The sequence below is a fragment of the Cupressus sempervirens genome, chromosome 7, assembly GCF_028749045.1.
Source record: "Cupressus sempervirens isolate cs-2001-9-10 chromosome 7, ASM2874904v1, whole genome shotgun sequence".
Lineage (NCBI taxonomy): Eukaryota > Viridiplantae > Streptophyta > Pinopsida > Cupressales > Cupressaceae > Cupressus > Cupressus sempervirens.
Window position 1 is genome coordinate 806,594,290 of NC_143124.1, and position 144,179 is coordinate 806,738,468.

General features: G+C 35.0%; 1 protein-coding gene, 1 long non-coding RNA gene and 1 pseudogene across 6 annotated transcripts; 2 read left to right on the forward strand and 1 right to left on the reverse strand.

Annotated features, from left to right (window-relative positions):
• The first annotated feature begins 18,167 nt into the window (after nt 1–18,167).
• On the forward strand, nt 18,168–21,304 carry LOC149549838 (organic cation/carnitine transporter 1-like). The gene is made up of 2 exons (XM_089794972.1): nt 18,168–18,691; nt 20,002–21,304. Exons 1-2 carry the CDS (start codon nt 18,229–18,231, stop codon nt 21,162–21,164), a joined length of 1,626 nt encoding a protein of 541 aa, XP_089651098.1. The 5' UTR covers nt 18,168–18,228; the 3' UTR covers nt 21,165–21,304.
• Nucleotides 21,305–27,191: 5,887 nt separating this feature from the next.
• On the reverse strand, nt 27,192–105,879 carry LOC149549839 (uncharacterized). 5 transcript variants are annotated; one of them, XR_016354146.1, is made up of 4 exons: nt 105,655–105,879; nt 100,583–100,659; nt 99,945–100,076; nt 27,192–27,442 (listed from the first exon to the last, which is right to left on the reverse strand). It is a non-coding gene; the product is annotated as an uncharacterized LOC149549839 (long non-coding RNA). The 5 variants fall into 5 exon arrangements; XR_016354149.1 differs by lacking the exon at nt 105,655–105,879 and adding an exon at nt 100,353–100,459 and having other exon boundaries at nt 100,583–101,084; XR_016354148.1 differs by lacking the exon at nt 105,655–105,879 and adding an exon at nt 100,353–100,480 and having other exon boundaries at nt 100,583–101,084.
• Nucleotides 29,172–79,024, forward strand: LOC149549840 (uncharacterized; annotated as a pseudogene).
• Nucleotides 105,880–144,179: the final 38,300 nt, after the last annotated feature.

The window sequence follows — 144,179 nt, forward strand, 5'->3', positions numbered from 1 at the left end:
TATCCAATCATTCGTTATAAATTGGGGAATGCACTTCATGCCTGTCATTCAAGTGATGCATTTGTATATGCAATTTTATCACCTTGGAAAACTGTATTTGATCTTGCTAGCTGGGAACAACATATTGTTCATTTTATTGTACCTAATCTGATGACAGTTCTACATAAATTTGTAATCAACCCAGAATCAACAACTAGACCAAATTAACAACAACAGTAGATACTTGGGATCCTCGTAGGGAGAGCGTGCCAATACATGCATGGTTACATCCTTGGCTTCCATTTTTGGGTCAGCGTATGGAGCCTTTATATCCAACCATTCGTTATAAATTGGGGAATGCGCTTCATGCCTGGCATTCAAGTGATGCATCTGCATATGCGATTTTTTATCACCTTGGAGATCTTGCTAGCTAGGAATAACAAATTGTTCATTTTACTGTACCTAATTTGATGATAGTTCTACATGAATTTGTAATCAACCCAGCTAATCAACAACTAGATCAAATTAATAGTAGCAACAGATACTTGGGATCCTCGCAGGGAGAGCATGCCAATACATGCATGGTTACATCCTTGGCTTCCATTGTTGGGTCAACATATGGAGCCTTTATATCCAACCATTTGTTATAAATTGGGGAATGTGCTTCATGGCTGACTTCAAGTGATGCATTTGCATATGCAATTTTATCACCTTGGAAAACTATATTTGATCCTGCTAGCTGGGAACAATAGATTGTTCATTTTATTGTACCTAATCTGATGATAGTTCTATAGAAATTTGTAATCAACCCAGCTAATAAGTAGCTAGACCAATTTAACTAGGTTATGGCTTAGGCATTTGTTATTCCCATTTATCATATGGTTGCAATGTTGGAGGCAACATTTTTTATTTATGCAGGATATGGAGGAAGAGCAGTGGTGTTGGAAAACATTAAAATTTAATAAGGCGAAGTCACCTTGAGGAACTTGTATATGCTCTTGGCAAACATGTCATTGAAAATATTCATCATGACCTTTTTTGCTTCTACATGTTTTTGCATGGAGCCTTCACACTTAGTGCTCACAAATGTCTACTTAAGAATGTACGTGAACCTGCAATTCATTGCTATGTGGTGAAATATGTAGAAAATCATATAATCCTTTATCATACAAGGTCTTTCGCTTGGTGTGTTCATTCATTAAGTTAAGCACCCAAGTTTTCATTTCAAATCATGATTTATTTATTTTGGGCATAAGAACTGGTACAACAACCTAGAAAGAGTACCTAAGAAGAGATGGATCTCACATTAATTCATTAATAAAAATATAGAATTCATTCATTATCACATCAAGTAGAAAACAATTATGAGCATCCATAAAATAATCTCATAATGTCTAAAGCTAACATCTAACATTAGTTCATCCTTTAACATTCATTAATAGTAGCACATAAACACATTGTTAGGAATAAGGTGTCTCAACATTGGATAATTCCTATTCTTATTATTTGTTTTGTAAATGTATTTTTTGCAAATATTGTAATTAAGTGTGAGTGTACATGTCTAGTTGGCATGTTGATGTGTCACTCCACTTGCATGTGTCGACATCTTGAGCTATGACAGATTCCTATGACAAGTTCTTATGACGGATTCCTATGACACGTAAGAACTATTTTTGGAAGATTTAATTGTGTGCAAGGAAATCATAACCAAAATGATTATGATGGATTCCTATGATGCGTAAGAGCTATCTTTGGAAGATGCCCTAAGCACATTATATAAGCACTTTGAGGGCTATACATAGTGAGAAAGAGTGTGTGAGTAGTGAATTGTTGGTTACTACTAGATAAGTCTTCCATGTCCTAAAAGAGCTTGCATTGCAAGTGTGTTGTAACCTTTGAGTTGAAGATAATACATTGTTTAGGTTTTGGAAGGGTGGGGTTGTTTTACTGAAAAGTTTTTTCCCATCTGCATATCTTTGTGTTTATGTGTTATTATTTCTCTATCTATTTTTGTATTCATGGTTGACTGCAATATTATTATTTACATAATGTTGAATCTGAAATTGTAAGGATTTAATAAGAATTTTCTCAATATTTTCCTTAAGAGATTAGTGTAGGAAGTTGTTTCTGCACTTGAGTTTCCTTACAAGTGGTATCAGAACTTGATCAACTTTTGATCCTAGTTGTTGGGTAGGGTTTTTTGAGCTAATCTCATGTTTGAATGAGAGTTTTGTGCAGAGCATTCTGAATCTTATTTGCAAATTGAGATGGCTAGTTCATCATACGAAAAAATGGAGGTGAAGAAATTTAATGGTAGTAATTTTGAGTTGTGGAAACTCAAGATGGAAGACTTGCTTGAAGATTGTGATCTATGGGAGGTGACTTCACTTGATGTGAGACCCGTAACAATGTCTCAAGAATATTGGGATCTCAAGGATCAGAAAGCTAAGGGTCTTATTAGACTCTGTCTAGCTCATTCAGTCCTCTTGAATGTTCTTGATGAGAAGAATGCAAACAGTTTGTGGACACGATTTGGGTCTGTGTATCAGGCCATATCTTTGGTGAATAAGTTGTTCCTGAGGAATAAGTTGTATTCTTTAAGAATGGAGGAAGGAGGATTTGTTATAGATCATCTAAATGCTTTTAATTTTTTGATTGCATAGTTGACATCATTTGGTATCAAGATAGAGGAGGATCGATGTATGACTCTGTTATGTTCCTTGCTGGATTCATGGGACCATCTTGTGATGGGTCTTGGAAGTACTTTAGTCACTTTTAGAATGGATGTTGTGGTGTCTTCGCTATTATCTAAGGAGATGAGGAGAAAGTCATTAGATTCGTTTAAGGAAGCTCTTGCTATTCGCGGTAGATCCAATGATAGAGGCAAGAAAAATGACAAGTAGTTTGGAAAGGGTAGATCCAAATCTTGTGGAAAATCAAAGACTCCTGGAAAGTCCAAGGCAAAATGCTGGAACTATGATAAGACTAGGCACTTCTGTAAAGACTATAAAGAGCCAAAGAAGAAGAAGGCCCTAGATTTAGGTTCAGAAAAATCTCAAGAAGATGGCGATGCTTTCATTGCAGCCTTGGCAATGCATGCATCTGATGATGTGTGGTTGATAGACTCGAGTGCTTCTTTCCACATGACCTCTCAATGAAGCTGGTTCTTAAAGTATGAAGTTTTTGATGGTGGAAAGGTGTACCTGTGTGATGATTCTCACCTAAAGATAGTTGGATGAGGACGAGTCACTATCAAATTCCCTGATGGACGAGTAAAGGAGATCAACGAGGTAATGCACGTCCCTGGTTTGGCACAAAATCTATTATCTCTAAGTATGCTGAATGATGTAGGTGTGCAAGTTTTTTTTTTTCTAAAGATGGATGCAAGATTATGAGAGTAGCTATGGTGCTTGCTAAGGGTACTAGGAGAGGTACTTTGTTTTAGCTTGATGCATGCATTTCTTAGTGCAATAGTTCTTCTATTTCAAAGAAGAGAGTAGCTATAACTTCATCCCCACCATCTAATTGAGTAGTAAAGAAGACTATGGTTATTGGTTCCAATGGCAGTGCATCATGTGTACCTAAGGGTGCAAACACATAAGAAGGAAAGCTTCCTATAGAAAAGACAATGTTGTGGCATATGAGATTTGGCCACATTGGTGAGAAGGGTCTCGAAACCTTGAAGAACAAGAAGCTCATTGAGGGGTTAAGTGATTGTAATCTCGAGTTCAACTTCTACGAACATTATGTCTACGGTAAACAAAATCATGTTTAATTTTACTCTAGTTCTCACAAATCTTCTGATGTTTTGGATCTTATTCATTCCGATGTATTTGGTCCAATAAAAGTTCCTTCAATCTCCAAGTATGTATTTTTTGTATCTTTCATAGATGATTACAGTAGGACATGAATTTATTTCCTGAAAAGTAAGACACAAGTCTTTAGTTAGTTCAAGGAATTTAAAACCCTTGTAGAGAATTAGATTAGTAAGAAGATTAAGTGTGTGACAACTGCTAATGGTGGTGAGTTTTGCTCAACAGATTTCAAACAGTTCTATAAAGAATGAGGTATCAAGAGGCATAAGACAACTCCTTATACCCTAGAGAAAAATGGAGCTGCAAAAAGAATGAACATGACACTGATGGAGAAGGCTAGGAGTATGCTTAGTGGAGTTGGTCTTGAACAAATTTTTTGGGTTGAAGCTGTGGCCACTGCTTGCTATTTGGTTAACAGATCTCCTACATCAGCTCTTGTTGGTAAGACACCCATGGAGGTGTGGTCTGGTAAGAAGCCTTCAATTAGACATCTTCATGTTTTTGGTTGTGAAGCTTATATACATGTTCCAAAGGAGAAAATATCTAAGTTAGAAAACAATGTTGTTAAATGTATTTTCATCATATACGAAGTTGGTATGAAAGGATACAAGCTTTGGGACCCTATGACTAGTAAGGTGTTGTACAACAGAAATGTTATTTTTAGAGAGCTAATATCTTCTTCTATTATGCTACAACTAGATGAAAAAGAAAAGAAGGAAGATATTGTTCAGTTGCCTCCTACCCCTAAGAAGACTGAAAATAAAGACCATGTTGGGTCTAATGATGAGGAGAGCTCTAGTAGCTTTGATAGTTCAGAAGAAGAGGAAGAACAACCTCAACCTCAGCCCTTGAGGAGATCCACGAGAGTAAGAATGCAACCAGAAAGGTTTGGTTGTTCTATGTTAGATTCCAACTGTGCTTTTGCTTTGATTACTAACACTGATGAGCCTAGATCTGTGAAAGAGGCTTTGGATATGGAAGATGCAGGTTCCTAGATTGAGGCCATGGATGATGAGATGGCTTCATTGGATTAAAAAAAAACTTGGGACCTTGTACCTTTGCCTAAAGGACGGAAACCTATTGGTAGCAAATGGGTGTTCAAGAATAAATTCTGTGTAGATGGTAGTGTTGAAAGGTACAAAGCTAGATTGGTTGCAAAGGGGTATTTACAGGCAGAGGGAATAGATTATGGTGAAATATTCTCTCCTATTGCAAAGTTGATATCCATTAGATTTCTGTTATCTCTTGTTGCATCATATGATTTAGAGATAGAACAAATGGATGTGAAGACAATTTTCCTTCATGGTGATTTGGAGGAAGAGATTTATATGTCACAGCCTGAGCACTACATTGTTAAAGGTAAAGAATCTTTGGTTTGCAGATTAAAGAAGTCTCTGTATGGTTTGAAACAATCTCTTAGGATGTGGTACCTTAAGTTTGATACCTTTGTGTTGTCAATTAGATTTGTAAGATTGAAATCAGATCATTGTATTTTCTTTAGAGTTGAAAATGATCGCCTTCTTATTATTGCATTATATGTTGATGATATGTTGTTGTTTGGCAAGGGTAAGGGTATGATTTCTGATTTTAAATCTCAATTGTCAGCACAGTTTGAGATGAAAGATCTTAGGGTAGCAAGGTACATCTTGGGTATGGAAATTAGTAGAGATAGATCTAACATAAAACTTTGGTTGAGTCAGAGTAAGTATGTGAAGTCTGTGTTGGAAAGGTTCAACATGGTAGATTGTAGACCATTGTGTGTTCCTTTTTCTATGGGAACAAAGTTATGTATAGATGATTGTCCAAAATCTCCCAGTGAGGTGGAGGACATGAGTAGAGTACCTTATGCTATTGTAGTTGGCAGTCTTATGTATGTTGTGGTCTGTACTAGACTAGACATTGCCCAAGCAGTGAGAGTTCGAAGCCAGTTTATGGCTAATCCTAGATGAGTGCATTGGGATGTAGTTAAGTGAGTATTTAGATATTTGAGGGGTACATCAGATTACTCCATTTTTTATCATGGTAACTCTTCTGGAGCTTTGCATTCAGTTTGTATTCATGGGTTTGTGGATTCAAATTGGGCAGGTGATATTGACAGTAGGAGATCCACCAGTGCTTATGTGTTCACTATGTTTGGTGGTTCTATTAGTTGGATGAGTAAGCGACAACCTGTGGTTGCTTTGTACACTACATAAGTTGAGTACATGACTGCTACTCATGCTTGTAAGGAAGCCATTTGGTTTAGGAGATTGTGTTTTGATATTGGTGTTGATGCAAGACAAATTACTATTTGTTGCGACAATCAGAGTGCTATTTGCCTTGCAAAGAATCCAACTTTCCATGCTAGGATGAAGCACATTGATGTGCAGTTTCAATTTGTGAGAGATATGGTGGAAGATGGAAAGGTAAATTTGGAGAAGGTAGATACCATAAAGAATATTGCAGATGCATTGACAAAACTAGTAGGCACGAAGAAGTTCAGATGGTGTTCGAAGTCTATAGGCTTTTTGGTCTATAGTGGTTAGTTCTTGTTATGTTCCTGTTGCTCTTACAAGGTGTTCGACAAGTGGGAGAATGTTAGGAATAAGGTGTCTCAACCTTGGATAATTCCTATTCTTATTATTTGTTTTGTAAATGTATTTTTTGCAAATAATGTAATTAAGTGTGAGTGTACATGTCTAGTTGGCATGTTGATGTGTCACTCCACTTGCATGTGTCGGCATCTTGAGCTATGACGGATTCCTATGACATGTAAGAACTATTGTTGGAAGATTTAATTGTGTAAGGAAATCATAACCGAAACAATTATAATGGATTCCTATGACGCGAAAGAGCTATCTTTGGAAGGTGCCCTAAGTGCATTATATAAGCACTTTGAGGGTTGTAGATAGTGAGAAAGAGTGTGTGAGTAGTGAATTTTTTGTTGCTACTAGATAAGTCTTCCATGTCCTGAAAGAGCTTGCATTGCAAGTGTGTTGTAACCTTTGAGTTGAAGATAATACATTGTGCAGGTTTTGGAGGGGTGGGGTTGTTTTATCGAAAGACTTTTTCCCACCGACATATCTTTGTGTTTATGTGTTATTATTTCCCTATCTGTTTTTGTATTCATAGTTGACTGCAATATTATTGTTTACATAATATCGAATCTTAAATTGTAAGGATTTAATAAGAATTTACTCAATACTTTCCTTAAGAGATTACTGTAGGAATTTGTTTCTGCACTTGAGTTTCCCTACACACATAACATTCAATAACATGTGAAATAAGGTATTTAAACATGCCTCAACCAATTATGATTTAATTTTGGATCACCTACCTGATTAGTTTAGAATTTTGTTCTCACCAAAACTCATAAAATTTAAGAATAATTGTGCCAAAAAGAGCGTAAAAAGATGATTATTGTTCACTAGTCATGTTTTTTAGCTCTTTTGGCACAAATGTTCTTACAATTCTTTGGCTCAATCTCCAACTGGTCAGTATGTGTTTTGAAAAATTATTGTTGGACTATGAGTCAAGAGAAAGAGAAATATCAAACTTGAAAAAGATGTACATAAATGCAATTAATTTTTAAACTTTAATTTTATAAACTTACAAAGAGAACCATAGAATTATAAGAAACTACTGTGGTTTGTACTATTTGAAAATTATAGTTATAAGCGATAAAGTTATATACCTTTGATTCAGAGAGTGCAAATAATGGAAAATGAAGTATTGTAGAAGGTGCAAGCTCAACTGCCCCACCATGTGGATGACACTGTTAAGTAGAGAATAGTTACACCCATCCATCCATACATCCACACATACATACATACATGGCTAAGTGCTAACTAACTATGTCCAAGGCTACCAATCTAAGTCTGAGGCGTCTGCACACTAGAGGCATACTCTGCGTACTAGGCTGCCTACATATCTATATCCATGGGATAAAGACCATTGAACTACTCACTCTAATGAATATGTAGTGCTAGTTTCTAATTGTTTTGATGTAGCTGTATTCCTATAACCATTGCTGAGATTTACTCACCTAATACAACTCTTCGTCATCATACACCCACTCGGGCGAATCAAACAATTTTTTATAATTAGAATACTATAATACCCTAGTGTAACCTTTGTGTTGTAGATTACAGTTAATGTAAGATTAACCTATATACATCCTAACTCACTCCTTATATAGTTATGTTTAAAAGCTTGTGACAATAATCAATGGGTCTAAATAGACCAATCAAGTTAATGCTGAAACATAGAGTTTAGCCTTCAATTTTCAAAAGTCAGGTACACTAGGTACAATTAATGTTTTAAAATATAAGCCTCATGAGTTAACATATAATGTCTTAAAATAGTTAAGTACTACCTAACTATGTCCAAGGCATCTACACACTGGGGGCATACTCTACCTACCAGGCTGCCTACATACCCTTATCCATGTGATCAAGACCATTGAACTAATCACTCTAACGAATATTTAGTTTTGGTTTCTAATTGTTTTGATGTAGCTGTATTCCTATAACCATTGGTGAGCTTTACTCACCTAATACAACTCTTCGCCATTATACACCCACTCAGACAAATCAGGTGGTTTTTTATAATTACAATACTGTAATACCCTGGTGCAACCTTTGTGTTGTAGTTTACGGTTAATGTAAGGTTAACCTATATACGTGCTAACTCACTCTTTATATAGTTATGTCTAAAAGCTTGTGACAATACCCATGGCCATGCTGCTTGTTGAGTGATTTTTTTCTTTTTTCTGTTGTGCCAAGATCTCTCTATTTATATACATACATACATACATACACACATATATATACATATACATACGTATATATATGTAAATACATATGCATATGTATATATATGTATATACATAGATAGATACATAGATACATACATATATACAGATCACAAGGGCATGCCAACGAGATGCAAGGATCTGAAGGCCACGACAACAAAATGCAGTGATCACAAGGGCACAACAATGAAATCCTAGGTCTCCATTGATCTCCAAAATCCACAAGATTTGTCTATATATACATACATACATATACATATATACATATATACAAACATACATATATACATACATACATATATACATATACACATACATATACACATACATACATACATACATTTGCATATACAATTTTGTCACCTTGGAAAACTCTATTTGATCTTTACTCAATCACCAAGAGATAATATAATTTGTAAGTATAGATTTTTGCATACTTAGTTTGGTATGAATAGTTTTGATTGAATTCATCTGAGGAGAGTGATTCTACTCATTATGATAATGACTCCATGTATTGGGTCTTTAGAGGAGAGAGACTTACAGAAGATTAGATGTTATTTATGGATATGGGGTGATTTGTTTGTGTGAATGGCTGATTAGGCAAGTTGCAAAAAATTAGGGTGTCAATTGCAAGTAGTTTCATTAATTTGATAAGGGAATCAATTTTGAAAGCGGGATGATCAAAATTGGCATGTCCATCCTTATGATAGATGTCTCGATCTCATAATAGAAAATTATCTCAAACGACAAGCGATAAATTATTAAATATATGGAAAATTAGAAGAACATTCACCTATAATATTTTTGAAGGACAAAATATAATAAAAATATAATTTGGTGGAAAAATCCATGAGCTATGTGGCTTCACATTGTGGCTATTCCACTATCTAGTAGTGGAAACTCTTTACGTTAAATATGAAAAATCTTGAATCTAAAAAAGATAACTATCAAAGATCCATATTTGTCTTTTAATGATAACAAATATGCAGTCTAATTTTAAGAAAAATAATAGTCTTAAATGTATATGATTAAATAAAATAAATAAGAGTACTAGCTGTAGCTGGGTAATTCTAGTATTACTAAGTATGTTAAACAAAATGTTAAATAAAACAAGTATGAAGTAACATAAATGGATCATCTGCTCGATCCTATTATGACTTAATGTGAATGCATCTGATCGTTACTTGGATAATATTATGCAGGAGATCTTTACTCAATCACCAAGTGATAATATAATTTGTAAGTATAGATTTTTGCATACTTAGTTTGGTATGAATAAATTTGATTGACTGCAAGGATAATTGCTTGTGTGAATTCAAGACATGAATGATTAATTTAATTTAGCACAAGTACTATGCAAGTGTATATGTATGCATGTAAAGTAGTTCACATAGTGAACTGATTTATATTCATACATGCACATATGCATACAATCATCATAATTAGTTAACCTTGAATCTGACCAAAGCTATTATATATTAACAAGAGATACATGTTTAGAAGGAAAATAAAAGAACATTTAGATAGGTACCTCTTCTCCCCTTGAAAAAAATTGCAGAGCAAGGGCACAAAGATCATAAGGGAACAACATCGAAGTCTTAGATCTCCACTGATCTCCACCAACGTTCAGAGCTCTCCACTCTTGTTTGGAGCTTTCCTCCCTCTTTCACATGCAACTCTCCACAATCAGTCAAAACAAACAGGGAATGATTAATGTCATGTTTTCTTTTCTTTTTTGTTTATAATTCATAGTCCACAATCCACAACATCTTTCTGTATACATACATAGATACATACATACACTAGTAAATTTTGACCCAATTTGCAACGAATTTTGGTCAAAATTTCAACCCATGTTGGTCGAAAGTGCAACCAATCAGTACATCGTAATTTTTCTTGTCAAAATTTTGACCAAACCTCAAATTGGTCAAAACTTTGACCAAATCTTTGGTTGAAAATATTGTATTTCTGCTGAGCCTAATTTGTCATTATTAGTTAAAATTTTGACCAAATCTTGGTGGAAAACTTTCAAGAATTGGTCAAGATTTTGACCAATTCTAGCCCATCCCACTATGGCCAGGATGCCATGGTCATGACCAAAGGGTTGGTCAAAATTTTGACCAAATCTTGGCAAAAAGCTTTCAAGAATTGGTCAAAATTTTGACCAATTCTGGCCCATCCCATGACCAAGATGCCATGGTCACGACCAAAGGGTTGGTCAAAATTTTGACCAAATCTTGGTGGAAAATTTTCAAGAATTGGTCAAAATTTCAACCAATTCTGGTCTATCGCACAACCATAGGGTTAGTCAAAATTTTGACCAATTATTGGTGGAAAACCTTGAAGAGTTGGTCAAAATTTTGACCAAATTGATTTGTTTAAAAAAAAAATTACAGCGAGTTGTAGTGGATATTGATTACCATCAATATGCTATGTAGCTACAATAGAAATTTGTTATGTGCATGAATCCCACTACGGGCAGGATGCCATGGTCATGACCAAAGGGTTGGTCAAAATTTTGACCAAATCTTGGTAGAAAACTTTCAAGAATTGGTCAAAATTTTGACCAATCTTGGCCCATCCCATGACCAATATGCCATGGTCACGACCAAAGGGTTGGTCAAAATTTTGACCAAATCTTGGTGGAAAATTTTCAATAATTGGTCAAAATTTTGACCAATTCTAGTATATTGCATGACTAGGATGCCATGGTCACGACCATAGGGTTAGTCAAAATTGAGTTGGTCAAAATTTCAACCAAATTGATTTGTTTAAAAAAAAAATTTACAGCGGGTTGTAGTGGATATTGATTACCATCAATATGCTACGTAGCTACTATAGAAATTTGCTATGTGCATGAATCCCCCAACAAATGCCTACCTGTGGACTCTCTCTTAGATCATCTTCGTCAATCACTTTACCAACGCAATTTTGAAAGAGGCTTGGCAACATTTTCCATTCTATAGCATGTCTATTCAATGATTTTGAAGTTGATCTAATGGTGAGCCCTCATCTAATATTAGGTAGCTGCTTGGCACTCTAGCAATTTGTTATGAACCTATCGTGGCTAATGGGAGATTTGATAATGAAAGCTCCTAACGACCCTCCAATAGAATCAGTGTTGGTGTTCAAGAAAGAAATGTTTTCTGGATTTCGAATATTAACTCAAATGACCTTGTATTAATCATTGTAAATCCACTATCATGTTCAATAACAGTCCTATCATGATCATTTTGATTCAGCCATATTCTGTACCATTTGACAAAAAATAGAACTAATTTGAATGAATTAAAGTTGTACTCAATTATATCATCCAAAATGCTATAGTATCAATTTTTAGATTGTTGAGGATGTATGTCAGTTCTAGAGAAAATATTGGTGACCACAAAGACTGCACTTATCCCGAAATCACAAGTTTTCTTTGTTTCGTCTGACTTTTTATGTGAAATTTACGGCCATGGTAGTACATAGCTTTGTTGTGTTTGACCTGCAATTATTCAAACATGTTAAGATTATTTGTATGGATCTATGAGTTGATATTAAACTTATGGCTCATGATTAGTAATCTTCTACGTATCTTTGTATCTTTTAAGCCATATGCTAGATCAAGTACTATTGGTGTAACATTGGGATCTCTATTACAATGAGCTTCTTTAACCAACGATGCAACACCATCCCATGTTAATGAGTGTCCATTTTCTTGAGACTGTTCAATGCATACCATCATCCCATCAAAGATTGTTTGCAATATACAAATGTAGTGCATCCCACTCATGACCAACTATAAAGAAAATAGTTAGACCAGTTAGAAATAATTTATATTTATTATGGATAAGAATTAATTAACTACAAAAAACAACTCATAATTACCTCTCACTCTCCTCAATCTACCTTTCCCTGTCAAGTACCCCCCTTTGAATTTGTTAATAGAGTTGGGATCCCAAATGCGATCTACATGGATATTCGCTACAAACTTTGGAACATATTCACTAATGTACACCAAGGTCTAGTATGTCATAAATACCTCTACCATAAAACCCTCAGGACGTGCTCTTTGTTGAACCAAGCCCTTCATAAATTTCAAGTGCCTCTTAGCCATCCACTTTGACCTAGTTTGTATAGGTCCACACAATTCAATCTCCTTAACTTGATGTACAAAGTAGTGTTCTTGAGCATCGAAAAAGGTTGAAAGTAGACACTTTTGCATTTCACACATAAGCTATGGAATTTTTCTCTTCCAATATTTTATATCTTTTATATCAATTTTTTAAGATGATAACCACCTAAAAGAGATTCAACATGCAAGAATACATAAATGAGATTATAGATAGAATTATACAATAGATTACATAAAAAGTAAAGAAAGTCATAAATATAATATTTGTGCAACAAATCTAAGAAAAAACACTTCAAACCTCATGTATTTTCCAAGATCATATATAACTTGTTTAATACTATTGTCAAACTGGTGTGAGAGAGATAGAGGTAGGATGTACTACAATCATTAAAAAATTGATCATTTCAATATATTATTAAATAATACAATAGGTAGTACATTCAATTTTATAAATATATTGTAAATAGAGAACATGACTTACCTTGACGAAGGTATGCCAAGCATTTGTTTTCAACCTTGGCACAAAATCACCTTTCTTTGATACAAGAGTGCTTATATTTGCAACAAATCCTGTGGGAAATTTTGGTTTTTTTGACTTCTTTTAATGCATCACTTTGTTGCTCCGTTAATAACCAAGGAAGGGCACTTGTATTTATGCAGTCTTCGTTGCTATTTGTTTCAATGAAATTTTTCAATGCATGATTGGATTCATGAATATCAGTACAAATTTTGACAATTTTTTCTCTATCACGCCTGCCATTGTTCTATGTAACTTTCATCAAGAAGAGAACAAGAAAAAATAAATTTATTTTTATAAAAGATGTCTTAAATGGATGTGGCTACTAAATATGTTAATTAAGAAATAAAATCACAATTCTACATAGATGTCCTTCATGATAGGCATAATAAAACTTGCATTAGCAATATTAAAAATTCAACAATATATAATGTTCTTACATCATCATGGATACATATTTTCCATAAAATTGTTTCTTATCTATTTTTCCACACTTTTTAAATCATCTAAATAGTTGTGTTGGGACTTATAATTCCCCTTTCATGAACATGATACAATTAAAAATATTCCACTATTAGAGTCATTTAAAAAACCTATATCCCAATTTTTACCATATTTCTACTCCAAATACTCCAACACTGCACCTAAATCTCATACCTTCCTTGTCCCTTATTTTTGTGTAACATTTATCCACTTATCAACCTTAACCATAACACTGAGTGTCATATAAATCAAATTGTAAACCTTGGATCCTAACTCTATATGTGACTGTACTAAGCATTTAGTGAATTATATACCTAACCTTGACCCTATATCTACTATTAAATAGCAATATTAATTTTTTAATAGGGGGGAATACAAAGAGAGATAGATAGATAGATAGATAGAGAGAGAGAGAGAGAGAGAGAGAGAGAGAGAGAGAGAGAGAGAGAGAGAGAGAGAGAGAGAGAGAGAGAGATTGGGGGCATATCTAGAGACAAGAGGGGGCTCATATTATGTTTTTTATAGAGAGATGTTTTCAGTAGAGAAAGAGATATTAAAGATAACGGTGGAGATAAATATATGATGGTGTATTTTGAGAGAGAGAGAGAGAGAGAGAGAGAGAGAGAGAGAGAGAGAGAGATTATGGGGTCTATCTAAAGAGTAGGGAGAGAGAGATAATGGGGTGTATCTAGATATGAGAGAGAGAGAGAGGGGTCTATCTAAAGAGTAGGGAGGGAGAAATAATGAGGTGTATCTAGATATTAGAGAGAGAGAGAGAGAGAGAGAGAGAGAGAGAGAGAGAGAGAGAGAGAGAGAGAGAGATTAGGGGGTAATTCTATAGATTAGAGATGGAGAGAGATAGAGAGAGAGCAGTGATTAAAGGAAATCTCTAGAAAGAGTGGGAAGGGATGGGAGAAGGAGTGAGTACATTATAAAAATATATAAAAATATGTGTCACAATAGCACTAATGATGAGCATTTTAGTAGGACTAACCCACATAAAATATTAACCTAACAATTACCATAACACTAACATAAATTGCAATAATAACACTAACGTCAATTGTGATAGGAGTAGTAAACCTAAAAATAACCTTAACCACAATAATAATACAAACCTTGACTCTAACTATACTTCTAACCCTAACTCTAACTATACTTCTAACCCTAACTCTAACTCTAATTGTAACCCTAACCCCAACCCAACCCCAACCCTAACCTTAACTCTAACCCTAACTCTAACTCTACCCCTAACTCTAATTCTATCCCTAATCCTAACCCTAATCCTATATATAAACCTAACACTAATCCTTATTCTAACCCTAACTCTAATTCTAAGCTTAGCCCTAACTCTAATTCTAACCCTTACTCTTACCTTAATTCTAACTCTAATTGTAACACTTTAACTTAACCCTAATCCTAACTCTAACTTGAACTCAAACCCCTAACTCTAACTCTAACTCAAATTCTAACCCTAATCGTAACACCAATTCTAATCCTAATTCTAACTCTAACCTTAAATTTAACCCTAACCATAATTCTCACCCCTCTATCTCCATCTCTTTCTCTAACTCTAACTCTAACTCTATCTCTAATTCTAACCCTAATCCTAACCCAAAATCTAACTCTAACTCTAACTCTAATTGTAACCCTAACCCTAACTCTAACCCTAACCTTAACCCTAACTCTAACCCTAACTCTTTCTCTAATTCTATATATAACTCTAACCCTATATATAACCCTAACTCTAATTCTAATTCTAATATTAACCCTAATCCTAATCCTAACTCTAACTCTAACTCTAACTCTAATTATAACTCAAACTCAAACTCAAACTCTAATTATAACCCTAACCCTAATGGTAATTTAAAATTTAACTATAGCTCTAATGCTAACCCTAACTCTAAACCTAACCCTGATTCTAACCCTAACTCTAATTCTAACCCTAACTCTAGCTCTAATTCTAACTCAAACTCAAACCCTAACTCAAACCCTAACTCTAACTCTAATCCTTACCCTACCACTAATACTAACTCCATGTTTAACCCTAACCCTAACCTTGACCCTAATTCTAACTCTAACCATAATCCCAACCCTAACCCTAACTCTAACTCTAACTCTAATCCTAACCGTAACTCTAACCATAACCCTAATTCTAACCTTAACTCTCACCCTAACTCGAACTCTAACTCTAACCTAGCTCTAGTTTTAACCCTAGTGCTAGCTCTGATTCTAACTGTAACTCTAACATTAATTCTAACTCTAGCTCTAACCCTATTTCTAACTCTAACTCTAACTCTAACCCTAACCCTAACCCTAACCCTAACTCTAATTGTAACCCTAACCCTAACCCATTCTAAACATAATCCTAATTGTAACCCTAATTCTTTCCCTAACTCTAATCCTAATTCTAACCCTAACCCTAATCCTAACTCTAAACCTAACCCTAACCCTAATCCTAACTCTAATTCTAACCCTAACTCTATCACTAACTCTAACCCTAACCCTAAATCTAACTCCAACCCTAACTCTAACTCTAATTGTAATAATAACCCTTACCCTAACTCTAACCCTAACCCTAACCTTATATATAATCCTAAATCTAATCCTAACCCTAACCTTAATCCTACGCTAACTTTAACTCTAACCCTAACCCTAACTCTAACTCTAACTCAAACCCTAACTCTAACTCTAATTATAACTCTAATCCTAACCCTAATGCTAACTCTAACTCTAATTCTAACTCTATCTCTAACTCTAACTCTAATTGTAACCCTAACCCTAATGCCAACCCAAAATCTAACTATAGCCTTAATACTAACCCTAACTCTAACCTTAACCTTGATTCTAACCCTAACTTTGACCCTAACTCTAATTCTAACTCTAACACTAAGTCTAATTCTAACCCTAACTCTAGCTCCAATTCTAACTCTACCTCTAATTCAAACCCTAACTCTAATTGTAACTCTAACTCTAATATTAACCCTAACCCTAATCCTAACTCTATCTCTAATTCTAACCCCAATCCTAACCCTAACCCTAATCCTAACCCTAACTCTAACTCTAACTCTAAATCTAATCCTATCCCTAACTCTAAGCCTAACCCTAGTTCTAACCTTAACTCTCACCCTAACCCTAACCCTAACTCTAACTCTAACCCTAGCTCTAATTCTAACCCTAATGTAGCTCTGATTCTAACCCTAACTCTAACTCTAATTCTAACGCTAACTCAAACCCTAACTCTAACTCTAATTCTAATTCTAATCCTATTTCTAACCATAACCCTAATTGTAAACCTAATTCTATCCCTAACTCTAACCCTAACTCTAACTCTATCTCTAATTCTAACTCTAACCCTTACTCTAACTTTGACTCTAACTCTAGCCCTAACCCTAACCTAACTCTAATTCTAACTGTAACTCTAATTGTAATCCTAACCCTGCCGCTAACCCTAACCCTAATCCTAATTTTAATCGTAACGTTAACCCTAAATCTAACCCTAACCCTAACCCTAATCCTTACTCTAACTTTGACTCTAACTCTAGCCCTAACCCTAACCTAACTCTAAATTCTAACTCTAACTCTAATTGTAATCCTAACCCTGCCGCTAACCCTAACCCTAATCCTAATTTTAATCGTAACATTAACCTTAAATCTAACCCTAACTCTACTCCTAACTATAACATTTTACGTAACAAAATTTTTAAAATAAAAAGAAATTAAAGTTATGCAAATAAAACACCATATATAGAATTAAAATATAAAATGGTGAAGAATAATTTTATAGTAACTTTATACAACTATATTTAATAATAAAGAAATAACTTGCTCCTAACCATAACCATCTAGATTTTTTAAAAATTGTCTTCCATGGTACATGACAATTACTATTAGCTTTTATATATATATATATATAATATGTCGAGAGTCATCCTTTTCGAAGTACCTATTTTAATTTAAATCCTATAATTTTTTTTATAGATTAGAATTAAAATAAAATAGATAATTCAAAAAAGATGAACTTGTAGGTATACCACACCTTTCTATGATGAATATCATTTTTCACCCATCATTATTATCCATTATTAGTATCTCTATGTATGTAATAGTCCTGGATATTTAATTTATTGTGGCGGCTTTAATACGACGAAAGACGGCAACATCTGTCTCTTTATTAAAGTTACTCATCATTTGTCGATGCCTGGAATGCACATTGTGGGCTTCTGCACGCCGTTTAGAAATACGTGTAATTCCATTAACAGCAAAACAGGAGGAATCAAACTCTGACGGTGGCACAGCCCTTTCTTCACAGCCTGGTATGCATTTCTTTTGATACGCTCTACCAACCCACTATTTAGATTCCCTTTGTTACATCACGAATGATATCTATGATGGATAAAAATATCTGTATCTTCTTTCCGCGGCAGATTCTTGTCTGTGTGCTTTGAATTTAATATTGGAGCATCTTAACTTTAAAATAAGCTTATAAACGAGAGCAAAAGCATCATTTTGTAACTTGACAGCAATGGAAACTTCACACACTCTGAACCAACATTTGGTCAACGTCTCTTGTTTTCCAGATGATGGAGGGAAGAGTGAAAATCACGAGGAAAGAGAGCAGCTTTGTGTGGATGAGATTCTGGAGAAATATGTGGGTGGTTTTGGAAAAGCCCAGCTGGTTCATGTCCTCATTGTGTCTCTGGGATGGGTTTTTGATGCCATGCATACTCTTATTGCAGTCTTTTCAGATGCTCAGCCATCTTGGCAATGCCGATACTCCGAGAATGTAGAGTTTGGCAAGAATGTCACAGTGAACCTTCCTCCACGGTGGTGTACACCAAAATCAGATATCTGTGAAATGGATCGCAGTGTTTGGGAATGGGTTGATGGCAATGGAGCTTCTGTTGTCTCTCAGTGGGATCTCATTTGTCACAACAAGTTCAAGGCTGGCCTTCCTGCTTCCTTTTTCTTCATTGGGTGCATTCTAGGTACGCTGTTAATTTCAATCACCTTCTTTATGTTCTGATGGCTATCTTGCTGAGTTATATGGCTGGTTTTGTTTGATAGAATGCAAGAAAATGGGCAAATCTAGAAACATTTTGACCAGTTGGTGTTTTAATGTGTGGGTCAAATAATTTTATGTTTTACAGTTTTGAATCAAGTTTATTGGTTTGTAGTTTGACTCATCAGTGATTCATTACGTCATCTTTCTCATACTCTCATACTCTTTTAATTATCAGTCTTGAGTGGTCAGTTATAGTAATTTCATATGAAAATGTATTTTTGATCAAAATTCAAAAAATTGAAAATACAATTGATTTTCTTGAAATTTTCAGCATTTGTTCTTCATGATCTGTATTGTTTGTATTGGAAATTAAAAAATATTGTATTTTCGAAATTCTGAAAAAAGAAATGTTTTGACTTTTGATACACTCTTTAAAAAATGAATTTGATAAATAATGATTAATTTACTTAAATTGAAGAAGCCTAGATAAGTCATATTTAGTTTTTATGTATTTTCATAAGTTCAAACTATGTGGATGATTTCTATATCACATACTGTTATATTCACCAATCCAATTTTATTCAATCAATTGAACTGCAACCTTTTAAAACCAAATCTTACATTTTATCTGTTCTTTATTAATCATCCCTTGATTATGAACCAAAATTCACATTTATCCATTAAATTAGATGATATTTAAGATCAAATGATTCATTTAACATTAATTCCATCTAATGAAAAAATGTGACATGAATTGATAATAACATTTTCCATCAAACTACATAAAATGATGTCACGATCCTGTACATTAATCCATGATCTGGTTGAAATAATTCAATTGAATATTGGCAGACGAAATAGTTATAAGTTCAATATTCTCGGTTAATTTATCTCTATTTTGTAATATGTAGGAATGACAGCTGTTGGAGCTTGTAAAATTCATTTCCTCAAGAATATTATAAACGATTAACCATGAATTAAATTTTCGTATTGGCAGACTAAATAGTAATGAAAATCATTGTTCCTAGTTCATTTGTCTGTAATAACTCAATCAAATATGTGTATTGGCAGACTAAATTGTCATGAAGTTCATTGTTCTTAGTACATTTGTCCGTAATAATTCAATTCAATACATATATTGACAATCTAAATAGTCATGAAGTTCATTGTTCCTATTTCATTTCTATCTATCTTTTACTACGAAATAACAACAGTTCTTGGAGCTTTTAAAACTCATGTACATGTTATCTCAAGAACATTATAACCCAGTAAGTATGAATTTCATCATTGCAGGTGCAGGGATCCTTGGATCTGCGGCAGACACATGTCTAGGCCGAAAAAGAACACTAATTCTCTCATGTCTAATAATATCAATCTCAGGCTTCTTAACAGCCCTCTCCCCCAACATCTGGATATACTCTTTTCTCAGGCTGATCAGCGGTTTTGGGCGAGCAGGAGTGGGAATATGCAGTCTAGTGCTATCCACCGAACTAGTCAGCCATAAAAGGAGAGGACAGATTGGTCTCTACGGTTTCCTCTTCTTTGCTGCAGGTTTCGCTTCTCTTCCACCCATTGCATACCTCACAAAGTCCAGCTGGAGAACAACATATATCTTCATTTCCTCTCTATCAATGGCATACTGCTGCCTCTTTCTTCCCTTCACACACGAGTCCCCCAGATGGCTAGTAATCAGAAGAAGGGAGACAGAGGCTCTAGAAATCCTTAGAAAAATGGCCACAAGGAACAACAGCAATTTACCTCAGAATGTGGGTATTTCCGTTACAGCAAACCAGGATAATATAAGCAGAGCCAAGAGTATGAAAAGCATATTGGTAGTCCCATGGGCTCGCAAGAGAATGGCAGTTTTAATGGCGGTAGGATTTGGGACTGGTTTGGTCTACTATGGCATGCCATTAAACATTGGAAACCTCAGCTTCAATCCATATATAAACACAACACTGAATGCTCTGATGGAGGTTCCAGTCATAGCTGTGGGAACATTGCTTCTCCCTATAATTGATCGAAGGATACTGGTCTCTGTTTCTGCTGGTTCTTGTGCCGTGTGTTGCTTCATTTGTAGTTTTGTCATGTCGAGTAGATGGATGCAGATGATTGCGGAATTGAGTGGGTTTCTGGCGGTGTGCACCACCTTTGACATTGTCTATGTTTTCAGTTTGGAATTGTTTGCTACTGATGTGAGAAGCATAGCTGTGGCGATGCTGAGGCAGGCTGTAATGGCAGGAGCTGCCATTGCCCCTCTGGTTGTTGTCAGTGGAAGAACTCATTCTTCCTTTCCATTCCTTGTGTTTGGAGGATTTGCATTATTGAGTGCTCTGTTTACTCTGATTCTTCCTGAGACTAGAAATCGTCCTGTTTGTGAGACCATGGAAGAACAGGGAGAAGAAGAGGCTGGAGGAACGACAAAACCGCTCTTGAATACAACTCTACTTGCCTAACAAGGGATTTTAGGCTGCTCCTCCTCTTGTAGATTCTGTGGCCGGCAGTTTTGTTTTTTCTTTGGATTTGATTGTCTAGATTTTGAGCTAATTCATTGTGTAATATATTTTTTAAATGGGAATGAATGGTATACATAAAAGCATTCGTTTTAGGTGATATACACAACATTAATTATTATTATTATTTATTATTTATTAAATTCAGGAGTTATATTAAAAATTGTTGTCTATTTCTATCTTTATGTGTAATGTTATTTATAAATTATATAATCAATCATTAAAATAAGTAAATTTAAGTTAAGTTTATATTTCATTTACATACAAAATAGACAACAATCTTTCAATTTTTAAAGAGCTATTTAATGTTTAAGAGTAATTTGAAAATAATAGGTATGGCAAGATAAGGTGATATGTCTAAAAAGAGAGTTTAATTTCGTATATTTACTCAACTATCAATTGCTTGTAAGACTTAATTGTCATACCCAAATTTTACAAGGCAAAACACAACTACAAATTTTTTTTTTTGAAAGTAACCTAGGATGTTTCAAACCTTGAATAACACAAGATGCATTTGAAAATGTTGTTGACTCCTTTTATTAATGTTATATTAATTCTTATACAATTATATATTCTTGTTAATGTTCGTTGTAAAAGGGGAGTATAGTCAAAAGTTTATTCTCTAACTATAAGATATTATAGTAAATCAATAACACAAACTATACACATACGCATCCTGGAAAATGTGAGATAACTTATAAACATCATATTTACAACCCATCCCACATATAAAACCTAACATACTAACTATCTAACCCGACATCCTTACTAATTCATAATGACAATGTGGACCCATTTTCTTACTATCATTCATGAACTTACTAATTTCCTAAGCCTATCTCTTTTCTAATTATACAATGCCATATTCTTACACTCATAACTCGCCAAATGTAAAATATTTATTCAACCTTTAAATGCTAACACTTTTACTAATTTTATTAAACTCACTTATTTCCTAACACATCTCTTTTTAAACTATTTCTAAACCATAACCAAATTCCTTTTTCTACCTAATAATATATCCTATTAACAAACCCTAACTTTATCTACTAACACATTCCTTAATCATACAAATCTAGTACTAATCCTGATGAACTAATCCCTAGGTGTTAACTTTTTTACATCCTATAATTTACCCCCTAACTACATTAATATCCTACTTTACTAACTAATTCCCAACCATTACCCAAGAACACTTAAAAAAACAACTTAAATTCTATACTATCTAACCCTTCTTCCTAATACCCTCCTGCTAATCACCTAACCCCTTTCCTTAATCAAAACGTGGCCCTCCCATGGCTTACGTGACACACATGAGGGGACATTTAGCTTTTCATTTGGCCCCCTTTTGAAGCACTCCTCCCTAGGTACTAAGGAAGGAGTCTTGTGTGCGCTTTTTTTTGGGGAAAACAAGCTTACTTTACCTTACCTCAGCCTTTTTACACATCTTCCAAGGTCATGCATTTTTCTCTTGGGGAGTGGAATGTACTTGCCAAGTAGGGACCTCTCACACGTGAGGTGATGGGAGGGTGAGAATGGTGCAGAGAAGTGGTTGACCAAGGTAGGTGGTTGGTGGGGGGGGGTATTAGTTATTGGTTTTTTTTTTGTTATGTTTCCTTACAAAATTTTCTGACATGTCTTTGACCATGTTTTGGGTTTAGTGTATGGTTGAGTGTGATGAACACTCCTTAGGATAGGTTTAGCTCATGAAACATGGGTCAGTGAGTTTGACTCAAAATCACACAGTTAAATCCTGATATTCACATCACAATTTGACTTGCTATGGAAATTATCTTCTACTTATCAATTGATGAGCTTAAGGGGCTTTCTAATGAATGGTTCATAAGGAACAACACTTGGTGAAGGTTTTGCAAATGGGGTTGCAAGCTTTGGGTTTAAATATGGAGGAAACTCTGTAGTTAAGCGCGCTTAGGCTGGAGTAGTACTGGGATGGGTGACCTCCCGGGAAGTCTCGGTGCTTCACCCCTGTGAGCATCACCTAGATCCAATGAGTGCTGAGTGTTCCATTTATTCTCATGAGAGATGGATTCATGTTGAATCACTACTCATGAAACATGGGTCAATGAGTTTGACTCAAAATCACACAGTTAAATCCTGATATTCACATCACAATTTGACTTGCTGTGGAAATTATCTTCTACTTATCAATAGGTTTAGCTTTCTAGGGTCTTTTTATTATCATAATTTTTTTTGTCTTTTTTTTTTTATTTGACCTAGTTGGAAAGTTTAGGTTATAAAGTTTATATTGGGGAGATTCCAAGGAATATCCCTTGGAATAAAATATTGGTCTATAAATGGGAGGGGATTTAATTGCCTCTCCCATACAAATTCTAGAGAGCAAATAAGCATGTACGAACATGTTTCACTATGGATTTTATGCTTTCATTCTTTCTCTTTATTGTAGGAGATTTGTAATTGTGGGTTTAGTGATGTTTGATGTGACTTCCTTATTCCTTTTAAGTGATATATTTTATGTTTCACTCTTACATCCATCTAGATTAGATGATCAAAAATCAAAGATTAACACCCAAGATGCAGTTTGCACAAAATCAATTATATGTTTCCAAATGATGGTAAAACTAGATTTGGCAATGCTTATTATTGAAATATATTGAACCATTTTCCATGCATACATATGAACAATTGTAATACAAGAACTTTTATCTCCATCAAATCACATAACATGAAACCTTATAATGAATTCACTCAATCTACCTTGAATAATTATTACATTAATTCTCTCACATGAAAATTTTGCAAGTTTTAACTATAGATTGAATACATGAATCTACATATGTACAAGAGCTTAATCACCTAACTTCAACATGAATTCCACAATAATGGATATTCCTTTACATGAATTATTTCTTTCCTTCCTATGCAACAATGGAAATGTTACCATCTTTCTCTTACAATGCCAACTATATGCATAGCATCAATCACATTTTACACATTCACAATGGTATAAAGTAGGGGGTAAATCCCTCTCACATATCAAAGAGCATAAAATGGAGATTTTGCTATCATAACACATTACAAAATGACATGGAAAAGATTGATTTCTTCACAACACTTGATTCTTTCAATAGTGCCAAGGGGAAAACCCTAATTTCTTCATAGATCCCATTCTCACAACCCTACAAAAACAACATAAAGCCAAGAACCATGGAGGCTCACCTCCCATCCTAGGCTTCTAAGAAGCCACCCACTGAGCTAGGGAAACAAGACTCAAACAGATTATACTCAAGCAACTAACAATGCATATACCATCACATCACAATACATATACAATCCCTCCAAGGTTTAACACAATGATTCACCATTGGAATCATGAAACAATGGGTGAAGGTAGGCTCTCCAAAGAGGAGAATGCCATATCCACATACACATATACATCTAAAATTGCATAATGCCTCTTCAAAGCTATCAAAATACATCCTCCTCATCACATCAATACACTTATACCTCCCATAATACAAATGCCTCTTCAAGGCTATCAAAATGCATCCTCCTCATCACATCAATACACTTATACCTCCCATAATAACAAACAAGGCATATGGCTTCAATGGAGTCCATACTCCATGAACAACAAAACCCTCTACAAAAGGAAAATATCTCAACTTCAATGTTGAGGCCAACTAACCCCTTCACCCAAGGTTTTTTTCCCTCCCAAAGGTGAGTGAAGCCTTCACACCCATTAACATTCATGCACACAAAAACAAAGAAAAATTTCAAGAGAAATCCATCACAACAATAACACATGACAATGCACTCAACACCACACACATTACATTTTTCCACCACTATATGAATAATAATTAACACCATTAAGCAAGTTCAATGAAGGCCATGGCAAGGATACCAATTGATCAAAGCTAAAGGCAAAGGATAGTTGATGAAGAGCTCCATTCTCCTTAGTCTTTCTCCTTCCAAAACCCTAGTTGTCTCTAAACTTAGAGAGTGGATGAACACCCCAATAGTTTGTATGAGTCCACTAAAAAGACTCTCCCTCTATCTCTTTTTGGCAAAAACATCAAGCCACTATCTCTTACAACTTTGTCCCTACCAAATTTGCTACTTTTGACTGAGTGGAAAGATAATCATGTCAGGTAATCAGGATGTTTGCATAGTCATGTCACATAGTTTCAAAATCAATCATAGAATAATTCTATTACATTTTATTGGGCCATAAAATCTATCCTCAAGAATATCAACATATCCACCTAATACTACTTGCAAAATAATTAATTTATTACATTACATCATACTGAGTTCTACCATGTAGACCCTTATCCAATTTTGATAACAATTTTCATCTGTGACTATTAGTAATATTCACAAGGGTGGGTGTTGATTCATCTTTCCATAATAACCATCTAATTCAATTATCCTAATAGGCCATAAAATAGAATGAACCCATCGACATAGTTTCTAAGTTATGATATCTCGATCCTATATTCCATAAGGTCTTAGCTTATCAACCTAATGTAATTTCGAATAGGGTACTTAGCACAACAATAACTAAAATATATATAAGTCTCAATAAGATCTCAGGTTCATTATTGATAAGAAAAATGTCAATCATGACATACTTAGATCCCAAAACCTTCTTACCGTTGTTCTATCATAAGATGTATGGTAACATTATATAATTCACATTCTATACACAAGAGACAAAAACATGACATCTCATCTCCATATTCTTCCTAGCTCTAATAAAATTTGTATTATGAAGATTTATAATAGGGTACTAGGGAAGGGACCTTACATTGATATCCAAGTAAATAAACAAACTATTTAAAGAAAAAAAGTGATTACAAAATATTTTTCTAGTATAGAAATATCTTACAAGATATGTTAATTCCTAGTCTTATTGAAAGAATTTTGACGCTTTCTTTGCATATTTAATCCTAGACTTCTCCTTTAATCAATTCAAAGCTCTCAATTAGAATCAAGCTTTGGTGAATGGAAATTTAAATCAACAATTTGATTAAAATTGATTCAAAGCTCTCTTTGAATCTAATTTTGTTTTCCTTACAATTTAGATTTTACTATCCTTTTAACCAGTTTCGTGAGAAGAGGGGGAAATGAATTATGACAATTGTGAGTTTTCATAGCAAGGTACCTCGCATAATTATATCAAGCTTTTTGACTCAAGTTTTAAAGTTAATTGTATCAAGCTTTTTGAGACACACACACACACACACACACACACACACACATTAGGGAGAGAGTAAGAGATCTAGGGAATGAGACAAATTAAGAGAGAGGCAAGGAATATGGAGAGAAGGGGAAGAGAGAGTGAGTGAGAGGGGGAAAGAGAGAGAGGGAAATGGAGAAAATATATAGAGTTTAAGGATTACAACTTCATAGGGTTTAGGGTTTATAAACTAGTATAAAGTTTAAGGATTGTAGATTAGGGTTTGAGGAGGGAGGGAGAGGGAGGAGACAAATAGGAGAAAAGGGAGAGGAGGAACTAGAGAGATAAGGGAAGAGATATGAGTAGAGAGATGAAAGAGTGTTGAGGGGGGATAGTGAAGTGGGAGGGGGTGGATGGGGAAAGAAAAGGGAAAAGGGAGAGGGGGAAAGGAGAAAGAAAGGGGAAGGTAGATGTGGGAGAGAGGGGGTGGGGAGAGTGAGGGTGAAAGAGGGAGAGGGGAAGGGAGATATAACCTAAATTGTATTCTTCTATAATCTACACTCATTTTGGCCTCACTTTGGTGGTTATGCTTTATGCCCCTTCTTCACGTTTGATTTTTCTTAGCCCATTACCATTTTTCAAAGCATAAAATGATTCTCTACTCACTAGCCTTGATTTTAACCCAAAATGTTAGTCTATGGTGATGAATGTCATTAATATCTTTTACTATGGTGGCTAAAGCCACAGTCTAATAATTTTTGCCCCTAATTTGAAATCATAATGGTTGGGATTATAGGAAGCAAGAAGGTGCTCTCTAATGTCAGGTTTATTAAAAAATAAATAAAAAGTTGTGAAATTTGTGTATAAGAACTACCTACCTCTTTTGAACTCCTATAGATCATTCTATCTTTTCACATCAAGTATTTCAATTGAATAGTACTCAATCAAACATCTTGAAGGCAATTGAGTAGAAGTTTAAAATGAAAGATTTGAGTATTCAATTGAGTGATCATGATCAAGCTATGTGTTCCTCCATGCCGCGGGCATACATAAATACCTATCAATCAACATCAAGATTTGTGTTAGGATCTAAGGAGAGAAGTCAATATGAAAGAAACCTATCAAGCAACATCAATATTTGTGTTAGGATTTAAGGAGAGAAGTGAATATGAAAGAAAGGTATCAATTTTCAATTTAAGCATCTCCTTTTCAATATGAAAGGTATCAGTATTAATTTAAACATCTCTTGTGCGTGTGTGCGTGTGTGTGTGGAGGGGGGTGTGTGCTATAGGTTCAATTGTTGTACTAAAGTGATAAAATTATGCAAAGTAGAAGAAGACATACAATTCAAACTATGAACATGCAAAAATCGTAGAACTAATCTAATTATTTTCAAAAGTCCGACACGTTTTGGCTGAATTTTGTAGGAAGCAAACTACAAGGCATCAAGTGACAAAAAGATTGAAACCCCAGTTGACACACATGCCTTCAAAACTCATAGTCTGACATTTTTAGTTCTAAATTTGAGCGGCGATTATGTAATATCATTATCACAAGTGTATATATGTTCCCTATCTATAATTTGTATTAAAAGTTATATAATGTTATTGTCATAAATATTTTTAGTTTCCTTATGTATAATATACAAGTATATTTAAATGAAACATTTGAATATGTAAATGTGATTTTTTAAAACTATTCTCACAATATATTTTCAAACCTCTATAAACTTAAGTAAATTACAACAATACAATCTTTCAAAATAATATTAATAAATATCTATATATTACTCTAATTCTATAAATTTTACTTTTTTCCGCCCTTGAATAAACAATAAAACCACTTGTAGATGCTACTATACGTATAGCACTGATTTGATCAATTATAAAGAATTAAGTTGAAATGAAAGTGTGTATACAGTTTTGATCAATTGTAAAGAATTAAGTTGAAATGAAAGTGTGTATATTTGAAAAAGCTTAATATAAAATGAAATGGAAAATTAAGGACGCTTTGCATGTCAAAGGTCAGAATTACTAATTTGATGTCAGCACAATATGATATTGAAGTAGATGAGTTGATTGTTGACCAAACCTAACATTAATCTTTGTTTATGGAATCCATGTTCTAGAATTTCTGGTTAGTTTCTCCTGGTACAGCCCTTCAATAAACTCTCAGAATAAGAGACTTCAAGGACTACAATCCCAGCAGCAGTAAACAATCCTTCAAGATTATTGAAGACCCTTGATTTGTTGAGAGACTTTAGTAAAAACATGAGAGAATATGGCAAAATCATAAGATCGTCTCAGCACACAAGTCTATGAATCAATGGTCAAAGAGATTATGAAGGAACCCAGATCTTCTTTTGGCATTAGATCCAAACAAAAAACTATCAAATTTTGTCCATAAAGAACATGAAGGGCATTAGATCCAAACCAAAAAAATTAACATTCCCACATGTATTTGAGTTTTATTACTTCCAAAGTTGAATAGAAGTACAAACTTATATGACATTTCATGTCGATTTATCAACATAAGTATTTCTAATTGAAATTCTCTAAAAACTAATTTTCTAACTAAATTTCATTTGAAAATGAAATAAAGATCGAATACCATTACAGAATTTTCTAACTAAATTTCATTTGGAAATCAAATCAGATTGAATCCCATTACAGATCTAATACATTATGGCAAGATACATGAAGAGAGAAATCTAGGTCTAATCTTCTGACTCATCATCTCCACCAGAACCCTGATACCAGATCATAAGCAACACCATCAAAAGCACAATGGCCACACCCACTGGTGATCCTCCCACCCTATGGAATGAGGATGGATCATTGGCAAAGAAGAAAGAAGACAAAGAAGTGGAAGCAGAAGGAGAAGAAAGCCATCTGATAAGAAGAACAAGAGCCACTGGAGACAACATCATGATAATCTCTGGATCTATCATCATGGATTCCAATTGCTCAGAGAGCGTGGTGTAAATGGGCACTGCCAAAACCATCCCTGCCATGACTGCCACTACAATAGCTTGGAAAGAAACAGAAAAGTAAGCCATTCAAACAGAGGCAAAAAAAGGCATTCACCCAAAGCTGAAGACCCATTTGTTGTGATATTATTGAATAAATACATGAGTTTGGTGGAGCCATGTGAGTCTCAGAAAAAAATGGCTGTATTTGAATATATTTTGTTGGTTTCGAGGCTACATCTACGTACTCTAGTCTTATTATACAAAGATGGAATCTTGGAGATCTTGTAAAGGTAAACAGTAGTTAAAGCCCAGATGGATTCCTAGTTGCTTGAGCACCTTCTTATAAAAAAATAGAGAGTTTTTGCTCGTGTCAGGATGTTATGGGCTTCAGATAACTTTTGAAGCGAGCAGTTAAATTTCGAGGAATGGAGAAGAAATAATGTGGACCGTAGTTTTATATTGAAAATTTGTATTGGGGGTCATATTTGTTGACATCACCATGAGAGATTGTTAAGATTGCCACCACCCACTTTTGAAAATAATGGTTTAATATTGATCAATCAGAATATAAATTTAATTATGTTTACAGATACCGATTTTTAAATTCACTCACATTTTATTATGGGGAGGGAAATAAATGCAACTTCCATTAATTTAGAGTTTCATTTGACTTGTATAGATGGTCATCCATATACCAATTCAGAGTGTAATTACTGATAAATAATTAATAGTAATTAGGATGGGGTTTAATTTGAGTGGAAATAACTTTGTCTAGTAGTTATGAGGTCACGTCTAGTCATCCTTTTTTCACATGATAGTGGAACCATGTTGTGCTATGATATTTTTGTTTTGTGTCTATAAAATTTATATTCTATTAAAAGAGAAACTAGTAAAAATGTAACTATTTTTAATTATTCTATATTTATATCAATAAATACAATGTCAATAGATTGTATTACACATAATATAGAGCAATTGTTCATGATGAAAACAATATACTTTTTGAAAAGATGTGTAGTTGATAAAGTGATGATGCCATTGAAACTACTAAAAGATACATGCATCATAATATAAACATAAAACACACATCACTAGAAGATATTAAGAAAGAAAAGCAATATGAATAATTCATTTATTTATTAATTGACATAACAAGATGAAGTAAACCCAAAAGAAAGAAGGATTAGATTTGATTACCATTTATTCATTAGATTCATTCACTAGTTTGATACTTCGCTCAAAAATGGAAGAGAGAGAACACAAGGAATTAATACAATGTTAGTCATTAATCATACACTATGGTGACATTACCAAAGAAGGGCTAAAAAAAGATAGATTCAAAATAACTAACTATTAACGCACTCCCATCTTTCCTTTCTTACCACACAAGAAATAATTGGAATGATCATGGCATACACATCAATTGCTCTCAATTTGAGATCCTTGGAAACTAGAGAGGTAAGTAGTTATTTTGACAACCATAGTTGGAGTTACACCATGAAGATTGACTAATCAATTCCATTCACATTTTATAACTCAAAATATATCATGCAATTTTATATTAATACTAAAGATTGATGAAGTCAATGTAAACATACATCTAACTTCAAATGAGCATCATAGGTGAATTATAATGTTCATGACATCTATTTATATTTAATATAACTAAGGTTTATCAACCTTTCATTACTTGAGTTCTTCAAAAAGATTTTTGTAAGCTATCTCTTTGAAATCTCCACCAAACATAATTCAATTTTCTTTACATTACCTCATGACTCTAGTAATAACTTATTGATTTTCAATTTAAGCTCCAATGACATAACTAGAAAACTAGATTTCACCATTAGTCCATTAATCAATAGAAAACAATCGCAACAATTATCAAGCAAGTATTCAAAGGAGAGAACCCAAATAGTCACATTAAAGTTCTCTATATCATTCCAATTTAATGGGATATCTCTCATGTTACAATGCCAAATTTCGAAGTTCAAAATGTTGCATTCAACCAATTAAGAGCAATTTTATTTGAAACTTAACTCACTAGATGTCCATGAACATGTTGACCACAATGAAAAAGGACAATTTTTAAACACACATTTTCCACCTTAAACAAATAAGTCAATGCAATTTAAAAGAGAGAGAGAGTTTAAAATAAGACCCAAAAATTATTTTGCTAAAATTCAAACAACTCAGTTCACTATCTAATTTTGAAATAATAGTAATAGTTTTGAAGAAGGCAACAATCTTTCTAGTCCAATAATAGAGAAAGCTATGCAAGAACCAAAAACTTTCTTAAGCTAATAAAGAATACCAATTTTATAACTTTGTCATTCTAATGAATTCATAATCTCTATGCTACATTTGTGCTTCTCTTTATAAATCTAGTTAAATGGTTATTTCATAAGTAATTTTGATAATTATATTTTAAGTTGTTCTATACTCCTACAGATATGAAAAAATAAATAGTTAGACATTTTTTTTTGTATTTGAAATATAGTGTTTTGTGTTCATACCATATCCTTCATTTACAAAGAATCTCCTCATTAACACAATTATACACCACTTTCTTCACTAATATGATAAAAATACAAAATTTTATCAAATGAGGGCACTTGCAAAACTCCATATATGATGCATTCTTCGAATAGGGACAAGTTATGGCATTATTATCAACTCTGGGAAACTAGAGGATTGTCATGACTTACACTTCAAAAGTAGGACCTAAACAAATATATCATGTAAAGTATCAAGGTACACATATAGACAGTTGAGCCTACCTACATTCGATCTTTGAGGATTTCTCCATGCTCTTTGTTGTCATCTCTAGTTAAGTATACTCTTTATGAGTAGACATCGCTTTCTTAACCATTGATCAACAAACCAAAAACTATGCTCATCTAAATCACGGGTTGCTACTCTTCTCTTGTCAATGATGCCAATATACTCTTATGTTATCTTGTCAATTATTATGTCTCTATATTTATCATTCATAAATAGATGACACAAAGTCACATGGACAATTTCATTTTCTATGGTATTACCATTACTTCAAAATGTCAGTATCTCTACACATGACACATTGTCCTTATCATATACTCAATTAAATCTCAACCTTATATTAAAATGTCATTATTTTATGTTTACACCATTATATAATTACTTTTCTTTAATTTTTCTTTAAAAATGTAACCCTTCATGTGTACTTAGTATTTTGTAATGTAAAGAGTATACATACGAGATGCCACTTTTAATTGATATTCTCAAATCTCATTCCTTGACCTCGACCTCAAATTATTTTCATAATCTCATCTCAAAGTTATTTTGAAACAACACATGTCCTATTAAAGTTGTTCTTCACAACATATCCTAAACCATCACAATTGATTATGGAATGTACTTTTGAAATAGGCAAATTTAACAAAATCTTTATCGATAGCATACTATAAAATCCTTTCTACTCTTTGAGCCTCTATTTCAATAAATTTAGATTGAAAGGAACATAAATTATACAGTATCCTTAATACAGTTTTGTGATAATTCTTTGAACAAGTACTTTTTAAAGATAACTCTTTGAAAAAATACCAAAACCTTTAATCCTAATAATTTTCTTTCTATCCATCACCTTTTCAAAATTCATCAATTTAAATATTGAAATATTTCAAACACATCCATTGTTTTACCTATTATAACAAAACAATATACCAACACTTGTACCTGTAAGAGGTCCAAGGGATAAGACGATAGCGTATTTTATGCATATTATCATTCTATGAAATTGCGTAGATCACTAAAGGGTTCAACATAATTTTCTTATGACATATAGGATATTTGGTCATGAAACAATAATGGCTAGAGTGGTCCAAAAGTTCTTAACAACAAAGGTATTTTAAAGCTAAATTGTAGTTTATCAATATAATTGTAAATTGCCATTAGAAGCATGCATGATGTTTAATAGAAGCATTGCATGTAAGTAAAAGTACGTGTGCCAATTTTGATAGTATAATATATTTGTATGGGTAAACCTTGTAAGATTTCCCATAAAATGTGAGCAGTGCTATTATTTGGAGTTAATTAGTAAATCTTGCGTATGACAAGTCAAAACGACTTTGTTCGTCTCTTTGTTGCAACTAGTGAACCTGTAAAGAGAAGTAGATAATATTGTCAACAAACAAAGGACATTCTTAGTTTAGGTAATTGAAGAAAGGAAAAGTATATTGAAGAGAGGGAGTGAAAACGAAAAATGTATAGTATCAAGTGAGAGAAAGAACAATCGAGCTTCTTCTTTCTTTCTAATAATATTGTAGGGGTTTTTTTCATTTTGCAAAAGTGGACAAAAGAGAAGGCAGGTTCAATTAGAAGGCCTTGTAGGGATTTGACCCAAGAGATGGTTGTAACGGTGAGGCCTTGTCTTTCGATTTTACCTAGATCAATTGTGGTCCACTCTATGTGAGATTTCGTGATTTGTGTATAGTGATAGTCCATGAAGTGGTTAGTGGTTGTTGGGTATGGTTGCCTCGGGTAATTGGATGGATTGGAATAGTTTTTGGGTTCTTGATATACCATGGTGGGCCATTATAGGTATCAAATGTGATAGTATGTTGTTTTTAGAGGACTGCTGCAAGTGTATTAGCATCGCCATTCTATTCGGTATGTGTTTTTCAAATAGCAACATCCTTGAATTTGTATGAGGAATAAACCAAGAGAATAGAAATGTCCGTTTAGGACATGTCTATTCAACAATAAATATAATGACATTATATATATATCATTGTGATTATATTAACTTCTTTTTACCTCATAGGTTTATCCTACCAAAGCTATCAAAACATCAACACTCCCTCTTAGCTAGGAAGGATAAACACAAGACATGTATTACACCATTGGTAATATAAGGTATGGAAAACATATATCTTTGATGAGATGATATCCACCATTATGATATCACAATTGATATTACGAGTATTGGCCTCCTAGAATATCAAAGATATTCACCAAGTACTCAAAAGGTTTTGATATCACATCTGATATCAAGAGTATTGGCCTTCCAAATTATTGACATTCGATATTCACCAAGTACTCAAATAAGGTGTGATATCACATTTGACATTACGAGTATTGACCTCCCAAAATATCAATGATATTCACCAATTACTCAAAATAAGGTTTGATATCACATATGATATCAAGAGTATTGGCCTCCCAGAATATCAATGATATTCACCAAATACTCTGAGTAATGGTCTCCCAGAATGTTGAGATGCAAGACATTCACCATGTACTCTATTTGTTTGATCCCATAATACAAGTTATTGTCACCTTACAACAACTTCTCCAAATACAAGTGACATCATTTGAAAGTCGTCACTTCCTCATGATGTACATAGGGGGTAGACTCATTAAAATCACAGTCATGAGGAATATTCCATAATAAAAATCCTCTTGTTTGATACAATTTATTGATAATTGAGTAATCCATCTCAAAATGGTTTACTCCCTCTTAATCAATATGATCAAGATCACCGAAGGTTGACTCATATCCTCTATCTTCTCCCTCTTTTTCAAGATTGCCTGAAATATCAACTTCCCTCTGAGTCTCAATCTCCCTCTTTATCCTGCAATAGCATTCTAGGAGGAAAAGATCAAGGCACATAGCTCTTATAAAAAATAAAATAAGAAAGAGATTACAATATAAGATATTTCCAAGAAAACATAAATTATAAACTAGTGTCATTCCTTCTTATCTTGCTTTAAGAATGAGCTTGATTATTCTTATATAATAAATATATAATTTAATATATACATTAAGCATATATGTATATATTCTATTTAGATTTTCATATTAAAAATCTATCACTAATATACATATTAATGATACAAGAAACTTAAAATATATATGGTGATAATATCAAAAGAATTTAAATAGCACATTTCATTAAACATCATGCTTACCTTTCGAAAAATTAGATACCACTTCTTAATGAATCTCTCTCTTCTATATAATTTAGGAACTATCAAGTGACTTCATATGATTTCCTCTCTAATCCTGTCCAATTTCCTTTAAAACACGTGGTAGGTTATCAAATCTCAGCGTATTAAAGACCCTACTCAATGTGATGGCTCTCATTGGCTTGGGAGGCAGGTCTAAATTGCAGTAGTTGCATTTGTGATCGCTTACAATTTCACTATGGTCATAAATTCACAGAGAACAAAGTTAGATCCATGTGGCCCCCAAACGATGGCTATCCTTATTATAAGGGTTATGCCACCATGGTATTTTGGCTCAATTATTTATATCTTTTGTTAGTTGAAGTACATACGTAGATCCCTTCCTCTGTCAACACGTGACCCATCCTTTTACCGATGGAAGTAATGTTTTTCTTTCTTTTCTTTTCTTTCTACCCAAAATATGATGATGTTTTATTCGATATCTCTGATTTGCACTCCCTATATGTCCCAATTAATTTATCGCCCTTTCTATCAGTTCAGGAGAATCAGGGCCATGCATCAGTGCTTTGCAATGCAACAAATAAGGCCCCATCTAGGTTGTAAGGAATTCTCTTCATTTGCAAAAATATTATCCCTGTACATGAATTTCTTAAGCATACAATAACAGTTCAATATTATTGATTGTCTATACACGGATATTATTATTTGTCTCGTAATATAAGTGGCTCCTGTTATAACTGACATGGCTCACTGTTTCTTCTCCACGAAATCTACCATATAAACTATGGCCACAGTCTCCCATATGAGAGACACATTTATTTGAAGAATCATTGCATCTTGGACTGCAGATAATGCTCTCCTTACATTAAATGATTCTGTGAATAATTGGATGAATCTCCCTATAAACTGACTTTGCTATGACTCAGTCATTGTTGATGCTTGAAAGGATATGTCTTTCTATAGTCTGAATTTAAATGAATTGATATATCTGCCGCCAGACTTAGTAATCCATGTATTCAACTCATTGTTGTTAAAGAAGAATAGAGAGAGTATCTCGCTCTCGGGCGCTTGCTTCTATCTCCAGAACCAGCACTATCGAAAGATTAATTTTCCCCCGATTTTATTTATTCTAAAGACTCATGGAAATATAAATTTAATTTCTGTGTTATAATGTGTCTTCATTATTGAAATTTCACAGGTTGGTAAAGAACTTGCTCTGCTACCATGTTGTTTTTAGAGGACTGCTGCAAGTGTATTAGCACTGCCGTTCTATTCAGTATGTGTTTTTCAAATAGCAACGTTCTCGAATTTGTATGAGGAATAAATCAAGAGAATAGACATGTCCCTTCAGGATATGTCTATTCAACAATAAATATAATGACATTAATTATATATATATATATCATTGTGATTATATTAACTTCTTTTGACTTCACAGGTTTATCCTATCAAAGCTATCAAAACATCAACATAGTAACATATGTTGGCAACTTAGGAGGCTTAGAGGATGGGGCATATACAATGTCCTTTACTTCACGAAGATATCCATTGACAAAACCAGTTTGTATCCGTAGGTTTGTGGTAAGAATGACACGTTGGAATTTACATAGGAGAACTTCTTATAAGAGCTGGTCATCTATATAAGTTTCAACATATTTGCGTTGTGTATTTACAACTATATAGAGTGCAATAGGTGCATTTAGTTGTTTGAGTTTTCTTTAATTCTGTAAAGCAACTAGTTCATTTGTGGCAAACAAATGTATTGCTTGGTTGAAGTCCACTTGCTCATTTGGTGGAAGGTGTTTGTTTGTGCACGTCATTAGTAATTTCCAGTCATCCTCAAATAATTTTATATTGCACATGTTTTGTAGTTCATGACGAAATTTTATTTGTGTTGGGTTGCCACCATCTTGTCTAAAAATTGTTTGCAATGTTACAATGATATTAAACTTGAGCCAAAGATTTCGAGCTATCGTGTGTGCTACATAGATAGGTTTGTCCACAATAAGTGGAAGCTGTGCGAGGTCTCCAATTAGAATTATAGATAGATCCCCAAAAGAAATGTGTTGTTGGTGGAGAAATGCCTTACATAACCTAGAATCAGTTTTAAGTAGCAATTTTGGGCCTATGAAACTCATCTCATCGAACATAATATATTTGATATTTTTCATGTCTTCTTGGAAAGTTGTTAACATTTTTCCTTGTAGTGGTTTCATTTCTTTAATTGGTATCTTAAGGGTTGCATGTATATTAAGTGCGACAATTCTTGTTGGTGCAAGAACTAGGATAGGAGTTAAGCCATATGGGGAATTATTTTGGAGAGAAGTTCGTATACAATTAATTAGATATGACTTGCACGTTCCTGATGTGTCTTGCAAGAGCATGTACAAAGGTTCAATATAACAATTGCCTATGAAATGATCTAAAATTAGTGAAAGGCCCAACTGTTGTTTACGTGACAACTCGTAGTTGTGATTGAACTCATGTGTTGGTGGGTCTTGTAGAGATAGCTCGTCCTCACTTCCATTATCTTCTCCCAAGTCAGTTTCAGTTTGGTCTCTGCGATCAATATGCCAAACATTGTATTTCAACAATGACATGGCCTTCCAATGAGTAATGATATCTTCTTTGGAAAGACCAATATAAGTTGTGACATAGCATAAATGTTTGTACAAAAGGAGCTAACTCCAATAGGATAGTTCAAAATTGTCAGAGTCTTCAGGTGGAACCATATAAAATTTTGGGAAGACTTGGACAATTTCTTTGTCATCTCTAGGAAGCCATTTCCACCCTTTATAATTGGCAAAATATGTATAAGATCTAGTTGAATCAATGAGTGAAAGTAGCTCTAAGTGTGTGGGGCTCTTTACATAGGCTTTTATGTAGGTAGATTGTATTACATGTCCATTAGTAGTTGGTTTAATGCGATGAAAGAATTTTTTTCATACATTGAGCGATATGAAATGGCGGTTACAAATGACAAGAGGAAGTTTTTGTAGCATGTGGCATGTTTCTTGTGCACTGAGATAGTGCTCAGAAACATTTTCTACCATGATTTTTTGGTATGCTTTGATGACATTATCTTGTTGGTCAACATCTAAAAAAATCCTTGATAGCATATTAACACAACTCTTAGATTTTTTCTTTGCTTTAGAAGCGTATTTGGTGATTTATCTGAGAATAAGAAGTCATGAGGTGACAGGTTGGCAATCTATGTTTGCCCTTCATATAGAGAGCATATGTGGATTATGGATGTAACCCTATCATCATTGGGTGCGGGCTCGTATGACTTATGACTTGAATCATCACAAAGCAATTGTGAATCACCACATTCTTTCCAAGGTCCTTTATACCTACATTATATTTGGTAGCCTTTCTTTCGTAGGCAAGTCCACTCGATGCATTTGGTGTCATTGAAAATGATTAATCAATTCTTCATAGTCAATGTGTGGATTAGTAGCATATATTGCACGTGTGTTGAGCAAGCATGGATCGTCAGTTGGGGCCTTATGAATAACATTTTCAATATCACATTTGGATCGAGGGTTCCAAGTAGTGACATATTGGTCGAAGAATTCTTTGGCCTTTCTTACTTTGATAGGGTTTCCCCAATCCAATGCATCCATATTGGGTGCATTTTTTATCCAAATGAACTCATGAATGTGAGTAGACCCTTGGTTTCTCCACTCGTAATGATACCAATCATTGACTGCACCCATTAGTTTCTCAATGACCTCTTCACGAAAGATTGTGAAACGTTGATGTAGGTATAACTTTGTTGAATGGGGGTTTCTAATCACATTATGTATTCATTGTTTGTTGTTTAGGTTGGTAAATGCTACATTTGGGGAAACAACAACATGTAGGTCGGGCCATTTTGTGTTAGCTGCGCTTAATGTCAAGAATAATGTGGGATAAACTACTTGGGTAATCAAATCTGTTTGATTTGTGTGATGTTTATTCCAGTATGAGCATGTACCTCATAAGGTGGATCCAAAATGCATTAGTTCTTCAGCGAATTGACAATCAGGCAGGTTTGTTAAGTGGGAGCGGAGGACTTTTATAGTGGAAGGTATATTATCATGAATTTTTCATTCAATAAACATTGATGCTAGAGCTTGGCTACAACGACACATCATAAGGTTAAGGAAGAAGTATCTAAAGCGAGGGTGTTAATTGAACCTATCGTCATGAAATCGCATAAGGTGCAGAGCATATTCATAAAGTTGTACATCTCTTACCTGGGCTTGCATGTGTTGTACAGTTCCCTTTGGGAATAGAGTTGGAAATGCCATATCAAGCAATCCCTTAGTGGTGTACTCATTAATGGGCATCAAATTAATGTAGGGTCAGTCGAGTATGGTGTTTGGTTTGTGGTCGAGGTGCAAAGATTCTTTAATGATTTGCAACTCACGTTGTTTGTTTGATACACTAACCATAAATGAGGTAGAATTTTGTATGAACTATTTTTGGTCAATGGGTTCTTTTTCAAGGTCATTGTTGGTTGATTGAGGCTCGTCATGTTCGTTATGAAAGAGCAAAGCATTTCAGAGAGGTCAAAAGTAGTATTTGAAAGTAGCGATAATGTGGTCTCATCGATTAGCACATCATTGCACCTGATGGTTGGTGGAGTGATTGCATGTGCTGGACTTTTCAGTGAGCACTTATTTCCTCTCTAAGATGAGCATAATACAAGTGCCTTCTCTTGCAAGACTGTAGTTGATCAGGGCTATTGAAGAGTGAAAGGCTGCTAGAAGTTTGTACAAGTGAAAGTGGAGGTGGAGGGGTTTGTGTAGGACGAAGTGTTGGAGTGAGTGGAATGACCAATTGATGTGGGGTGGTAGTAGAAGGGTGGGAGCAGGACTAGAGTGTATGAACAATAGAGGTGTGGGAGGAAGATGTGTGATGGATGCTATGACACACACTATTTTCAGCTCTATGGCTAGCATAATACAACCAACTACTTTCACGAGATTGAAGATCAACAGGACTAGTTAAATTAAGTTGTCCATCTAAATCATGTCGATTTGAGTTCATTTTTTGTATTCGTTAAAGAAGACAAAAGAAGTGATCAATAACTTTGATCCTTGATAATATATAAGTGTAGGAGAACGTATGGTAGCAACAAAAGTAATTGTTACTTCATAGCAAGCTATAATGTGTTACAATTAATCTTGGGTAATTAACAATTTACATGACAAAATTTTCTTGCGAGAGTTGTAGGATAAAGGTTATAGTACTAATCTATGTGGATGTATAATGAATTGGTTTGTATACTACATTATATAATTGTAAGCCATCAAGAAAGCAACATCATAAAGCTAAACATAAGCAATATGAATATTAAAAATGCCACAGTTACATATTCAAAAAAATATGAGTTGCACAATTGTATACAAGACAAGTATTAGCTTCATTAGAAGCTTTAATAAAACCATAAATAAAATGTTATCTCTAGGTCTAGTGTATGTAACAAATTTTGAAGGGGCCTTGAAACTTTGTACATAGATAGAAGACATAGAAGTGGAAAAAATAAAGTGAGTACGGAAGAAGAGATAAGTAAAGAGGTACATATAAAGGTTCATAGGATAGTGGTGCTATGTAGCACTTGAAAGACAAAGTGAAGGAATACCTTGTAACAAAAAGTTGCATTCATTAGTAAAACCAATTTTTCTCACATCAACAATAGTTGATTTTAAACGTGTTTCATTGTTGTATGTTTCCATGTGGTTTGATAGGGTAAAATGGAATTGACATTATTGTAGATTTTTAATAACAAAGTCAAACAAAATGTTCAATTTCACAGTTGAATTGTAGCATATATAGTTCCTTTGTAGGTATCCCAATGAGTTTAGTTGCAACCTCATCAAAAGTTGTTGCCCAAACACCACCTGTGGGGTCTTCAATCTTGACTTGAAGAACATTTCTATAGTTACATTCTGGAAAAGTAGCTAGACACTTTGAACAAGACCAATGTCCATCAACATTTTGTTCTACTCTTTTTTTGCATTGTTTCCCCACAATTTCATTGGGACAAGCTGGATAGTAGGTAGTTTTGGTCTTAATGAAAACCAAGTTTGCTCTAACAATGCATTGTACTAGTTCTAATGTGTGTGAAGGTTCTTCAATGATAGATGAGATGGTATTTTTTTTAAAGATGGTGGATGACCCTGCAAGGTGTTTTTGGGGTAGGAGGATTTTTGGGCCATTTGATGCAAACCAAGATAATAGTTGCTTTGTCTCATCAATATCAGGGTTGACAAACAATTGCGTTGTTGCCAATGTATTCACCACCTTACAATGTATTCAACAACGCAACCATTTTTTATAGAAAGAACAATAACCTTTTTTAGATGGTACATTTCTCGCAATTCACTGCCTTCTGTTTGAACCACTTTACCCCACAAAGTTACAGTTATAGTGGACGAAGACATATCTATAAGTTTGAGACTCCGCCTAATGACCTCAGTTGCATCACTTTTGCATTTTATTGTAGAGGAAGGATCAACACATATAACAATTCCAATGAGATTAAGAGAAGAAATAGCATTCTGAGACAAGATATCTAGAATGTGCATAAATGAGAAATGTAGTGTTGGAATTAAGCAATCATCTTCACAACGGTTGATCCTAGAATCATCAATCAATGTGATTTCTATATCACTATTAAGCTTATTATAAAATTTGTTTGTAGATTTGATAGTACCATGAGTCAATGTATAAACACTTCCAAGTTGAATATGTTGGAAATGGAGGTCTTCTATTGCATTGAAGCAAGTGACACGAACTTCAATTCTGTCACTATCAACCATATCAAAACTAAACATGTGCCCATTTCCTTTGTTGCTTTTGAAATGTTGGATATCTTTCTTTGCAATAACATGACCTTGTATTATGCATTGTGGTTGGAAAGGATTCAAGCTTCCAACTGGAGAAATAGTAGTGGGGGGAGGTTTTTTCATTAGGGATGCATGCAAGCCAAACATTGACTTTGGAGGAGTTGGTGGAACAGATGTGAGAAGTTCTTTTGCATTTGTCAATGTATCTGAAGAAGGTCGTTCCTTTTCTACAAGTCTCTCAAGTTCTCCGAAGAAGGTGGGGTCACCGATTATTGCATGTGTCGCAGAGGAGACTAGTAGTTTGGAGACTACAATCCACCTACACAAAAGAGAAGATTTGTATATTAAGTATTTTGTGTACTTGGATGGAACAACAAAAATAGTTTATTGTAAGAAAGATTCTACAATAGGTGGCTTACCTTGAGGAACAAATGGTAGGAATAGTAAACCAGTAAGTTGGGTTATAGTGCCCTTTTGAATTTGTCCTATTATGACAAGGTCAGTATAATTGCTTGGCAAGGTAGCTTTTTGTAAGTGGATCCCATCAAAGAGTTCTAACTTGTGCCTAGTGGTCGATTGGGTTGTATGACCAATTGGTGCAACCAAAAACACTTGAAGAAACAGATGCACAACTAAGTTGTCACTATTGAGAAGTGTAATAGCATCTTGTGTCAAGGACAAAGACATAGCTAAATGGATTCGTAATGAACCTATTATTAGCGGAGATGTGTTAAGCATTGTTTAGAATAGAAACACAAAAAAAAATGTTTCCAATACTAAGGAGCATGGAAACAAAGAATCTAATGCAAGGATAAGATGTTTGTAATATACATAGAACCACAAGCACACTATTGTATAAGTATAAGACTATGAAAGCAAAGGCGATAAAAATATATTAGGTTGTCATATAAAATAACATGGATGAAAATTTATTGGACCATTATTCCTTGTGTGGACATGTATGGAAAAAAGTGAAAAGTTGGGCTAATGTAATATGTAAGGAAAAATATAGCAAAAGATAGAAAGATGCACCTTAACACAACAAGTAGATAAGAGTATGATGTAGAGCTTGTAAATGATAGATGCAATAAATCCTATAAATACAAAAAAGAGGAAAAACAAAGTTAGATAATAGAAGTAAATAGATGCACATTTGTGGAACTTGGGCTATAGTAATTTTGCTTATTAGTATTTGTTAGTAAACTGATAATTTAAAAGTAAACAAATTGTCATACCACCAATTAAAATGATTAATCAATATCTCAAACTTTGCATGGAATATATTAATTTTAAGAGATCACTAATGTAGTGGTGTAATTATTTAAAAAAAAAAGATTTAAATGAAACAAATTGTAGAAAAACCACAAAGAACATAGAATTAAGAACAAATAAAAATTATAACTATCTATTTGAATGGTCCAAAAAAATGAGGTGTAAAGCTCATATTAATTTGAACAGTTTAATAACTAATAGTAAAGATTGTATTTATTTGAATAGACCTACTTTATTATGGAGGAATTACATTGAGGGAAGGATAAAATTAAAATAATTGCCAAAAAAATAATAATTTAACAAATATGATATGAAGAAACTTATGAGCTTAAACAAATTTTGAAAATTAAAAAACAATAAGACAATTTGAATATAGTGTATTGTAATATGAAAAAACTATAGTATTATACGAAGAGTAGCATTTAAATTCTAATTTTCTAATTTTTTAAATTTAGAAATTGTATATAATATAATATAATATTATGATTTAATAAAAAACAATAATTGACAACATGTCAATATTCATCTATATTGATAGCCTGGTATAGTTGTTTAGGTTGTTTAGGTAATGAAATGTTGTTCTAGAGTGCCTTACTGCTCAGAAAGAAAATCTATAAAAGTAGAGACAACATTTGATAGACTAGATTTATTTTTAAATATAGTTGGAAATAATTCAGTTATGACAGTCTTGACAAAGACTTATAATAATCGGTATACATTCTTTATGAACTGAGTACACACAGATTTTATAAGTGTATGAAGAGGAATAGGCCCATCTACTAGACAAAAAAAAATACTTAGAAAAGTGAATAATAGAACTATATCATGAGTTCTTCAATGGTCATTGTCTAGTTGAAGTTTGCATAGGACATATCACATTATTATTAAATCCATAACACATTGCCAAGTGTGGTTGAGGTAGTACTGGAATGTACGATGAATGACTAGAGCATTGTTTTTACGATAATGTTCATCAACATGCATTTCCTTTAGGCAAGTATAGAAATCCAACATATTTAACATAATTGGCACAAAAATTATCAAGCATATCGTGTATAGCGAAAACCTCGAATTCTTTGACATCACATGTACACTCACTTGTTACTTTAAGATGTTCAACATTTAGTTCACAAGCAAGATTAAGTGAACTTGCGTAATACTCATTCTCTATTTTTGGAAACTCTTGGTAGTTGATGGATGAGTTTGAGGTAGTTGATGAAAGTGGAATACTTATTTCAGACATGCTACTTGATATATCTATGATTTGGTCTTGAAGCGGGTGATGTGTCGTGGCCTAAAAAAAGAGTTGAAATATTAGATATATGATGGAATAGAAACCGTACGTTAATTTGTGGTTATGGAGTGGAGTGGACATTAAAAAAATCACCATCTTGAAGCCATAAGTGTGACTACATTTATAAGAATGTACACGATTTTTAAATAGACTTGGCCCAAAGTTTGGCTAGCGAACTTGAGTATAAAGACACATAAAGGGGTATACATGAAAATACTTTTTCATAGTAATGAAGTTTAAAAAAATAAAATAGTAATATAAAAATTAAATTAAGAGCTACACATTTAGGTCGTCCAAACTTAAAAATTATTGTGATATATGAAAAATTAATATTGTTTTACACCATTTACACATATTTTAAAATATATTAAACCATATCAATTTAGAAAATCTATAATTTAATCTTCTTAGTACGTGGTCTCTCTTTACAGAAATATTCAATTGAAATAATTATCCATTTCTAAATATATACATCTATTTAAAGTAGTATATATTAACTTAAAATAAAACATAATAGATAGCTTCAATATTTCTACGTTTCATAGATTGCTTTTAATAACCAATATGTACTTTTTAATCCAAACTATGATCCTAATTTTTCTTCGCCTTAACATATATAATGAAAATACATAAAAATTTATATATCTTTAGTCTTATTTAATATTAATGGATTTTAGTAACAAATGACACACATATGATAAGATAAGATAAATTTATTAATGTCCAAGAGTAGACCAACGAGGGTATAAGGGACTGGAAACAGTAAAAAGGGCAAACACCAATAGGGGGGAGCACCAAACAGTGTCTGCAAAAAGAACGTGAAAGCAAAACAATAAAAGAACCAAGAAAAAGGGAATAACAACAGCTAAGAACTCCTCACAGGTGAGAAGTAGTCCAAAATGGAAAGGTGGACATTAGAGAAATTAGGTACTCTAGAAGGTCGCCTCTGAGTTCTACTAGAGGGACGCTGCCGAGTGTGATCTCTATGGGGTCTCACAGATCTGGTGTGAGCTAAGATAGGCCAGAGAGACTGTTTCGATCCTCGGGCAAGAATTGTAGGATTGAAGAAAGAGGTGATGAGCTACGTAGGAGTCAATGTCGAGCAAAGTTGGAGTTGTATAGTGTGCTCTTGAAGCCACATGGTCTCCTGAAGGTAGAGTGCAAGACAGTGTTGGTCAATATATCTGAAGAATGAGGGAAGAGACTAACACTCCCTAAAAAAATAGTAGAATCTCCCTCAAATCTAATGTTAAATGGGATAGTGAAAAATAAAGTGAGACTCAGTCTTGACCTCCCTGAGGTGACAAAGCCGACAGATCCTGTCCTCCTTGCCAATCTGGTGATTAGTCTAAATACATATCCAGTAAGATCCCACAATAAAAGATCCCAAGGAGATGCAAAAAGCTTGAGTCCAATGATGAGTGAGGTACTAGGGGCGTAAGATGATCCTATCCAGGATATCAAGGAAGTGCTCAACATAGAAGACCATGCGCAGACGAAGCCGACCTAGGGGATTCCTCTAGGTCATGATAACATACTGTCTATGGATGTCAAGTCTAACAGGCTCGTTCAACTCTTGCTGAGGTGGACGAAGATGGGCTGGAGCGTCTAGAGAAAACTAGGAGGGGGGAAGACGATCCAAACTAATACCAATAAAGCCAAAGAGAGCAAAGACCTGGGTGTACCAACAATGAGACCTGTGACCAAAGTTTGAACCCGCAACCTCCATCGAGGAACAGTAAGCCAAGTAGGAATATTTATGAGGAATCAACGAAGCTCCAGAGCCGGTGAAGAAGCCAAACTAAATCAAAGATGGTCCCCAATCTGAAAGGGTGAGCACCAAACTCAGCCAGAATGATGCTGTATGGTGTAAATAGGTGACATCTGATAATGTGCTAAAGGAAAAGAGTTTGGACTCTCTCAATAAAGGCCCAATCATATTCCAAGAGGGAGGGCCCCTGAATAGTAGAGCCATAGAGGGCAGTTAGCTTGACCATGGAGTCAAGAAGGGACATCTTAGTCATGGTGTCGAAAGCACTGTCGCTCAAGAATAGCGAGGGAGCCGAGCCCCTTGTTGATGCTAGGCTGCATGAGTGCTCTCAAGCTCAACCAAGGTCCATAAAATTTAACCCCAAGTACGGATATGAAGATTTAATCTCGATCTTGGTACCTTGGAAGTAAAAATGGAGATGTGATGTCCTCAAACAATTGAAGACCACAACTCGAGTCTTGCATAGATTTACAACTAGCTCACGTGAGTCATAGAAAGAGGCCAAGCCATCAAGGAGTTGCTGAAGACCATCGGGAGAAGATGCTAGGAGAATTACATCATCAACAAATAGGAGAATGAGATCTTGATACTTGATGTAAATAAAAACTATTGCCAGGGAGCGAGCAATCATGGAGAAATGCCTCAAGCTCGTTGATGTAGATGCCAAAGAGAGTGGGGGAGAGAGGATAGCCCTGTTTCACCTCGATAGTGTTCTAAATAGGATCAGAGAAGCCTTGTGGAGTCTTGAAAATGCCCACAATGCCCTCGTATAACCTCATAATAGCTGTAAGGAGAATCTCTAAGATCTTGATGTCCCTAAGACGATGAAAGAGAGCCGCCCGAGGAATAGAGTTGAAGGCTTTGTGAAAGTTAACAAAACAACAATAAACTTTTGTCGAGCGGTGGCGAGCCTCCTCAATGATGGCCCGTAAAGTCAAAATGTCATCAGTGGTTTGAAAATCTGTACCAAACCTAGCCTAACCTCTAGCTTGGTAATGTCATTGATTGAGCTCTCTGGACAAGATACCGTTCAACACAGTCGCATAGAGTTTGGTGAAGGTATACCCGACCATGATGGTCTTGTAGTTTTTGGGGTCAGAGGCTGGCCCATATTTTATAAATTGGATAGATAATATGTCATGACCTAGAGTTAGGGAAGTTGAAACAAACCACTCAAATAAAAAGCATTGTAAGAAAGGGACCCAAGACTATAAGAATGTGGCATAAAGAGATCTACATTGTAGCAAAGTGAACTTCCATTTCTTATGGCAAAGAAAGCAGCGGTAGTTGAGCCTCAACTGAGAGGAAGAGGAGGAAGAAGTGGGTGGAGCAGAGCGAAGCAAGCGATGAAAGGATTTGCAATCCTCATCGAACCACTAGTTCATGGGGCAAGACCTACGAGTGGGGTGAGGGGTGAGTGTGGAGGTGCAGTGGGGAATAGAGAGAAGGGTAGACTCCCACAAGGCAGAAGCAAGTGAGTGGAACATGGAGGTGACTTCCCCGGAGTCAGGGAAGGGGTCCTAGGGGAGAAGCCATCTAAGGTGATGGATGAAGAGCTTAGTGTCACCATCGGAGAAGCAAAAGGAAGTGTGTGCATGGGGGGAGGGGAGATGGGGGAAGTTTGCTAGAAGATGAGGGGCAAGAAGAAGCAGATAAGCAAGGGGGAGGAGGTGTCAAGGGTCCCCAAAGGGTGATGCTAAAGAGGGCATGGTCACATAGAGGAAGGCGAGAGATGGTAAAGTGGCAAATTAGAGGGATGAAGGAGTCAGTAGAGAGAACATAGTCTACAACACTAGCACCATCACTATGTGGCCAACAAGCGAAGAGTTTAGATCTAGGAAATCAAGAGAGACCATTCAATATCACTAAGTGAGAAGACTAACAAAGTTGTAGCAAATTATGACCATACCTAGTGAAGGGCCCCTGACAATCCTTGAAGAGCTGAAGCAGACCTATAGAACTAGGATCAGAAGTAGTTGTACACATGGGATCAGACCTACGATCATGGAGAGGAGGCTGTAAGTCTCTGATCTGTGCGTTAAAGTCTCCCAAAATGTTGATGTCCCCCATGATAGAGAATCTAGTAATGTGCTCAAGAAGGTCCTCATAGGGGTCTCCACCCTCAGTGATGTGGACTGCATAGTATGAAGATGCTGGCAGGAAGTAGCAGACAATGATATAGGTATCTCTATAGAGAAAGGTCCCTTAATCAATGTGAATCCACATGAACCTGGCATAGCTGTCGAAGTGAACCAAGGAAATTTTACTAAAAAGGTGGTCTCGAATAAGACAAGCGACCCCACCAGAGCACCTGACCTTGTCTCTAAAAGAGGAGAGTCACTGATAGCCAAAAATACTGAGAAGAGGATGCATGGGGCTCTCATGTGTTTATGTAATAAAAAGAAGGTCAACAGAACTAATAGTGTCATTAAGTAAGCCAGGCATAAACCAGAGGATACAATTATTGTTCCAGTAGTTGAGGCACAAAGAGCCTGTGCTCAACTATCGTTGAGCCCTTAATTTGGCCTTAGAGGCTACCCTCGAAACCCAACCTGTAGGAAAGGTGTCACAGATTACTACTTTAAGACTTTTGATGACCGCATATTTACCCTCTTGTTTGGTTGCCACAATGAGGGCACAAGCTTGCTTGAGTTTTGCCACCTGTGATTAGGTGAGGTCCTCATCTAGGTAGATCTTAGGGGAAAGAGAATATTTTTTTGTTTTCGTTAAGAGCCCACAACTTGTCAGAGAGAGAGGAACCAGATGAAGCAAGTACCATCAGGGCCTAACCAACACCTATCAAGAGTGATATCTAAAATGTCGAGCTGATCCTTGAGGAAAGAGTATCTAGCAGTCGAGGGATCATCAATGGAGGAGACACCACAGACTTGTAAGTTTAGTTCACGGGTCTGCCTAACCTGCTTATTGTCCATCTTCCCTTGTACTAACTTCTCAACGCTTGAAAGGGGAGCCTCAGCCGCAGAGCTGCATAAAGAAGCCCAAGACTTCACCTTCAATTTAGTCCTTGTTAACGATGAAGAATGCCTATCGATGATCTCTGATTGTTTCTCTTTGATAGTGTCTAACTCCATGAGCTGCATGGTAGCAGAGTCCAGATTAGCCTTGAGGCTTGAATTTTTAGTGATTAGACATTGCACAGTATCTTGTAGAGTGTGGTTCTTGGATTCCAACAAAGCCAACCGTTCTACGAGTTTAATATATAGTGAAGTTGACTGAGAAACAACACTTTGTAGGAAAACATTAGTAGACTCCACTGTAGTCAAGTGATCAACGAGTGGCTAGAGTGTAGTTGGATCAGATAAGGGTGTCATGGCTCATAAAGAAGGAAGATACACCCACAAAAAGAAGGTGCCCCTGGAAACTCAAAGCATTACCACAGACCAAGCATTTTGTCAAACAGTTTATAGACAGTTAACCGTTCCAACCATTCCAAGAGTTTAACAAATCATGTGTCGTGATTCCATAATAGATGTGTTGAATTCCACCGAATACCTCCACATAATAGTGGGTTCAAGTCAAGAGAATGGCAGTAGGCAAAGAATCTGGAACCAAAATGTGATGCACAATTCGTCGAACAGTTGGAACCTGTTTGAAGAGGTTGGCACCGAACTAGTCATTGACAATTTCCCTATGGTAAAGTCTCTAATAGAAGATGTGGAAGTAGTGAGGAGTGGAGTCAGAAAAACGACTGCTCTCGAATAGACCACGACTATGGCGAGTAGGGCGTAGCAGAGTTGAGAGGTTCTTGAGTGGCAGAATTAGAAGTCTCGGTGGCAGAAGACAAAGGATAGTGAACCGCTCATGGGAAAAGTGAGGGTCCACAGGTGAGATGGCTCGCGAGTGGAGGCAGGAGGCTGTGACGACAACATAGAGGCAGCTCAGCTCACAGGTGACGACTCACGGGCGATGGTAAATATATCACAAGAAAATGAACAACAAGATTATGACTGATTGTATACAAATTTATAACAATACTATTATGAAATGGTAAAACCATGAAAACGAACAACAAGATTATGACTGATTGTAGACAAATTTAAAAGAAACACTCCCAATTACAAGCATTTATGTCCAAGGAGGAAAAAATAAAACTGATCCATGTTAACACAAAGGATAGAGCTCAAAAATTCCACATCAACAAAAATCATAGCTCCTAGCGAATTCCTTTGACAACCAAAGTCACAATTACGCTCTTAACTTCAAACTTTACACTTAAGATGTTTACAATCAATAAAAAAACACCCAATTTCAGGGGTTTTCACAAGTACAACACAACATATGAAATCCTAACAATGTAACAAGCAAAACTATTCATATCATCGCTGAAGACAAGCATAAACATTCAGATCATCATTGAAGACAAGCATATAAATGACAAAAAAGTTTAGCTTAGAGTGATCAAAAGTGGACCCAACAAACTTTAATTAATATTAAAAAAACATTAGTTTGAATATAAAAACGAGCCTAGTATAGAAAATGCCTGAAAAAAAACTCCAATGTCAAATAAGTAAAACAAATACCAGCTGCAAAAAATTTAAATTGTTACACAACATGAGATTTTTAACATTGCATAACTTTTAAAAATCAATTGAATCCCTAGATTAAAATATTACAACTTAGCAAAATGTGAACTATCCTCAGTCGTATTGTAAGATGTTAGAGATAAATAAAATATTATGCCTTGCATATTCAAATTATCCTTCTGAAGAGCCGCCCAAGTCTAATTTTTTCCCAAATTTACATTCCCCAATCTAAATTGAAATTCCCTTCTAAACTCTTGATCACCTAATATCATTAAAACAACCCAGGGGTATTCAAAATTTCAATTGAAACCTCCTAAAATTGTAACAAAATATATTAAACATGTAGCATTATAAATGGTGAAAGCAAACTTAAAGTGCATAGCGAAGAGTACAAACAACAAATAAGTTGAAAATACATTAAATTGTGAAAAAAATGCATGAACTAAAACAATGAATCTAGATATGCATTGAATACTTGGGAATGTAGAAGTATTTGGAAATGTCTTTGAGGTTTATATATATAATTTAATAAATTCATGTATATATTTATAATTATGAATATATTGCACTCCATCAACCCAAAATAATGTACAATTCGTATTCCATCATATATTTAACATTTCAACTATTTTATAAGTCATGGTACATCATCTGCTTCAAGACCAGATTATAGATCTATATATCGAGTAGCATGTCTGAAATAAGTATTCCACTTTTGTCAATTGCCTCAAACTCATCCATCAACTGCCAAGGATTTCTAGAAATAGAGATTGACCATTACACAAGTTCACTTAATCTTGCTTGTCAAATAAATGTTGAACAACTGAAAGGAATAAGTGGGCATACATGTGATGTCAAAGAATTCGACGTTTTGGCTATAAATGATATGCTTGAGAATTTTTGTGCCAATTATGTTAAATGTGCTAGATTTTATACTTACATGAGGGAAATGGACACAGATGAACATTATCGTCAAGGCAATGCTCCAATCATTCGTCATGCATTCCAGGACTACCTTAACTACACTTAGCAATGTGTTATGGATTTAATATAATGTGTTTAATCCTATGCAAACTTGAAATAGACATTGGACATTGAAGAACTAATAATATAGTTTTGTTATTCACTATTAAAAGCTAATTTATTTTGGTCTAGTAGATGGGCATATTCCTCTTCGTACACCTTCTATAAAATCTACGTGTACTTAGTTCATAAAGAATGTATAGCAATTATTATATAGTCTTGGTCAAGACTGTCATAAATCAATTATTTCCAACTATATTTAAAAATAAATCTAGTCTATCAAATGTTGTCTCTATTTTTATAGATTTGCTTTCTGAGCAGTAGGGCATTCTGGAACAAGATTTCATTACCTAGACAACCTAAACGGCTATATCCTATCAACATAGATAAATATTGGCATGTTGTTGTTAACTAGCACTTGCACCAGAAAGAGGTGCAAGAGGTACATCGATAGGTTTTTCTTTTTAAAGCAAAATTAAAGAGATGTAAAACAAAAGAAGGATTTCAATTTAGTAATGTACAATTTACTTATTCAGAAATTAAACAACATTAATATTTTATTTAATGTACTACATTCTGATTGAAGAATTGGTTTGAAATGTACAATTGTTGAAATAGTTTGTTTTGCATTTAAATACACACATAATTTGAGTCATATTCATGACCAGCCAACAAAAACCCGTACAAAAAAAGGAAAATAGTTTTGAAAAGATGAAGTACATATGATTAAATGGTGAATGTAATTAGTAAAACATTCTATTAATAGTAATATTATTAATATTGTTTGTGGCCTCACTGGTTCATAGCTCCAGGTCAAAAGCGTTTACCCCTCTTTCAAAAAAGGTAATATTATTAATAATGAAACAATCTTCTCTTGTATCCCACATTTTAATATTTCTTGAGCTAATATTATAAGTGGGACATAGTTATTAGTACATTATTATTAATAGTATATTCATAGAATATAATAAATTGTTTATATTCTATAAGACATTAATAGTTATTATAGTATAGGATATCCTATTATATATTATTTGGGATGTCTAGTTAAGGATATTTATTAATATGATATCTTACGCTATAATATTACATATGAATAGTAGAGTAATTTGTATCCCTCTACTTATTATTTTATATAAGTTCCATCATTATTTTGTGAGCTAGTTTTTTTTCTTTTAAAAGTTGCTAAATGATTTATTGTCTTTAAATTTATGCATACAAGGACATTAAAGAGGAAAGATTGTGACAACCTCAAAAGTGGGCACACAGAGGGCTCCAACATGACACAAGTAGGTTTTGTATTCTTAAGAGAGAAAAGTCGAAAAATCATAATATAAATTTACAACAAAAATATTGTCAACCAAATTTTCAAGTTTATAAATCTTAGATATAAAAAGGACCAAAACTTGTTGAGCTTCCAATGTTTGCCCATTATGATTATGTTATTATTGGATAGAAACTCTTAGGCCAATCTATGCTCAAGGCACTCATATCTTTAAGTGTTTGTTATGAAGTTTTCTTCCTCATCATAATAGTTAAACAAGACAAAAGTGTTGTAATGAGATTTTCTCAACCAAGAGATTATTATTCTGTTATTATTAGATGGATAGTTTGTAAATGATTATTGTCATTGATAATGTCTATATTACATTTCATCAACAATTTTTATCACACTTTATGATTTATTATTAGTAATGATAAAGAGAAGAGATAAATGTCAAATGATAAGTTGTAGATCAAGTATAACAAAAATTTAAATGATAAGGAAAGGACTCATTTTTGATATTCCTTTGCATGTTGAATAGTCTATCCATCGCATTTCACCAATCAAAATGACACCATACTATTATCAAGTGTGTCGATATTGGCTTATTCATCTATCTAGTAGATGAGGAAATAATAGTAATTAGAAGAATTGTGCAGTTTTAGTGGTTCAATAGTACACAACAATTAGAACATTCGTACAAATAATTTACTTATAACAACTAAATTTAACCTATTAAAATATTTATACAAAAATATTAGCTATAGAACAATAACTAATAGTACCATAACATTAGCTGCCAATTAAAACTAGAAGACACCAGGATAGACAAGTTAAATTGCATACCAAAATTGATCACATAATGTTGCAAAACATAAAAAACTAAGCCCATGCACAATAGATTTGGAGAGTTAAAAGATAATATCATTTATTCTATTAAAAGAAATACTAATAATTATAAAATAAAAGAAAAATGAACTATTGGCATTGATGTATTTCTAATTGCCTTGAAGTTTGTATATCTTGCATCCACATACAAGTTTCTATCACAAATATGTCAATGTATAACCCCCTGATTTCATTTTATCATGCAATCTTTTTTTAAAAAAGAATGCTGAACAATTTGAACTTTTTTGGTTTTCTAGAAAGCGATTTGTGATGCAAACCACTCCATTAAATGGAAATGATATTCGATCAAATCCAAGAAATATTCCACCACAAGTGTGATGCACATGCAACAAGGGCATACACAACTTAATAGAATACTGCAAAATGATAAAATTGTATCACTTCTACCTTAAAGATAGGAAATAAAATTAAAAGAAAAGGTTTTCCTCTTGTATATAATGCTCTTTAATAAAGGTTTATATTACCAACAATGTGACTTCTTGAAATTGTTGATTTGGGTCATAAGAGGAACTGTGAGTTCTAGACCAATGTTCATAGAAGAAAGGTGTATACATTCTTTTACACCTAAAATTGTCCATTTCACTAAGATATTGATTTTCTATGACCCCAAGGTTAATTATTATAAACCCAAGCTATATTGTATGCTTATTATTGAAATAGACTCTTGAAAGATGGAGACAAATCTAATTAATTATTTTTAGTTGATATAGGATGTGGACATTGTGATCCCTACTACTTTGAATAGAGGTGTAGATGTAAACAAAGATGGGCATCTGCCTCACTAGCCCATTTATCTCACAAATATTGAAATATAACCGATCATTTCCCAAAACGATAAGATTGCATATTAAACACAAATAAATATCTAAGACAAGATGACCATTAATTTTTTTACCAACCTAATAGTGAATCTCTCCTCATTCTAATAGAAAAAGACTTTGTTTAACCAAATGAGACATAATTGAATCCAATTTTAGTAAAAAATAAAGTGACTAAAAATGGACAACCCTTCACGGTGTTACTTCACTCAATTAGGGTCGAAAAAATAATGGACTTGAAATTGGTACTAGACCAAAGCTACTTCACACCCAATTTTATTAGCCATGGGTTTATTAGAATTTTTTTTTTTTTTTTCTAATTGTACAATTAAAATGGTCAAAATTTAGTTTGAATTAGCATTAAAAGATGCTAACATTAACTAAGTTTATGTTAGAGAATCCATATAAGTCTTTGCCTTCAAAATAATAATAATAAAAAATATGTAAGGTAATATTTATAGTTATCATAAAATTATTTCTAAACTATAATAAATAACAAATGATAAATGAGAAACATAAGGAGTAAAATTTGAATATTTAGATTAATATATAATAATATTTGTATTTTGTAAATATATTCTTAATTTTTAATATATCTATTTCATTAATATTTAATTCAATCCTCTTTTAGTGATGATGGCTTAAGTAAATATAACTATTAATTCATTTACTTCCTCCATTCATATACATAATATTAAATCATTAAATCCTTGGTCAATTCAATTTGTCTTTGCTTAAACGATAGTTGTCTTGGAATAGGTTTTTACTTATGCTCCCTTTGATAATTCTCTATTTCATTCAATATTATCAGGAAACTATAGCACTTTACGTTAGACCCCTATTTGATAAATCCCAGTCTAGAAGCTCAAGAATATGTTTATTGGCGAGGTAGTTGACTATCCAATATTGTGAAGAAATAAACTTATATCTCAAGGTAGATACTCTTGAAAGCATTTGACAAACATTAATTATTTAACTATAGTTATATCCAATAGGGGATTGCGGCCAATTGCCACAACTTGTTCAAAGAGTTGTGTGCATGTTGTCTTGGCTATTTGTTAAAAAAAATTGCAGACAAGAAGTTAGATGTATTAGTTTATATAACAATGTATTAGTAATATATTTTTATGGGCATACAAGTTCTTCACAATAACATAATCATGTTATTTTACAGAATTCACAACAATGGCTAGAAGACATCTGCAAGAAGTTGTTAAGGAGGTGTTGATCACTTATGTAAAGGGTGAATTTGAGAACAACACTGATGTGGTAATAGCAGGCCTAACCAATACATATTCTTAGTATATCGATCATTGAAAGAGCTCATCCGATACTTTTATTTATTTATCCCTTGTCATTTATTGGCATAGAAATACATGTTTTTTAAAATCAAAATTTATCTCTTGAGATTTTGTAATGATGTATAACAATTTAAATATTTATGAAACATATTTGAACATACATGATTTGCACCTGAACATCTTGTCCCACCCGATATTGAAATGTTTTTATCCATGATCAATGTAGATACCTAGATGCAAAATAAGTACATTTTATAACAAAAATATCAGCACTCTCCTCCTCTATCATCGGCGATAAACATACCATGTAAGACAAACAATTAAAAACTGTTAATTATTTTTATTATAAAGTTAAAAATTGTACATACTAACTTAAAGTAATCAAATTTTCACAATCTCTTAGAAATGCATGTCATAAATAAATAAAATCTAATAATTAATTTTAAAAACTGATTTATCAAATAATTGATAATACTTACTATTTCTAGAACAATTACTTATAAAATGTGTTCTATTAAAACATCTAAAAACCTTTTCTATAAAGTTATCCAAAATGGATATTTATTAAATATAAAATATTATATTATATTTTATATTTAGCCAATAGATAGATAATGATAGATAAAGATTAAAAAAGAAATAATTCCATCCAAAGTAAACAACAAACTCCATTAATACAAATTTAAGTGAGATGTTAGTCAGGACATTACCAAATTTAGGGCACGATCAGAATCTCAAAGTCGTCAGCAAACTTGGAAGGACCCACACAGAATGTCGTGACCCCACCATTTTTACAGCAAATCTAAGCAGCCCCCAAAATTCAAATTGTACAAATTTGGAAGCGGTTTTGAAATTTAGTGAATGAGTTTCTCCCTCCATCATTTTAACTCCATTTTCACTCCTTTCGAATTTCAAATTCTCAAAAACCAACCCGCCAATGTTAATCAATCACTTACAAATAAGTCCCGCACTTAACACCCATTTGTCTTTGCAATTCTTTCCCCATTTTTCCTTCAAACCCATTGAAGAGTGGGGAAATAGAGTTGCAGGCAGATCTGATTCTTCCATTATCAAGCTCTCTGAATTTGGGTATTTCTGTCAAACGACATCAAGACAAGGAGAACTTTCCTCCATTTTTAGCAGGCAGATCTTCCACATCATTTACTGGCCTACATTTCATAAAGAGTCAACCTCTGCAAGATATTACCCACCTGTTTGCTCCCGATGCCAATGCCCAATGCATTTATAATGTAAGTTTTCTCTCTGTTTTTTTAAAAAATTTTATCAAAATTAAAAATTTCACTTAGCTTCTTGTCAAATTGTGTATCATATTGTTTGAATCTTTTGGCTAATAAATCTCTGTTTACAGAGAAGAAGGATGTCCTCTTTAGTAGATATAAGGGGGCTTGTAGATCAGACATCAGATGCTGGAAGTAGGAAAAGAAAAGCCACAAATCTGTCACAAGATGACAATATTAGTAGTTCTAATTTGAAGAGACCATTGCTTAGAAGAAGCTTCAGATGAAATGTGCTATTACAGATGGAGCAATTTTTTTTTTAATTAATGCGATGCCATTTTGCATGCTCTATAGTTGTTGGAGGAATGGGGATATGAGTGGAGCCCACATCCAAATGTCATAGGCATTTTAGGAGGATTATGCAGTAAAACCGAAGAGGGTAGAAAAACCGGCCAAAACAGATCCAAGGCCCATCAAATCTGTGCAGATTAGAGGCACATGAGCTAGATATTTGTATTAGACGATATTGTCAGTTTTAGATTATAATGTTGTGTGTTTGGGTACCATTTCAGGGGCAAGGAATAATGTTGTGATAGAGGAGAGGAAAGTAATGAGCCGATGTCAGCATACTTATTTTATGCACTTTGGGCCCATCAGATGTTTGAAGCAGTAATGATTCTATTGTTGAATAAGGTGTGTTTCAGAAGAAGTTCTCCTTACTGTGACTACTGATTTAATTCCATACTTTTTGAATTGATTGGTCAGGAGAGCTAGTTTCCATGATCTTGTTCTGTTTGAGAAAAGACCTTGAAAGTAGCTCTTGTTCTATCTGAGAAATGCCTTTCAACGTCCTCAGACTTTTGATTATTGATCTCAAAAGTATTAAGTGTAACAATATTATATTTACTAAAATCTATTTGTATACAGATTAACAGCTTTTGGGGGAGAATTGGAATAGATATACAACTATTAACAAACAATTAAGAGCGCAAAATGACTTGAAAAATCAAGCCCACCCTTTCCCAGATGCCAGTATTGAATTATCACAATCAGATGAGGTGTCACAGTGCGACAAATCCCTCAATATTTAAGCAACATGGTAACCATGAAAGCTGCTGCCATTTGGGTTTGAGTTATGATTACCTAGATTCTAAATCCTCTTCTATTGATTTTTCTCTCTTCCAGTTAAGAAATGTGGGATACAAGTAAATGCGGCAAGTTGTATTTGATTACCAGATTTGCAGCCTTTCCTTTTTGTTTTATGTTTTCCTCTGATCATGGTTATCATTATAGGTTATGGCTTTTGGATTTCCAATAGGTAAATATCTATCTTTAACCAAAGCAGCCATAAGAGCCCTGTTGCTTGACCATAAGTGTGATGCTGACTAGAAATAACACGGGGAGGAGCAGCAAAATAGCGTGCAGAGGAAGACTACAATGAATCGTGTGATTTTGACATCCAACATTGTGTGAGGATCATCTCAGAAACCACAATCGAGAAATGGTTTACCAATGAGCATTTGTTAGCGTAAGACAAATTTCGATTGGAGTGAATTCCAAAGGGAAAGCCTATCAGCTAATTATTGTTTTTTATTTAATTATAATATAATATAATATAAGATTTCATTTCTATTGCCTATTTAGAGAGTGTAGTTCCTTCTCACAACTTTCTTCATGTATATGGATCAAAGATGCTTGGCGCTCTATCTCAAGAAGGCGATGCAATTTTAGGATTCCACTTCGCAGTGCTTGACCCCCTAGAAGGTCATAGATCAACCCTTCATCACTGCCTTCTTCTTCTCCCGCTTGTCTTCGACGAGGGGGTTGAAGTGGATCTCCAGTGTCGGTAGTATCCCCATGATTGGCCACTCTAGATCAATAAGACTTTGCACCAGGTTTAGTATTACTATTACTCTTACTCATTAGTGACACCACTCCCATAACTCATAGTGACAGACCAGAGGTCCTTCATGCTTAGATTCATCTCATTCGGTGTTGGAGTTCTTTTAGTGGAGGAAGGGCCCCTAGTTCTTGCCTCCTTGTTGGCCTCTTTTTTGTTTTTTTGTTTTGTTTTGTTCTCACTTCCTCTTTCTTAGACATTGTTTGGTGTCTTGTAGTTCACTGCTTCCTTGCTTGTATGCTCTTAGTCCCTTAGACCCTTGGTGGTCTTTTTTTGGACATTAATAGATTTATCTTATCTTATCTAAATTTAGAAAATTAGAAACTAAATGCTACTCTTCATATAATACTATAGTTTGTTCATATTACAATACACTACATTCAAATTGTTTTATTGTTATTAAAAAAAAATTGTTTAAGCTCATAAGTTTCTTCATATCATATTTGTTAAAATAAATTTTTTTTTGGCAATTATTTTAATTTTAATCCTTCCCTCAATGTAATTCCTCCATAATAAAATAGGTCTATTCAAATAAATACAATGTTTACTATTAGTTATTAGACTGTTCAAATTAATACTCTTTACACCTCATTTTTTTGGACCATCCAAATAAATAGTTATAATTTTTATTTTGTCACAATTCTATGTTTTTGTGGTTGTTCTACAATTTGTTTCATTTAGATCTCTACTTAAAAAAAAAAATTACACCACTACATTAGTGATCTCTTAAAATTAATTTATTCCACGCAAAGTTTGAGATATTGATTAATCATTTTAATTGATAGTATGACAATTTGTTTGCTTTTAAATTAGCACTTTACTAAAAAATACTAATAAGCAAAATTACCATAGCCCAAGTTCCACAAATGTGCATGTATTTACTTATATTATCTAACTCTATTTTCCCTCTTTTTTTTGTATTTATAGGATATATTGTATCTATCATTACAAGTTCTATATCATTCTCTTATCTACTTGTTGTGTTAAGGTGCATCTTTCTATCTTTTGCTATATTTTTCCTTACAACCTATGTTAGCCCAACTTTTCACTTTTTTCTTTCATACATGTTTGCACAAGGAATAATGGTCCAATAATTTTTCATCTATGTTATTTTATATATGACAACCTAATATTTTTCTATCGCCTTTTCTTTCATAGTCTTATACAATAGTGTGCTTGTGGTTCTATGTATATTACAAACATCGTATCCTTGCATTACATTCTTTGTTTCCATGCTCCTTAGCATTGTTAAGAATAGAAACACAAAAAAAACATTTTTAATACTAAGGAGCATGGAAACAAAGAATGTAATTCAAGGATAAGATGTTTGTAATATACATAGAACCACAAGCACACTATTGTATAAGACTATGAAAGAAAAGGCAATAGAAAAATGTTAGGTTCTCATACATAAAATAACATGGATGAAAATTTATTGGACCATTATTCCTTGTGCAAACATGTATCAAAGAAAAAAGTGAAAAATTGGGCTAACGTAAGTTGTAAGGATACCAAAAGATAGAAAGATGCACCTTAACACAACAAGTATATAAGAGTATGATGTAGAACTTGTAAATGATAGATACAATATATCCTATAAATACAAAAAAAGAGGGAAAACGAAGTTAGATAATATAAGTAAATACGTGCACATTTGTGAAACTTGGGCTATGGTAATTTTGCTTATTAGTATTTGTTAGTAAAGTGCTAATTTAAAAGCAAACAAATTGTCATACTATCAATTAAAATGATTAATCAATATCTCAAACTTTGTGTGGAAAAATTAATTTTAAGAGATCACTAATGTTGTGGTGTAAATATATTTTTTAAAGTAAAGATCTAAATGAAACAAATTGTAGAACAAACACAAAGAACATAGAATTATGAAAAAATAAAAATTATAACTATTTATTTGGATGGTCCAAAAAAATGAGGTGTAAAGAGTATTAATTTGAACGGTCTAATAACTAATAGTATAAACATTGTATTTATTTGAATAGACCTATTTTATTATGGAGGAATTACATTGAGGGAAGGATAAAAATTAAAATAATTGCCAAAAAAGTAATAATTTAACAAATATGATATGAATAAACTTATGAGTTTAAACAATTTTTTTTAAAAATAACAATAAGACAATTTGAATGTAGTGTATTGTAATATGAACAAACTATAGTATTATACGAAGAGTAGCATTTAGTTTCTAATTTTCTAAATTTAGATAAGATAAGATAAATCTATTAATGTCCAAAAAAAGACCACCAAGGGTTTAAGGGATTGAGAGCATACAAGCAAGGAAGCAACAAACTAAAAGACACCAAATGATGTCTAGGAAAGAGGAAGTGAGAACAAAACAAAAAAGGGGCCAACAAGGAGGCAAGAACTAGGGGCCCTTCCTCCACTGAAAGAACTCCAACACCGAACAAGATGAATCTAGGCATGAAGGACCTCTGGTCTGTCACTATGAGTTATGGGAGTGGTTTCGTTGATGAGTAAGAGTAGTAGTAATACTAAACTTGGTGCAGGGTCTCATTGATCTAGAGTGGCCAGTCATGGGGATATTGTTAGCACTGGAGGTCCGCTTCACCCCCCTCGTTGGAGACAAGGGGGAGAAGAAGAAGTTGGTGATGAGGGGCTGATCCGTGACCTTTTAGGGGGTCAACCACTGCAAAGTGGAGTCTCGAAACTACACATCTCCCTGAGATAGAGCGCCAGGCATCTCTGATCCATATACATGAAAATTGTGAGGAGGAACTACATCTCTGAATAGGCAATATAAATGAAATATAATATAATATAATATTATAATTAAATAAAAAACAATAATTAACAACATGCCAATATTTATCTATATTGATAGGATATAGTCATTTAGGTTGTTTAGGTAATGAAATCTTGTTCCAGAATGCCCTACTACTCAGAAAGAAAATCTATAAAAATAGATACAACATTTGATAGACTAGATTTATTTTTAAATATAGTTGGAAATAATTCATTTGTGACAGTCTTGACCAAGACTATATAATAATCGATATACATTCTTTGCAAAAAGAGGGGTAAAAATTTATTAAGATAGAAAGGAATACAACAAGGAGAGCTCAACAAGGAGCTCGATCCTGAGCAACAAGATTATCAAATTCTTGCACCATCTCAAAGGACAGTTGCCTCCTATCCCTAATATTCCAACCTGGATCATGACTAGATGCCCATTTGGCTAAACAATCAGCAGTTCTATTCCATTCACGAGGAATATACGTGAACCTAATGAACTGAAAAGAGGAAGAGAAGAAAAGAATTTGCTTAACAACAGTGGCCAGCTGCCAACTAACATCCTCAAGCTCTTGCGAAGAAAGCATGTTCACCACCACCTGGGAATCAGACTCACAGATAATCTAACAAAATAAATTAACTTTTAACAGTGAATAACAAAACTATCTTATTAGTTATTCAATGTCCAATGTCTATTTCAAGTTTGCATAGGGTAAAGCACATTATATTAAATCGATAACACATTGCTAAGTGCAGTTAAGGTAGTCCTGGAATGCATGACGAATGGCTGGAGCATTGCCTTGATGATAATGTTCATCTGTGTGCATTTCCCTCATGTAAGTATAAAATCTAGCACATTTAACATAATTGGCACGGAAATTCTCAAGCATATCATGTATAGCCAAAACGTTAGATTCTTTGACATCTCATGTACGCCCACTTATTACTTTTAGTTGTTTAACATTTATTTGACAAGTAAGATTAATTGAACTTGTGTAATGGTCAATTTCTATTTCTGGAAACCCTTGGCAGTTGATGGATGAGTTTGAGGCAATTGACGAAAGTGGAATACTTATCTCAAACATGCTACTCGATATATAGATCTATAATCTGATCTTGAAGCGGATGATGTGCCATGACCTATAAAATAGTTGAAATGTTAAATATATGATGGAATACGAACTGTACATTATTTTGGGTTGATGGAGTGCAATACATTCATAATAATAAATATATACATCAATTTATTAAATTATATATATAAAGCTCAAAGACATTTCCAAATACTTCTACATTCCCAGGTATTCGATGCATATCTAGATTCATTGTTTTATTTCCTACATTTTTTTCACAATTTAATTTATTTTCAACTTATTTCTCTTCGCTATGCACTTGAAGTTTGCTTTCACCATTTATAATGCTATATATTTAATATATTTTGTTACAATTTTAGGAGGTTACAATTGAAATTTTGAATAACCTTGGGTTGTTTTAATGATATTAGGTGATCAAGAGTTTAGTAGGAAATTTAAATTTAAATTGGGGAGTGTAAATTTGGGGAAAAATTAGACTTGGGCATCTCTTCAGAAGGATAATTTGAATATGCAAGGCATAATATTTTATTTATCTTCGACATCTTACAAGTACGACTGAGGATAGTTCACATTGTGCTAAGTTGCAATATTGTTATCTAGGGATTCAATTGATTTTTAAAAGTTATGCAATGTTAAAAATCTCATGTTGTGTAACAATTTAATTTTTTTACAGTGGTAGTTGTTTTACTTATTTGACATTGGAGTTTTTTTCCAGGCATTTTCTATATTGGGGTCGTTTTTATATTCAAACTAAAGTCTATTGGCTCCACTTTTGATGGCTCTAAGCTGAACTTTTCTATCATTTCTATGCTTGTCTTCAATGATGATCCAAATTTTTATGCTTGTCTTCAACGATGATATGAATAGTTTTTCTTGTTACATTGTTAGGATTTCATATGTTGTGTTGTGCTTGTGAAAACCCTTGAAATTGGGTTTTTTTTATTGATTGTAAACATCTTAAGTGTAAAGTTTGAAGTTAAGAGCGTAATTGTGACTTTGGTTGTTAGAGGAATTTGCTAGGAGTTATGATTTTTGTTGATGTGGAATTTTTGAGCTCTATCCTTTGTGTTAACATGGATCAATTTGATTTTTCCTCCTTGGACATAAATACTTGTAATTGGGAGTGATTCTTCTAAATTTGTCTACAATCAGTCATAATCTTGTTGTTCATTTTCATGGTTTTACCGTTTCATAATAGTATTGTTATAAATTTGTATACAATCAGTCATAATCTTGTTGTTCGTTTTCTTATGATATATTTACCATTGCCTGTGAGTCGTCACCCGTGAGCTGAGCTGCCTTTGTGTTGTCGCCGTGACCTCCTGTCGTCGCTCGTGAGCCATCTCATCTATGGACCCTTGCTTTTCCCATGAGCGGTCCGCTATCCTTTGTCTTCTGCCACCGAGACTTCTACTTCTACCACTCAGGAACCTCTCAGCTCTGCTACGCTTTACTCACCATAGCTATGGTCTGTTCGGGAGTAGTCGTTGTTCTGGTTCCACTCCTCACTACTTCCACATCTTCTGTTATAGACTTTACCATAGGGAAATTGTCAAGGAATGGTTTGGTGCCAATGTCTTCAAATAGGTTCCAACTGTTCGACGAATTGTGCATCACATTTTGGTTCCAGATTCTTTTCCCGTTACCATTCTCTTGACTTGACCCCACTACTGTGTGGAGGTATTTGGTGGAATTCAACACATCTATTGTGGAATCATGACACATGATATGCTAAACTCTTGGAATGGTTGGAACGATTAGTTGTCTATAAACTATTTGACAGAATGCTTGATCTGTGGTAATGATTTGAGTTTCCAGGGGCACCTTCTTTTTGCGAGCGTATCTTCCTTCTTTATGAGTCATGGCACCCTTATCTGATCCAATTACACTCTAGTAGCTCATTGATCACTTGACTACAGTGGAGTCTGCTAATGATGTCCTGCAAAGTGTTGTTGCTTAGTCAACTTCACTATATATTAAACTCATAGAACGGTTGGCTTTGTTGGAATCCGAGAACCACACTCTATGAGATACTATGTAATCTCTAATCACTAAAAATTCAAGCCTCAAGGCTAATCTGGACTCTGCTACCATGTAGCTAAGGGAGTTAGACATTATCAAAGAGAAACAATCAGAGATCGTCGATAGGCATTCTTCACCGTTATTGGAGACTGAATTGAAGGTGAAGTCTTGGGCTTCTTTATGCAGCTCTATGACTGAGGCTCCCCTTTCAGGCATTGAGAAGTTAGTACAAGGGAAGATGGAAGATGAGCGGGTTAGGTGGACCCGTGAACTAAACTTACGAGTCTATGGTCTCTCCTCCATTGATGATCCCTCGACTGCTAGATACTCTTTCCTCACTCTTGAAAAGTGTTGGCTAGGCCCTGATGGTACTCCCTTCATCTGGTTCCTCTCTCTGATAGGTTGCAGGCTCTTAGGGAAAACATAAAATTATTCTCTTTCCCCTAAGATCTACCTAGATGAGGACCTCACCCGATCATAGGTGGTGGAACTCAAGCAAGTTTGTGCCCTCGTTGTGGTAGCCAAACAAGAGGGTAAATATGCGGTCATCAGAAATTTTAAAGTAGTAATTTGCAACACCTTTCCTATAAGTTGGGTTTTGAGGGCGGCCTCTATGGCCAAATTATGGGCTCACCGATAGTTGAGCACAAGCTCTTTGTGCCTCAACTGCTGGAACGATAATTGTATCCTTTGGTTTATGCTTGGCTTATTTAACGATGCTATAAGTTTTGTCGACCTTCTTTTTATTACAAAAACACATGAGAGCCCCATGCATCCTCTTCTCGGTATTTCTGGCTATCAGTGACTCTCCTCTTTTAGAGACGAGGTCAGATGCTCTGGTGGGGTTGCTTGTCTTATTCGGGACCACCTTTTCAGTAAAATTTCCTTGGTTCACTCTGACAGCTATGCCAAGTTCATGTGGATTCTCATTGATCAAGGGATCCTTCTCTATAGAGATACCTATATCATTGCCTGCTACTTCCCGCTAGCATCTTCATACTATGTAGTCCACAACACTGAGGGTGGGGGCCCCTATGAGGACCTTCTTGAGCACATTACCAGATTCTCTGCCATGGGGTACATCATCATTTTGGGAGACTTTAATGCATAGATCAGAGACTTACAACCTCCTCTCCATGATCATAGGTCTGATCCCATGTGTACAACTGCTTCTGATCCTGGTTATGTAGGTCTGCTTCAGCTCTTTGAGGATTGTCAGGGGCCCTTCACTAGGTATGGTTGTAATTTTCTACAACTTTGTGAGTCTTCTAACTTAGTGATCTTGAATGGGCTCTCTTTCTTTCCTAGATTTGAACTCTTCACTTGTTGGCCACATAGTGGTGATGCTAGCATTGTAGACTATGTTCTCTCTACTGCCTCCTTCATCCCTCTCATTTGCTGCTTGACCATCTTTTGCCTTCCTTCAGCTAACCATGCCTTCTTTAGCATCACCCTTTGAGGACCCTTGACACCTCCTCCCCTTGATTATCTACTTCTTCTTGCCCCTCATCTTCTAGCGGACTCCCCCCTCTCCCCTCCCCCCATTCTCGCACTTCTTTTCGCTTCTTCGATGGTGACGTGAAGCTCTTCATCCATCACCTCAAATGGCTTCTCCCCTACAACCCCTTCCTTGACTCCGAGGAAGTCACCTCCATGTTCCACTCACTTGTGTCCGCCTTGTGGGATTCTACCCTTCTCTCCATTCCCCATTGCACCTCTACGCTCACCCCTCACCCCACTCACAGGTCTTGCCCCATGAACCAGTGGTTTGATGAGGACTGCAAATCCTTTCATCACATGCTTTGCTCTGCTCCACCCTCTTCTTCCTCCTCTTCCTCTCAGTTGAGGCTTGACTATCACTTCTTTCTTTGCCATAAGAAACGAAAGTTCACTTTGCTACAATGTAGATCTCTTTGTGCCATGTTCTTTTAGTCCTGGGTCCCTTTCTTATAGTGCTTTTTATTTGAGTGGTTTGTGTCAGCTTCCTTGACTCTAGGTCACAGCATATTATCTATCTGATCCATAAAATCTGGGCCAGCCTCTGACCCTAGAAACTACAAGACCATCATGGTCGGGCATACTTTCGCCAAAGTCTATGTGACTGTGTTGAATGGTATCTTGTCCAGAGAGCTGGATCAATGACATTACCAAGCTAGAGGCTAGGCTAGGTTTCGTATAGATTTTTAGACCATTGATGACATTTTGACTTTATGGGCCATCATCGAGGAGGCTCGCCACCACTGAGCTAAAGTTTATTGTTGTATTGTTCACCTTTCCATTCTGGACTACTTCTCGCCTGTGAGGAGTTCTTAGCTATTTTTATTCCCTTTTTCTTGGTTCTTTTGTTGTTTTGCTTTCATGTTCTTTCTGCGGACACTGTTTGGTGCTCCCCCCTATTGACATTTGCCCTTTGTACTATTTCCAGTCCCTTAGACCCTTGTTGGTCTCCTGTTGGACATAAATAAATTTATCTTATCTTATCATTTGTGTGTCATTTGTTACTAAAATCCATTAATATTAAATAGGACTAAAGATATATAAATTTTTATGTATTTTCATTTTATATGTTAAGGTGAAGAAAAATTAGGATCATAGTTTGGATTAAAAAGTACATATTGGTTATTAAAAGCAATCTATGAAATGTAGAAATATTGAAGCTATCTATTATGTTTTATTTTAAGTTAATATATACTAATTTAAATAGATGTATATATTTAGAAATGGATAATTATTTCAATTGAATATTTCTGTAAAGAGAGACCACATACTAAGAAGATTAAATTATAGATTTTCTAAATTGATATGGTTTAATATATTTTAAAATATGTGTAAATGGTGTAAAACAATATTAATTTTTTAGCCGATAGGCTTTCCCATTGGAGTTCATTCCAGCCGGAAGTTGTCTCACGCCTGAGAACCTTTATGTAAACCATCTTCAGTCACCGACTACATTGTGATTTACCATCTACGATCTTTATAATCACTTGATGTTACATCTAACAAATTAGGAAGCTGGGTCGTTAGTCTATCTACTTCTATAATGAGATAATCTTGTACATTATGATCTGCAATCAGAAAATCTTACATAAATCTTTTCCATTATGATTTTGCGTCAGTAAAAAGTATGAAATAAATCAAATTCGATTTCTCTCAGCTCAAGGTAAGATTTTAGGAACCTCAAGTCATCCATGTATGCTGCGATTCAAGAGTTCTCCCATTCATTTTGCAGAGACTCTCTTATGGAGTACACCCTTTCTTGCTAAAGCTCATGTCACAGTTAAGAATCTGGGCACCGTGAATTGATTAGCCACCGGTAAGTACTTCCAATAAATTTTTGGTAGTTTCTAAGATCTCAAGGAGATTTAAAAGTTCTATATCAATATTACAGAAGGATAAATTAGGAAGTCTCTTGGCCTTCGGCAAGAGACATTGATTCAACATCTTATTCACTTTCAGTATTTTGTTTAACAATCACACTGATTGAAGAAGAGATCCAAAATCATGACATGGAGTTTTATTTTTTGGGGATTTCAGGCTGAGGACACGCAATCATGGAACCAGTTGTAATCACCACAAATAGAAACCTGAGCACCTTGCATCCCCTTCATAAGATGTTAAGCCCTCATTTTCGTGATACAATGAGCATCAATGCTCTCGCTCGCCATATTCTCATAAATGCTGAAGGATTAACTGAAAGAACGTTGTTTCTACAGAAGTATTCATGGAATTGATTGCTATTGTTTACAAAAATTTGGAGATTTGACGAGGAAGGCTTACCTGCTGATCTTCTCAAAAGGTACTAAATTACTAACATTGTCTAGTTGGGTTCCTCCAAAATTTAATCCTTTGGAAGATACTGACACCCAGAATTTCATATAAAACAAGGGAATGGCAGAGGAGGATGAATCGATGCCCCATGGGCTAAGGCTGGTGATCCAAGACTATCCTTTTGCTATTGATGGATTCGATATATGGTCTGCAATACAAAAATGGGTTGGGAAATATGTGTCCATCTATTACAACGATAATGATGAACTTGTAAGAGGTGACACAGAGCTTTAGGCATGGTGGGATGAAATTTGAAATGTTGGTCATGCGGATAAAAAGGATGAATTTTGGTGGTACAAGATGGAAACAATAGAACTTAAAAGAACATTAACAACAATGATATGGGTTTCTTTGGCTCTTTAATGACCCGTTCCTTATCATTTTCTTGGACACATATTGTTGGTTCATAAGGTGAGTTATTTTTCGTCTGAATAAGTTCTCTATACCTTTTGTGAAGTGATGGAGGAATGGTGATTCCACATTTGAGTTCTTTCAAGTCTCATTCTACATAAGTCTGTTTGAATATCTACTTCCAAGTCAAATCACATTGGGTTCAATGGAATAAATGCATTCCAAGCACTGGTCTAATACATGGTTTTTATAATAGCTCAAGACACGGAGCTGCTACGGAGTATTATTCTAGATTACTAGTCAAGTTATACACAATTCTACTTCATTTCCATTCAATAACAAGTTATAATTCTAGACTGTGGTAACTTTATTTTGAGCATATCATGCAGTTATTAATTGTATGAATCAACATGTTTTTCAGGCGTTCTCCAAATAGAATACATGGGCTCTATTTGGATTTTTTAGCTTTAGGAAATTATTTTACCAGTTCCTTATTATTAATAATTCTTACTACCTATTTTTCAGTTGAAATTTTTGGTTTCAAAAAACATGCATTTGGCTACCATTAGGGTTATCATAGACAGATCATTCTATTCATTTTAGTTAGGGTCTAACAGAGAATTTGTGAAAATGGATTAGTTCACACTAAAGCCCAATAGTTAAAACTCTAATGCGTTGATGAAACATCTTGCTCCACCCGGTAATCCACCGGCCTTGTAAGTACATTTAGATGTATTGAAAGATGAGATGCTAGAGACTAGAAACGTTCTGGCCCTAACGATTACTGTTGTGCTCAGTACCTGTCTAAAACCAACCACATCCCTCATTAGAGTGTTTTTTGTCTTCTTAGCCTACCATAAACACAAATTTTTAACCCAATTTTCACTAGCAACACTTCATTAATTTCTATCTTTTTGTATACTTACAAGTAGGTGGGTGATGGAAACAAAGATAATGGATGTTGGGAGCGAGCAAAGGACATGAACACAACAGGCACATTATACAAGATGAGCTCATCTTCTCTTGGGTCAGAAGTGGTTGTAGATGCTTCTGTAGCTATGCCATCTGCAACCATTATTTGGAGAAACTACACTTCTTGTGCAACAACATTACTTATTTTTGCTCACTCTGTGAGTGTAAATTTCAAACAAGATTTGTTTCAACTTACTATGAGATTTCTTTTCAAATATTAATTTCATTTAAGAGCTTAGTTACATCATTGTAGCTCTTCATCTTTGCCAATGAATACAGGGGATCGTACTTCTTGTCCTTTCTATTGCTTCTACTCGGGCTACAATGTATGTCTTAGTGCAAATATAAAGATTTGAAGTTCAAATTAAATAAATAAACCGTGTTTAATATGAATGTGACTAGATTTTATATGTGGCATTGCAATACCCTGAAGAATCTCACCCGAGATTCAAGACTCAAACTTAGTCTGTCATGAAAATTTAACCCTACGTATCTAAACAAACCCACTTACAATAAATATTCAATGCAAAAGAAAAAAAAATTGAATAGTAACTCAGATTTATGACAAACACACATGCTCCATGTTAACATCATGATGAACACAAAAGCGGCTTGTGCAAAGCTCTCACAAATGCATCAACTTTGACTCCAGTTTGTCTGAAATGCAGGCAATTTGTTGAAAAACAAAAAATGGGAATTTTGTTGACAAATAGAAAACTAGCATGAAATAGGTATCAAACGTGGAAACATAGACAATGCACGTGAACTGTCATGCATGCATGAATAAAAAGAACACTGAGCGTGTCATCCGTAAATCTTGCTCACTGTTTACAGTTTTTTTGGAATTTCATTTGTTGAAATAAATGACAATAATAATTTCATTTACTACTATAATAGACAATAGTAATGAGCAATTATAAAGTGTGGAAATATACTATAAGAATCTATATTTAGCACAAATATACAACTTGAATAGTAAGGTCCATTGTAACTTCACCTTTACATTGGCTAGGGAGGTATAATATAATCAAACTTAATTTGTGTTCTACATATATCTGGATGATAATTAGAGGGAAATCACAAAGCCACCATGAAGGGATTACAAGGAGCTATAATTATGGCTTCCATCTCTCAGATTATCTTGTAATACATTGGATTGATTCCACTTCTACTCAAGTTCCTTTCTTTCAATCCCTTTCAATGATTTATTCTATGCATTTATATATGAGATCAATTAAAGCTCTATTCTCTATTCCACTTGTTGGAAATATTGAATAAGATATTGTTCTAGACTATAACTTTGGGTTGATCTCTAATTATATTAACATGATTTTTTGGCCTGTGATTTGCAGATCAAATTTGAACAATATCTTTGTAATTAAGAATGTTTGGACTAACTATTTGAACTATTTGTAATTTATAAGTAGGAGATAATTTCCACAAGAAGTCAAATGGGGTTGCAAGCTTTGTGTTTAACCATGGAGGAAACTTCGTAGTTAAGCGCACTCAGGCTGGAGTAGTATTGTGATGGGTGACCTCTCGGGAAGTCCCAATGCTTCACCCCTATAAGCATCACCTAGATCCAATGAGTGCTAAGTGTTCCATTTATTCTCATGAGAGATGGATTCATGTTGAATCACTACTCATGACACATGGGTCATTGAGTTTGAGTCAAAATCACATAGTTAAATCGTGATAGCAATATAACTATTTGTAATTTATTATTATTATTTATTAAGTGTGAGTACACTCAAACCCCAAGACCTGAAGACCTCATACATAAGATGCTCACAAATTACCATTCTATTGTAGGCTTTTGTTGGACTATTTGTTAAGTCATTATTCATCACTCCTCAAATTATATATGTACCCTAAGATAATATAATAATTCTTAAAATATTTATTTAAAATATATATGTTTTTGCCAAAAACTTTTTTCTTTAGAGATAATTGAAAATAAATAAAATTTAATATGTACTATTGGAGTATTTTCTAAGTCTCAAAGATTAGACTTATAGAGACATGTACGAACTTTTCTCCTATATTATTAGAGCATTGTGTTAAAATTAAAACCTTTCCTAAATTATTTGAATGATTTCTTTTTATTGACACTTGAAGATGAAGATTTTTCCAAGCAGCCCATGCACTTAAACGAATTTGTTTGATTTAGTTATGAATGGATGATCTGACATTGTTTAATTTGTTTACATGATCGGTGTTATTCAACTTCCTCAGTAAATTGAATTTGATCACAGGTTCTTTTAATTCTGGTTACTTTGGAGTATATAGATCAAGGCTAGAACTTTCAATTGATTTTATAGTTTTTGAAATTATAACACGATTCCCTTGGAAGGACCTTGCAATTTATGGTGGATTATTTGAATATTTTGCGGCCGGAGGGAGGTGAATCAAAAGGTTCTGAAGGTTCCTAGAATTGAGCAAAAGGCGAGAAATTTAAAAATTGTGATCCTGCTGTGGATTAGGCTTGCAAATTGTTCCATAGTTGATTGTTGCTTTGGTTTTTGGTGTTTCTTGATTTCTTGCAGTTGTGCCAAGGCAACAAGGGGGGTTTGAAATGGTAAGTGCAGGAGTTTGCAAGTTTGCACATTCCAAGATGCTTGAGTATGTTCCTAGACTGCTTGGGATTTCTAAGAAAACTTAGACTTTCAAACTCAATTCCTAACTCTATGCCATTTGATTCTATTGGTGGAAGCCAACTTGATGCAAATTTATGTGACATGTTCCTAAATTTATATATTTTAATACATTCATTTGCTCAATTAATTAATTATAAATATTTGATTGAAGGAAAAAAAAAAAATAATGATTAAATTGAAGAGTTTACTATGAAACAAATTTTGTAAATTTACAAAAATTGTTATAAATGGATAAAGATTCCAATCACTCCAAATTTGCCAACTAAAATTTTGAATTTAAGCTCAAGTGAGAGAATTTTTTGACCAATATGAAATGAACTTTAAAGAATCTATATCAAGAATGTGTTCACATTAAGAATGATTCAGTATGCATTATAAAATTTTACATGCTTTTGTTAATTAGTTTGGAGTAAAGAATAATAAATTATTAATTTATAACGTATTAGTAAAAGATTTTTTAATTATTTTTGTTGAATTAATATGAATGACCTTAAAATAACACCAATTAAACCTTATTGTTGATTTATTTATATTCATAGATAAAATTGTTTGTAAAATTCTTTTCTTTTCTTTTCTTTGTGAGTATAATTGATTTATTACACATCAGATTTAAGTAATGCTCACATTAATTTAATTCAAAAAATATTCATTTGGTTCATTTCTAAAATATCTCTTATAAAAAAGTTTACTATTAGAAATTGATGACAAAAGTTTGAATAACTATTTTTACCATATAAATACTTGATTGGAGGAAAATAAATATACATATTACATAAATTATCAAATTTTAAAAACTGAAAAAAAAAATGAAAAAAAAAAAAGTTAGAAATAGAAGAAAAATTTCAATCATTCTCCAAATTTAACTAAAATTTTAAATGTAAGCTCAAAAGAGATAAGACTATGTTCCTTTTATAGATAAAAGTATGCTTGATAGCCACAACAACAAAGACTAAGGCTCATCTCATTTTAGTGATGTCAGTGGGATGTATATTATATTCGATGGGAATAGTTATTAGTAATGAACATAGCATGGATATTACACAACTCTCAACCAAGATGAATCTTGTCAATATTCTATTCAAGTTAAAAAGAATAACAAAAAAATAATATTCCTAGCTTTTAATAGGTCTTGTATTAATGCGAGAAGATTAATAAACTATTTTTTAAATACCATTTTTTTCCAACAAAATCTTAATTATATAATTTAGTCGAATATATGCTACCTCAATATCATACAACTAACATGTTTCAATGTGCATGTAAATCTTATTTGACTTTTATCTACGACATTCTCATGCTCATGGTTACATGTTAAATACTCAACTTTATGTATTATTGAATATGTGACCTAATGAGAAGATTTGGCTTTGTTAGAATCACCTAAACATGCAATAATTGCTTAAGTGTTCCATTCATTTTGATGTTATATGGGTTCTTGTGAGCCACTACTCATGAAACATGGGTCAATCAACTCGACTCAAAACCTACATAGTTGAATCATATCTTTGAAGCTACTTCACAAAAATGCTATGGAAAAAATATCCTACTTATCAATTGAAAGAATATCCTACTTATTAGTTGATGAGATCAAGGAGCTTTCTAATGAATGATTCGTAAGGAACAAAATTTGTTGAAGACCTTTCCTTTTATACACTTCCTTATGTAATATGAAGCTTCATTTATGATTTTCAATCCTTTTGTATATACAATTGAAAAAATATTTCAACAAATGTACAATGTCTGAACCTCTAAAGAGGTTACTCCTGTATATATGCCTCTATTTTATATAAAATATTAATTCAATGCTAACAATTTAAAAAATTTCTTTCCTTTTATACACTTCCTTATGTAATATGAAGCTTCATTTATGACTTTCAATCCTTTTGTATATACAATTGAAAAAATATTTCAACAAATGTACAATGTCTGAACCTCTAAAGAGGTTACTCATGTATATATGCCTCTATTTTATATAAAATATTAATTCAATGCTAACAATTTAAAACATTTCCTTGAATTTGACATCTCTTGAATTTTTCTTTTCTAATAAGACCTATCGGCGTACCCCTTGCACCTCTTTCTGGTGCAAGTGCTAGTCATATGTCACAATAATTTTTAAGTTTGGACGACCTAAATGTGTAGCTCTTCATTTAATTTTTATATTGCTATTTAAAAAAAAAAACAAACTTCATTACTATGATATTGTATTTTCATTTATACCCCTTTATGTGTCTCTATACTCAAGTTTGCTAGCTAGACTTTGGGCCAAGTCTATTTAAAAATCGTGTACATTCTATAAATGTAGTCCCACTTATGATTTCGAGATGGTGAATTTTTTTATGTCCACTGCACTCCATAACCACAAATTAACGTATAGTTTCTATTCCATCATATATCTAATATTTCAACTCTTTTTTAGGCCATGACACATCACCTGCTTCAAGACCAAATCATCGATATATCGAGTAGCATGTTTGAAATAAGTATTCCACTTTCATCAACTACCTCAAACTCATCCATCAACTACCAAGGGTTTCCAGAAACAGAGAATGAGCATTACGCAAGTTCACTTAATCTTGCTTTTCAACTAAATGTTGAACATCTTAAAGTAACAAGTGAGTGTACGTGTGATGTCAAAGAATTCAAAATTTTCGTGTACAATTTTTGTGCCAATTATGTTAAATATGTTGGATGACCCTCCTCTCTCTCATCTCTATTTAAGAGACGACCCTCTTCTCTCATTTCACAATGAGGTTTTCTTCCTCTTCTCAAATATTGTATGAGCGATTGCTCTCTTGCTCTCTCTCTTCCTTCTTAGGCTTTTCATGCCTCATTCATAATGTCACAAGGGGTTTTCTTTGTTTTCCCCTTTCCAAATATCTTGTCTCATCTCTCTCATCTCTATTTAAGAGATGACCCTCTTCTCTCATTTCACAATGAGGTTTTCTTCCTCTTCTCAAATATTGTATGAGCGATTGCTCTCTTGCTCTCTCTCTTCCTTCTTAGGCTTTTCATGCCTCATTCATAATGTCACAAGGGGTTTTCTTTGTTTTTCCCTTTCCAAATATCTTGTCTCATGATGTTGGAGCTTGAAGCTTTTTCTCTCCTATTTTATGGTAATATATTTTCATGCATTTACTCACTTAGATTCTTTCCTAGTATTGCTTATTTACATATTTCTTTTTCCATTTCTAACATGGTATCAGAGCAGTTTAATCATTGTTTTGAGTGTTTGCATGAAGGTACGATTCGAAGGATACTCTTGAGAGAGATTTCACTAATTTCTTCTTTAATCCTTTTAAGATGGAAGAAATTGATTTTTTTTTGGGTTTGGCTAGTTTACCGCCAAACCTGATTAACTTCTGTTTGCTCTAATTTGTGCAGGTTACTTCTTATTTTATATTAGTTTTCATCTAACCCCCTTTGGCAGGGTTGCCGCCAAAAGGTTTCTCTATCTAGATATCAAATTTTTTTTTTGACTCTTGTTTTGTCTAATCTATTTTGTTTTTGGTTATAACATTTACTTACAAGGGCAAAAATTCACGCTATTCGTTGAAAAATCAAACCCTTTCTATTCGTTTCTTCCGGCTCGTAAACCCTCTCTATCCTTACAAATCCATAAAATATAGCAAGCGAGACCAATTTTTTTTTTCATGATGTTGCAGATCGGCTACCCCTGAGTAGTTCGTATCAGCAGTTTCGCTATTTATTTTGAAGTTTTTTTCTTAGTTCTGGGCTATTTTTTGGCCGATGGTTTAGCGCAAATCTGCATCTGGGTTTTGTTCCGCAGGGTGAAATATCAGGTGGGTCGTTGCCGTAAACATTGATTTCGAAAGGATTTCCCATCTGGGTATTGCTAAGAATTCTCGAGGTTTAGGGTTGAAATTTTTAATATCTTGAGATAATGTTTCTGTTCGATTGGTTTTATGACATTCTGGCTTCCCTAGGCCTCTGGTAGGAAGAGGAAGCCTTTCACGCTTCTCGTGTAGAGATCCAAGGCGATCTCTTTGTTTTGGATTTTGGATTTTGGATCTGTGGTCATGGGGAGATGGCAAGGTTGAGGAGGTTTTTGGAGAAGGACAGAGAGAGCTCTGCAAGATATGTCCATTCTCTGTTTCGTCTTCATCTCTATTTTCTGCTGGTTGTTCTTTGCTCAGACCTGTTCAGGAGCTCCGTCTCAGGTTTCAAATCACGGTGGTCGAGGAGGACGGCACGACTTATCGCAAGGGATGTTTCTTACGAGCCCGACTGCTTCTTACCACACTTCTCCCGCCTCTTCTTCTTTCCCCAGCCCGATGCCTTCATACCATGCTGTCCCGCCTCTTCTTCATTCCTTGTTCAAGTCGCGCAGTGAGGCTGAGGAGGTTGAAGTTCGGAGAAGACGGACCGATCTCGACTCCCGCCGAATCATCCTAATTAATGTTTTTTTTTGTTTGTTCGGCATTCCATTCTTTTGTTTCTTCCTTTTCGTATATGGCATTGTTGTGACTCGCAATGCTTTCTTCTTATCATGACCACTTAGTTCCTTTGATTTGGCCTCAGAGATCTGTTTCCTGACATGCATGTCAGAAGCTGTCTCTAGATTCCCACTAAGCTTTTTCTGTTTCGCCACTTCTGTTAAAGATGCTGGCTTCTTGGGTGAGACACTTTCATCGGAGTCAAAAGATATTTGACTTATTATTCCTGCAGCTTGCTGGTAATGTTTTATAGCAGCTTGGTCTGGAGTAGACTTGTGGTTCACAGAATCAGATGCATCATTTGGATTCTCGCTATTAAATACAGGCACGAGCACGAATTTTTAATGATACCAGCTCAGGGGATTTAGGAACATCAGATGAGGATGATTTTGCTTTAGCAGATTATGAGTAGTGCTATTCCCTGAGAGTTCCAAGTCCCTAGGGACAGCATACCAAAGATCAACTTCAAAATATTCATACAAAAGTCTTGACTGATTGTTCCTCTGGAGTGGGTTTGACTAGTTCTTCTAAAGGAGACAGGGAGCCTTCTAGTAGGGTAAAATCTAACAACAATAGAGTAGCTATATTTCGAGATCATGAGATAGATCGGAAAGACCCGAAATTTGACCGAAGTTATGATAGGTACAATCAACGACATGAACCTGGGTTTGGCTTAAACTTAGGACCATTCAATATGCACGCGTTGTATCCTCCAATTATTAATTGTAGCATTGAATTTCCTCAGTTAGGGGCAACACACAGAGCACAGGTTCATATGGAACCACAGGCTCATCTACTCCAACCACATACCCTTGGTCCATGGGTAGCTCCTCCAAATACAATGGGCTATGTTCCTCCAGATGCTATGATGAGGCCTTTCAATCCTGGTCACATGGGTGCACATTATGCATCTGTTGTGTATTTACAATCTACACAATTTGCTTGTCCAAATCCTGCAATGCACTATATGCATCCTCATGAATGGTTCCAGCAGCCTTTTGCTCGTCCTCATCTTCAGCAGCAGCCTGAAGCATGTTATGGCCAAGCCCGGCGCCACTAAGGCTCTGGGACCTGCCTGCACCTGTCAACTGTTCATGAAGAAAATAGAAATGCTTTGAAGGATTGACTTAAGATACTGTCATAGACTTCAATTTTTACTGCAGTTTGGCATGGCAATGCAGGCAAAAATAGAGGGGCATTATGGAAAATGCATTCAAATATATTTGACTTTGAGCTTACTATTTAGTACAAGGTAGGGACTCTCCTGCTAATCTATTACTCTGGTGCCCTTCAGTTCTAATATGTTGGGGCATTGTATTCTGAAGGTGACGCTGTTGACCATAGATTTCTAATATGGCTTAGGATAATATGAAATCACGTAATTTTAGTTAGATGACAATTTCTTTGTTACATTTCTTCTCGCGGGCGTTTCCGAGTTTCTGCTGTTGTTAGCACCCTATTTTTTTTTGGAAAAATCCACTGCACAGGCCCCTTCGTTTTACTATTGTCACTGTTTTAGTGATATATACATGATGCAGATGTTCAGTTGCAAGAGCCAGAGTGTTAGGCTCGGTTCCCTGTTGAAGCTCTTAACCCCATCTGTTCAGGAAATTTGTATATCGGATTAGAACCCCGTCTTTCATGAGTTCTACAATACCCTTATAAGTGGTGCAAAACTGGTTAAAAATGCGAGGGTATTAGCACTCTTAACCTACCTCTCAATTATAGGCATTTTTCGCAACTTACAAAGCTTCAAAAGAAGATTGAAGGTTTTTTGGCTGCAAGTTGACCCAGTGCTTTTAATGTTGTAATTTAACATACATGGGCTGATTATAGCACTGGATGAGTGAGTAACGTTTTTTTTGTCTTTTCTTGCAAGATTCTTTCTTTTTTTAGCTCTTGACAGAGGCATCATTTGTTTTTTATCATTGCCTTTTGTCAATCTATTTTTGGCATTTTATCATTCATTGTCAAACAGCTCCAACACAAGTGCAATATTTTACTTTAAATCTCTCTTACTACTATACATGGTTTTAAGTAAGAAAAGGGAGAAGTTTAAGCAGGATTTTTCTTTTTGAGAAATTTTCTTAGAATTAAAAATTAAAACTAATCAAAGTTTTATTTTTATTTTTAGTTTTAACATAAAAAGTTAAGTTTTTTTAAATATCCTCATTTATAATTCCTTTTTTGAGGATTCTTGTCTTTGATGGTGGGCCCATCCTTTCTATCTTCTCACTTGTGTTCACTTTGCATGGAGATTTTAACTGATAACTTATGCTTATTGCTCTTCTAAATACTTCTTTTTATCTCAATTATTCAAGTTTATGAGTATCTTACACTATTGCCTTCATTATTTAATGATTTGAGTTAATTGATCTATCTAGACATGGTTGCAGTTTTATGCTTTTATAGCATTGTTCTATGCCCATGTTGGTACCTTTGATATACATGATTTATATGACATTTTGAGTTGCACAGGGAGCCAATTTTTTCAAGGATAACTATGTAGGTCCCCTCAGTATAACTGATACATAGTTTCCTTATCTGGCCCATGGAGTATACCTCCATCCTATATTGGTGTGCACTCATTTTATATGGAGTTTCCCTCCATTTGGTTCTATTGATTCCACTTTGAAAGATTAATATTTACATGGATTTTCCCTCCATTTGATTCTATATGCTCTACTTTGAAAGGTTGATATTTATGGAGTTTCTCTCCATGTTGTTCCATTTTTGTTCCTCAGTGCGAGGATGATATTTTATGGGGATTTCCCATTTCAATCTCTTTATCTCCTTAGTGTATGCTCCTAGTTTTGATTTAATCATGGTATGACTTCCTACACTTTGCTCATGTTTGATTGTATAGGTGACGAGGCTACCATATCTTGGAGCACTCCTTATATTGGAGACTTTATTTGAGAAAGTTGTTTTAACCCATGTTGATCTTTTTCCTCATGGCAATGATGTTGCTTGTCCATGATGGATTTCTTATTTGAAGGCAATATGTTGTTACTCCTCATAAACCCTTCCGTTGGTCCACTTCAGCTATAATTCTTGGAAAAACTATAACTTGAATTATTTAGTGCTTGAGGCACATGTTCTACTTATTTATTATTGTCTCTCTTATATTCCTTTGATAAATATACAATGTGATAATGTTCTGCATTCTTTATTGCCTAAATCGTGGGTCATGTAGGTGATGGAGTCGCGATCCATTCACTTATAGTGGGATGACTCATTAATGGACTGTCTATATCCATGTGATTGATGCAATGTTGATGCAGGTTTCATTAGTTGGCCTTGTCTGTGGTCATTTGTGCATTAGTATGTTTCTTTCATGAGAGATTTATTGCATAAAGATTGGTCATTTTGACCCATATTATGATCATTTTTGAGCTTATGACTTATTTTAGATATCATGTTAACTCAATTGCATGTTGGTGAACACATTCATTTATTCTCATCTCTCTTAGTTCCTCCTTGATTAAATTATTATAACTTCATTTTTTTTACTAACTTGTCCATTCAATGTAATTCTACTTGTGGATAGTTGTCTTGTTTTTTTTTTTTTTTTTTTTTTCTTTTTTTTTTTTTTTTTTTTTTTTTCAGGTGATCCATCAAGGAACCTTCTTGATTTTTCAAATACGAAGATCTGCCTATGCTTCCACTTGATCACATTCAAAGGACTCATGTACTTCTCTTGGATCTACAAATGTTCCATATGGCTTCAAGACAATCAAATTACTTCATATTGAAGATTAAGTTGCAGATTTTTGTAAATTATGGGTTTAATACCCTTTGATGTAATTTCCCCAAGTAAAGATTAAAGGGGGGTGTTAGAAGTTGTAATCTTTCCTTGGTATATTTATAAACCAAGGTTAGACCTTCTTTCTTTATTGTTGTAATATATTAGGATATAAGCCAAGGTATCCTAATATATTTCTTTTTTGTCCTTTTTCCACTACATTGTATTTTGTCCTCTAGTGGAATATGTGAGGACAAATATTTATTGTAATTTGTAATTTAGATTATTCCTCCTTAAGAGGAATCTCACACTTGGCCTCACACACTTATGAATGGTGGCATTCATAGACATGGGAGTTACATTCTAACTCCTCTCTCTCATCTCTATTTAAGAGATGACCCTCTTCTCTCATTTCACAATGAGGTTTTCTTCCTCTTCTCAAATATTGTATGAGCGATTGCTCTCTTGCTCTCTCTCTTCCTTCTTAGGCTTTTCATGCCTCATTCATAATGTCACAAGGGGTTTTCTTTGCTTTCCCCTTTCCAAATATCTTGTCTCATGATGTTGGAGCTTGAACCTTTCTCTCTCTTATTTTATGGTAATATCTTTTCATGCATTTACTCAGTTAGATTCTTTCCTGGTATTGCTTATTTACATATTTCTTTTTCCATTTCTAACAATAACTAAATAGGATTACCAAAGCAATGTAATCAAATTTAGGTGTCTACATTTTGCCCCTCTTTGACATAGTGTTGAGACAACACTATTTCAAAAAAGTTTGAATGAAGACGACACGAGGAAGATGTTTTAGCAACATGGTTGCCCCAGTCTCAAATAAGAAGAGGAGAGACTAGACTTAGATGATGCCCCCTCAAGAAGGTGGCGAAGAGAGAAATGAGGCTCGATGGCTTCAAGAATCCGAGATGAGCAAGGAGACTCAGATTGGCGAAGAGAAGGGGCTGAATTAGCTCAAACTCTCACTACGGGAGAATGATAAAGGGCTATCAGATGCACAAGAAGAAACAAGCTTAAGACTCTTGGGATTGAGGGGAAGATGAAGGAGCAGAGCGCTATAAAAGGAATCCAGGATCAAGAGATGGATGAGGGGTTTAAAAAGCTGATGCAACAGGATTTCAAAGAGTCAGATTGGCAGAAGATGGGTTTTCGGAGATCCCTAGGACTAGGATTGTGGATCTCGAAAGATGAGGCTTGGTGGATTGATTTGATTGGTGGATCCCTAAGACTAGGATTGTGGATCCCTAAAGCTAAGCGTGAGGAGCGATTCAAAGACGTATTGATGCACAAGCTGGGATAGGAGAGACAGATGCTGGATATGGATGGGGGATAATGGAGATGAAGGAAAACCATTGAAGCTTTTTGAGCGGGGGGATACTTCAAAAAGAAGTACCACCATGTAGTTGAGCACTAGATTTGCTATAGGACTGTTGGTTAATTGCCAAGGTTACCAAGAACATCAAGGCCTGTTCACCAACTATCCAGAGGACTGACAAAATGACTCGAAACAAACACGCAAGGGTTGCCCCAGCATCACACATGAATCCTAGAGGAAGCAGTGCGGAACCGACACTGGGTAACCCACAAGCAGAAAAGAAAAAAAAATGAAAGACTTGATCAAGACCTTACGCTCTAATTGCCCCATTTGCAGCATACCATGATATGGAAGATCATGGCAACCTTGAGGAGGGAACAAGGAGATTGCTTGGAAAAGATACTTCAAGACCCAAAAGGGAAGATTCCAAATCAAAAGAAAGTGAAAATCCAAAAGAGAGTCGTTTGCCAACGAGATGGGTAGGACGAGGTACTAACGGACCAAGATCAGACATGAGGAAAGCTATATCCTGCAAGGACCTATCAGAGAGCACCTAAGCTGGTGGATTGGGATGAGTGGTGCGTCTGGCAAGCTGAACTAAGAAGGATAACACTTTGGTGACAAGAAATCTAGCTAAAGGATGCATTGGAATAGCTAACCAAGATGTGCGATGTGTGCAAGATGCTGATCAAGGAGGAACTGACACAAAAGCTGGATAGATACAATGGTACTAAGCTAAAGAGGATGTACAAGCTGACGGACCAAGATACTTACAAGCTGAAGCTGACCAAGATAGTTACAAGCAGGCAAAAGCTCAGGATGATAGGATAGCGGGATGGTTCGATGCTGTGCAAGATGCGAAAGCTAAGGATGAGTTGATAGCGAAAGATATGGATTTGGCAGGATGCATCCAATGATGGTGAGAGATTTTGTGACCAAGGATAGCTAGAGGAGTAGGATGAGATGGCTGGATAGGATGGTAGATAGCTAGGATTATAATGGATATAAAGAGATGACATTGGGTTTGCATGAGGATAGCCTAGAGCTAGATACCAATGACAAGGGAGGATGGACAAGACAAGATCTCCAAGGAATACAATGCCCCTAGTTAGAAGATGACATGTGGAAGGAGGCCTTTACAATGGATGTGATAGGATTGAAGCTAGGATGGAAATAGCTAAAGGGGCTAGGGAGATGGATGATAGCTATGATGGTTGGCTGAAGCTGTAGGAGATAAGTGGATGGTGTGAGATGGAAGATGAAGGATGGAGGATAAATGGATAGATTGGAAGATGGAGTTGGATGTCAAGAGATGACCAAAAGCATGAGGGTGATAGGCTAAGCTGGGGATGGCGGGATTACGCATGACGCTTGTTTGCCAAGTTTTCATCATGGTACTTGTCCAAGGTGCTTGAATTGCCAAGTTTTCACCAATGGACGCTTTATTTTTCTTTCTTTATTTTTTTGATTTTTTGACTTTGGACTTGGCTGGAATGATTTTGGCTTTTTTCAGCTATTTTTGGCTTTTTTCTTAGGATTTTTCACTAGCTATTGGAATGTTCAATTTTGTTGCTAGATGTTGGTACACCGGATGTGTGATTTATGCAATAGATTGGATTAGATGGGATTGATGGTAGGAGATGGAGGGGTGAAAAGGTTGGAAAGGAGCATGAGATGGGGATGCTTGCAGGATCAACATTGGCACATGTTGGGACAGGTGTGAAAAGAGCATATGGGGGATATATGGTAGATGCGGGCTTGATGGTGGATTTGTGGAAGCGCGCTTGGGGATATAGGCACCCAAGATGGAGTTAGGAGATGGGGGATACAAGTCACTGGATGGAGGATTAGCAATGGTGAATGCCATTATGCATTGGGTTTCAACTTTTTTCTTTGGGATCCATATGGTTTTGGATTTTCTTTTCATAGGCTTTTGTATTGTTTTGCATTCTTTGATTGGATTTTGCCTTTTTGGAGTATGTTTTTTAGAATAGACATATGATTCCCTAGGATGTGGATTTTTAGCTTTATGCATTTTGAAGTTGGCATTCGTATTGCTGTGGTAAGCTTTGGGAAGATGGTTAGGAGAAGCTTTGTGAGATGGAGAGGATATGGAAGAGCGTGTAGGGGGATGATGATGGATGATGTGCCCTGATATGTGCCTTTGCTGATCTTGCATAGGAATGGAGGGAATAGGATTTGAATGATGGTTGATAGGAGGATGGAGGATGGTAGATTTTGGGACATAGGGACCCAAAATGGATTTAACGGATGAAGGGGGGATATGGTAGGTTGTTTTAGGTTGCAAAGATGGTGGAGGGGGGATGATATAAGATTTCTTGAAGGAGTGATGGGATGCTGGCATGGTGGGCTTAGAGATAGGCTTTGTTTGGGGGTGTGGTGTACCAACACCTTTAGGGGTTGAGCCTTTGGATACATATCCAAGACCATGAAATCCTGGATTCTTTTGTGCAATAATAGGCTTTCTAATTCCTTGCTCTTGTGGCCCTAAACCTTGACCTCGATAATGCCATCGATTGAGCATTTGAACTAGCTGAGGATACTTTTTGCTTGCAGAAAATGGTGGAAGTGCTTTATCAGATGTACTGCAATGGGGAGATACTGTTCTTAATTCTTCTGCTGAGAGGAGGCCACCATGGATGAATGTAAGTGAACCAAGAGGGTAGATTATAGATGGTGGAATAGCTTGGATAGGTGGTAAGATGGAAGCATGGAGCGGAGGAGATGGTAGGATAGGATCTTGATTTAGCTTATGGGATGAAAAGATATCCTTCAGTAGAGGAGGTATGGCTTGAGTTTTTGGAGATGGAGGGGATGGTGACTGCACAATGGATGGAAGACATGATACGATGATATCTTCGTTTATGCTTTGGGGGATGTCAACATGCTTTTGGGAAAGATCTTGATAGGATTGGATTGGAGTGGATGGTGCAATAGGAGATGAAGGGATGGATTCTTCAAAGGCAGGGGATGGATAGATGGGAGATTCAGTAGTGGAGATGGGTGAGTAGAAGATGGATGCATAAGGGTCATTATGGGAGATTTGGGAAATGCTTGGAGGTGATGTGGATAGGATTTGAAGGGATTTGACAGGTGGTGGGATTTTGGTGCTTGCGGGAAGTGGAAGGATTTTAAGCAATTTGATGGATGGTATGGGGATGATAGTTATGGGAGATGGAGATGACATTATGGATGGGGAAGCTTCATCACTGACTACTTCACATGGTTGGAATAGATGACATGGCTTATCGACTGTTGGAGGCTGCTTTTCTTGTATTTTCTCTGGGAGATTCCTTGGAGACTTGTGTGTCGGAGGTGGAGGTGAATTGACAGGAATAGCTAGTGTGATGGGGTGGGAGATTGGAAGCTCGGTTGATTGGGTGATGGAGGAGAAGCTGGGATATCAGATGGCATGACTAGATAGTTTGGAATAACTCTTGGATTTTGGGGGATGGTTGGTGGAATGTTTCTAAGGCTCTCAGGATACCCTTCATAGTCAGCAAGATTTTCATCATCATTGGAATAGGAGGTGGCAGGAGCAAGGACAATACGACCAAACACATCATGATAGGATTGGTACTTCATGCTTTGACGATGAGTTTGATGGGGATGGGGTCTTGCATATGGATGAACACAGAAGCTCATGGTCGGATTTGGATTAAGCTCAGATTTTGGATTGGCTGTTGAAGGATTTCCTAGGGAAATTCAAAGCTGTATGATAGACCTAAGGAGGATTGGCTAGAGATTTTTGGCTTTCTTGTGGATGGAAGACTTTCAAGGGCATGCTATCAAAAAGTGAGAGTTTTGCTTTCCTATGTGCTGGATTGGTGGAGATTGTGTCAACTTAAGGATAGACTAATGATCCTATGGGCATGACACGAGATTGACCACTTGTGGATCCCAACCTTTAGCTCAAGGTGATGAGGGATAACAAGTGACAAAGCTAGATTACCCTAGACAAAGCTCTGTCAAAGGGATAACCTTGGTGAGGCTAGTGGATTGGTCAGATTGATTGGATAGCAAATTCTAATAGAGTGACAACAACTCTTTAAAGGCTTGGGTGTGATTTTGGATTGGGTTTCTAGTTGGCTGGGGGGGATGATTTGGATGGACTTTGGATTTGGGATTGTTCTAAGGCAGAGAACTAAGGGAGTTTGGATGATTTTCTGATGAGGCAGTGACTACGCTAAGTATGCCTTGAGCTGGGAGATTTCTGCTTTTTTGAGATTTTTGACCAAAGTTGGCAAACATTCATTCAAAAGCTATGAACAAACAAGCAGACAAAATTTTGGAACAAGCACGTCAAACACACCATCATCCTAGGAAGCTTTCTACAAGGATGAAATTTGGTTTCGCTAGGGAGTCCTCGATATACGCAAGGTACGTGAGGCCCATATCCGTAGATGAAACCAAAAAGATGTCACATAGCCGAGAGGAGCGGTAACCCACTTCTCCTCTTTCACTTCTCAAGGGTATAAAGTTCTTTGAGGCTTAGCCCGAGTGACAAAATCTTGATTCCAAGAGAGGTGTCTTTCGATTCACCTCCCGATCTTTATACTCCACCGGAACACTGGAGTTGAGGTCATCCAAGGGGTGATGAAATCCCCAAGCAGGCCTCCTAAAAAAAGAAACAAGTTTTTGGATCCTAATCTTATGCACCAAAGATAGCCTCGAAAGACGACAAGGGGAGAGAAGACTTGGATGACCTTGGACTAAAAAGCAGAGTTCTTTTCCAATTGATGATTTAAATTTTGTAAGCTATGATTGAAGACACTCGTGATTATGGCATGCAATGTTCATTCCAACTTGACAGTGTCGTCAACATAATGGAAATCAAGAATTCGTCAACATAAGAAAAGCGAGCGTCATTGAGATGCATCAAAACCATGCAATGTTCATTGATTGTTAGGCATTCAAGATTGTGTTAGAGTGTTTTAAGCCCAAATTGGAAGTGTGAGATATTGCAATGGTTAATTGATCCTTGGCATTCAAGATTGGATTTGTTGTTTTAAGCATGCATTCCAAGAAAGATTGATTTTAAACCATTGCATTCAAGATTGTGTTTGAGCAACATACATTCAAAGGAAAAATGTGTTTAAACATGCAAGTTCATTCCACAAAAAACCTAAAAAACATGATTAGTCACCCAGAAAGTTGCTCCAACTTGCAATAAAACAAAAAAGAAAATTGATTAGTCACCCAAAATCTTCCAAAAGGAAAGCTTAACTATGGGAAAATTTTTTAAAACTTTTTTTGTTGTTTTTCCTATGCGTAAAAATGCTTAAAATGGTTTAAATCCTACGGAACCACTAAAAGTCAAATTTTGATTTATACTCTTTTAACTACAAAGTGCGGAAATAAAGATTTTAAAACAGAAATGCAACATCAACAGGCGGAGATGACAGTCTATCAAGTGGAGACGCCAGACTACGAAGACGCTGAAATGCGGAGACGCTAGTATTCGCAGACGACAGAGCGGAGACGACAGGTCAAATTTGCGGCACAGAAAATAGGTGACAAGCGGAGACGCCGGTTTGCGCAGATGCGGATTTGGGTTGGCGGCGGCAGAGATGACAAAACAGTTGCGGAGACGACAGAGTAGCTCGCGGAGATGCGGATCTGAGGAGACGACAGTTGAGGATGCACAGACGACAGTTTAGTGGCGGCGTCGACAACAGAAAACCAGGCGAAGACGTCAATTTGGTTGCGCAGACGACAAAGTAGCCGGCGAAGACGACAGTTTGCAGGCGCAGACGCCGAACTGCGCAGACGACACTACGCGAAAAAAGTTGAAAAACGTGAATTTTTTCCAAATTTTTTTTAATTTTTTGCTATTTTCGAATTTTTAGATGGTATTTCTTCTTCCTAAGTGCATTCTTTAACCTGCAAAAAAAAGCAAAACACCCTACAACACACTCAAACAACAACAAACATTAGATGGTTAGAAAAAACAACATATAGATGAAAATGGATGATTAAATGACCCATAGTGGGGTCCCAACGGGCGTGCCAAAATGTATATGAGAAATATGTTAGCAAGTAATACTAATCTATTAAGAAAACAAAGCATTAACTAGCATAAAAGACATAACATATATGAGAGACAAAGTGAAACCCTCATGAGAATATGAGCCAGGGAATGGCTCTCCCAATGAGGATAGTCACTTGATTTAGGGATGAGTCTATTTGATAGGATTTGGGATGTATGCTCAAGCTTCAAACTAGCTTCAATGGAGATTTTTGGGATTTTTGGTGTGGATGCATGCAAAAGTATGGATTTGGCTTCAAAATGGCATTATAACTTTACTTAATGGATTGTGATTGAAATGGCTTGGGAGGGGATTCAATTTATAGGCTAAGGGCTTGAAGGATGGAGGGCTAAGATGGAAGGAAAGATGAAAGCTTAAGGAGGGCTAGGATGCACTCAAAAGGGAGCACATGGATTGTGCTTGTTTAGCACCAATCAGGGAGTGACACATGTCACAAGGTGAGTGGATGGAAGAAAGGGGAAGGATGAGTCAATAAAGGAGGCTCAAAGGATAATATCTTCATAAAGACCCTTCATTATGGCTTGTAAGAGCTTGTAAGAGTCTTTATGGCTTTTGTAAGAGCATTCATTGTTGGGTGGTTGGGATATTTTGGAGGGAGTTGAGATTGTTGACTTTCCTTGGCTTAAGAAAGTCTTAAGCTTGCTTAGGGAATGTGACAACATTAGGAAGTGGATTAAGCTTGGGTTTAAGATTAGATTAGGGATGTTAGAGATTTGCAAGTGGATGGCATTCATGAGGGTGGATGAGTTAGTGGCTAAGCTTGGTTAGTATGGGTGGATGGGGTGGATTAGGCTAAAAGGGGGATTTAGGATAGGTTAAGGGTTATTAGATTTGAGGGTTTTATTTATCAAATAGGTTTATTTAATAAATGGGGATTTTGGATTTAGATAGAAGAATAGGATTTAATTGATAAATAATTGGTTATTTGATTTATCAATTAGGATTATAGATGATTAATTAAATTAATCAGCTAGGGGATGGCAAAGGATTAATTAAATAGGAATTTAATTAATGATGTCTTTAGAGATAACTAAATAGGATTACCAAAGCAATGTAATCAAATTTAGTTGTCTACAACTATAACCCAACTTACTGGTTTACTATTCCTACCATTTGTTCCTCAAGGTAAACCACCTATTGTAGAATCTTTCTTACAATAAACCATTTTTCGTTGTTCCATCCAAGTACACAAAATAATTAACATACAAATCTTCTCTTTTGTGTAGGTGGATTGCAGTCTCCAAACTACTAGTCTCCTCTGTGACACATGCAATAATTGGTGACCCCACCTTCTTTGGAGAACCTGAGAAACTTGTAGAAAAGGAATGACCTTCTTTAGATACATTGACAAATGCAAAAGAACTTCTCACATCTATTCCACCAACTCCTCCAAAGTTGATGTTTGGCTTGCATGCATCCCTAATGGAAAAACCTCCACCCACTACTATTTCTCCTATTGGAAGCTTGAATCCTTTCCAACCACAATGGATAATACAAGGTCATGTTACTGTAAAGATAGATATCCAACATTTAAAAAACAACAAAGGAAATGAGCACATGTTTAGTTTTGATATGGCTGACAGTGACAGAACTAAAGTTCTTGTCACTTGCTTTAATGAAATAGCAGATCTCCATTTCCAACATATTCAACCTAGAAGTGTTTATACATTGTCTTGTGGTACTATCAAATGTGCCAACAAATTTTATAATAAGCTTTATAGTGATATAGAAATCACATTGACTAATGATTCCTTGGCCAACCGTTGTGAAGATGATTGCTTAATTCCAACACTACATTTCTCATTTACACACATTCTAGATATCTTGTCTCAAAATGTTAATTCTTCTTTTGATCTCATTAGAATTGTTATATGTGTTGATCCTTCCTCTACAATAAAACACAAAAGTGATGCAACTGAGGTCCTTAGACGGAGTCTCAAACTTATAGATATTTCTTCATCTACTGTAACTGTAACTTTGTTGGGTAAAACAACCTAAAAGGAAGGCAACGAACTGCAAGAAATGTACCATCTACAAAAGGTTACCGTTCTTGCTATAAAAAATAGTTGTGTCATTGAATACTACAGTAAGGTGGTCAATACATTGGCAACATTGCAATTGTTTATCAATCCTGGTATCAATGAGACAAAGGAACTATAACCTTGGTTTGCATCAAATGGCCCAGAAATCCTCCTACCCCAAAAACACCTTGTAGGGCCATCCACCATCTTCAAGCAAAATACCAACTCATCTATCACTGAAGAACCTTCACGCACATTACAACCAGTATGCAACATTGTTAGAGCAACCTTGGTTTTCATTAAGGCCAAAACTACCTGCTATCTAGCTTGTCCCAATGAAATTGTGGGGAAACAATGCAAAAAAATAGTAGAAACAAAATGTTGACGGACATTGGTCTTGTTCAAAGTGTCTAGCTACTTTTCCATAATGTAACTATAGATACGATCTTCAAGTCAAGATTGAAGACCCCACAGGTGGTCTTTGGGCAACAACTTTTGATGAGGCTGCAACTAAACTCGTTGGGATGCCTGCAAAGGAACTATATATGCTACAATTCAACCATGAAAATGAACATTGTATTGACTTTGTTATTAAAAATCTACAGTACTGTCAATTCCATTTTACCCGATCAAACCACATGGAAACGTACAACAATGAAACATGTTTGAAATAAACAATTGTTGATGTGACACGATTTGGTTTTACTGATGAATGTAACTTTTTGTTACAAGGCATTCCTTCGCTTCTTCCAAGTGCTACCTAGCACCACTATCATATAGACTTTTATACGTACCTCTTTACTTATTTCTTCTTTTGTACTCACTTTATTTTTTCCACTTCTATGTCTTCTATCTATGTGCAGGGTTTCAAGGCCCCTTCAAAACTTGTTACATAAACTAAACCTAGAGATAACTCTTTATTTATGGTTTTATTAAAGCATCTACTGAAGTTGATACTTGTCTTGTAGACAATTGTGTGACTCATTTTTGTTTGAATATGCACACTTTTAAGTCCACAAACTTTGGCATTTTAAATATTCATCCTGTTTATGTTTAGCTTTAGGATGTTGCTTTCTTGGCAGCTTACAATTATATAATGTAGTATATAAACCAATTCATTATACATCCAAATAGATTAGTACTATAAATTTTATCCTACAACTCTCACAAGAAAATGTTGTCATGTAAATCGTTAATTACCCAAGATTAATTGTAACACATTATAGCTCGCTATAAAAATAACAAATACTTTTGTGGCTACCATACTTTCCTACACTTGTATATTGTATCAAGGATCAAAGTTATTGATCACTTCTTTTGTCTCTTTTATGGAATACAAAAAATAAATTCAAATCAACATGATGTAGATGGATGGCTTAATTTAACTAGCCCTGTTGATCTTCAATCTCGTGAAAGAAGTCAGTTGTATTATACTAGCCATAGAGCTGAAATTAGTGTGCAATGTAGTATCCATCATGCATCTTCCTCCCACACCTCTCTTGTTCATACACTCCAGTAATGCTCCCATCCTTCTACTACCACCACATATCAATTGGCCATTCCACCCGTTCCAACACTTCTTTCTACACAAACCCCTCCACCTTGACTTTCACTTGTACAAACTTCTAACAACCTTTCACTCTTCAATAGCCCTGATCGACTGCAATCTCGCAAGAGAAGGCGCTTGTATTATGCTCATCATAAAGAGTAAATAAGTGCTCGCCGAAAACTCCAGCACATGCAACCGCTCCACCAACCATCAAGTCAACCAAGCAATCCATCTTTGCAAGCGTTTCCAACCACCCATGCAAGCTCTTCATGCACATCTATTCAAACAAACCTTCCACAACATAGGGTTCCGCATCCATTCTCACTTACCAACATGGATTTGAATGTGTCCTCTTCCTTCTCAGAGGCAACTAAGTCATTTAGAACTAGGATAGATGCATTGTCCAACTTACACACATGTCATATATGTAATGAGCACTACTCAGGTATGTTTGTGCACTCATTTAACAAAGGCCTAGCTTGTAGGAGATGCATTGTTGAGAATGATCTTCATCGCTTCTCACTTGCAAACAACATGGACCCACTTGAACAACCAAACATTCTTAAAGTTCTCACACAAGTAGAAGAGATGCTCATTGCACATGTGAATCCAATCTTACAAGTAACACATGCCCATGGCGGACAATACAAATATAGTGGTCATACAATCAACTTCCCCCAAGATATAAAACTAATTGCAAAAACATTTCCACAAAGACTTCAAGAATTGGATGTTTTAATAATACACATGGGAAGGCTTATGATTGTTATGTGTGTAAAAGTCATGTTCACAATGCACTTTAATACAAAATCAATTATGACCCTTACTGTAGTGATGTGCTAATCAATGAGACCACATTATTGCTACTTCCAGATACTACTATTGACCTCTCTGAAATGCTTCGCTCGCTTCATAGAAAACATGACGAGCCACATTCAACCAACAATGGCCTTGAAAAAGAACCTATCGACCACGAACAATTCACACAAAAGTCTACCTCATTTATGGTTAGTCTACCAAACAAACAACGTGAGTTGCAAATCATGAAGGAATCTTTGCACCTCAACTACAAACCGAACACTATACTCGACCTGTCCCACATCAGTTCGATGCCTATTAATGAGTACACCACTAAGGGATTGTTTGATATGGCATTTCCTACTCTATTCCCAAATGGAACTGCACAATCCATGCAAGCCCGAGCAAGAGATGTGCTACTTCATGAATATGCTCTGCACCTTATGCAATTCCATGACTATAGGTTTGGTCAACACCCACGCTTTAGATACTTCCTCAATAACCTTATAATGTGCCATCATAGCCAAGCTCTAGCATCAGTGTTTATTAAAAACAAAATTGATGATAATATACCTTCCACTATAGAAGACCTCCACTCTCATTTAACAAACCTGACTGATTGTCAATTAGTTGAAGAAGTAATGCATTTTGGATCCACCTTGCAAGGTACACACTCCTACTGGAATAAACATCGCACAAATCTAACAGATTTGATTACCCCAATAGGTTCTCCCACATTATTCTTTACATTAAGTGCAACTGACATAAAATGGCCCGACTTACATGTTGTCCTTTCCCCAAATGTAGCATTTACCAATCTAAACAACAAACAATGCATACATAATGTGATTAGGAACCCCCATTCAACAATGTTATACCTACATCAACATTTCACAATCTTTTGTGAAGAGGTCATTGAGAAACTAATGGGTGCAGTCAATTATTGGTATTGTTACGAGTGGTAAAATCAAGGGTCTGATCACAATCATGGGTTTATTTGGATAAAAAATGCACCAATATGGATACATTGGATTGGGGAAACCCTATCAAAGTAAAAAAGGTCAAATACTTCTTCGACCAATATGTCATTGCTTGGAATTGTCGATCCAAATGTGATATTGAAAATGTTATTCATAGGGCCCCAACTGTTATGAGTGGTAAAATCGAGGGTCTGATCACAGTCATGGGTCCATTTGGATAAAAAATGCACCCAATATGGATACATTGGATTGGGGAAACCCTATCGAAGTAAAAAAGGTCAAATAATTCTTCGACCAATATGTCATTGCTTGGAACTGTCGATCCAAATGTGATATTGAAAATGTTATTCATAGGGACCCAATTGATGATACATGTTTGCTCAACACATTTGCAATATATGCTACTAATCCACACGTTGACTATGAAGAATTGATTAATCGTGTTCAACGACACACCAAATGCACCAAGTGGACTTGCCTGCAAAAAAAAGACCACCAAATAGAATGAAGGTATAAAGCACTTTGCAAAGAATGTGACGATTCATAGTTGCTTTGTGACAATTCAGGTTGCAAGTCATATGAGCTCGCACGCAATGATGATAGGGTTAACATCCATAATCCACATATGCTCTCTATATGGAAGGCAAACATAGAACCAATTGTTGATAGACATGTGATACAATCTACCTACATACAAGCCCACGTAAAGTGCCCCACTCACTTAGAGCTACTTTCACTCATTGATCAGCTAGGTCTTATACATATTCTGTCAATTGTAAAGGATGCAAATGGCGTCTTAGAGATGACAAAGTGATTGTCCAGTCTTCCCAAATTTTTATATGGTTCCACCTGAAGACTCTGACAATTTTGAACTATTTTGTTGGAGTGAGAGCTCCGTTTGTACAAACATTTCAGCTTTGTCACAACAGATATTGGTCTTTCCAAAGAAGATATCATTACTCACTGGAACGTTGTGTCATTGTTTAAATATAATGTCTAGCATATTGATTGCAAAGACTAGACTGAAAATGACTTGGGAGAAGATAATGAAAGTGAGGACGAGTTATCTCTACAAGACCCACCACAATTGGACGAGTGTGAACTTCTTTCTCATGTCTTTTTCCAATATTTTGAACTTCAATTAACTTGACTTGTTGGGAAAACGTGATTTTGACAACAATCACAATTGGGAAAGTCACAATGTTCCTTAACAATTGCATGAAGATGCAAACCAATTTGTTCATAAAACTAAGATGTGTCAACAAGCTATTCACCCCCCAACACGAGTTCAATCACAACTACGAGTTGTCACCTAAACAACAGTTGGGCCTTTCACTAATTTTAGACCATTTAATAGCCAATTGTTATATTGAACATTTGTACATGCTCTTCCAAGGCACAACAAGAGCATGCAAGTTATATCTAATTGATTGCATACAAACTTCTCTCCAAAATAATTCCCCATATGGCTCAACTCCTATCCTAGTTCTTGCACCAACATGAATTGCCTCATTTAATATACATGCAACAACTATACATGCAGCCCTTAAGATACCAATTAGAGAAATGAAACCACTACAAGGACAAATGTCAACAACTTTCCAAGAAGACATGAAAAATATCAAATATATTCTGATCGATGAGATGAGTTTCATAGGCCTGAAATTGCTACTTACAACTGATTCTAGGTTACGTGAGGCATTTCCCCATCGACAACACATTTCTTTCGGGGGTCTATGTATAATTCTAATTGGAGACCTCGCACAACTTCCACCTATTATGGACAAACCTATCTATGTAGCACACATGATAACTCAAAATTTTTGGTTCAAGTTTAATATCATTGTAACATCGCAAACAATTTTTAGACAAGACGGTGGCGACCCAACAGAAATAAATTTTTATCATGCATTACAAAACATGCACAATGCAAAACCATCCGAGGATGACTGGAAACTACTAATAGTGCACACGAACAAACACCTACCACCAAATGAGCAAGCAGACTTCAACCAAGCAATACATTTGTTTGCCACAAATTAACTAGTTGCTTTACATAATAAAAACAAGGGGCGCTTGCACCATAGTTCCTGCCCTTGTTGGTGGTTTGGGCATGAGGAGATTGTATCAACTTTTTGTATTTGGTGGCAAAATTGTATAGTGCCAGTGAAGAAAGGCAAATGCTATGCATCACCACTGTAATTTGCAAATCACATTGAAGAAGGCACGAAAGCATTTAAAGAAGCAACCATTGAGATGAACAAAATACAATCAACATTCCAAAATACATGACATTACATCATACCAACATCTTCAGATATCAATTTTGATCTGCTGATTAGCAACCTTGAAACGGTCATCAACACCAAGGCAGATTATACTACTAGCACAGTCCATCATTCCCAAGGTCAAAGAATATCAAAAAAGTTCTAGTTAAAATTATAAACTATATCAACAAGAACTTTACTTTGAAATTATAAACTATATTGGCAAGAACTACATAAGTATTCCACAGGTGAAAAACAACATTGCTAATAATTTAGCTAATAAAAATGTAGGCCTTCCAGCCACAAAACTTAGTAACAGCAAGCACAACGTTTCCATGCAGAGCATGCTACAACATTTAGGTAGAAAACAGTTTTTTGCGCAAGAAAATAACTTGTTGCAAACTAAAAATAGAGCAGTTGTTGTGAGAAGCGCTTCCACTTCCAGAATATTGCATCTCTTGCTTCCCTCAAAAAAATTCATTTCTACACCTATAGGTGAACAAACTAGAATTTTCTACATGACCTACTATCTTAAATGTTCTCTGTGTTAAAAGGACGAAACATTTAATAATAACTTTGCATCATTATGTTGGCTCGTAAACTACTCCACAATTTTTTTCCTAATTTTCTACTCTAAAATTGATTTTTACTCCTTGCCTTTTCAATAAGAACTAATAAGACATCATATAAATAATATTTTTTAACTTTTAAAAATACAGTCAAAATTCAAGTGTTTGAAAACAGTTTGAAGGTTAAAAAACTCCTTAACTTTATTGGATAATAACAAGTTTTTCATAGTTTTTAATGAAACTTAACGGTTCCGTAAGATTTCTTGCCATAGGTAGGAACTAAGAACTCAAACCTATTGCACTCTGTGTAGCTGTAAATACACAACGCAAATATGCCGAAACTTATACAGATGACCAGCTCTCATAAGAAGTTCTCCTATGTAAATTCCAACGTGTCATGCTTACCACAAACCTATGGATACAAGCTGGTATTGTCAATGGATCTCTTGATGAAGTAAAGGACATTGTATATGCCCCATCCTCTAAGCCTCCTGAGTTGCCAACATATGTTACTATTACATTTGATACCTACAATGGCCCACTATGGGATGTCAACAACCCAAAAACTATTCCAATCCATCCAATTACCCGAGGCAACCGTACCCAACTACCACTAGCCACTACATGGGCTATCACTATACACAAATCAAAAGGCCTCACCCTAGAGCGGGCCACAATTGATACATGTAAAACTGAAAGACAAGGCCTCACCTTTACAACCATCTCTTGGGTCAAATCCCTAAAAGGCATTCGAATTGAACTTGCCTTCTCTTTTGAGCGCTTTTGCAAAATGAAAAAAAAAAAACCCTACAATATTATTATAAAGAAAGAAGAAGCTCGATTGTTCTAGCTCTCAGTTTGGTATGGTACATTTTTCATTTTCACTCGCTCTCTTCAATATACTTTTCCTTTCTTCAATTACCTAAACTAGGAATGTCATTTGTTTGTTGACAATTTTATCTACTTCTCTTTTTACAGCAAAGAGACGAACAAAGTCGTTTTAACTTTGTGATACACAAGATTTACTAATGAACTCCTAATAAGAGCACTACTCACATTTTATGAGAAATCTTACAAGGTTTACCCATACAAATACATAAAAAAATGTTCCTATTATAAAAACTTATTGAACATAGTATATGAAGATCTCCATACCTAACCAACCTATCTTCCTATCAAGACATCCTCCACCCATATCTAAACAATCTTTATTCCTTTTCACACCCCAACAATGCCAATACTATATTTATCAACTTAATAGTAAGTAGTTTTTTGCATAAAAAAATATTATGATTAAATAAAAAGCTTATTTTTAGATAATTGTTTTTCCATATTATAAAAAGATACATAAATAGCACATGATTATTTTAATGTCCATAAATATATGATAAAAAGGTCGCCATACCTAACTAAGCTTTGGTTTTATCAAGGCAATCCTTACCAGGAACATCCACTCTCCATCTATTCCTCTTTAGAGCCCTAAGTTTCAAATTGTTTAAAAGACAAATTTTTAATTTGGTTGTGGAATTTTTATAATTATTCATATTTGACAGTGAAAATTGTTGATGTTGTTTTGTATCCCAACAGGTTCTGATTGACACGGCTAAGACATTTGGCTTAGATCTAGTTTCTACTCTTGGGTCAGGGTTTGGCGTTTCTTATATTTTCGTGTTCAGGATTGGCGTTTCTTATATTTTCATGTTTAGGGTGTGATTATTTTTTGTCTTGCAATTTTGCTTTAGTTAAGTTTTTTTTGTCTTGGATTGGATTGAAAAGTAGTGCGTGCAAATGGCTGTTGATTTATCTGACACCAGTGACGATTAGACATTTGTACATCTTTCAAACTAACATAGCTAAATTATTTTTTTCTCTAATATCATCAGACTAAGATCCCCATCAGATTTCTGCCCTCACCGGGATCTCATCCTAGGGTCCTCCCACAATTTATGTATTTGAAATAACTCTCCAGATTTAATTCCTTTGGGTGTAATAAGAGGCAAGATATGACGTAAATAGGCATGGCAAAAGTTACTGAACTGCCCATTATAATACATATCCCCTGCGTAAGCTTCTTTTTTGTTTAAGACTCCGTAATTCTACATTTTTTTAGTGCCTCGCCTCAATGCTTGGATATTCAAATCTCTCAAAGATAAGAAGGCCAATATGTATTGCAGGAAGGAAACCTACTGAGGAGCCCCGGAGGGCTACAATCCTCTGTTGAGTAGTCTTTTTGGTGTTGAATAAGAAAATGATTGGTTTTTTGTTGTTGATGATTTGGCCATTATTTGCTTCCTATATGGACAACGTCCCCTGACTTTGTTCTGCATGAACAAACTGCGAATAGGTAATAAGATCCTCATTTTCCGCCTCTTACCCAGGCATTTCCTATTACTGAGTGTATTTTCTTTTCTCATAGCCCGTGCCATTATAACAAACAGGCATGGAGATCATGGATCTCCCAATGTTGGAACCAACATGAGCAGATGCCAAATTTAATAATTATAATCCAATGCTCACAGAATCTAAACTGTAACATTACTTGGAATATTAGGAAGTTCCAAACCACATGATCATATGCCTATTAAACACCTTAACGTAATCATTATACCTTACAGTTGAATTCACAGTATGAATAATTTTATTGGTAAGAATAATCCGATCCGTGATATACTGCCCTCAAGTAAAGCCATTTTTTTTCAGGGATATGATATATCTCATGGTTTTCTTCAATCTATTAGAAAATGCTAGGGAGTCTACCTAACTTGTAGAGTTGCATAACAATATCTTCTATACCTTATAGAGTTGCATAACAATATCTTCTATAGGCATTGAAGCAAAAACACAATATCTAAAATATAGAATGGAAGTTCTATGATATTTTTTTTCATCTTCATAAATTCTGATCATATCTCAGATCTATTATCTATTTGTCAGGAGATAAAATCATACATCTAAATTTGAAAAAATAGCTGCGAATTTAATTAAATACCTTTTTTGGCTTTGATATTGGATCAAAGATCCCTAGAAGTCACAGCTGACAAATCAGCAGATAATAGCAAGAACACAGCGTTCCACGGTAAGGAGATCGACTGTTGGCTGCCTACAGCAGCAGTGCACCGAGCTGAAAAACAATTACGCAGAAAAACAGTTACCCAAAATCATTGTCAAACTGTCATAAAAAAAAGGTCAATGAAAAACCAGATAAATTACTTCGTATTGAAAGAAAAAAATTAAAAACCAGGCACAGAGAGATCTATTCTTAGTCCACTAAAAATAAATAGAAGGCAAAACTGTTACAATAAGGGCAGATGCAGAGAAAAGATGCAAGAAACAAAACACTAAGCTGGAAAGAAAAGACACAGGAAAGCAAAACATCGAAATAAAAGTAGATAAAAACCTGGAAATGTAAACAAATTCAAAAGGCAATGAAGAGCTTCTGATCCAATGTAGTGTGTCTATATCCATACTAGGGGGCCAGTTATACTTTTACTCTGGAGACTACCGCTGTTGACATGTCATCCAACCCTTCATATTTGAATGCAAACTACAATTGGCATGACATATGTAACGTAAATAGAGAGCAAATGCCACCTCTAATACTAAACTCAAAGATTTTGCAGTTTGTACCGTGCAGCAACACTGTCAAGAGTCCATCGCATGAAATCAGGAAAATTGGCAGTTGGGTGTGAGCCATTTAAATCTCTCTGCAGATCATGTACATGCCAACGGTCAGGAGAACTGTTGCTGGATATACTTTTCCAGAAAAAAAATCAACACCTCAATGATATTAGAATTTAATTTTTTTAATTTCATCAGAAACGTGTGCCCAGCAAGAACAGGTGTCTGGGTAGGCTGAAGGACTTGCTTGAACAAAGTTTTGAACTTCAGCTCAACTCCAACCAATATTAAATGAATGGCAACTGAAACTTAAAGTTAAGTAAAACTCTGTTCAAAGATTTCTACTCCAACCAATATTAAATGAATGGCAACTGAAACTCAAAGTTAAATGAAACTCTGTTCAAAGATTTCTACCATATTTGTTTTAGGTATTAAAAATTAAGTAGTATGTTCAAAAGAATGAATGGGAAGTCATTAGAAATGCAGAAAGAAAATGAATTATATTAAAATTCACAAAGATAGATAGATAGATAAAATTTTAACGTCCACGAGGCCAAAAATAGCCTATGGGACAGCAAGACAACTCAAGCAGACTTAAGTAGCGCTGTTCGCCTCTTGTGTAGACTAATGATGAGCCCCCCCAATTGCTCAATGTACTCTTCGTTGAACAGGTTATGCCAAGAACTGTCACATATAGTATCCGCAAACTTATCCCTGCTATCCTTGTAGGCCTCACATTCTAGAATAAAGTGCTGTTCAGTTTCCACTTTCCCAGAATTGCAAAATCTGCAAATTCTCTCTTCCCAAGCCTCCTTTGGCCTCTTCCAACGCCCGGTCTCACAATGAAGTTGGTGAGAGTTGGTTCTCAGCTGAGCAATAAGAATTTTAGCTCTCCAAGAAATGTTGGCTCCTATGTACACTTTTTCGAGCTGATCACAAGTGGGGTTGAACTCATTTATATAATATAGTTTCTTCCTCCCAATCTCACTTCCCCAATTTCTCTTGTAGAATTTCTCCATAACAAAGACCTTTATTTCTTTATTACTTGTGGGGCACATATTGAAATGAATATTCCATTTACTCATCCACTTGATGTTTTGTTGCATCCATGTCCTTTTTCGCTTACATAGTGTGTCACTAAAGACAACTTTCGGCCATCTATCCTCTTCCATTTTTTCGATTCTTTTTAGATAGCTTAAAAGGCGAACCATAGCAAGTGCCTCAATAGGCGCAGCCCCCATTTCACTTAGCATGATGTCATATGGAACAGTGCTTTTAATTTTAAACTTGCTTGTAATCAAGCGCTTTTGGATTCTTTCGATTTGTTTCCATTGTGCTATAGTAGTGCTGCTGGCCCATAATTCACACCCATAAAGAACAACTGGCAGCACAAGAAGACCAAACAAGGTTTGAATAGTTTTCCAATCCCACAACTCCGCTTCACGGCACCTATTCTGAAGAGCGTAGAAAGCCTTCTATCCACCTAATGTCCTTTTATACCTGCAGCTAGACCAGCGTAGTTTTTTGTTGAAATCGATGCCAAGGTATTTATATTCCGCAACTTCTTCGAGAACACTTCCATTGTAATAAAATTCATGTTGATGCTGTTTTTTATTATTAGAAAAAATCATAACCTTGGTTTTGCTGATATTGACTTGCATCCCCACCATTCTACAAAAGCACTCAAGAGAAGATAGGTGGTCTTGCAAACCACAAGCAGATTTGGCAATTAAAATGAGGTCGTCCGCATATAGGAGTAGCTTTATAACAAATTCCCCTAGCTGAATGCCTTCACGCTCTTGCGTGTTTAACCACTCTTCCAGTTTGTCAATATATAAACCAAATAAAGTAGGGGATAAAGGGCAGCCCTGTTTGACCCCGATATCGCTCCTAAAACATTCTGAAATGCCATCTGAAGTTCTGATTTTGACTTTCACCTCTTCGTACATCCTATGAGCAGCAGCTCTGAGATGCCTAGGAATTCCCAATTCTTCCATCCTCAACCAAAGCTTGTCTCTCGGAATGGTATCAAAAGCCTTTTTGAAGTCAACAAAGCAACAAAAAACCTCTTCCTTTTTCTCCCACTCTTTTTCAATAATGTGTCTCAGAGTGACACAGTGATCCACTGTCGAGTGCTTTGGCCTAAAACCAGCTTGCCCTTTAGCACGTTTATGATTTTCTTCTGCCCATTTGCTGATCCTAGTTTCTATCATACTGCCAAAAAGTTTAGCAAAGAGGGGATTGATCATTATAGTCCTGTAGTTGGAGGGATTGTTAACATCACCACTCTTAAAAAGTGGTATTGCAAGGCTGATTGTCCAATCTTTCGGAAACCCTTCCTGGCAGATTTTGTTGAAGACTTCAGTGATGTGCGGTGCAAGAGTTTTCATACCCCACTTCAAATATTCAGCTTGAAGCGCAACAAGGTCTTTTGCTTTGCCTCCACCCAACTTCTTAATCCCTGTCTCTATCTCTTGCACAGTAAAAATATTTGTGGTATCATTGACCAAAGGTGGCTGTCCCACTCCACCCTCTTGTTCATAAAGTTTCTTAGCATAATCAAACCATTGGGTGGCAGTAATATTATTTTCAGTTTGCTTCCTCCTTGGTTGGAGTTCTTTCCAAAAACGTTTGGGGTTATTTCTGCCCAAGAAAATTAGCTCCTCTCTCCTTGTGGACATAAAATCGATTTTTTTCTTCTTTAGGATCTGTTTGTAGGTCTTAATGTCAAGGTTAGTTTTATTTGACTCCCTTAGATTTCTCCTAGCCCTCTTGCATTCCTTATCAAACCATGCATTGGCTGGAAAACAATTAGTTTCAGATTTTCTATTTTTTGCTCTCTTGCATTTTGAAAGAGCCTTGTGAATCAGATTTGATAAATCATGACTATTAACACCATGCTTATACATAGGGTGTCCCATACAAAGTTCCTCAAGAGTAGCCCTGAAAGTGTTACTATTTTCTGAAGTTAACAAAATTCTGCCCTGAGAAGGTGGGTGTTGAGGGCCTTGGATTTTTGCCCCAATCCGTCTATCCTTTGCCCAATACAAATTTACGTACAATGGTCTATGATCTAATTTGAGATCCCAAATGTGCTCTCCAATTTCAACTTCTTCAATATTGTTATACAAATGCTGCGAACAAATTACATAGTCTACCACACTTGCCCCGTTGTATGTGTTGCAAGTGAAATTGCCCGACTTAGCCCATCTAGCCAAACCATTACAGATTATTAGATCAAATGTGCCACACAAAGTGATCAATTCTTCCCCAAAATGATTGCAGCCTTTAGCATCTTCGGATATTCTATCCCATGGATGATTTCTCTCTTCTGTGAGCCAAATAGGGTTATCATTTACTTCGGAGCTGAAAATACTTGCTTGCCAATTTGCTGTCCTAGCATTGAAATCTCCAACGAGAAGGACATCCCCACGTTGTGAAAAAACAGCAACATCTTTCTTTAACGTAGCATAAGGGTCATTGTGCTCTAAACCACACTTTTTATAAATTTTAGATACTTGTGGAGCAAAGTAACAAGCTGCAATCCTGAGAAGAGTGTTATTTTCCACGATTTTGAGCCATATAAATTGTTTATTAGAATCAGTCTTTTCCAGCTGAATGACACGACCTTCTTTTTCTTTTACTAGAACCATTATACCTCCATAACCTTTACCATTTCCTGCTGCCTCATTCCACACTGCCATCTTCCAGTAGCCTTCAAACAATGGGGTCTTACATCCCTCATGCTCATGTGTCTCTATGAGACAAATAATGTCTTTGCCTTCCGCAATAGGCCCTAACCCAGGCCCACGTCTCCACGGATAACCTCTGCAATTCCAACAAACTAAACTTAAGAACGCCTGGGTTAAGCTTGATTGCTATTTATTTTGATGCGAAAGACTCAAAGTTGAGTTATTATCGCTAGGTGTGATTATGGATCTTGTTGTATCGCTGCCTGTTAAGGTGTTTGTTGTTGCACCTTTGTTGTCAATAACAAGTTAATGCAACTGGAAAAGTGATGAATAATACGTTTAATGGAATCAACAAATGCGAAAAAGCAACCTGAGATAGGTGAGAGATGACTAGGCATGAGACAAATAATTAACCTTTTTTGGAGGGTTCCCTCCATAGGAGAAGCCTATGGGCTTAATTTAATTATACAGAAAAATATGAAATTGCTCTTAATACTACTCTACTACTCTGTTGAATGATTTCAATACATTTTCAAGTTCAGAAATTACAGGTTCTCTGGTCGCATTTGTTCAAGTACCCTAAAACAATTCAATAACTACATCGAATATATTTCAGCTATAGTCCTAGGCAATATTTGAAAAATAAAATAAATAAATACAACTAATAAAAAAAATAGATCATCCTCCGTTTTAAGTCTTGCAGACCCTAAACAAAGGAAATCAAGTCGAAAGCAATGGTGTTCAGATCTGAAACATGTTGTCTAACAATTAGACTCAAAGAGTACGTGTGCAGATCTGCTAATTAATAATTAACTTTTGAGCTATGGCGATTCACAAAGAACTTGCGTACATCTGCCGATCAGACATAACTTCTGTACACAATCCGATTGAAAAAGAACTTATGCAGATCTGCCGACAGATCTTACTTTCCCATGGACTCTGAAGAGAAATTGGATCTGCCATTAAATCATTAAAAAATTGTGCAAAAACAAATTGCATCTGCCTATCATTCATATCCTATGTGCACAGTCGACCCTGAGAATTTATTTGGACCGCCGCCCAATCATAAACATTGTGCACAATAAAATAATGTCATCCATTTATAACTTCTGTCCAGCAATAATATACACAAATATTTAGAAATCAAATTTGAGAAATAACCAGGTTCCGCAGAAAATCAAACCCTGTATACACACCATTAGGCTTCTCAAGCTTTACACGCGAAATTTCAACGACAAGATCACGGCTTTAAGCAATATAATTAATTTTAGACCGAAAAAAAAATACTGAAAACATATCAGTCATAACCGAACCGCGCCACTGAAAAACAAGAGAAAAAAACAGAGGACGAAAAACAGAAGGAAATATTTAAAAAACAGAAGTACTAACAAATCTGTGTCGCGCTTGTACAAGAAATGCCGTAGCCCTGATTTAATCGCCGCTTTAGTCCTTTGCCCCATTTATAGCGAAAAATCACAATTTTCCGCTATAAAATGGGGCGAAGGATTAAAGACACGGAGTTATCTCAGTCAGTAGAAGAACGCCATGAAAATTTTCATCACAAACCAGCGGATTGTGCTCGTGAACATCCCCAAAATAGGCTAGGTTTTCAATATTTAAGGGTCCGTTTGGTACGTGGAAGATGACAGGAATTGGCTTTTTCAAAACCCGGATTTGAAAATTTGTGCGTTTGTTTCAAAATTTGCAAAATGGAATTAGCATATGCAACTTCCAATTTTGCTTCAAAACCAGGTTTTCCAAATTCCTACTAGCAGGCAGGAATTGAAAATCAAAACCTGGTTTTGTTTTTTAAGGAGTGTAAAAACAATAGATTGGACTACTTTTTGAAATTTGCCTTCAACTCCAAGGTTACACACTCCACACGCATCTTCCGAGTGAAACAAACAGTTTCAGTAAAATCCCAAAAATCGGAATGAAGATATGCAAAACCTTGATTTGACTAAACCAAGCTTTGTAGAAATCTGGGTTATTTAAATTCCACGAACCAAACGGACCCTAAAGGATTAGGGCATCTCTGCTTCCGTGTTTAGGGTAAATCCATCCAACGCTCCGCACGGATTTGATTGAATGTCGCCCTAAAATTCCTATCTCCGGAGCACCTTGGATATAAATTATTTTATGAATTGGATAATTGCTTTTATCATTTTTGTGATCTCTTTTTCAAATTACAAATTTTAAATTTGTGACTTTTACAAGAATATAAATTCGTATCAAGAATAGAAAAATCTCTAAAACTCTTTTTTTATTATTAGATTCTATTTTATTATTTCTATTAATGTAACTATTAATGTAATATGATAAATATTCTTTTATTTTAAAATAGCGTAGGATATTGCAATTTAGATAGGTACAACTTTTATAAGATTCTAAGTTTGATGTATAATGCATTATGTGCATAAACATCACACATTAAGGTTTCATTCCTAGGCTAAAAGTGTTAAATAGTCAACGTTAATTTGTTTTTTAAAGCTTAATTTTTCCCTAGTATGTGATGTTTAAGGGAGACCATAATGTGCAATTAAAGTTTAGGAAGAATATATCTAATGAAATGTGAGATTTTGGAGAGATTATAAAAAATAATTTAAGTGAAATGATGAAATTGACATATGCTTATGTCATTTTAATTTCATTTTCAAGCCTATATTGATGAGAACATTTTAACGTGATTACCTACCAACAAGTGGCATACTCTTTTGCTAGGTTTGACTCATGAACCAATGCTCTATCCATCTTTATTTACATTGAGTCCCACAAAATTTAGTCGCATGTTTTCCATGAATGTAGACCCTTCTGCCCCCCATCCCTTTCCTTTTGGATTTAACGTCTCATTTGCATCAAATTGTCAACCTAATTCTTAAAATAGTTCACTAGTGGATACCCCTACCAAGTCTCCTCTTTTTGGCCATGATTCTTCCCTTACTCTTCAGTTTGATCGAATTCAATCCCCCTTGAAGGACTTTTAAAGTATTTTTTCAATCATGAAAATGTCCTTCCCCGAGTTGGATTCTTCACCAGTAATATGAGAGAGATGTCTCAAAAGAGTCTCCAATTGCTTCAAAACTTGACTAGGATTGTAGAAATGCACATACCCACCTTTCCACCCAGACCTCAAGAGTTACAGTCCAACATTAATAGTCCACAACTTGGTGTTTAGCTCCTTGGGATATTGGTCATACGATGGGTACAATCTTTGTGGTCATTCGTCTTGCAAGAAATTCAAGTGAAGGTTTTGTTAAAGCTACTCTTAATATTTCTCAAAATCCATTGGGGTGTAACAATATATCATCCCCCAACTCTACTATGGGTGCTTCCACTACCTCAAGTGGTTGTAAGTAGCACAACTACAATAATCATTAGTGCTACAATTGTTCGCCATGCCACTAGCTACTATCATGGGTAGTTCATCTTTCTCTCCCCCTCCTCTAACTAGTGACATGGTCAAACACCATATTGCATAATATAGGTTAGTCACAAATAACTAGTACAACCTATGTTGCTAATCAACCTTTTCTTCCACCATACTATCTCCATTGCCTGCTTACTAACCACATTCTTAATGCTCCCTAACTCAAGAGGTTGAGATCCCAAAGTTAGATAAGCTCATTAGTAGTGATGATTCATAGTTGCACATAAACTCTTCCACTACTCTTTACAATAGCTTACAACAACAAGACTATTTTCTTACAAAGTTATTATCTTGGTCTCTCAAAGGAACCATGCTAGAGTTGTATTTCTATTTTCCTAATGCCTCCATCTTTTCCTTTGATCAAATGATGAATAAGTTCTTTCCATGGTTCCAAGAAAAAATCAACAATAGGGTCACTATTTTTGTCCTTGTTCATTGCAAGCAAATACCCTATGAATGGCTCAATGACTTCGTCACAAGCTATCAATCTATCTCCTCTAAGGTCCCTTATGCTTTGCCTAACATCAATCTCCAATAGATATTTTGTTAGATAAATGACGGGGGGGCGGGGGTGGTGTGGGGGGTGGTGAGGGGGAGGGGATTTTGAATCAGTTATAACCAGTTATCCTACAGGCCTTAAAAACACTTTTCACAAACTCAAAATATTTAAACTTTTCAAATCATTAGCTTGGTGACCACATCTAACATCATTATATAAATTGATATAAACTTTGCATCAAACTGTTAACTTAATATACAAGTATCAACAAAAACTTTTGGTTTATACCGAGTTGCAATAATAAATAGTAAACATGAAATAAACATGCAACACAATAAGCATCCACACAATTTTAACACGAGTATTTAACATGGAAACCCTATTAAGGGAAAAACCACCTGGAAACCAACAACCCAAAATTTTTACTCTTTCGAAGCGATCTCTGTTAAGAGCCAATTTTGTTAAAGGTTACATACACATTATTAATGTGACCCTATTAAAGGATTTTCACCAAAGATTGTCTAGACCTTATCACTACTTGAAACATCTAAAGAGTGGCCTACTCTAAAGGACTTACACAATATTCAACATAATGTCACCATATAGGATTTCTATAAGACTGCTAGCTGCACTCAGTTAAGAGATTTTCTACTACAATGATTAGAAAGTAATAGTGAAATGATTTGTTAAGTTTTATCACTACCTTGCTTGTTTAGATCTTTGTGTCACTCAATCTCTTTCCTCTTTCAATCCTCTCTCTTCCTTCTAATCCGTTTTGGTTGTTTCACTTACTTGATCTTCACAAGTAATATCTGCTCAGTTTTCCTTCTAGCTATCACTTTCTTCTTCAACATCAACAATAATGAAGATTGAGTCCATCCTTTAAATATAATTTTTTTTTCCAGTCCTCTAGAATCTTCCAAGTTTTGTCTCTTAATCACAATCACCAAATCTTCATCAAGTTTAGATACATTGAATTTAGATTCTTGGGAAATATACTTCCACCTTGAGCTTTGTGCTCTATTTCAAATTGTCAATTCTCCTTCATCAGATCTTCTTTGAATTTCTCCAGTCATTCATATCATAACTAACTTCATCCTTATCTTCAAAACTCCTTGAATAATCTTTATTTTCATCAAATGTCAGCCTTATATTCAATATTTTCTCAAAATGTTCTTCCTTTTCATGCTTGGTTAACATTACATCTTTGCTCACTCAACACTCGACTTGGTTAATACTATAATTTCTCAGTTGACACTACAAATCTTTATTTCTTCATTAGGTGCTCGCTAACAACTATAGTATCTCAACTAATGTTGTGGTTCTTCATTCACTGACTAAACTATCTTGCTTATACATGATCTCAATACTTGATCAAATCATGTAAAACAATCAAACCAATTTTATAATGTCACAATAACTCATTCAAATACCCATAGAATAGCATGCACTTGTCAACACTTAGATCATCATCATACTTTCTTCAAATCCTCTTCATCAATCAAATGATATGACACTCTACTAAATTGGCATAATATCTAACCAATTAAAGCTTGACATTAGTGACAACATAACACTCATATGTCTCTTTCACATACATTAACAACATTATTAGTTGGGGCTAACAATCTCCCCATTGGGCATTAAAAACACAAAAAACATTATATAACATTATGAAACAATAAACCATTAGATACCAACACATCTTTAGCTTTCTGACTTTATTTAGATTCTTTGCTCAATTTGCAACCTCATGTTCTCCCTTAGAATATACTTCTCTACTTAGCATCATCTTCAACATCATTGATCTCCCCCTTTGGGTGTACTCCTTGTAGCATCTCTCCCTTTAACTATACAACACTTCATTGTTTCATCATCCTTCTTAGTTTTTCTCCTTATAGATTCTCTACCTTTTTACACACTCTCCCCTATGACTTATAAGCATTATACCTTGTACCTTCCATGTACTAGTTACATTTTCTTCATAACAATCACTTTCACAACTTCATAAAATAGTCCCTAAATAGTGAACTCTTGCATCAACTCCATAAAGATATTCTAATAATCCATGAATTGATGCAACATGCATCTTCTCCTAGTGAATCTTGTAAAGGGGAAGGACCCCTAACTTGCTTCTCATATAATCAAAAGAATCCTTACATAATGACTTTCTGAATATATTTGCAATTTGTTCCTTAGACTTCACATACTCCAAACTTACTTGTTTCTCTTGTGATGCTTGATAGATATGTGCTTAGTTTTTGCATCATCACATGATTCTTTGATATGTTAACAACACTTGTGTTGTCATAATAGATAGTAGCAGGTTCAATGACTTCTTCTTGCATACCTCCCAACTATTGCTTGATCTAAACAATATTTGAATAATTAATAGCAATAGCAACATACTCAGCTTTAGCTATAGACTGTGATACCCAACTCTATTTCTTGCTCAACCATGTAATCAACCTTTCTCCTAAAATAAATTTCCACCACTAGTGCTCTTCATGTCATCAATTTTTCCTTCCCAATGAACATCAATATAAACTCTAAGCTCAAAATTACCTTCTCTCTTGTACCATAGTTCATAGTCTTTCATTCCTTTCAAATATCCAAAAATCCTTTTAGCTACAACCATATGTGTATCCTTAGGATTAGATGGAAATCTTGAAACTATACCAATTGCATGTGCAATATTAGGTTTGTTGTGTACTACATATTGCAACTTTTGAATCATTGATTTGCATTGTGTCTCATTCACTTTAGAAGTATTGTCTTCCTTGTATAATTTGCATGTAGTGACCATAGGGATTCCATCTGGCCTTGAATAATCCATATAAAATATCTTCAATATATCCTTTATGTACTTATACTAAATTGTTGATCTCAGATTGGTTTTGACAAGTGAGTATCAACACACTTAAGTTATTTACTTAGTTCATGCCGAACTAGTAATGCATGTCGAGTACAACGTACAAATGTTAGACCATGCCAAGTGATTCAAGTGTTGAGTGACACAGATTGGACATATTTGTTTATAAAGGCACAAACAACTATGTAAACCATTTTTCAGCCAACCTAAGGATAGATTATGATCCTTTGGAGATAAGAAGGAATCTATAAGCATATTCCCTATGCAATTACATGCAACCAATTAGAAAATGAGAAGGTTTAAATGGAAATATGAATGAATCTCAGTCGTAGATTCATACCTAACCCTAAGTCTTCTAGTCTTCTTAAGGAGGATGAAACCTTAAATTTCATATGAGTGTGTAGGGGATTGAAGGAGAAGTTATTGAGAAGGAATGTATTGCAAAATCGGTTAGAGAAGAATACAGGATAGAGAGAAGGATACAAAAGTGAGACATTTGATAAAGAAGGATCAAGTAGACAAGTGTTTAGAGGTGATCTGTTATCAGGCAAGCAAGTGCCAATCGTAGGATCTATGCTGAGACATTTTAGCAAGTGATTTCAGTCAAATCTCTTAACAGAGTAGTCCTAGTAGACTGTATGAAATCCTTTAATAGGGTGCTTACTTAGTTGTAATTTGAAGTCCTCTAACAAGGCACACTTCTAATAGGGTGTTGAAATCCTCTAACAAGGTGGGACTTAACAATCTTTGTAAGCCTTTAATAGGGCAGATCATGATTCATGGTCAAACCATTGTAACCTTAATTGGATACACTTTACAACTGTAGTAGTGAAGATTTGTGGGTGTCATCCCCACCCCAGTTTTACCTTCTCATTTGAAGGGTTTCTGGGTGATCATATCTAGTGTCAAATGTGTGATTGCTTATATGTGTTTACATGATTTAGATGTATGTGCTTTACATGTTATTTCAATTTACCTATTGAATGTATGAGATGGATGTGTGGTGAAAGTTTTATGGGTTCATGTTTTAATTGTTGATTCAACCCCCCCCGCCTCTTGGAAGTTTACTCTTTGTAATTGTAATTCCAACAATTGGTATCATAGCTGAGTTCTCTGAAAGAGAAGCTTTGAAGCTTTGAGGAAAGATCTTGAAATGGAAGTCTACAAGTTGGGAAAGACTATTGAGTTGAAATACATATTATACTACATCAATCGAATGAAGCTAGAGAGGCCTTGAAGAGTTCCTTGAAGAGAAGGAAGGAAATTGCTAATGCAGAGAATGACACACAATACAAAAAGATCGACACTACTAAGCTATTTGTAGATGGAGACTCAAATGAATTTGATGTAGCAGTTGCAAATCTAATGGAAAAGAATAAGATCCAACCTAAGGAAATCAAAAATCTCAAGTTAGAGCAAGAATCACAAGCCATATTGGTATGTGAGGTGGTTGAACAAAAGAAGAAAGCCATGGAAGACAAAGTCGTGATTGAAGAAGACAAAGGAGTCTTAGCCAATAGACTAGAAGAGAAGTCAACTGAACTAACCAAGATTTCCAACATGTAATTGGATACGTTAAGTCAAATGATGAATGCCAACTATGAACTGAATGTCAAGGAAATTGAGATTGCTGCATTGAAGTTGCAAAATGAACAACTGCAAAATAACCTAAAGAGAGAAAAATAATTTGTTGAAAGTTTCAACAAATCAAATGAAGTTATCAAATACTTTGAGCAACTACTAAATCCCCTAGATCTAACAATGATACATTTGGACTGGGATACACAAGCACTGAAGAAGGAGAGTCATCTAAAAGTGCTGAAGAAAGGAACAACAAAGGTAAGAACTCCAAACCTACTTGTTATAATTACAGTAAGAAAGGACATACTAATGTGTGCAGGAGCAAGAATACAAATCAAAATGCTAAGCCTAAGAGCATGGTTCATTGTCACAAGTGCAACAAGCAAGGTCATCAGGCACATGACTACAAAATTAGGACCATGAACACAGAAAGATTTGAAGGTTATTGTTACAACTGTCAGAAGTATGGACATATAGCTTTTGAATGCAGATCAAAGTCTATGTGGTCATCAAACAAGCAAGCAAAGGTAAGGAACAATGGAAACTCTTATTATTGGGATTATAATACAATATATAGTTGTCATTATTGTCAAGAATATGGACATGTTCTTGGAAATTGTATTAGAACACACTTCAGTGGTAACTACAAAAGGTGGTTGAGTCAAACCACATGCTTTAGTTGTTTGAAGACTGGTCACATCAATAAGTATTGTCCAACAAGGACAAAGGCACCAAGTTGTGAATTTGACAAAGGAAAAGGCAAGGCAGATGTTGAACACATTAGAGATGAGATGAGCAAGACATGGAAAAAGAAAGATGATTGCAACACATCAAATGGAGAAGAGATCACTTCACCCAATGGGTTAGGTGATCACACCTCATCAAACTAGGCAATCAAGAGGTATGTGGGATTAATATTTAAAGTGTTATATCATACATCAGTTCCAAAGGAGTTAGTACTGAAAGGACTATATTAGCATGAATAAAGATGCAAGATGTTACTGAAAATTCGAGACAAATCTTTAAATTTTTCATGTTGTTGTCGAGCATGAAATATTTTCAATGGATGTTGAGTGAAATGCTAGTTGATGCCAAGCTAGCAGACTGGCTAGTAAATATTGAGCCAGTAGTAGTTGCCAAGTGATGGAAATATCTATAGATGCCGAGTAACTCTGGAAATGATGAATGTTGAGATTATAGCTTTTTAAGCACTCAACATTAAATGCAAGGTTTTGAAAGGGTATATGATCAAGTTTTGTTCATTTTTTGTCATTTTGAATTCGAGCAAGTGCAAGAAGAGTACAAGGTGATTCATACATCAGTTCAAAGTGTTTGCAAAGATCTCAGAGATGATCTAACACCAGCTTTCAAATCTTACAAGGTATTTCATCATAAGCTGAGCTACACAATTTAATTTTTGAAAAACCCTAGTTTTTCATATTGGCATCTAGCTCAAGAAATGTAGAAGGGAAAGAGGTCTTGAATGTCCAATTAGTTAGTAATGAGGTGAAACAACCAAATTTCAAAGCTATTCCAAATATAGCCTACAAAAATGATCCTTCAAGCGCATTGTCCATGATTCCCCCAAATGTCATTATGGTAAAGATGTCAGAAAATGTTACAACTGTAAGGTAGGAGGAATAGGTGACATGGAAATAAGGGAAGCCTATGATGGATTATGTAAAAATGGCATTTTGAAAGATGAATTCAAAATTGTTGAAAGAAAGGGTTTGACCTGTGCCCTAGAATTTTCAAGTGTTTTCAAAACATAATGGATAAGAATAGTATTAAGCCGAATACATGATGAATTCTTATGGTTGGAAGGTGGACCAACAAAGATAAAAAAGAGGATAATCCATAAGGTGACTGGATACCCAACCCTAGATCGGCCAAAGACTCTGTGGAGTGATTCCAAAGAGGTAATAAAGAAGAATATAGGAGCAAAGTGGAACAAACGAGGAATGACAATAGACACTATAACATATCCACTATTAAACTTTGCAGTAAGTGTTATTTCTCACAAGTTTTATCAATCCAATTGATTAAATAGTTTACCTTGTATTATAGTAGATATTAGTTACAAAATTGTGAAGAAAGATCATAGTTATGATCTAGCTAAGCTTCAACTACAACAATTGATGGAAAACCTTGGAGCAGTAAGGAAGACTAAGAGTGCATAGTGAAAATTTGGATCAAATCTAGTTTGCATATTTTTCTATGTACAAAATACATTTCCATCTTTTGGTAATGTAGGATGGAAGTCAAACAAGTCAATTTCTATTCAGATTAATGAGTTTATTGAGCAAATGGGTGAGAACTTTGAGACACTAATGAGTAGTTACTTTGAAGACTTTAAGAAGTCTATGAAGAAAAGGATGAGGATACCTGTTTCACTAGTTGAGAAACATTATAATGATATATGTTTTCTTGTTGACATTGATTACACATATGTACAGGTTGCTACACCTAGGGTAAGATGGCTAAGACTCTTAGGTTATGAGATCAATGTTGATGAAGCCTCAACAACCATCACTGCACTTCTAGCAGAGGAAGTTGATAAAGAGGAAAAAATATTTGGAAACTATGATGTAATGAAATCAAAGTTAGAAATGGAATTAAATACAACCTCTACACTTAGGAAGAAAGATAAGTTGATGAAGAAATTTAAGGCTAAATTTGGTGAAGGTGCTAAAGAGGAAGAGGAAGAAGGTGATGAACATGATGAAGAGGAAGAACAAGAACAAAACCAAGGACCTCTTGCATTAACACAAGGCTTGGGTGAGGATAAAGAAAAATAAGAAACAAAGGGTGCCGAGGGAGAAGAAGCCAATGAAGCACCAACACAAGCTGAGCCAAAGAAGAGAAACGCTAAGGCACAACCTATAACTAAGGAAAACCAAATTGCAAAGCCTAGCCCAACCAAGCCGAGTGCACCTACCACTAGAGCCAGCACAAGAGCCACAACTTAGAAGGCAAAATAGAAGTCCAAACAAGTTGAACATGGCAGTCAAGTGCAGAAGAAATAGAGAAGAAAATATGTTGCACAATCTAACTCAGATAAAGAAAGGACTGAATCAGATGATATTAGCCAATTCAAAGTGGTAAGTCACAAACCACTTTCTGATATGGAAAACCTATGTGATAATGTCAGAAATAATGCAGATTTATTTGGTCTAAAGAACCTTGATTTTGATAAATTGAGTAGAGATGAAAAGAATCTAGTAGAAGAGACATTGTATGCTATGATGTCTAAATTTAAGAATACCCCACTAGAGTTTGCCAACACAATACCTAAAGGGTTATATGATATTGTTGAGCAAAAGTGGCATTACTATTTAAATCTTGAGAAACAAATTAGAGAGATAACATTAGCCCAAGTGATGATAGAGCTAACAAAGGGACAACTTGCTAAGGCAATGAAGAGATATGCAGTTAGGTTTACACCTAAGTATCGAGCCTTTAGCATTCTTCAAAACAATGTTGAAGTTATGGTTAAAAAGTCAACCCAAATATGGAAACTAATATATGGGTTAACCACTATGAAGCAAGGTGAGGTTGATCCCTCTGAAGAAAAACAAGATGATAAGGATGAGGAGAAACAAGATGAAAAGGATGATGAAAAATATAATGATGACATGCTAGAAGATGAAAGAATATATAATATTGTTGGGGAGGAACCAGAAAAGCAAGATGATGAACCGACAACAGTTGAGCAACAACAAGATGAACAAAGTGTGTAGGACACACAAGTGTCAAGTGTCAGCCCCCCACATGACATAGTCAAGTCAACTGAAACAATTATTGTTAAGGATGTTCTTGATGCTTTAGCTTAGAACATCAATCCATTGACTGCAGATGACTTGAAGAAGATATTGGACCAGTCTACACTACAAGCAAAATTATGTGATAGTCTAGTCTTGGTGAGTGTAGATGAGCTCCAAAAGGCAGTAATTGACACCACAAGGGATAAGGTGAATCCACAAGAACCACCTTCTTCCATCCCTTCAGTTAGTCAAGTGCAACCTTTAATTCAAACACTAGTGGACACATCTACTAAGGTTGACACACTTGTGAGAGTTGACACTGTTTAGCAAAAATAGACTATAGAAGAAGAAAAAGAGACAACAATAGAGAAAATAGGATAGATTGATGCATCTATACCTAAAGCACAACTGCAAGGTGCTCCTCACATCATTGTGATAGACAAGAACAGACCCGAAGAGAGTGAAGATACGACAAAGGTAAAGGAGCAAGAGGCCATTCAAGCATTGGTAACTTTACCAACATCCAACTCTTCACCTACAAAAGCTCTTCAGAAGCTAAGTACAGAAGCTATACCCCTACAAATCTCAGTGCCAGGCTCAAGCTCTTCTAATGTTGACAAGGTAACTCACTATGGTGACATCACTCTTGATGAAGATTTAATAATACCTAAGTTTGATTATGCAACGATGAAATTAGAACAAATAGGTATTTTGCAACAAGCATTAGAAAAGAAGAAGCATCAAGAAATGCTAAGGAGAGAATTAAGGCATAGGCAAGCTCTACAAGACATAAAAGACATCTTTTTAGATGCATTTAGTCTACCTACTCCTAAAGAGACCAAGCCACTAATAGAACAAATAACTGATATAGTGGAAAGGTCAACAATGAAGACTTGGATACAAGTGAAAAACTTTTAGAATGGTCTGAGAAGAAGTTCCAAGGAAAATTCAATGAAAAGATATCTGGTGAGATAGCACTAACCCAAGTTTTATTGGCAACCAAGGTTGAGGATGTGAAGAAGGTACTTGAGAATATATTCTCATTGTACACTAAATTGTGTGACCCACACTCTTTACCTAGGAGACCAGACACAAAATTTTGAGCCTAGAGAGGAATCTAAACATATCAGGTACATAGTTACCTCAAAACCCAACTCAGAGTGAGAAGCATTTTCATGCATTGCTTCAATCACAGAGTCAATTAGCTATGTTAATAGCAAAAGAGGCTAACATAAGAGCCAAATTGACAAATATTCAGGTGTCCCTCACTCCTCATATGGAGATACTACACAAGAAACTAGGTTATGCAAAAAATTTGCTAAAGAAAGACCCCAATCTTTCTACCCTAGATGGCCTAGTACACCTTGCTGCCGAGCTTTCCATCCAACTCAAGTCACTGGATGCTGCATGTGACAATTGGAATGTACTTCTTAAAATTATCATGGAAGTCCATGAATCCTTTTTGGACAGATACACTATAAGTATATAGCCCATTTGACATAAGTGTCAAAAAGGGGGAGTAAGTAAGAAAGGGGGAGATAGAGAAAATAAAGAATATCTTATGAGGGAGGACACAGAAAGGGGGAGAAACACAAGGCAGAGACATCGGCTATGAAAGAGCATATCAGATGAAGTTAAAAAGTATGAACAGAGACAAATCTACTCATATGGAGCACTAATTTTGGATAATAGAAATACTAACTCAAGGGGAGTTACAAATTTTGAGGTATATAGGTTATTGCAGAATTTGAAATTTTGAAGTTTTGAATATAAGTTGAGTCATGGTTATGTTATACTCGAGAAAATTAGATTGATTATGTATATTCAAGTGTTTTTGACAATCATGTCAAAGGGGGAGATTATTGATCTCAGGTTGGTTTTGACAAGTGAGTGTCAACACACTTTACCTATTTACTTAGTTCATGTCGAACTAGTAATGCATGCCAAGTACAACATACAAATGTTAGACCATGTCAAGTTGTAATGAGTGTCGAGTCACTCATGTACTGAGTCACTCAAGTGCCAAGCAAATAGACCATGCTGAGTGATTCAGGTGTTGAGTGACATAGATTGAACATATTTATTTGTAATAGCACAAGCAACTATGTAAACCAATTTTCAGTAGACCTAAGGATAGATTATGATCCTTTGAAGATAAGAACGAATCTATATGAAGATTCCCTATGCAATTACATGTAGCAAATTAAAAAATGGGAAGGTTTAAGCAGCAATATGGATGAATCTCAGTCGTAGATTCATACCTAACCCTAAGTCTTCTAGTCTTCTTAAGGAGGATGAAACCCTAAATTTCATATGAGTGTGTAAGGGATTGAAGGAGAAGTTTGCATGTGCAAATAGAACATTCATGAAGACTTAGAAGTTATTGAGAAGGAATGTATTGTAGAATCAGTTAGAGAAGAATAGAGGATAGAGAGAAGGATACAATAGTGCGACATCTGATTGAGAAGGATCAAGTAAACAAGTGTTTAGAGGTGATTTGTTATCAGGCAAGCAAGTGCCAATCACAGGATCTATGCTAAGACATTTTAGAAGGTGATTTCAGTCAAATCTCTTAACAGAGTAGTCCTAGCAGGCTATATGAAATCCTTTAGTAGGGTGCTTACTTAGTTGTAAGTTGAAGTCCTCTAACAAGGCACACTTCTAACAAGGTGTTGAAATCCTCTAACAAGGTGGGATTCAATAGTCTTTGTAAGCCTTTAATAGGGTAGGCCTTTCATAGGGCAAATCATGATTCATGGTCAAACCATTGTAACCTTAATTAGATACACTTTACAACTATAGTAGTGAAGATTTGTGGGTGTCATCCCCACCCCAGTTTTACCTTCTCACTTGGAGAGTTTCTGGGTGATCATATCTGGTGTCAAATGTGTGATTGCTTATATGTGTTTACATGATAAAGATGTATAAGCTTTACATGTTATTTTAGTTTACCTATTGAATGTATGAGATGGATGTGTGGTGAAAGTTTTATGGGTTCATGTTTTAACTACTGATTCACCCCCCTGCCTCTTAGAAGTTTACTCTTTCTACTTGTAATTCCAACATAAGTCACATATATACCACCTTTTATTTGATGAAATTCTAGACCAATGAAAAACTTAATCTCACCAAACATAGACATCTCAACATCCTTGCTCATTTGATAAAAAAATGATTTACACAACAGATAATTTCCACCAAATATTATATCATCAATAAATATATCAACAATTAGGACCTTATTTTCAGCTTCACTTTTCAAGTACAAGTTACTGTTATCAATTTTTTCTAACAAGTCCAATTTTGATAAAGTAAGAATGCAATCTTTCATACAATGCTCTCTGTGCTTGCTAGTGATTTCTTTAGTTAACATATCAGGTGCTTCTGATTTGGCTCCACACATCCTTCAGGTTATTCAATGTATACCTCTTCTTCTAGAATTTCATTTATGAATGCAGACTTAACATCCATTTAATAGACATTGAATCTTTTGCAAGTTGCATAGGCCAATAATATTCTAACTCCTAATCTAGCTACAAGTGCAAAGGTCTCTCCATAGTCAATTCATTCTTCTTGGACATAACCTTTACAAACAAGTCTTGGTTTGTTTCTCACCACTTCTCCTTTCTCATTTAATTTGTTCTTGAATATCTACTTGGTTCTAATCACATTTTTGTCTTCGGGTCTCAATATCAATTTTCATGTATTGTTCTTCTCAATTTGATCTTTTTCCTCATTCATAGCATTGATCAAGTCATCATTGTCAAGTGCATCTTTCATAGTTCTTGGTTCAATTCAACAATCAAACATATATTGTTCTTCACCTTACTTCTTTTCATGATTCCAACACTCTTGTCTCCAATAATTTGATAGTGTGAATGATTCCTTCTCATATACTTTGCTAAGATAGGTTCAACTTTGTGATCTCTAGAATTAACATTATTAAATTAAGTCTCAATATTCTGCTCGAGTTGTTTTGTCTATGGTTCAGGTAATGCAGGTTGTTGCTCGATAGTTCTCTGTTGTTTCTCGGTGTACCATTGTAATGACTTAGTTTAGTTCTCAGGTATAGTAGTAGGTGCATCATCATAGACATACAAAAACTTGTTGTAATTGTAAGGTTATTTCTTTCTCTCCTCATTCATCTTATATGCAAACTCATCAATTCTAACATTTGCACTTTCAATCATTATGTTAGTCACTTTGTTCAAACATTTGTAAGACTTTCTCCTAGTAGAGTAACTTGAGAAATTTAATACCTCAAAAGTTGCACATTGGCATTCTGAACCATTTTTGGTACATCAATCCTACAACATCAATTTCTACTTCATTGAAGTCCTATTGTACTAGGCATTTCTGAATCTAATTGTCTTTACTTGACCTAAGTGCCAAATGCAAAAAACCTATGATTTGTATTAATCACATACTTTATTTAATTCTTAAATATCGATCTAAATTGGCTAAATTAACCTTCTAATCAAATCAATTTAATTACAAGTCCTAGCACTTTAATTAAATTAAAATCCATCGCCTTTAGCTAATACATGTGAAAATGGAATTAAAAATATGGATTTAATTAAATATCCTCATCATAATTGACGAAACTAATTATTTAATTAATTAGAATATTAGATTATGAGGTCATATTTGAATGGATCAATATTCCTTCCTAATTAATCTCATTCAACTCCATAAAAAATGGAAGACTCAATCTTTCCTCTAATATGAACCATACATCCGATTTAATATTGACTGTTGACTGGGGTCCGAGATTCTATAAAAGAGACCCTCGACCTCTCATTTGGGGAGGATGCAATTGAAGAGTATCAAACTATTGTTGGATTGAGCGCTCAAGCACTTTTTATTCACAACTCCATTTCCTTCACATGCTTTATCATATAAATTACAATGCATCCATTTAGATTAATTTTCTTATCTTGTTCTTAGATTAATCCACATATATCATCTAGATTAATACATATCTTTGCACAAAAAAATCTCAAAAACATTGATTAATCTTGCATTTGCATTCATTTAAATCCTTCATTTTAGTTTGGTCTGGTTACTGAACTCTCGATTTTGAGAGTGCATAGAAAAACCTAGTCTAGTTAGAAGGTAACAGATCGCCTTGTGTAGATATGTCAGATCAATAATCTCATGCTCATTCTAGGATGTACCTGACAAAAAATGATCATGTTGAAGTGTGTGGTTGAATCAGAGGCCCATATTTAACACTCACATTTATGACACCCACCATGGGGCCAAAAAATCAATTTTCTAGCACTTTTCTGGCCTCATTTATCTTCATTTTTGACATTTTGGATTATGTTCCATACAATACATCAAAATCTTGCGCAGAAAGTTCTTTTCTCGCATGAGAATTCTAATTTCTCACACCATCCTTTATACTTGCTCATGTGAAATTGCATATGCTTGCATGGAGAGGACATTCTCTCGTACAAGACAATGCACATACTCACACAACCTGGTTCAGAGTCTTGCACAAGACTTGACAACAAAGTATCCAAATTTTGCATTTTTCACAATCTGCCATTGATATTTTTGTTCTAACTATTAGAGAAATAAAGTATTTTCTTATTACTTAAATCATATTAATTTACTTATTAAGTCACTTATTATCTCTAGTTTACATAAGCTAAACTTTGGATATATAATAATTTATTTTTTTATTAATTATTATCATGCAACCTAGGTTAGTTATCTATTAGGTTTTTGATCTCTTTTATAAGGATTGATCTCTTTGTAATTTATTCATTCACTTTTGATAATAGCAATTTCTCTCTTTGCTCATCAAGAATGTCTAATCAATGGATCTAGCAATTCCAACCTCCATAGCCTTTTTCTTTCCTCTTTTTGTAATAGATGTTTGCATGCAGGTGATTCTTGGGAACTGTGGGGTTGATCTTTCATCAGCTTCAACTTGGTATTAGAGTTCCATATCTTCATGCCCCTATTTTGTTTATGAGAAGTTTGGCTTGGCTTTTAGATGTGTACTTTTTCTTTCAAATGGTTTCATTTTTCAAAAGATTTTTTTATTGGATCTGGGGGGTCATTGATTTTTGGTGCACTTTGAGCAAGAAAAAGACATCACCATTGACCTGAGAGCACCCAAAACTCTTATTTTCATATAAAATTTGTCCAATTTGGACACAGTTGGAATTTGAGGCAAAAAATATTGCTCCCAGATTGTGCATATTTCCCTAGGTGATAATATTGTGATTTTTGACACATAAAATGAGATTTTTTTGGCTCAAAAATCAAGATTTTTGGTACGTGAATTAAAATTTTTTGGAACACAAATCAAGATATATTGGTATGAAAATGGCATGCTTCTCAAGGTAATTTCTAGTATTGGTGGGCACACTTTTTGAGGCGGTAATTTTTTTTATTTTGCTCTTCCAACTCTTTTTTGACCTACATGCAATTTTTTAGCCATAACTTGCTCATCCGACTCGATTTTTTGCAAACGAGATATTGTTGAAAAGCTAGTTCTGAGCCCATCATGATGGTGTCATTTATTTGGACTTTAGATGCATTTGGCTTCCATTTTATGCATTAAAAGTGAGAGGTTCTATTTTGCACTCCATGAGACATATCTTGAGACATTATATTTTCCAGCATCTGCTCTAGGCACATCCCTTTTTTTTAATTACATTTTTGCATTCTAGTGGATTTCTTGGTTGTTTCAAATCCAAGTATCAATTTTGTTTTTTTAGATGATTTTTCATGGGTTGTACTATCTCTTATATCAACCTTATGTCTCTTTTGATCTTTGTTGACATCCTTTTGTAGTATTTTTGCAAACGCATGAAGATAAAGTGTCACTCTATTGCATTTTAGAATCTTGCACATCTTTGTGTTTTGTTGCACTTGCACTACATTATAAAGTGCCTTGGGGGGGTTTGATGTTGGTCATATTTTCCATCTTCTTTTGTCAAGTGAGTGTTCCTTCCATGACATTAGCCTCATGATGTGTTGATGACATGTTCCATTATAGGTGTTTGTACTTCTTTTGCACTCTCGATGTTCCTGGTTCTTCTTTCTACAAGAGATATTGCATCTAGTTTCAGTGTTCATGTCTTACCTCTCAACATTATAGGGGGGGTTATGTTGGTTCTATTTCTTTCTTGGTTCTATGGAGTGAGCTATGTATTCAATATTTGATCCTATGTACTAGGCGATTGTAGTGGCTGGATACCTATGCATTTTGGTGAGATGGATCATTTACCATATAGTCATTCTTTCATTTCTATTTTTGGAAGCCATGAAGATACCTTCCATCTTCGATTGATCAACTCTTTAGAATTAGTCTTCTCTACCTGATCATGTTCTATATAGTGGAGATTTTTTAGATCAACAGTTTGACAGTGTTTGCAGCTTCATGCTTCAATGGTGTTCTTCATGATCATCCTTTTGTTCCTATCTTCCAAAACATTCTTTCCATCTCTTTTTGGAGTAGGGTTTTTCCCATGTGGTTTTCTCTATTTCTCCTCTTTTTAAAGATTTGGTTGTGCTTGGGTACCTCATCAGGCCTTGTTGTTGGGACCCAAGTCTACTTTCACTAGTTTTTTCTAGGTTTTTAGCTACTCCCTAAGTTTATCTTAAGGGGGGGTGTTAGAGAAATAAAGTATTTTCTTATTACTTAAATCATATTGATTTAATTATAAGTCACTTATTATCTTTGGTTTACTTAAGCAAAACATTGGACATATAATAATTAATTCTTTTATTAATTATTATCATGCAACCTAGGTTAGTTACCTATTAGGGGATTGTCTCCTTTTATAAGGAGTGATCTCTTTGTAATTTATTCATTCACTTTTGTTAATAGAAATTTCTCTCTTTGCTCATCAAGAATGTCTCATTAATGAATCTAGCAATTCTAGCCTCCATAGTCTTTTGCTTCTCTCTTTCTGTAACAATTGTTTGCATGCAGGTGATGCTTGGGAGATGTGGGGTTGATCTTTCATCAAATTAAACACTAACCTCTATTTTTGAAGTATTTATTTCATGATTTATGATTTTTGGAAAAACTTAATAGTGGTTTGCAGGACAATTGTCGAAGACACCTTGAAATGAACACAGAAAACTTGCTAATGGTTTGATTGCAGGATGCTTGTCAAAGACATTTAAAACCTACTCAAACATTCTATCTTTTTACGTGCTTTCAATCCACATAGTTTAAATAGGCCTTGTGAGATTCGTAGGCCTCTAGACAAAGGAATAGGGGATTATGCTCTTTGCTACTTGGAAGTGATACCCAAGAGTAAATCAGAAACCTAGACACCTTTGGAAGACGATACTTGAGGGAGGTAAGTAAGGTAGTGGTTCTCCCAAATGAATCTTTTAATGAAAGGATTATGCTTTTTTCCCTTTGGGAAAATTAGAAAACTAAAATAAGACAAGTTGGGATTGACCAGTTGTCCAAATATGTTTGAAAACTAGAAACATTATTTAAAACTTGTTAGTACTTATCAAATTCTCATCAAAATCTGGTCCAAACTGAGAAATTTTTCCTTTAGTCACTTGGTTTTTTGTGAAATTTCATGTGAGCTAGGACCTTAGGGTCTTCTAGTCAACATTTCATCATGTTACTCTATATACTTCTTCACATGGGACATTGTGTTTTCTTGTGCAAGATTTTGTAAAAATACTATCAAAATTGGTCCAAAATTACATTAAATTTTATTAGTCTATCATTTCTTTATGTGGTTTGTTGCAAAACTTCGCGCAAGATAGGATTTTGGGAATTGTTGTTCCCTTCCCTCATGCTAGTCTACGTACTTCCTCACACAGGTCTACCAGGATCCTCACATGATCTTAAGTCTCAAAATTGTCAAAACTTGATAAAGTTTTTTTGTTAGGAGTAGTTACTCATCCGGTCTATGTCATTTACTCACTTCAAAAGCATTTCTTTATGCGAGTCTATCAGAAATTGTCAAAAATAGTGAGTTATTATTAGCTTCCAGGTCAAAACTCTATCCAATTGTGGTCTTTTTCTAGGAACACCAATTTGCCTCTTTATCTACACTAGTTTGAAACTCAAACAAATTTATGAACTTGTCTCATCACTCCGTTGTCTCATTTGATCTATTATGTTGTCATACCTTGTGTTACGATAGTCAATCTCTCAACTGTTATAGCCATTTCTCTGACTACTTGTACCTTGGTATACATTACACTTATTGTCATTTACCTACTTTGAGATGAAGTTCTAAGTGTGGTCCTTGTCTAAAATTTGTCATACGTCATTTTCTATGACTGTTGCAACTAGGGGTGGAAACATTTTTCCTCCCCATTGACCTAGACAAGGTAGAGATAGAGGTAGGAATTGTGGTAGAGGTCATTCCTAGTTATATATATAGTTTAGTATAGTGAAGGATCCTCATGATTTCCTTCACCTCTCGGTCCACCTAAAGTCAGATGAGCCTTTTCTATAAACTTACAACAAGTTAGGAATCCATTATTTCAAGAACATCCAGATACTAACAAGACACCTATGTCTTTAAATGAAACCACTAAACCTCTATTTGAGATACCTATACATTCTAGATAGACCGAAAACTTGCGTTCTAATAGCATGAAAGACCAAAGCAAGAAATTGGTGAAAACTATAGGAGAGAGAACATAGATGATTTCCAAAGAACTAAAAGGTTCAAGGGTCCTTACACCTACACAAAAGACTATAGGGATAGTGAAGAAATACCCCTAGAAGACATAGAAAAATGTCAAAAAGACAAAAACTCCCAAAAGATGATGGAAATCTTACTCAATGAGGAGAAAGAGAAATATTTCCTCAAACTAGCTCAAGAAGGAGCTATGGTACCTCAAGATTAGAATGTTGAAATTATTATCATCGAAGAAGAGGAATATAAAACCTCTAAAATACAAAAAAAACTTGAATTTATGCTAGAGAAATTGGCACAAATGATGAAAGAAAAAGACAAACCTGCTAAACAATATACACTAGATTCTACTTATCCATTCCCCTTTGACAAGGATTTGTACATGCCTTCTTTTCCTATGGGAGTTGAGCTACCTAAATATGAAAAGTACATAGGTATGTCTGATCCCCAAGATCACTTGAGGGAGTTTGATACCTAGTCCATGGAGTTTATATACAATCAAACATACCACATGCACTTGTTCCCATGGAGTCTGGGCGGTCAAACTATGGAGTGGTTCTCATGATTGCCTACTAGAATCAAAACTTTTGATGAGATTTCCAACATGTTTATACAATAGTACTTGCATAACATCCAACATCTAGTTAACATAAGAGATCTTTGTCACCTTAAAAAAAGATTTGGAGAACCTTTCTTACCATTCCTCCAAAGATGGAGACAACTATACATCAAATACTCACGCAAGATACCTAAAAGTGAGAAACTTGATACGTTCATGGATAATATCTTTCCTGATTTTGGATTCAAAATACAACTTCAAGGTCCACATACCTTCAAAGACATGATTACACAAGGTATCTATATAGAAGAATTCATAGTTAAGAAAGGTGAGTCAACCCTTCAAAAAAAATCAAACAAGGGTCCAACTCTGGAAAAGACAAGTCCAAGTATGTTAATAAAATGATATGTAGTACATGATGGAGTGGTGGAAAATATTACTCCTAAGCCTCATAAGGCATATTTTAATCTCATAGATAACATGCATGCATCTAAAGCCACTGAAAAGTCTACTATAGACATAGAACATTTGGAAACACAACTAAAAACACATCTAGGGTTTCTAGACCCAAACACAAATACATAGCTCTGGGTGAACCTATTGAAGTGGTCTACAAGACTCTTTTTTAGAATTAGATTCTTACTCCACTTGAAAATTCTCATCCATATGATCCACAACCCAGACCTACATGGTGGAATCAAAACATGTGCTATGAATACCATCAAAACAAAGGTCATAAAACCAACAACTGAATAAATTTGAGACATAAAATCCAATACCTCATTGATGATGGTGACATAGTTGTAGGAGGACATAACAAAAACTTGGATAATAAAGCTTTTAAGGAACCATTTTCTCCTAATTAAAAGGGAGAAAGTTCTAAACTGAAAAATAAAAATAAGGTCAACTACACGTATACCAATGATGGCAATGTAATCAATATGGTTGAACCTTTAGACTCTGAATACTATGATGTAATCACAATCAAAGATAAAAGAGACAATGCAAAACTAAGACTCTATTTGTTCTGAGAGGTGCCACATCTCTTGAATGTGATCAAGAATAATCACAATTTTGTGCTAACACTTTCACACATTCCCATGCTAAGATAAAGCTCAAAGGCCCTGTGACTTCTACTCTTGAAACTGAACAACATAAAGACAAGCATGCTGTTGGTCCAACCGACAAGAAGATGAAACTTGTAACATATTTTACTACTGCAAACTATAGTATACTTGAACAATTACAATGAACTAATGCTCAAATAACCATTTTTGAACTCCTTAAAATCTCACCTGCTCATAGGCAAATTCTTCACAAAGCTCTCACTAAGGCAAACATGCCTCAAGATCTTGATCTCAATCAATTTCAATCCATGGTAGGTCACTTGACTTCACCTCATTACTTGTCCTTCTTTGAAGAGGACAATAATTCTTTGAGTCATCCTTACAATCAACCGTTGCATATTGAAGTCATGATCCATTAGAAATGTGTTCATCGTGTGCTTATAGACAATGGTACTAGTCTTAATATTTGTTTTGTTAGTTTTCTTAGACAACTGGGTTACAATGAAGCATCTATTGATCCTCTTAGAAAAATTACCATCGAAGCATATGATGAGGTAGAACGACAATCCTTAGGTCTTTTTGTGTGGCCTCTCTAAGTAGGCCCTATAGAACAAGACATGATCTATTAGGTCCTTGATATTCCATTAACATACAACATACTATTAGGAAGACCTTGGATTCATGAGATGAAAGTAGTACCTTTGATATACCATCAATGTGTGAAGTTATTGTTCCAAGGATTAGAGATCACTATACCTGCCAATACGAGCTACACTTGTAACATGCTCAAGTTTGTTAACAATTTTGTTCCTACCAATAGAGAGTTTATAGACAATCATGTCAACAAGCTCAAAGAAATGGAGAAGACTCTTAATCTAACAAAAACTAGAAGGGGAAAATATCAAATTAAACCACTTTTGTCTTTCACATCTCTTCTTGAATCTCCTTGTCATCATGGGAGACCATCTAAAATGAAGAGATCATTTGTTGTATCACCTTAGACTGTCTTCAATGGTGCCTTTGTATAGGCCACCATAGCTTTAGAAGATGAAGATGAACATAGAGTCATTGCTTCTTGGGTATACAAAGAAGAGGTCCCAACTAATCTCATAGTCCAATCTCATGAATTAACTCCTAAAAAATATGGACAAGGTCTTAAACTAATAAAAAACCTTGGCTACAAAGGAAATGGTCCTATAGGATGTAACAACAAAGGACTAATAGATCCAATCAAAGAAACATCTAGACAACCTTGTGACATAGCAAGCCTAGTCTTCAAGAAAGTTCCCTTTCATCTAGGGATTAATAAATCTGTATCAGAATTTGATAGTTCATTTGAACACGAGTATCACATTGAGTCTACCAATCAAGTAGAAATTTTTGATGATGAGGATACATTTCCTTATCCTATTCTACTAGATCTTGCTATATTCTTTGTAGAGCCTGATGACTTTGTACCACATATTAATACTGCTGAAGCTAATAGTGATTCTACTAAGAATACTAACAATACTCCCCTAACTCAAAAGGAATAGGGTAAGTCTAGTCATGCTCTTATTGTTCAGAGACTCAGTCAAAATGAAGATGATAATGAAAGTGGAGAATGGGTACCCATGACTATTGGGGATTACTACAATTGGACTCCATGTAGCACTAATTCTTAGATTTTGAATTTGATTCCCTCTTAGATGAAAATTTCAATAAGGATGTTAATAGAGTTCACAAATATAAAAAGAAACTCAAAGTAGGAGATCAGTCTAGGGTTTGGTCTGATGAGTCTCACCCTGCTAATGTCAATGTGTCTTCGATTGAGGTTGTTAGAACTTAGAGGAACTCAAACATACCTTTGGATGAAATTTCTCTAGGTCTCAACTTACTTGTCCATGCATTTGATGACTATACTATGAATTCAATTGAACCCACCAATTCTCTTTCACTCACTTTTCCAGAGCTAATAGATTGGAACTCAAGCACTACATCTAGCAAAGTCCCCATATTCTAGAATGACCATGCTCTTTCTTTCTATCTACATGTTGTCAAACTGGTAATGACTTCCACCAATGAACACAATGTCAACATGAGTAAAGTTGGCATCAAATATCTCAGTCATACAATCAAAAGAAAAAAGAATAGGCACTTCGGTGGTGAAAACCACATCATGGTAGTATCAAAGCAAAAAATAATAAAAACAAAAGATGTATCCAAATGTGAAAACCTCTCTGAGGCACCTAAGAATGGGATATTTGATGCACTTCCAAGTCAATTTTAGGAGGGATCATTAGTGTTGATAGAACCAATGCAACCAATACATCTGGGTACTGAGGAACATACTCATATCATACATTTTGCACAATCATTATCTGCTAAAGAAAAAGAAGAATTTGTTGCTTTCTTTTGAGAAAAGAAGATCAACTTTGCATGGACATATTAAAATATGTCAAAATTAGATATTGATCTTATTATACATCATTTGTCCATTGCACCAAGGGTAAAACCTATTAAATCGAAGCTCAAAACGATGCACCCTTATGTGGCACTCCTTGTTAAAGATGAATTGTAAAAACTCTTGAAAGATGGTTTCATTCATGCCATTGATTATGCTGAATGGATATGAAATATAGTTCCAATCTCAAAACATGACAAATCTATCAAAGTCTGCACTAATTTTTGGGATCTCAACAAAGCATGTCCTAAGGATGATTTTATGTTACCAAACATTGTTATGATAGTGGACAAGATGGCTAGATACAAAATGTACTCATTAATGGATGGTTTCTTTGGCTATAATCAAATCAAAATTGTGACAAAAGACCAAAACAAGATTTCCTTCACTTGTACATGGAGCACCATTTGCTAGAACAGAATGCCATTTGGTTTAAAGAATGTTGATTCAACATATCAATGTGCAGTTACTTCAATATTCCATGACATAATGCACAAAATAATGGAAGACTATGTCGATGATATTCTATTCAAGAGTATGCAGAGAATCACTCATCTACAAGATTTGGGACCTATCTTAGATCATATGGAAAAATTGAGTCTTAGATTGAATCCTAAGAAGTGTGCCTTTGGTGTCACATCAAGAAAACTACTTGGGTACATTGTGTCTACAAAAGGTATTTAGGTGGATCCTGAAAAGGTTCAAGCTATAATGGAGATGCCTCCACCTTGAAACATCAATCAAATGAGAGGGCTACAAGGAAGACTTCAGTCTATTCGATGGTTCATGTCACAGTTAGCAAATACATCACAACCCTTCACTAAAACTTTTTATAAGGGTGTGAAATACAAGTGGAAAATAGCTTGCGATCAAATCTTAACACAAATCAAGTAGTACCTTGCTAATCCACCAATACTAATGCCTCTTATTCATGGGAAACCAGTCATTTTGTACATCTTGGTAACAAACTCATCTCTAGGTATCTTATTGGCTGAAGAAGATAACAACAATAGGGAACAAGCTATTTGTTACCTTAGTCATACATTGATCTTATATGAGATGAGTTATAAAATTATTGAGAAGGCTTGCTTGACATTTTATTTCACTTCTCAAAAGATGAGACACTACACACTTGCTCATACTACAAGACTGATTGCAAAGATTGATCCATTAAAGTATTTTCTCAGCAAAGCTACTTTGATAGGAAGACTAGAAAAATGGGTTGTGATCCTGATTGAGTTTGACATTGAATATGTGGAATAGAAAGCTATCAAAGGACAACTAATTTCTGATTAACTAGCATAAGCACCATTGCAAAGTCACTAACCACCAAATATTGAATTTCTTGATGAGCCTATTCTATTGTTGACACACCAAACATGGGTTATGTTCTTTGATGGATCATTCACACAAAAAGGATCTGGTGTTGGACTTCTATTCACCACTCCATATAAATATTCTCTACCTAATACATACATGATTATGTTTCCTTATACAAAAAACATCGTTAAACACAAAGCCTTGATCATTGGAATGAAGATCATCATTGAATGGAGGGTAGATGAACTACACACCTTTGGTGACTCACAGTTGGTGATCAACTAGGTTAACGATATCTATCAGACAAAAGATGAAAAATTGATGTCTGACAAGAGAATGGTTGATGATATGAAAAAGTAATTTGCACATGTTACTTTCCAATAGCTTCCTTGAGAAAATAACAAGGTGATCGATGCAATGGCCACTCTAGCTTCTATGTTATAAATTCTAGAAAATGACTTTTGACATGAGTTCCTTGTAGAGACATTGTCCTACCTTTCCTACGATTACCTTGAATCCTGAATGGTCTATTCTATCATAGGAAATGATTCATCTCGCTACCATCACATATAATCCTACTTATGTGACTAGATTGTTTTAGATACTCTGGCCTGGAATGAGAAACATCACCTTATTTGAAATGGTTCACGATATGTCATCATCACTAATGAATTGTTTAGGAGAGGTCTCAATGGTACACTCCTTAGGTGCCTAGAACCCAAAGAGTTAAAATGTGTGCTAACTAAGGTACACAAAGGCATTTATGGATCACACTCAAATGGATTGACATTGGCTCACAAACTTATTAGAGCCAATTACTATTGGCGTAAAATGCAAAAAGAGGCAATAAAAAATGCCAAGTCTTGTAAGCAATTTCAAATTCACAGAAATCTAATTCACACTCCAACTAGGGAGAAAATTTCTTTTATCACACTTTGGAATTCCCTCTTGTTGAGGCTAATGGAAAAATTGTAGCTACATTCATTCTCAACTACATCATCTGTAGGTATGGTGTACCATATTCCATTATTACTAACAATGGAGGATAATTCAAAAACAAAGATTTGAAAGAGCTATGCTTAAAGTTCAAAATCACACAATGTTGGTCTTCCATCTACTACCCCTAGGGTAATAGACAAGTGAAAGCATCGAATAAGGCTATTCTCAAAATCTTACATTGCATAGTCAAAAAAATTGGAAGGGACTAGAACCTTCAAATCAATCCAGGTTTATGGGCTTATTGAACAAGTATTAGAACTCCTATAGGAACAACACCCTTTGGTTTAGTATACAGAGCATATGTTGTGCTTGCAATTGAGGTTGAGATTCCTACTCTATGAGTCTCTCTGAAGGGTGTCATTACTAATGATGACTATAGAATATCTCAACTACAAGAGCTAGGATTACTAGATGAACATTGACAAGTGGTGTTCGATCATCTACGAGCTTACCAAAAGAAGATGTCAAAAAACTACAATAATAAAGTTAAACCATGTGATTTCCAAGTGGGTGATCTCGTTCTAAGGGAGAACCCTAAAAATCAACAACATCAGGTACAAAAGGGAAAGTTTGAGCCCAACTAGCTTGGTCCATACATTGTTACTAGATGAACATCGACAAGTTAGATCATTTATGAGCTTACCACAAGAGGATGTCCAAAAGCTACAATAAGAAAGTTAAACCATGGGATTTCCAAGTGGGTTACCTCATTCTGAGGGAGAACCCTAAGAATCAACAACATCAGGTATAGAAAAAAAAGTTTGAGCCCAACTGGCTTGGTCCATACATCATTACTACAATGTTCATATCAGGTGCTTATGAACTCTCCACTACTGATGGAGAATCACTCAAGAAGCCAATCAACACCCTTCATCTAAAAAGATTCTACAACTAATATTCTTTGAAGCTCTTTGTACATATCTAAATGTCCTAGAAAAAGTCTAAGAAATTGTAAAAATTCCTACAAAATAAATCTATTATCTTGGTGAAAACCTAGCAATTGGCACCTTCATAATACCAATTTTTTATGAAAAAATAAAAAATACAAAAAAATTGAAAAAGAGAAAAGCACAAAAAAATTGAAAAAATAAGAAAAGTGTCATTTATGAAAACTTGGCAAACAAGCATCATGGTAGCAAAAATAGAATCTCTGCTAAGAAGGTGAAAACCTGGCAAACATGTGCCTCTTATTTCAAATGCTACATCTTGCAACACATCTTCTAGCTTCTCTACGATTTTTTTCCTTCTTTTAGATTTTGTATTCCTACTTTAGTTTGCTTCTTTTGCTCATACATACACTCTCATTTATCTTTGAGACTCTGCTTGAACCTATATGGATTGAAACTGGTCATAGTCTAGGGGACAACACCTTATGGTTTTAGAGGATCTCTTTTGCATTAGTCACTAGTTTTCCTAACTGTATCTATCTATTGTCGCTTAGTCTATTGATGAGATTCCTCTAAAAGAAGATCTCTTTTGCATCAATCACCAGTTTTCCTAACTATGTTTGTTTATTGTCACTTCATCTACTTATGTGATTCTTCTCAAAGAAGATCTCTTTTGTGCTAGTCACCAGTTGTCCTAAGTGTGTCAGTCTACTATCACTTCGTCTACTGATAAGATTCCTCTCGAAGATCTCTTTTGTGTCATTCACTAGTTTTCCTAACTATGTTTGTCTATTGTCACTTAGTATATTGATGAGGTTCCTCTCGAAGAAGTTCTCTCTGACATTAGTCACTAGTTGTCCTAACTCTGTCTGTCTATTGTTATCCATCTACTAAGGAGATTTCTTACAATACATTCTAAACATCAACATTTGACATCAATCCTTTGACATTGAAGATGAATCAAAAACACTGATATTGTTTGAGCTATGATAAGGTTTTCTTTGTGTTCTTTTCTTTCTCTTTTTCATTCCCCTTTGAGAAACTCAAGGATGTCTAATTTGACTAGAGAAGTAAGGATTGGGGGCATGATATTTTCTTTGTTATATGTTTGATGGTTTTACACCAATGATCTGAAGGATCCATATAAAAGGGGTGTCCACTATAAGAACCTCTATCTTATGTTGGATGACCATGTGTACCTCAACTCATTTTTTATGGACACTTTAGCGAGGTTGGTTCTTTTCCTTAACATTTTGAGTGAATTCTTTATGCTACAGTAATACTAATACTCATCCTATAAAGTGAACAAACAAGTCACTGTGAGTATACTTCACAACACCATGTCTTAAGTTACAAAAAAAGGGTCATTGCAGAAAAAATAATTATTGAATACTTAGCATTAGAAGGATCTCTTGCATGTCTTGTGTGCTTGTACACAAGAAACATTTTGGTCATCCTTGTGGTTATGCTTTGATGCTTATGTTTTCTTGCAAAATTAAAAGGAAAAGATGTTCTGGTCATTCTGACTTCTTGTGCCTTAATGCTTACATCTACTTCCAACATAACTACGACTCATTTTATATTCATATTCTCATGATTGCAATGTTGGTGAGGATTGTATGACATTCGATGGCCTTAATACAATGCTCTTTGATGGAAACTATATCTTATAGGTTCAATAACTAATCTTAGGGTTTGCATCTAGAAAAGGCCTACATTTCATACTAAACTTGCATTAGGGCATGATATTGGTTACTTCTTTGATTGCATTCCTTGACTTGAGAGGTTGAAGATTACTTACATATATCATGATTAATCTTGATTGTACAAGTGTTCGATCCCACGGTCAATCTTTACGAATTTGTTGGAGCAACTGTCATGAGTGTAAGAAAACTTGCAACAAAGAATATAACTGTTTCCACATAACCCATAATATATATGAAATAAATATGTAAATAAAATCCATATGCAAGAGAATAGATAACATAGCCACAAAAAATTGTGACAGAACATATACCTTAGGAAACCCTCATTAAGGGAAAAACCCAGCCTCCAAAAGCATCCATCACCATGTATTATTTAGCAAAAACACCATTGCAATACAACCATGGAAGCCTTCAATGCCATAGCCACAACCAAGCAATATATGTGAACAAGGATGAATCCACACATCCCATGCCATGCTTCTAACCTTCACAAATTCTCCATTGGCTAACCTGTCAAGCCTTGTCCCGCTCAACTCTTTCCCTTTTTGCCTTTTATCTTCACACACCAACAATTACCCTTGTGGTAGCTTATATAGTAGCAATTTTCACAAAACCACCAAGTGGTATTACATAAACCATGTGCTACCTAACCCCTTGACCCCATATTTAATATTGAAATTTTAATTCTTTTCCCCAATATTAAATAATTACATCAAATATTATCACAATGTTACAATACAACTCATTGAGTATATCCCATGGGAATCTTTACATGTTGCACATCCATCTAGGTGCCCCTAGGTGCACTATTACAGAATAAAATAAAATAAAATAATATAAAAAAATATTATGCAATGTGTGCAACACACATTATCTCAACAATCTCCCACTTGTTGTATACATTGCATAGGGTCAATCCATAGCCAGATATATGAGAAAGGGAACAATCCCTTCTAACACATTGAACATTATGGATCAAAGTACACGAAGTGCTCCATCCTGGTACTCGCAACAAAATCAAAGTATCCAACATCTCAAACATGAATGATCTCACCTCCTATTATACCACTACCATTGGACATACATAGAAGCCATCCAAAGAGGAAGCCACCCAACTTGTCACATTAGAAGACCGTAAAATCCTGTACCAACTGAAATGCCAAGCACAAAAAACCTGATCCAAAGATAATCACATGTATCTGTAGTTGTCAAAATATCCATAGCTAAAATAGCACCCATAGCAAGTGCCAAAACCATCCAAATATCCATACCTCCAAAGGTATACCAAGTGAATCTCACAACATCAACATATCCAATCTGTAACTTAGAATCGCAAGCCTCAAAAGCAATACCTGCGACATATATACCAAGAAGCTCCCACTACAAAAGATAATGTCAAATTTGTAACCAATCCACTTACAAATCTCAAAGAAGTGAATCCATGTAGTCTCAAGGATATCCACAACACATAAACTAATAACCTATAAGAACAACTCTCATAACAAGTCTTCAACACTCTCCCAAGTTCTCCAAAACCAAAAAAGGAAAGAGATAAATGAATAACCATTTCATCTCTCACATGACATACATGAACACAAACTAGTGATCACAATCTCTAACCAATCTCAAATTCAATGTAAGTGAAACTGAACATCTAGGAAGATAACCAAGACCAAAGAGAAACCATGCAAATCATAACCTATATCATGTCCTTCTACACACACCTCTAGATGTAACTGTGCAAGCATGATCTCCTCCATAAAGCTCCAACAAGAAGCCACAACAACACCCAAACCATACCATATTACTAATCATGGATTTAATCCTCTCACAAGAAGATCAAAGTCATAAACCATTCCTAATCTAAGAAATATGCCCAATACAAAACTGTCTCCCAAATTGAACTAGCATAACAACATATGCAAATGGAGATGACCAATGCTAAACAATCTCTCAAATGAACCCTCCAGAACTAACTTATGTACCATAGGTCAAGATCCATATCCATGAAAGAAAAGCATAAATATAATGCACCTAAGAGAAACAATGGGCTATACCTCTCAAGTAACAAACCCTCAAGTAGACCAAGAGTGGGGAATGAGAATGCTCATCAAGATATCCAAGTCTCCAACCAAGACTCATCTAAGAATAATCTCCTCTCAAGTCCATATCAGGTAAATGCCCCCTAGACTTCCTATTGAAACCATCAACCATCCCAACAAATAATCCAAGAGAAATCAACATCACCACCATCTCTAAGTATAATCCATGAGCACTTGTAACCAATCCATGCCAAATCAAAATGCAACATAGCAATATCATGAAGTATCCAATTTATGATCAATGTACTCAATACCAAGAAACTAAACCAAGATCAATGTCAAAGTTCCAACCATGGCCTCAGGAACATAAACATGACAATGTAATATGAACCATCTCAACCAAAGAGATAACATGCTCCATATGAACATACTATAACATGTCAAAAATCTAAACATGTATCAAGAGTATACCATGACATAAAAAATGAAACCATCCTAACTCCAAGGATAACATGCCAAATAAAAGCATAAACCACACCTTTACCAAGAACCCCATTAGTCCTCAAGATGCAACCATCTCCACACCCCATGAAGAAAACCATCTCCACATACCATGAAGAAAACTATCTCCACATACCATGAAGAACCATCTCCACACACCATGAACCAAGAACCCCATGAGTTCTCAAGATCTAACCATCTTCACACACTATGAAGATAACCAAGTGCACCATGCAAATGTCAAAGATACTTCTGTAGCAACAGGACCTAAGACAAATCTTCAACATTTGCAAACACTTAATAAATATATCAATGCCAAAAAAATAAAATCCCACTCAATTGTGGTATCGAGTAACCCATGGCATCATAAAATCCATCTCCTACATGAAGATCCTCCAGGTCTATACACACACAACCAAAGTGTCAGTACCAAGTAAAACCAAGATCTCCAAACCAAGAAGATACAAACCAAACCAGGACCGAATCCTGCATTGTCACCTCATCACTGTCACAAGCTCCCACTAAACCATGTATCTAAGCTATGTATGACATCATGATGAAAAACCATCCTTTAACCATGAGAATCAACCAAGGCATAAAACCATCAAAGAACTTAAAGTGCACATCATGAACTCCTCAAAAGAAACCAAATAACCATGATCCTCAACCAAGAAGATACACTGCCATAACCAAATCAGAAATCCAATCTAATGAACATCAAGAATGTACTTGTATATCCAATCATATCATGCCAAAATCCATGGCACCATGATCACATCCATGAACAGAGCATCTGGCTCTCAATATGTCCAACCTGTCAGCATAAAATATTAAACCACAATCCTCCCCCATGGCTGTACCTGGTAACAACATCTCATCCCTTCTACATGAAGAAAAATCAGCAAATCATGTGACTTAGGGCAAATACAACCCATAACCAAGCTATAAATGCAACCTGTAAGTATAGACAACTTACAACACTACATAACTTGTAGACCCAACAAGTCATGATACATATCCAAAACTAAATACTGATAACCATATCATCATGAGACCAATCTAAAATATGAATTGAGTATACAATGACATCAAATCTTAAATTTAAAAAATATACAATGTCATAAACTCACAATGTTACCACAATCAATATATACTATAAATTGTTTATATTAAAATATCACCAAATAAACCATGTCAAACCTACACCAAATCTAAATCAATGTGTAGATCTCTCTAAGAGCTTTCTGTTGACTACTCAAAGTCCAAAATCTGACTCTGTATGCCCAAGTTATGCCCTATTCTATGCTCAAAATAAATAACATCTGACTTTCAGGCTCTTAAAAATTAAAAAATTTTCAAAATCACAAAATCAAACCTACACCAAGTTGTAGTGCTTTGAATTAACTTTCCAACGCCTATAAGAAGTCTGAAATCTGATATCCTGAAAGAAAGTTATGGCTGTTTTACTAAGGCAGTCTTTTTACCATTTTCACTGTGATTTTAATTTTTTTTTTAATTTTGTGACAAAAATTCTGACGGGATTAAATTTGATGGCCATCATGGGCTGAAACTGAACACCTCTTTCATTTCCTTTGAACATGGCCAAACTAGGGCAAATTATATAGCAAAAATTATTGAAATGTCGCCCCAGATCTAGTGGTGAGGTATGTTTTTGTCCAGGAGGTCATTTTTGTCAGCTACCCCCTAAAACCCTCATTTAAATGAAACATCCAAAAAACCCTTTTGTCCAACAATTTCACATGCCCAAAATCTATCAATATCCCATCATAATAGCAAACTCAAAAACCTTCAGATTTGTAATAAACAACTCATATATCTTGCCCTTTCTTTTATCCTCTCATGCATTCTCATGGATTCAATCTAGGGTTACAATAATAAAACCATAGCTCTAATACCACTTGTAAGAAAACTTGCAACAAAGAATATAACCATTTCCACATAACCCATAATAGATTTAAAAAATATGTAATTAAAATCCACATGCAAGAGAATAGACAATATACCTACAAAAAATTGTGACACAAGATATACCCTAGGAAACCCTCATTGAGGGAAAAACCCAACCTCCAAAAGCATCCATCACCATGTATTATTAAGCAAAAATACTATTGGAATACAACCATGGAAGCCTTCAATGCATAGCCATAACCAAGCAATCTATGTGAACAAAGATGAATCCACACATCCCATGCCATGCTTCTAACCTTCATAGATGCTCTCTTGGCTAACCTGTCAAGCCTTATCTCGCTTGACTCTTTCCCTTTTTGCCTTTTGCCTTCACACACCAACAACTACCCTTGTGGCTGCTTATATAGTAGCAAGTTTCACAAAACCACCAAGTGGTATTACATAAACCATATATTGGAATTTTAATTCTTTTCTCCAATATTAAATAATTACATCAAATATTATCATAATGTTACAATACAACTCATCGAGTATATTCCATGGAAATCTTTACATGTTGCACATCCATCTAGGTGCCCCTAGGTGCAACATTACATAATAAAATAAAATAATACAATATAAAAAATATTATGCAATGTGTGCAACACACATTATCTCAACAATGAGCAACAAATGTGAAACCTGCATGAGATGTTAGTACATATCCATTTTGCATTATCATACAATTCATTTATATAAGCAAGTCATGTCATAAACATATATCACATATCTATATCTAATCCATCACATAAGCATCGTAAATCACATCTCATCTATGCTATGCATTCATACATTGTAAACATCTGCATAAGTTAAAATCATCTAGGGAAACATCTCACGAATGAACATCATAAGAAAAATAGAACACATGCACTGATACCAAAAGTGAGATCTCATATATATATATATATATATATAAGAGGAGTAACTAAGAGGGGAGGGATGAATTAGATACTGCAAAAATAAATCCCAGATCCCTTAGATGTCAACACAACTTTAAAACATAAAATCTAATAAACTAAATTATGCTATAACTTGAAAAACATACAGGCACTCGGTTAACACTGGAAGATGTTGTAACTCAAAAAATACTAAAAATCAATTAATACTTAACAATAATTGATCTTTAAGAGGTTAATTATGACTAACCTTAATTAAGCTTAGTTGCATAGACATGAAAGTAAATAGCATGAACACAAGTGACACCAAGATTTAACGTAAAAACCCAATTTGGGAAAAACCACCAATTGCAACTAGTTATTGATTTTCACTCTTCTAAAGTGAGCCATGTTAGGAGCCAACCTTGTTAAAGGTTACAAAACACACTGTTAGGTGTGACCCTATTAGAGGATTTAATCACCTTTTTAGAAGTGGCCTTATTAGAGGTCTTTAGACACTTTAATCTAAAAATGCCACCTTATTAGAGGATTTACAAATAGCTATTAAGCCAACTTTGTTAGGAGCTTTAGATTACTGCTACAATGGTTAGAGAGTAACAATGAGAATGAAGTGATTTTTGATGCAAAATAATTTCTGATTATAGATACCGATTCTGGCTTCAATACTTGATCCTTCTTGATCGAATATATCTTTGCAACTCCACAAGGATATTCTACTTATCCTTCAAATTCTCTTCCTCTAAGCATTCTTCTTTTTCACATACTCATACATTTTTAAATCCCACAACTTGACCTTACATATATATCTTATACATTTTCAAGTTGGATTGAATATAAATTACAATAAATAATATTTTTCTTCTCATTCGGCTAAAACCATTAAACGAATTCATTTAACTCAATAAGCCAAAACCAGAAAATCCTTCAATGACTGACCCTACTCGGTAGACACTAGATTAGAAGTGATTTTCCTTCATTAACCAAGTGAGCTTGGTTAACACTAGTTTTTATGCCAACTCTCTTTGTCTCCTAAGGGAACTCGGTAGACATTACCTTCTACGAATTCTCTTTGGTAACCAAGTGAGCTCAGTTAACACTTGTCACCTTCCAACTTTCATTTGTCTATCGAGTGAACTTGGTAGACACTGTCAAATGAACTTAGCAAACATAAGAATGCTTGGAAGCCATAGAAAACTATCTTCATTTCCCAAGTGAGCTTGTTAGACACTGACTAATGAATATATGACATTTTGTGTAACATCAAAGACAATATACATTTGACCAATTATATTCAAAAATCTCCCTCTTTGGCATTAATGGCAACACAACATGTCATAATACGATGAATTTTTAGAGAAAAATAAAATAAGGAAAATATCCTTAGTTTCATTCTAATTCTCATCCATGAGAATTCTGTCTATCTTTAGTCTTCTCCCTCTGTCTACAACATCTTCTTCTGATTATCAGCTTTGAAATTTTTTGACCAAGTTCTTTGTCTACCAAAAACTTCAATGAAGTTCTCTCTCTATGAAGTTCTCATTCTTTCTCCATAGAATTATGACACATAACTCTCCCTCTTTGACATCTCATACCAGGTTTCTAGTGTACCTTAAGTACTGATTCATATGCAATATGCTCTTCCATTACTGCATCAACTTGACTGATCTTCGACATGCTATGGTTGATGCATCACTAAACTTTATTTGGTGAGCTTTAGATAGGGGAATGGTCCCTAGCTTACCTCTTAGATACAAAAATGCATCCTTAGGTAATGGCTTGGTGAATATGTCTTCAATCTATTCTTTAGTATTCACATATTCCAACCTTACTTCCTTGTCTTGCACCAATTCTCTCAAGAATGATATTTTATTACAATGTGTTCGGTCTTGGTATGCATCACTAGATTCTTTGATATGTTGATTGCACTGGTGTTATCATAGAAGATAACCGCATGATCCTTGATTTCCATCTTCATACTTACCAATAGTTTCTTGAACCAAACAATATTGGAACAATTGACTGCTATTGCAACATAGTCTGCCTCTACTATTGACTGGGAGATGCAATTCTACTTTTTGCTTGTCCAAGACACTAGTCGTTTACTAAGAAAGAATGCCCCACCACTGGTGCTCTTTCTGCCATCAATCCTTCTTTCCTAATCAATACCAGTGAAGGCTTTTAGCTCTAAGTTGCCTCCTTTCTTGTACCATAATAATATTCTTCAGTACCCTTCAGATACCTCATGATTCTCTTGATTGCCATCATATGATTTTCTTTAGAATTAGCTGAGAATCTTTCAACCATACCAACTGCAAGAGAAATGTTAGGCCTAGTATGCACAACATACTGTAGTTTACCAATCATTGATCTATATGTGGTCTGATCTACCTCCTTGAAATTATCATCTTTGGAAAGCTTATGTCCAGTACACATAGGTGTTCCAACTGGCTTTGAATCCTCCATTCCAAATTTCTTTAGAATCTGCTTGCTCTATTCAGACTAAGTAATATAGATACCATCTTTCTTCTATTGAATCTTTAATCCAACAAAGAATTTTATCTCACCAAACATGGACATCTCAAATTCTTTACTCATCTCTTCTGAAAAAGCTTTGCATAAGTCATCATTTCTAGTGAACGAAATGTCATAAACAAATATTTCTGCCAATATAATCTTCTTTTCTGGTCCTTCTTTGATATACAAACTATTGTTATCATTTGTTCTTTGAAAACCAATCTTTATCAAGTAGTTTTGAAGTATTTCATACCAAGCTCTAAGAGCTTGCTTGAGTCCATACAATGCTTTGTGCAATTTACAAACCATATCTCTTTTGCTAGGATCTACAAAACCTTCTGGTTGTTCAATGTAAAATTCTTCCTCAAGAATTCCATTTAGGAATGCAAATTTAAAATTCATTTGATAAACTTTAAAACCTTTATGTGCCACATAAGCTAGTAAAGTTCTAACACCTTTCAATCTTGCAACAAGAACAAAAGTTTCACCCTAGCCAATACCTTCCTCTTGAGAGTAACCTTTGCAAACTAATCTTGCTTTGTTTCTTGAAACTTCTCCATCTTCATTTAGCTTATTTTTGAAAACCCATTTTGTGCCAATCACATTCTTATCCTTTGGTCTAGGAACAAGAGTCTAGTTTTTATTCTTTTCTATCTATTCTATTTCTTCATTCATTGCTTCAATCCAACTTTCATTATCCAAGGCATTTTTGACATTTCTAGGTTCAAATTTAGCAAGCAAACATGCACATTTCAATTTGTTTCTTATCATTGTACCATTAGACTTGTCTCCAATGATTTGCTCAGGTGCATGATTTATTTTGACATATCTTGCTAATATAGGTACTTTGGATTTAGAATTTGTTTCACCTAGCTCAACATGATCTTAAAACTTGGGTCCCACTGTCTGTGACTCAGGTCCTTCTGACTCGATTTGCTCTAGCATCAGCTCGGTAGTTACTGATTATGACTTAAGTCCTTCATACTATGACTTGGGTTGTACTATTTTCAACTCAAGTACTTCTTGAGACTTAGGGGACTCGGTGGATGAATCTTCCTAACTTCCATTTAGATTAGGCAATGTATCAGTTTCATAGTACATAAGTCTTTCGTAATCCTCAGGTTCTTTGCTGCTGTCCTCTTTACTCTTTTCTGCAAACTCATCAATTCTTACATGCACACTTTCTATAATCTTGTGAGTTGAAAAATTCAAACATTTA

Coding starts and splice junctions, on each gene's coding strand:
- LOC149549838 (XM_089794972.1), top strand. CDS start 18,229: ATGGAAACTTCACACACTCTGAACCAACATTTGGTCAACGTCTCTTGT. Junction 18,692..20,001: donor CTTCATTGGGTGCATTCTAG/GTACGCTGTTAA, acceptor TCATCATTGCAG/GTGCAGGGATCCTTGGATCT.